The sequence below is a fragment of the Chroicocephalus ridibundus genome, chromosome 11 (genome assembly GCF_963924245.1).
Source record: "Chroicocephalus ridibundus chromosome 11, bChrRid1.1, whole genome shotgun sequence".
Taxonomy (NCBI): domain Eukaryota; kingdom Metazoa; phylum Chordata; class Aves; order Charadriiformes; family Laridae; genus Chroicocephalus; species Chroicocephalus ridibundus.
Window position 1 is genome coordinate 13155079 of NC_086294.1, and position 123159 is coordinate 13278237.

At 42.0% G+C, this 123159-nt stretch overlaps 6 protein-coding genes and 1 long non-coding RNA gene across 16 annotated transcripts; 3 read left to right on the top strand and 4 right to left on the bottom strand.

Moving 5' to 3' along the window:
• The first annotated feature begins 2250 nt into the window (after positions 1-2250).
• Positions 2251-6941, top strand: GNPDA1 (glucosamine-6-phosphate deaminase 1). Its single transcript, XM_063348800.1, has 6 exons — positions 2251-2383; positions 2461-2562; positions 3566-3748; positions 4385-4569; positions 5224-5398; positions 5675-6941. Exons 1-6 carry the CDS (start codon positions 2260-2262, stop codon positions 5770-5772), a joined length of 867 nt encoding a protein of 288 aa, XP_063204870.1. The 5' UTR covers positions 2251-2259; the 3' UTR covers positions 5773-6941.
• Positions 6942-6948: 7 nt separating this feature from the next.
• Positions 6949-16954, bottom strand: RNF14 (ring finger protein 14). Of its 5 annotated transcripts, none has more exons than XM_063348796.1 (9): positions 16836-16954; positions 15600-15803; positions 14879-15059; positions 14175-14332; positions 13289-13816; positions 12444-12672; positions 11453-11625; positions 10737-10867; positions 6949-10007 (listed from the first exon to the last, which is right to left on the bottom strand). In XM_063348796.1, exons 3-9 carry the CDS (start codon positions 15030-15032, stop codon positions 9950-9952), a joined length of 1431 nt encoding a protein of 476 aa, XP_063204866.1. In that variant the 5' UTR covers positions 15033-15059; positions 15600-15803; positions 16836-16954; the 3' UTR covers positions 6949-9949. The 5 variants fall into 5 exon arrangements, with proteins under 5 accessions (XP_063204866.1, XP_063204869.1, XP_063204867.1 ...); XM_063348799.1 differs by having other exon boundaries at positions 14886-15022; positions 16678-16910; XM_063348797.1 differs by having other exon boundaries at positions 14879-15041; positions 16678-16910.
• A 282-nt stretch (positions 16955-17236) lies between these two features.
• HSPA4 (heat shock protein family A (Hsp70) member 4) lies at positions 17237-34874 on the bottom strand. Its single transcript, XM_063348751.1, has 19 exons — positions 34605-34874; positions 31660-31717; positions 29815-29955; positions 28978-29100; positions 28409-28508; positions 27873-28006; positions 25720-25964; positions 25240-25316; positions 24792-24943; positions 23689-23795; positions 23224-23357; positions 22573-22754; positions 22079-22168; positions 21426-21578; positions 20794-20919; positions 19696-19803; positions 19259-19378; positions 18697-18858; positions 17237-18433 (listed from the first exon to the last, which is right to left on the bottom strand). Exons 1-19 carry the CDS (start codon positions 34709-34711, stop codon positions 18227-18229), a joined length of 2526 nt encoding a protein of 841 aa, XP_063204821.1. The 5' UTR covers positions 34712-34874; the 3' UTR covers positions 17237-18226.
• A 4068-nt stretch (positions 34875-38942) lies between these two features.
• On the bottom strand, positions 38943-47830 carry LOC134521945 (uncharacterized). Its single transcript, XR_010072905.1, has 3 exons — positions 47562-47830; positions 41924-42024; positions 38943-40968 (listed from the first exon to the last, which is right to left on the bottom strand). It is a non-coding gene; the product is annotated as an uncharacterized LOC134521945 (long non-coding RNA).
• A 172-nt stretch (positions 47831-48002) lies between these two features.
• Positions 48003-59665, top strand: ZCCHC10 (zinc finger CCHC-type containing 10). The gene is made up of 4 exons (XM_063349170.1): positions 48003-48134; positions 51338-51499; positions 54236-54277; positions 57817-59665. Exons 1-4 carry the CDS (start codon positions 48019-48021, stop codon positions 58085-58087), a joined length of 591 nt encoding a protein of 196 aa, XP_063205240.1. The 5' UTR covers positions 48003-48018; the 3' UTR covers positions 58088-59665.
• A 2735-nt stretch (positions 59666-62400) lies between these two features.
• On the top strand, positions 62401-116888 carry AFF4 (ALF transcription elongation factor 4). 6 transcript variants are annotated; one of them, XM_063349548.1, is made up of 23 exons: positions 62401-62839; positions 78857-79011; positions 82054-82180; positions 83560-84351; positions 85709-85753; positions 86703-86789; positions 92081-92117; positions 93573-93621; positions 94915-94935; positions 95494-95548; positions 96554-96591; positions 96945-97107; positions 97865-98782; positions 101032-101120; positions 102696-102933; positions 105280-105377; positions 107089-107152; positions 107314-107450; positions 107847-107918; positions 108652-108745; positions 109790-109833; positions 110773-110993; positions 111575-116888. In XM_063349548.1, the coding sequence occupies exons 3-23, from the start codon at positions 82058-82060 to the stop codon at positions 111691-111693; spliced, it is 3504 nt and encodes a 1167-aa protein (XP_063205618.1). In that variant the 5' UTR covers positions 62401-62839; positions 78857-79011; positions 82054-82057; the 3' UTR covers positions 111694-116888. The 6 variants fall into 6 exon arrangements, with proteins under 6 accessions (XP_063205618.1, XP_063205620.1, XP_063205619.1 ...); XM_063349550.1 differs by having other exon boundaries at positions 62401-62624; XM_063349549.1 differs by lacking the exon at positions 78857-79011.
• A 671-nt stretch (positions 116889-117559) lies between these two features.
• Positions 117560-119465, bottom strand: LEAP2 (liver enriched antimicrobial peptide 2). Its single transcript, XM_063349554.1, has 3 exons — positions 119332-119465; positions 118792-118922; positions 117560-117841 (listed from the first exon to the last, which is right to left on the bottom strand). The coding sequence occupies exons 1-3, from the start codon at positions 119386-119388 to the stop codon at positions 117805-117807; spliced, it is 225 nt and encodes a 74-aa protein (XP_063205624.1). The 5' UTR covers positions 119389-119465; the 3' UTR covers positions 117560-117804.
• Positions 119466-123159: the final 3694 nt, after the last annotated feature.

The window sequence follows — 123159 nt, forward strand, 5'->3', positions numbered from 1 at the left end:
TGTTTCCATGGTAACGCTGAGCAATCCGATGTGGGTTATCTGCAGAATGGAGGTGCTGGTGTGGTGCACTCTCTCACCCGAGCCCTGCAGTAGTTTTGGCTTTGCACACCAGAAGCTGCAGGTGTGCTGCAGTAACAGTGATGTGTTCTTCACCACGACTCCCACGTCAGTGTGCAGGTCAGGAGGTACACTCACCAGATTCCCTTCATGCCGACAGTACCTGGGGAATAGACTGAAGCGGCCCCAGGACGGGGACTGTTCAGACCTCAGCCAGGTCCCCGCTGCCCCTCCATCCCAGTGGAGGCTCAGCACCTCCGTCCTGTGCTTATGAACCCACCGACGCTGTAATTTCTGCCATTGTCCACAGCACCGATGGGTCTATCACACCGATATGACCCCGACAGGAAAAGTGTAAAAGCCATTTCACAGAGCCAAAGCCCCGGGTGCCTTGTGCTGCAGGAGAGACGAGGATGCCGCTGCTGTCAGCTCTTCACCCAGCACTACAGCCACCGAAATACTTTCCTGCCTGCTGGCTAACCACTGCTGATGGAAACACATGGCGCTTTCAATTTACTCAGTTTCTGTGGCCTAAAATTCTTCCTGTGTCTGACCACAGCAGTCTGGCTACGGCCCGTCACACCCATCATTCCCCACCCAAATGCAAACCAAGCCAGGGCTTCTCAGCATCCGTGATGAGGTAGTATCAGGCGCACTCAGTCTAGCCAGGTCATTTAAATTATTAAAATAAGAAGGAACTGCACAAGCTGGATCCTAGCAAAGCAATTTGTGTATTATTCTTTCTTCTAATAGAAGTAAAAAGCTGTCTAACTTTGAAGTAAGAGCTTTGCATCTCAACAACGAACAAAGACTTTGCAAGGAGAGGTTGGGCACGTTTCCATCACAGCTTGAAGGCAGCCAGAGCAAGAGCAGAAGGGTCTTTCTGGGGATACCACTGCTGTTGGGAGCAGCACAAACATCCGCAGGTCACGGTCTGTTCCTTGTCCCTGCAGCTGAAGCCCACAAACAACCCCAACGTGCCCTGAAGCGGGTCCCTATGGAACACTTCAAGTGCGAGAGCTGTTGGTTCCTGCCCAGGCATGGCTGATGGCTTCACTCTGGGGATGGTGGGTCATGGCCAGGTGCCCAGAGCAGCCGAGGGGCCAAGTCAGGGACACCCCAGCAGCAGCATGAAGGAATAAGTACATTTAAAGATCTAATGGTCTTTTTAACACATTTGAGGAAAATGCTGGTTCCCAAAAAGCATAAAGCACATTTCCAGTGTTCACAACTGATGTCAAAAGAATATGGTTACAAAGTTACATAAGCGCTTTGTATAAAATTGTAATAGAACTTTGGTTGAACTTCATCTGAACTCCTGAAATTAAAACTTAATTGGGCCTTTTGCACCTGGTCTAGATGTAGGAACAATTAAACTTAATTATGTCCTTGCATATCCACCTGGACCAGATGTAGAAACAAATTAACCGAAACTTAGATCAAAGAAACGGAATTGTTGAAGGATTACCGTCTGGAGAGGTTACTGAGGGCGAACAAGGTGCTCCCAGTGTCTGGTCTGGGTGCAGGATGACAAGACAGACACATCATCTGTGGAATGGAGCTGAGATAAGAGTGTGTCCGAGAGGAGCCCGAGATTATCATACCAAAACGCACATCCTCTCGTAAATAATGAGCACGCTAATTAAGGGGGTCACCCGCAAACGTTTAAAGCATTAACTGGAGTGGGTATGTGTGATGGGGGCTGCAGCTCACCCACGGGCTGTGTCTCGCCTCTGCAGCTGTCGGTCCGTCAGAGCCGCTGGCTGCGGTCAAACGCCCGTTCTGCAGAACCGAAATAAAGACAAATCCCTCGACTCAGCGTGCGGGTTGTGTTTTTGCACGCTGGCTTGAAGAACCCTGATTTAGGGACAGCGGTCCTTCGATTATGTGAACGGCTGTTAGCAGCCCAACCACTTCGTTACTGGGTGTAATTAACCGCTTATTTGCATTCTAACCCTGAACGCTGACCTGCGATCCCGGCGGGACCGGGCATGGCGGGGCCGGGACACCTCCTCTCGCCGTGAGGGGCCGGGCCCGGCGCTCACCGCCCACCGGCGGGGCGGGCGCGGAGGCCGGCCCGGGCGGCTGAGGGGCTCCCGGGGCGGGAAGCGGCGGCGGGCGGACGGGCAGGCAGGTAGGTAGGTGATCGGGGCGGCGGTAAGATGGCGGCGTAGCGGCGCTCCCTTCAGCTCGGCCCCCGCCATGAAGCTCGTCATCCTGGAGACGTACGCGCAGGCCAGCGAGTGGGCCGCCAAGTACATCCGCAACCGCATCGTCCACTTCGGGCCTGGTCCCGGGCGGTTTTTCACGCTGGGGCTGCCCACAGGTAGGTACCGGGGCCGGGGGGGGGCCGGGGGGACCCGGCCTGGCCTGGCCTAGCCTGAGGCGGCGGCTCCCCCACAGGCAGCACGCCGCTGGGCTGCTACAAGAAGCTGGTGGAGTACTGCCGGAACGGGGACCTCTCCTTCAAGTACGTGAAAACCTTCAACATGGACGAGTACGTGGGTGAGTGCTGTTGGGCTCTCGTTGCTGGTGTGGCCGTGTACTGTCCATCGGCACAGTCCGGTCACGGAGGCTGGTGGGCCCCCGGTCCTGCAGCCCCACTGTCTCACTAATGTGGGGAGAAAATCCCACCTGCAAAAGATTCAAGGTAGGAAGGATAAAATTTGTTAACGGGGACAATTTGAAAACCTATATAAGACATGTTTAAGGGTATTGGGTGTTGCCTGGTATTACACGCACTGCTGTATTTTACCTGTACTTGGGTATTGGCCAGCTAAGGATCCCTCTTCTTATGGCAAGCCGAGATACTGTGCGATATTAACTAGCACCTTTGCTCTGGGATTATAAAGGTCACTTTAGCTCCAGGTCTCTCACAAGGACTGATGTGATGCCCTTCGGCAGCTAACGTGCACCCCTGTTAAGATAGCAGAGGACAATTTTGTTTATGAAGCTGTGATGAAATAGCCTCCTCAGAAGACAGAGTACAGAGAGATTAGCGGTCAAGCCTAAAGCTCCAAAGGTGAAAAACATACAGGCTAAATATTTGCTAATGCTAATCTTGGTCTGGCCAAGAAGTTTTTCTGTGAACAATCCTTATCAAGCAGCATTAGGGAATAGGCAGTCCAGTGTGGGTTTGTAGCATTCAAGGGGGAAATAAATCACACAGTAAGTTATTCCCCAAGCTTCTGCACAGTTTTTTAATTGTTCTTGCTAATACAAACTGGTAGGAATGCTGAAGAGGTAGTAACAGTTGAGGCGTAGCGTTTGCCTGCTTTTCTGGAATATCCATCGCATGTTAATATGAGCACATGCCTTATGGGAGCTATTGTGATTTTTATTTTGCTATTTGGGGAAATAAAAATGACTCATGAAAGTTGAGGGAGTCACAAATGACAGACAGAGAAAGTAGTGCTTCACCAAAGGCACTGCAAGGGCCTAGAGGTGGTTTATGTTAGGGGTGATATTCTTTCAGTTGGTCTTACTCCTGTGCATGCTCTGTTACCAGGTCTCCCGAGGGATCACCCAGAAAGTTACCATTCCTTCATGTGGAATAACTTCTTTAAGCATATTGACATCTCGCCAGAAAATGTTCACATTTTGGATGGAAATGCACCTGATCTACAGGCAGAGTGCAACGCGTTTGAGGATAAAATCAAAGCAGCTGGAGGAATTGAACTCTTTGTTGGAGGTGAAAACCTGAAGGGCTATTGGTCTCTCAACACTGGCAGGAAGCACTGCCTTTCCTCCACCAGCTGTCTCATTTATTGTCAGGAGAGTTCATTTTCAGTGCAGTGCAGTGGATTTGCAGTGAAAGTCACCCCATACTCCATTGCCCTGGGCACTCGTGTGCTGGCAGCCTTGTCTTCCAATGTACCGCTCCCCCAGTTTTAAGTATTTGAATCCAGTAAGTGAATTGTTCAGGAAACGATTAGGAGGAGAGGCAGGCAGGGCTAGAATTGTACCAAATACAAAATGTATTACGGATGCCAGTGCTAACAGGAAACTGCTAGGAGTAGTCAGAGTGCTCTGAGACAACAGGAGCTCAACGCAAGCTTTTCCCATCAGCTTGCCTTAAGATTCTGACATCTACTTCTTGTCCCAGCACAATTAGGGAAGAGTCTTTGTTGCCTTCGGGGGGGGGGGGTTGCTATCATTCCTACCGCAAGCAAATTTAAGCTGGAGCAGAAAAATTGCAAGTGTTTTTCTCAGATTTGTATCTATTCCTGAAGCATTGAGTGTCCTTCTAATAGGAGTGCTGCTGGCTCTGCTTCCTACAGTAGCCATTACAGCCACTGACCTACCTCTCAAACCCTCTCTGTCACAGGTATTGGCCCAGATGGTCACATTGCCTTCAACGAGCCTGGATCGAGTTTGGTATCCAGGACACGCGTGAAGACCTTGGCTATGGACACTATATTGGCTAATGCCAGGTTCTTTGATGGTGACCTCTCCAAAGTCCCCACTATGGCTTTGACGGTTGGAGTAGGCACTGTCATGGATGCCAGAGAGGTTAGGAGAAGAGCAGTGACTTCAGACAGGGCTTCCTGGAGCGACTAGAGATTATCCAGTCTTGGAGCCACATTGCACCCTGCTGGCGTAGGCCAGCTTCTGCTTTTCCTGCCACTGGCTGCTGAATACCTGACCCTCCTCTTCTCTTGCGTCCTGCAACACTCTGGAAAAGCTCTTGCTCCATATTCCATTTTTGCTCTACTAATGCTTACGTTCGTGTAACCCTGCAGTACAGCTGTGATCCACAGGGAGCTAGAAAGGCTTGGGAGGATGTCTTTGGTTAAGAATCTCACTTGGGGAAATAACTGCAAGAATCACTGGTTGACTTGATGTTACACCAGCAGATCATGACAACTGTATGGGATAGCTTTTAATTGAGTCTACACCTTGATTTAATCTTGTTAAGTCTCAGCATATAGGTGCCTAACAGGGGAGCTCAAAGGATCGAAATGATTACAATGACTTACTAGGCTATGATTGAATTGACAAATAAAACGAAGACAGAGTAAACAGAATTGTGATATGGTGAAGTGCCTCTGGGGAGGTCCCTGTTAGGGACCGCGGCAGCTCTTAGTTCAGCAGGGTGTGGGTGTGTGCTCTCTCTGAATTCGTCTTCGCAACCCTAACTGCCATCCTCTGTGTCTCTGAGTCCAGGTGATGATTCTTATCACAGGAGCCCACAAAGCCTTTGCTTTGTACAAAGCCATTGAGGAAGGTGTCAACCACATGTGGACAGTGTCTGCTTTCCAGCAACACCCCAACACTGTGTTTGTGTGCGATGAGGATGCCACGCTGGAACTCAAAGTGAAGACAGTGAAATACTTTAAAGGTGAGTGTTCGACCAGGCCAAGCAGCTGTTGTACTTAGTTTTTTAAATGTCACAAGCCATGCTTTGCTTTAGACGTTTCTATTTCATCAACTCCCAAAGGAGTACATTCCTTAAATCTATGAGCTGACATGTACAGTGAGAATAAAAGTGCAAAGGGAATGCTTAACTGTGTGGGCATGGGAGCAAAGGAACAAGGACTCTAGTAATGCCTAATTTCATTAGCAACCAATGAATGACAATTTTGCTTTATTGTCATCTTTTTACTTTCTATATCAGGTTTAATGCTGGTTCACAACAAGCTTGTGGAACCCTTACACAGCATGAAGGAGACAGAAGCAGAAAGAAGCCAGTCTAAGAAGCCATACAGCGATTAATCTCGCTGTTCAGAGTGGTGCTGAACCAGCTTTTCTGTTGAAAACCAGCTGTGAAGAAAGGGAATTGCTGCAGAAACTCATATTTGTTCTTAAATTAGCAAAATGATTATGTGCTTGCTTCTTATTATTAAAAAGATGCCAAACACCTGCCTTAATTAACCAAATGAGGATGGGATCCAGTATACTGCAATTCCACAAACTTCTGCCACTAACTTACTCTCTAAAGACAAAGTCAATGGAGAGCAAGTAGTTGAATCTATGAAGCAACTGTAATGAGGACTGAAGGCCCCAAAACTTAAGCGTGAAGATATGTGAAAGTACAATGCTGCAGAAACCAAATGGGTAATCACTTTGGGATGTATTCCTTGCAATTAGGACAAGTACCTTGCGTCATTCCCCTTCCACAAAACACTTACGTTACAGTCATTTAAAATGGGAGCTGAGCTTGTTCAGCCTGGAGAAGAGAAAGCTTCAGCATGACCCAATGGCAGCATGTTTCACCACTACGAGGAGGTCATCAGGAAGATGAAGCCAGGCTCTCCTGGGCAGTGTGTGTGGTAGGAAGATGAGAAGAGACAATGGGGCTTGAGTTAAGACAAGATGCTCAGACTGGATCTAAGGAAAAGCCCTACCCCAGAGGACAGGCAAGCCGTGGGGCAGGTTGCCCAATGAGGTTGTGCAGACTCTGTCCTCAAGAGGTTTTAAAGACCTGACTGGGTAAGCCCTGGTTGAGTCCTACTTCCAGCCAGATGTGGGACTTGAGACCATCTTGGCAAAAGCGAGGGTACAGACAGCATTCATCAGTGCTGCGTTAACAATGCAATGCAGTTAATGGTTAGTTTGCACATCTATAAGATTTTATTTGTTGTCACGCAAGAAGTCTTACATGTTCAGTTTCAGGGTATGATTTTATATGCCCTGGTGCTTTACGATGTACTGCAGGAGCGTAGATTTTTTCAGATTAAGCATAAATGGCTTCTCTCTGTGCTGCTCAGCACTCCGTTATCTGTGTCAGTGCGGAGCCTGGAGCCATCAGTTCTCTCTCCCTCCTTCCCATGCTTTACATTGCTACAAGGAAATGCCAAATAAGAAACATGCTGTTCCCTCTGACCTCAGGTGGACAACAGCCTGCACTGGCAAGACGCCACCAATTCTGCATCTTGATTCCTAGGCTTCCTATCCAATGAAGGGCAAGACAAACTGAGTAGGATTTATTTTCTTTATGCAGAAATCTTCTAAGCTGTTGATCTGTACTGTAACTTCCTACAGTAAATGTCTTAATTTTTTCTAAATGGTCATATTGTCTGTATGTGGTGCACAGTCCCCATTGTAGTAGTGAAACATGGACCAGTTTATGAGGCTGAACGGGACTTGTAATACCATCTTTGAACAGAACAACAAAACCTTCAAAGCATGAGGAAGAAACTGTTATTTGCACAAGATTTCTGTCACTTAGAACCAAAGCTGTATTGAAAGCAGTTTGGTAGAAAATAGCTACTGCTGTGCTCGACCTCAAGAGCTTCCTCCCTCGTCCAGTAATTGCCGGCAGGTTTCCACAAAACACTTGTTGCTGTTCTGTCCTGCCAGGCAGCAGCCGTTTTGTAGAACACAAAGGGATCTTTAAAGGAAAAAGGAGATCAGTTCTCTACCTTTTACCACAAAATGTCTGCAAATAACCTAACATTCTGTGCATGCACAGAGCGGGAGCGAGTGAGAGGAGGTCTACAAGAGGAAAAAACAACTGAGAAAGAAACTCTGCATCACGTTACTTGAGTTGCCTGCCTTGCTGTCAGTGGAGACAGGTTCTGGTTTTAGCTGTCCCACCTTTGCAACACCAGCTGATTGTCCTACAGCTGTAGTCACCTCCTTGTCCTCTCCTCAGAGGGTCTGTCCTCCTCTGCCTCACTGCAGGATATGGGAGCTCCAGCCCAGGGGTCCCCAAGTGCCCAGAATTCAGACACGGTGGTGACTACATCACCATTCCTCCTCTCTCCACACAAAGTTCTTGAAAGCAGAGGTAGTTCATTGTAACATCTTCAAATACTTCACCATAACGCTTGTGCTCTGGCAGCTGTCCCCTGCCATGGCTTTTCATCCCAACATTCCCTTTGGCATCCAGGCCCTGCACTTGGCCACCTCTGTCCTGGCGGAAGGGACTTGCCCAGCCTCCTGTAGGTTTGAGAGCTTCAATGCCATCTCCTCCATCCAGGCAGGAAAATGGGGGTTAAGCACGTGCTTGTCCTCATCACAAACATTCCCCATCTGCCCACATATGCAGCTTAGTGGGAGGAAAGCCCCTTCCAAAAGCAGGCAGCTTTTGGACTCTGCCTGTAGTTAAAAAAAAATTGTGGCCAGAGTGGAAACTAGCATGAGGATGGCAGCCAAAAACTGGCTGTATCCACAGCAGTGTCCCACACTAGTGTCACCGTAGCCACTGTGCATCAAGTAGGGGCTTGCATCTCCCAGGGAAAACCACGGGGTTTTGAGTATGAGGACACTTTGCATATGTGAACATCCAGACTTCCACCAGCAGAACAGGTCCTGGGCCAGCTCCGCTCGAGAGCTTTGTGCAAGCCCAGGGCTGGTCTCTGTCACTCCACAGATGCCTGTGAGCACCTCAGCCCCGTGGCACACGAGTACTAGAGGCCATTACCACCCAAACACAGACCTGCGCTGCCATGTACATGCCATAATGAAGACAAACGGGGAGACAACTATGTTTACTGTCTTAAAGTGAATTTAGTGCATGTGAAAGGTGCAGGAAATACAATTTAAACCATACACAACATAAACTTTCCCTACATGCTGTCCTATAGCCTAAACCAAGACATCCGCTTTTACCATCGTTTTAATCACTGCCCATTCCAATAGTACAGACTTTCATCATCTGTGAAAGGAACTAGATCAGCACTCATTTTGGCCAGATATCCGAGTATAAATTTATTTACTATCAGCCAAAACTCACTGAGAGGTGTTCACCTTGAGTTTCCAAAGAGTCTTCCAGCTCCTGAGCTATCCGTCTGGACCCTGCTTTTTGTTTTGAACACAGCACATGCAGTTTTAATTTCAAAATAAATTTTTAGACCCTTCTGCAAGTGGAAAAACTTCTAAAAAATTAGTGGTTCCTTCCAGTAATTACCTTCATGCTCACAAAACTACTTACTGAGCTTTTAGGGTTTTGAAATAATTTGAAGTGCAAGAACAGTGGAAATAAGGTAGTCCAGAAGGAAATATCAACTCATCAAATTTCTCATATGAAGAGTTAGTAAAAAATAAATTACTTCACCATCTGAGAAGACAAGGTAATTTTCAACATCTTCAATTCAAGTTAATCTCAACTACGTATCCACAAAATGCGTTTCAATATCTGACTGATACTTTTCATCCTCTCAGTGGCCACACGCTCAGTCAAAATACAGAGAGGCCATGTGAGTTAAGACAACAGCAACACTGAGTGAGATGAGTCACCAAACTGATTCAAATGTCTCCAAACAGCTGTTGGTCATTTTCTGCCACAGCATTCAGTAATGCAGAGGCCCAGGCATTACAGCCAGTACAAAGGGGGCTAATCAACTTTACCATCATTAGAAAGCACCAACACAGCAACGAGCTGTTTTTCAGAGAAACAGGTCAGGAAATGCTATAGAAGCAACAGGCTCAGTTGCTGAATAGAGAAGAAATTTTCTGTATTGTATCAGAAAACTTCCCCCGTCCAAGTAGCATTGCTAAACAGCTCCAGAAAGAGCAGTACAGCTGTAACACCACCACCCTAGAACCCACAACGGATACGCACCAAGATCCTCAAACAGTCGGTCTCCCTCAAGGAGACCCCCAAATATTTCTATGATTTAGGGCTTCAGTTTTGTTTGTTTGCTTTTGAAAAAGGGGCACCTCTTAGTTTACGTTTTTTTCCAGTACTTGTCCAACTTCTGACCAGTTGTATGTGTCTTCAGCAATGGATATGATATTTAGGGCCTTCAATGGTGATCCTGACCCCAGGATGGGTAAAATGGTCTCCTTTGGTTTTGGCAACAGCCTCTGAAGTGTGAGTATCCTGCAGTGCAAGGTAGTTACCATTTTTCTATCACATAATGGAAGTGAAAAGCAAACAAACTTGACACAAAAATGGAAAGCATCTGTCTCTGGCTTGTCCAGCTTTTGTTGCTAGAGAAAGCTACTAGTCTTCATCTTCAGCTTCCCAGAACTCACCATCAATATGCATGGCTTGAAACAATCTGCAAGACAGCCAAGAATTTACATCAGGATGTACAAATATGTAAAATATGTACCAAAAAAAATATCAGTCTAAATGTGACAAAAAAACCCAAAGGCAGCAAGTTTCACAATATTTTTCAGTATCATAAACCACTCATACTGCACTCTTCAAACTGCAGGTTATTAAAATAAGCCGCTCTGCACTACTATAGCATAACAGAAGGTTGTACAGTACCTTACAAACGTGATGTCTCAAGAAATCCCTGAAAATATTAATAATCCAAAGCATAGTGAAGTTAGCTAGCATGCTGCCATTCTTACCTGCTCTTTAGGCAGTATATAACCAGCAGCCAAGCCTGCCTGCTCCCAAGACTGCAGCTTTTTAGAAGCCGCTTTCTTGCCCAAAGCCTTGTGTTGCACTATCACATACCTGAGCATCTGCAAGGAAACATTTCACTACAGGCTCTGCCTCTCTGTCAGAGGCAGCAAGTAAAGCATCAGGAACAGGCCTAGAAGACTTCTCCAGAATTTTAAAACAAAAGTTCTTAAAAAGCAAAACCATATCCCAAATCACTCCTGATTTTTTTATTGTTAGTGTCAGGTCCTTCTAAGTGTAAATATTTGAGAGAAGAAAACTGTGTCTTAAACTGTATAGCTACAAATTTCCAGGTAACAATAATCTGGGAGAGACTGTAAGAAAAAATACAACAAGTCATATGGCACTAGAAGAAATACTTGTAAATACTGACCTATTAAAGCACGGGGAAGATGGATCATTGAAGTGTCTGTATGGGTTCATCCTCGACAGAGAACCCATGCAGAGCCAGCAGAAATACTGCATGCAGCCAGTACACGTCATTTTGTTACAGCCATCTAGTTTCTGGCAGGGGAAAGAAACAGCAGTAAGAAAATCTCACCGTGTCAGTCTTCAGGCCTGTCTCTGTATGAGAACAGTCCTCAAAACCACATCAACTAATGAATACATTTTACCCCGACTCTATCATAACTCTCATATTTTTTCACTGTTCAGGAGAATTAGGAACTAGAATCACAGAACTGTAGATTGGTTATAATACTAACAATAATGGAAATCAGTATTTTTCTGAAGCTAGTTCTATTTACTGGCTGTAGTTTGAAACAGCGGCAGCCTGAAACACATGGAAAACAAAGGGATTCATATGGATCCGTATTCAACCTGGATCTTTTTAGTACTGGAGGCTGAACAACACCCAGCTGCTGTATTTACTCAAGTCCCTGAGCTCCAGAACCATCACCTCCTTTTCTATACAACGCAGACAGGAATGGAAAGTTCTCTTACCATTTCCTAGAAATTTACCTTCCCTGGTGAACTTGGAGGCTTTAAATAAATCTCTGTTCCAGCCTAAATACAGAACCGACTCCACAATTTATGTTAGTTTCTGTTATGGGTTCCTATGATTCTCCAGCTTTTCCCCTCCGTGCTCACCTCTATGTGAGTGCCACAGCAAGGACAAGACTTGGAGTTCTTTTCTAGCCATTCTTTACTCTCCATCTCCTCAAGAGCTTTCTGAATCACTCGTTTGCCGTAGCGTTGTTCCAAAAATCGTTTAGTTGCCTCGTCTGCTTCTAAATATTCATTTCGCAAATCCATTAATTTCTCTGGGGAATAAAACAAAAAAACTCAAAACAAAACCAAAAAGAAACAAAGAAACCCCCACTTTTGTAATATATAAAGAAGTCCAGCTAATCATAGAATAGTTTGGGTTGGAGGGGACCTTTAAAGGCCATCTAGTCCCACCCCCTGCCACGAGCAGGGACATCTTCAAGTAGATCAGGTTGCTCAGAGCCCCGTCCAGCCTGACCTTGAACAGCAGCATAAAGTACTCTCAAAGGAAACTAACATCGTTAATTGAAAAGCAAGTAAAACATTAGAATATCTAAGAAGAAGATGAGAATATTAAAACCCCTCTACCTCAAAATTCAACGGTTTTGCACTGTTTCATGATAAAAGAGACCAGACAATGGAATTACAACAAATCTACAATGTAAAACAAACTCAAAAATGGAAATATTTTTTCTGAACACACATTTAATAAAACTTTGTCACATGATTTTGAGGCCAAACAGATAGAGAAACATCTGCCTGATTCCAACATCAACCCTGACGACAAAAAGTAGCAGACTCACAGGAAAGGGTGAAAAAAAAAAAAAAAAAAAGGCACATAAATAAAATTATTCTTCCCCTGTTATGGTCTCTCAGAATTTGGCAATCAGCAGTTTAGGGACTTTCTGAGCTGCAAACTGTCACCAAACGAATACTTTTTAATTGCCAGCAACAGACCTACTCCAAATGAACCTGTCTGATCTTTTAGAAAACTCACACGTTGATGAGTTTCCTTGCCTAATTTCTGATTTTCGGTCTTTTTCACACAAGACTTAATGGTTTCTTGATCCATTTCTGAAATACAACAACTCACCAGCAGTAACTTTGCACGGAGAGACCCCATGGTAAGTCATTTTACAGAGAGTACAAAAAGCGTAGTTACAACAGGAACATATGCCCATGGTGCAACCTGGTTCTTGCATGACGGGCGTCTGACAGCCCGGGCGAGGGCAATACACCACATCCGCCATCAGGTCCAAGCTGGACTGCAGAAGCAGGCGGTCATAGCGTGCAAACAGCTGCTCTCCAACCAACTCCTTAACCTAAACAAAGATCAAAGATAGATTACGTGCATCTGAAATTCTGAGCCTGCCAGCTTCAGCAAAAAAACAGTATCAATGAAAAAGTATCTACAACTGCGATGAATCCACTTTATATTCTCCAATATGTCAAGAAATTACTCCTAGAATGCTATTTTAATAACAGTTAAATAATCAAATGAAAAGCATGTGGTGTCAAATGCAATGGGACATTAATTCAGGTCTCTGACAAATGCCAGTACCAATAGAGTGGGCAAAGTATAGAATCAACTAGGTTGGAAGGGACCTTTAAGATCATCAAGTCCAACCATCAACCCAACACTGCCAAGTCCACCACTAACCCATGTCCCTCAGCACCACGTTTGCCCGGCTTTTAAATGCCTCCAGGGATGGTAATTCCATCACTTCCCTGGGCAGCCTGTTCCAATGCTTGACAACCCTTTCAGGGAAGAAATTTTTGGCATTTTGCCAACACTGATGCCTCTGTGTGGCTCAGAGTATGGGAAAAAACTGCCCCGGGTCTATTCCCAATGCTCACCATGAAAAGCCACACCTTGTCTTCTGTAACTATTGGTAAGTTAGCACAACTCTACTGTCAGTGCTTGCACACTTCTATTACCTGGCCAGGAGTAGCAACAGAAGAACACTTCGGTTCTGGACAGTTGAGACAATGGACCTGCCCATCCCTGATCTGAATTTCAAAGTAGTCCTTCAGGCATGCTTTGCAGTACACATGGCTGCACTCGGTGAAGTACATACATTCACTGCCCAGCTTCTCACAGAAGCAGATATTGCACAAGTACATCTTACTGTTAAAGCTCTTCCTCCTCTGAGCCTGATCAAAGTCCAAGATTTCCCTAATCAGACTCGACAACGACTCCACATCCCGTACAGCTCTTGCATCGATGATTTCTTCTTCAGCTGCTGCAGAGCCCGCTGCACCACCACAATCCTTCTCGGCAGCAAGAGGGACCAAAGGTGTCCTGCTCTGCCCACTCCCTTGATGGCACATTTTTAGCTCATAGGGGGAGGAAATATTCAAGTAACTCAGTGTTTCTTCCTTCAGAAACTGCATCCAGGCAAATAAGACCACACAGCCTCGATTCTCTTCCCATACGTTGTCTAAGTGTTTGCAAAGAGCACTGAGCTGGAAAAAAAAAAATACAATTACAGATTTCAGTATGTTCTGACAACTCGTTACTGTTTTCCTCTGCCACGGTCCTCCTTAATGCTTATTTAGATTTCAGATTGTGGAGTTTTTATAGATACATAAAATACATATAAAAATAATGCTCATAGATGCAAGCTTTTATTCCTCAGAATGGTGACCAAATACAAACACGTAGGAAACAAAAGAAGAGCCAACTGAAAGGGCAATGTAACTGCTTATGTCTTAATTTTACTTTCATCTACTATATTAACATCCACCCAAAAGAGCACTGTAAATTATGAACTTACTCCTGATCACAAAAGCTCTGTTAAAACGTTAAAACTGTGTTGCAAACCTGGGCCCGGGAGAGCCATTTGCCACTGAGGGTAAAGAGTGGCGGGGAAGTTGAGGGGTAGTCTGGCGGGAGTTCAAAATTCAGCACGAGGGGAGGCAGAAAGCACACGGTGTATTCAAACCCGCTGTTCTGGAGGCTTTCTGTGGAATTGCCTGAATCTAAGAGAATTGAGAGAGTTTGAGAAATAACAAGAAAATGAAAACTAATGAACCGTAACTGTTTATGACAGCACCCAATATCTCTCTTTTCATTTGATAAATTTCTGGGTTTAAAATCATTTATTCAACCCTAAATAACAGAACTTCTCAGTGCAGTAGAATTTCATGGGGTTGTACATATATGGTTAAATCACTAAACACCGGTACTGTGAAATATCAGACCCTACGCAAACCAAGAACCTGGAAAGACGTACCCTCAAGGGGAAAAAAAAAACCAACAACAAAACCCAAACCAACAGAACTTAATTATTCTAAAGAAATACTATTACTCATCTCTAATTTTAAAGGTCACTAAAGAAGTTATGAGGATGAAATCACCCATTCGGACATAAACCCCACCAATACCACAAGCACAGTATCGGGTCAGTCGTGGCTTTCTCCGGTCAGTGCTCTACAGGTCGCTAAAGCAGCAACCATCTGAGCATGTACCAGATAATTAGCTTGTTAAAAACTAATTTTGGGATAAAACAAGACATCTCAACTCACCACTCACAAAAATTTTGAAGTTTTGGGGCAACTCCAGACAAATTCTTGTTTCTCCTCCTTGGGCTGACTCGGCTCTCTTAAACTCATCTTCATCATAAATACTCGCCAAAGCCAGCAGCTCATCCTCCTGAGCTTCTTTGTCTTCTGAAGACATTTAAATTTTCTGTGGAGTAACACCACTCTGCAAGATCAACTGAATTAACGCACTATTCAAATTATTTATTTGGGGTACCTATTTTATAGTACTGTAAGATTTAGAAACCCAAGTATCTGATACATAATGACGTAAAATGTAATTAAGATTTTTTACAGGTTGAAAAAATATTGATAGCTTTATAAAATAAAACAAACACCTTAACAGAACATTGAAAAGTCAAAAAGCAATCTGTCGTAAGTGTTAGTAACTAAAGACTGCTGTGAGGGGGAAAAACTAGTGAAACACACCAATAGCAAAAGCGACACAGGGACATTTCAATAATTTTGAAAGGGAAAACAGACACCACCACCACCACCCCCCCCAAAAAAAACCAAGAAAAAGGAATTAGTAACAGTATCTCTCGTCCAGTGTTCCAAAACAAACAAGCAAACAGCCACATTTATGACTAAAGTTATTGAAGGTATCAATAAGCAGCTTCAAATCCTACACAAGCATCTTGCAGATGCACTCCTATACCATTTCAGTTCTAGATTTGGGGCAATAAAGCTACATTTAATGGATTACCTTTTTATTCACAACTGCGCAGCGGCAAAGCTGTAGGTTCTGGTGCTGACCAGGGACAGCCACGTTAGGAGGGCCAGAGCAGAGCCCCTGATCATTCCCCTGGGAGAACCAGAGGTCATAAAATTTTCCTCACATACGCCATGAAAAATGTTGACTTTTGTCATGGAAGTGCATATGGTTATGGCACCGGTACTCCTGAGGTGCCTGTAGACAAATAAACAAACAAATGCTCAGAGGGATTAAAGTCCTCTCACCAATTTTGTTACGAACAGTAACTGATGTTTCGTTTGACCAGACATGCTCAGTAATTCAGAATAATCTCTTTACAGCTCTTATAGCAGTAACTTATTTATGTGTGTAAGCTGTGAACACTGCAGTTCTGTTACCTGTTATCGGGAGCCTGATAAGGGCTGAAATCTCACCCTGCTGCTTCCCCCCAAACTATTCAGGGAGATTATTCACTGGTGAACAGCAAAGAAGAGGCAGCCCTTCCAAACCAGTAGCACGGGGAAGAAGAAACATAACCAAAAAAATATATGGGGAGCAGTGGAAAAATTAAAGGAAAAGGTGAGTTTTCAGGTCAAGCTCCCTGACACAAGCAGCTGTACAACTGTTATTTCAGTTTTAACCATTCCCATCTTTTCCTAGAATCACAGAATGGTTTGGGTTGGAAGGGACCTTAAAGCCCACCCAGTGCCACCCCCTGCCCTGGGCAGGGACACCTCCCACCACACCAGGTTGCTCCAAGCCCCGTCCAACCTGGCCTTGAACCCCTCCAGGGATGGGGCAGCCACAGCTTCTCTGGGCAACCTGGGCCAGGGGCTCACCAAGAATTTCTTCCTAATATCTGAATCTCCCCTCTTTCAGTGTAAAACCGTTCCCCCTCCTCCCATGGCTCCCCTCCCTGATCCAGAGTCCCTCCCCAGCTCTCCTGGAGCCCCTTGAGGGACTGGAAGGGGCTCCAAGGTCTCCCCGGAGCCTTCTCTTCTCCAGGCTGAACCCCTCCAACTCTCTCAGCCTGTCCTCACAGCACAGGGGCTCCAGCCCTCGCAGCACCGTCCCGGCCCCAGCACACCACCTAAGCCGTGCCGGCAGCTCTCCTGAAGCTCCGGGCAGCACCAGCAGCCCCGCACCCCCCATCCCGCCGGGGCGGAGGGAGGCCCGGGCCGCACCGGCCGCTCCCCAGGCCTGCGGCACAGTAGGGCCCGCTCCTCCTCCGCCCGGCCTCACCGTTACCTCAGCCGCGGGGAGCAGCGCGGGGCCAGGAACGGCGAGGCAGGGCCCGGCCCCTCACGGCACCACGGAGGTGGTGAAGGGAAGGGAGCGGAAGCGCAGGGCAGCCGGGCGCAGGCACGGCCCGGCTTCGGCCCCGCAGCGCCGCCGGCGACCGGGAGGAACAACCGCAGGGCCCGGCCCCAGCTCGGCCCGGCCCGGCCCGGCCCGGCCCCGGCGCCCCTCCGCCCTTCCCTCAGCAGCCCTATCAGCGGGTGTTTATTAGCGCTGCTTCATTAACGGGGGTTTCACACAACTCCACCCGTGCCAGCAAGAAAAGCATTGAAGCATTCCCGCCCCCGGATCGGACGGCCCCCCCTCAGGCCTGCCCCACCGCCATCGCAATCAACAGCGGGAGAAGCTCATCCAGTAGAATCCAGTGCATTTATTGTCTTGCAATATCCGAACGGGTGTTTCAGCTTTGGATTGTAACACATACAAATTAATGTTTGCAAGTTTAATGACAATCAGTACTAGAAGCACATCATTGTATAAAGCTCATAGAAAAAAAAATGCCAAATTAGTCATGTATTTTTTTTTCCCGGGAAAAAAAACACAAAACAAAACCCTAAGCATTCCAAATGAAGGCCTCGTGGAAGCAAGCATACCCCCTTCAGAAAAAGTTAGGAACAAGTCAGAATCGACTATGAGCATAGGCAGCCGAAATACAAATACTCATTCTTTCTACAAGCAGCTAATTTAGCTAGAGACAGAGTTTACATGGTCAAATGAGATGGGACATTGGCCAGGAGCACGCTCTCATGCACAGCCTGAGCCACGGGAGGGGACAGCCGCTGCTCTACCCATCAGATAAATGAATGACCTTGTGTTAACAGTGAACTGCTCAAGTGCAAACCAAAGTAAATCTAGATTAGTAGGAGAGCTGGACTAAGATGAGCAACTGAAAGACTATGCTTCAGGGTCTAGAAGAAGCAGCCCCTGTCCCAGTTATATTCCTGCAGTCCTGGCCTTAATGGGCACTTTATACAGACACTGTTGCTCTAATCCACAAGGGAAAGCAAACAGCATGCCAAGTTTGACTTCAGATGTTGCCGTCTCGCTACTTTAAAGCAAGATTGACTCACGGTGGACATTAAAAATGGAGAACCAGCTTAGGGCTGTTTCTGTAGGTCTAGAAAGAATACCAGAACTTCTAAATACAATCCTAATGGCAAGAAATACTGTTTATTTGAATAGTTAGCTACCTAAGTGTTCTGACTCGATGCACTGACCAAACCTCTCCAAGAGTTAAAGAGTGCTGTGGTATTGACTTGCTTCAGTTGTATCCAGAACATACAAAGTTGACAACTTAAAGCTTTATTGTAATTCGCAATAATATAAACAAGTGCTGAAATTCAGTCAATGTCCATTTCAGGAAGCTTCTTCTCAGTGGCAGTGGGGGCAGCACCAGCCCCACTCTGCTCAGCAGCCTGGGACCCAGTGGTGGCTTCTCCCCCACCTTCTACTGGTCCATTAGGTTCAGCTGGTTTCTGCTCCTCCTTTGGGAGTTCAACTTTGGGTTTTGGTTTTGTGACTATAGGATTACAAATACTTGTCAATTCCTAGAAAACAGAAGTAAAACACTGTTAGAGATGTTTCTATCTACCAACAGTTAGTAGATAATGCTGCTCAAATTAACTTTTGATAGCACCAGCTGGGTGTTTGAGTTGACAGCTGATGTCCCCCAATACATGTTGAACAGATTAATACCCAGTCACTGTCCTGGTAGTAGAGATTTCTCACCTCAGAATTTTCCTCTGGGCACAAACATATAGACCAAGACGACAGAAAGATTCACAAAAATTCAGCCAAGTAAGAGACTTACTTTAGTTTTAGCTTGTATCTCTTTAGCTTTTATAACTGGATCCAAAGTAAGACTTCTCTTGTTTTGAAGATTAAGTTTATTGTTCATCCACTCCATAGCTTCATTCGCACTCTTCTCCACTTTTGCTACATCAGCTTCATCTAGATGGTCATACTGTTCATCCTGCAACAGACAACTTAGTAGTAGCATGTAAAATATTTGTCTTTAACATCTAAATTGAATGCTTATTTCTTCAAGCTTTGAGCTTCAAAACACTAGAAAGACCATTTAGCCCAAAGGCTGTTCTAATTAGCAGAGCAGTTAAGCTGATCCCCCACAGCTCTGTAACCAGAGAACTGAAGCTCTACTGCTGCTGGCATTTTCCCCTCCCTGAGGAAATCAACACCTGATTAAAAGAGACTGTTAAATTTTCAAGCCAGCATCCACTTCTGAAAATACAGTAATTATCAAGAACCCAGAAGCTACCCAGGAGGCTGCCCCAGCTTTTTGTTTGAAGGAGCTTACTTAAAATTCAGAGAAGATTTGTACCACTTCCTTACATTTGCCAGAAGGATGGAAATACCTTTGCTTTGAATGCATGAACAGTTTTCATGTACTGTTGAATCTGCTTCCCTAAGTCCTCAAATGCTTTTGGTCTTTCCTCCGATTCTTGAAACCTTGCCTGGATAGGCTGACCCAGAGCCTGAAACAAAGTACAATAGGTATCAAAACCCATGCCATGTCATAATATGATCCTGCAAGATTTGGCAGGGTACATCAGCATTTCTGAACCCCTTATGGAACTTTTACTCTTCCCTCCACTTACAGGAGTGACTGAATCTCCCTCACCTCCATATTCTTACGGATCTACTGGAGATCTGCTCCTCATACACTTAATAAGACAAACTACTTAGTTTGCATCAGTGCCAATCTCTGGATCAGCAGACCCAAGACAGCTCCCCACATGAACAAAGTTCTCTAGATTCAGCCAATTCCAATGGGAATGTAAGAACCACTTACCTTCAATTCTGTCAATTTATCAATGTAAATTTGTTTGGGTTGGTCTTCACCGTCTTCATAAAGCCAGTTTTCTGTATCTTCCAGCTTCAGCGTGAAGCTATTTCGATCCTGAAGCAATCCATACAAAACAGGTAGGTGAGAATTCTATTAGGTGGCAGGTGGTATTAAGTGGTACTTGGAACATTTCTGGAAGGGTTGTGTTTTTAGAATGTAAAGAACTGTCTGAAACTCTTTATCCTATTTTAGTTAAGAATAAGCAACAAAGTATTCTTCAGCATGGCTTTGTGGTAGAGAGCAGGACTAAGGAAGTGACACCCACTGTTCAGATCAATACTGTCACATAAAAGCATATTTCCCCCCCCACCCGTTTTTTCCCCCTTCACGTTTACATCATCACTACACAAGCAAGTCTGAGAACAGAGTGGAACTTGTTTTTAGCAAAGGTACCATGAATCTCACTTGGCTTGTCCCAGTTTTAGCTCTGCAGACACCTTGCTAGCAAGGCTCCCATTATAATAAACGGAGGTCTAGCCAAGAGTTCAGAGTGATTCATCTGACTAATATAGTCATCTAAGTCACAATTTTATTAATTACACACCAAGCTCCTTTAGTACACCAGGAAAAGCTAATTAATAATATCAAAGAGAATTTTAGGCAACCTATTCAGATACAGCTTCCCACATTTAGTCAGACTAATCCCACCCATTATGTTCCTAGGTAGGGTTGTTCGTTCTTTCTTTTTACTCAAACTATTCCTAAACATTGACAGAGCACCAAAATAGATCAGATTGCCTTAAAATGATTGTGCAAGTGCTCCTAGTCTGTTTCAGTCTGAACACACATGCTCTGATATCATCTTAATTACTGCAACTGTTTTGGAGAACACACAGTATATCCTGGGTACCATCTGCTTGTACTTGGGCCACATTTAGAAGGTTATCTTCATAGCCAGAAAGGTAAAAAGCTGTTTCTCCAAATTTGAAGTCTGAAAATATAGTCTAAGTAAACATAGTATCTGATACATGTCAGAGGTTATTAAAACAGAACTGTTCATTTTAACAAAACACATTAAAAGACAATCAAGCTAGCAATACTTACGTCTTCACTAACAAACTTCTCATAAATACTGCAGAGTTTGTCTCTCATATCATACACATATTCTTCCACTGCATTCTTGGCATCGTTCCTCTCTTTCTCTAGCTTATCCTGCATTATCATTTTACCCTGTGAACAAGTTGTCAAGTTAGCTGGCTAGAAACCTACTCATTTAACATTTATTGTCAGGATACCTTGTGAGCAAAGACTTAAGTTTGACTAAAGATTTTGAAATAACTGTGGTTTACAGAACTGCCCTAAACACAGTACATGAATAAAAACTAATTTCAGTTTTGCCGGGATATCCAATACAGCACAGAAGAACCTTGCTGCAGTTGAGGAACCTTCACCCTGATGGTAGCAGCCATCCAGTACCTCATAACTGCAGGTCATTTTGGAAATACTCACTCTGTGAACTAGCTTTCCTGCAGAACACCTCTTCAGTAAGATTTACAGCATTCACTTAACAGGAATAATATATTTTGGCTCCATGGGACACTGTTGTTCACCTCAGAAAAAACTGCATGTTTTTTCCTTTTCACCTTTACTTGATCACCCTTAACCACATTCAATGAACAGCAAAATTTCTGGAGATTGACCAGTGAAATATTTAGCTTGGACAAGTAAGAGTTTACCTCGTTCTCAATGAATAAGTTCAGCATGTCCTTCCCTATCTGCCACACCAACTGATTCTCAATGGGAAGGTCCACTGTAGTAGTCTTTACTTTAGCCTTCTTGGCTTGAGGTGGCTGATCCACTTTCTTGTCTTTTGAGTCAGCCTGAGAAGTCTGCATTAAAGAAATAGACTCAAAGTCAAAGACAGCATCACTAGTTCATTCGCTCTGAGTATTCAAGACTTACGATAGGAAGAGTACTATTGAGCTAGCACACCTCAACATCAGAACTACATATTATCTGTCATTCTGACACTTCAGCTGCTAAAAAGCTGAAAAAAGTGAACTTTACTGGGCACCCTGACTACACTCATGGGGGTGGTGGTTCTTAGAGTACAACACTTTTCTAGTATTAAGTTATTGAAAACTAAACTATTATTTCTTCCATGAACAGGAAAGTTCACCCACTTTATCCGTACCACATCACTTGACAGGTCTGCAATTATCCATGCCATTTATGTACTCCTAAAGCTCTAACCACAATGCAGACTACCAATATATTCAAATAAAAGTTTAGCTTCCAGAGCTATGACAAAGGCAGCAGATATGCTCATGCACTACATGCTGGCATGAATCTTCCAGAAGTACCCTGTAAGAAAACAGATTCATGTTACCTCCATTTCTTCAGACTCTGCCTTATTTTCAGGTTGAGCCTGCTGGTGTTCTTCAGTCTTTTGTTGCTCTTCCTGGTCTACTTGCATTTTCTGAAATTCATGAAGAGATACAATTTGACATATTAAACAATGCATAACCAGATCATTGCTACAGTTCCTAAGCTGATCACTTCACTTATACCTAATACTCTTTAGGCAAAAGAAACAGAATGAAAACTCAAGTAAAGTCTCAAGGTATAAATTATAAGAGCTTTTAGTCTTTGCTTAGGCAAGCAACAGCTCCATGATTAGAAAGTTCATCTATACCTCACAGTCCTGGTTTCAAGAGATCTGTCACTGGTGTAACATACTTCAATTAGTACTTAATCACATCTTCATATTTTAGTTGCTGGACAGGTCTACTGAATCCCTACACAAGTCTTAGAACCTTCCCAGAATTGGCCAATTGTGCTTCATGAGTTTTCTAAGTAGCTAAGAGCAATGAAGTTTCCTACCTCTTCCTCTTTCACATGCTGATCTGTTTCCATAGGCTCTTCATTCTCATCTGACTTATGAACCTCCACTAAAGATGCACTTGACACACTGAAGATACCATGGATATTTACTCTAACTTTGACCTTCACTTTTGAACTGGATCCATCTGTTTGAGGCGTGACCTTCTGAACCAAGAAGTGAGCTAAACAATCCCAGAGAGAAAAACACACCATTTGATTAACTTCATTGCCAAATGTAAAGTAAAACCTGACTGTTGCTGACAACAGATCACTGCAATGCACTCCGATGCGCAAGTGCTACTCAAGTCAAACAATTCAGTGTTTCACACAGCAAAGCTAGGATACATGGCTACTAGAACTTCTCCATGGCACACTGTAAAAGCTGGTGTTATCTTGTATTTTAGTAAAAGACTGCACAATTCTGAGTATGCCCCTTTCAGGTTTGCTCCAACATTAAGATGCTAGTTATTGAGCCTATTTGCCCACAAACTTAATGTTACTCCACTCATTTTACTGTGGATCCATGACTTTGGAAACCCGTTCCTACAGCATTTGTAGTAGTTGCACTTTCCAGACTACATTAATTAGACAGAAGTCCTGAAACATGTGCAAGACTATTAACAAAGCTTAAAGTTACAGAATGGTCTTAACCTATAGCAGGATCTGGGTAAGGCAACTCCTTGGGAGAGCTGTAGTATGCCTCAAGAGTAAAAGGCTCCTTTCTGTAGAATGTGAGGACCTTGGAAAATGGAGCAGGATGGTTCTTGGGGAAGACCTCACAGTCACTGTAAGAGAAAACACAGAGCATTTATTCAGTATGTGGGATAATGCATCTTATAAAGATAACAAAACTCTTCTAGATACTCTTATACCTTAAGGAACAGCTTTTTAAAAAAGTGACAAAAGAGTCTAACCTGTTAAGTTAAAATAAGACCAAGCACCATGCAGGAAGTGCTAAACTGCCATCCATCCTCGGTTTTGTTTTCTACTGTCATTAACTTAAGAAAAAGTATCAAATCTAAATTTTTAAATAGGCACTATTCTTAAAGTGTTATTATTGTCATCAGGTAGTTTTAAATTGTATGTAACCATGCAAGAAGATTGACTTTTTTTTACCTTAGCCCTTCCTCTGCTGGTGAATTCCATCGTAAAGAAACAGGATATGGTATCAAATCTGTGATAGAAAATTCTCTCACTTTGAAAGCCGGAGATAAAATAGCACACTGAAAGAGCACAAGAGTCATATTACAAACAGTCAAACTTCAGGTGAACAGTAATTTATTCAGCAAGTAGCTATTTACGCTGCTTAATATGTAGATTTACTCTAGGTTAAGGGAGGACTAAAACTGATGGGCTTGGAACCTGCATAATAAGTACTGGAAGCTCTTATGGACCCTTCCTTTTCAGGAAGCTGACCCAGTCTGTTCACTCTGAAAATGGAAATACAAAAATTCTCATTTAGAGCCATCATGTTTGGTTTGCTGTGGTTAGGCTAATTAATTGTTTTCAGTAGCAACATAAGAAATCAGAAAGCGTCAATTAAAATTACTTTTTATAGTGACATAGTAGTAAGGGTCTTTTTGCATACTGTAATACAAAACTCTACTTTTAAGCGGATTCCAACACCTAATTCATACCACTGATGGAACAGAGCTCTAAGCACATGTTAAGTATTTGAGGAGAGAAATGAGATGATCACAGCAGAATTAAGGTGCACACAGAAGATGGTAGCACTAGTAACCACAGAGTATTTACTACTGCTTAAGCCATTCAACAGTGACCAATTCCAGTTCAGGACACAGATCTCCATTAGCAAGAATCTAAGCTTTCATTTCCACCCTTGTTGCTAAGCAACTGCCGTAACACAAGTTTATCAGCAGTGCTGTAAAAAAATTTTCCCTTGTTTAACCTAGACCCCCAAAGGAGCCTGGAGGAGAAGACATCATCATAAGAGCTTTAACAGACTCCCAGGTTCCAGCCATAGCACAAGCAGAGTACACATTTCGCTTCAAGCTACACCGATCCATTGATTTGGCTTTAACAGCACAAAGGAATCACTTAAAGCTGCTGTTCTCATTCTTCCAGCTGCTTTCCTGAAGCTTATTTGAATCCATTCTATGATACACGTGAAGTATCTTTTATATTACCTGTGAACTCTGGCTCAAATATTTATGGATTTCAATACAAATACTCACGGTAAAACAAACAGCACTTTTTACCTGCAGAGCACAACCTCGTGCCACAGCCTCATCTGCATTCAAAGTTGTACTGACTTCTTTGCCAAAAAATTTACTGATCTTCTCTTTTACGGCAGGGATTCTTGTGGTACCACCAACTATCTCTACTGCATAAATATCCTCCTTCTTTAACTCTAGAAAGGAGTTAGGCATTAGTTTTTATAAATTAAGTGTTGCTGTTTTACGTGAATATGCGTGAACATTTTAAACTAAATGTTTTACTAAACCAACCATTATTTTGAGCTTGATCGCTAAGTAATAAGAGTTTTAGATCTTAGCTTGTATGAAAGTTTTAAAGAGCTTGTAACTGCTAAGCGAGAAATTGATAGCTATGCTAAATCCATTTGTCCAACTTCTGTCAACACCCAAAGGAAGCTTGTATTATGGATCTCTTCTCTGTATGCAGAATACAGAATGTGCATACACTTACTGGCTTGCTCCAGCACACTGCGAAGGGGTGGTTCTACTCTTGCAAGGAGTCCATCACACATCTCTAAAAATTTGCTTCTGTTGGAAGAAGCCATAAATAAAGCTTTAGTATTCCATAAGCAAGTTAATTCTGCAAATACAACAGGACACCAAAATGGTAAGAATGCCATTTTAACTATGTACTGCAGGTTTTTCTCTCCCCCAATCCTAGTTTTATACTTATTTTGCATATTCCCCCAGACAAATCTGGTTCTAGTAGTCTAGGCACACTTGCAACATTCACAGCCCTTCCTCCTAACTCAAGGCCACCAACCAGTCTCTAAACATTATGATGCTGAGCAGCACCCCTGCACATGTTCTTACATTTGCCACCTCCCTCCAGTCCTAAGAACTAGGACTTTATGCTAAGTTACTTTCTTGACTGAAGCAACTTCAATGAAGGGCACTCTAAAGCTTACCTTTGTAAAAGCATAAACATTACCTGTTCATTGTTCCAGAGACATCTATGTCATTCATGAAGCATTCTATGTTCATCGGGAGATCAGAGGCATTAGCACTCATCAATTTTTTCAGTTTTTCACATTCCTGGTACAGCCTCAACAACGCACGAATCTTTGACTTTATGTCTAGTTTGTATTTCTTTCCGAATTCTTCACAAAAGTATTCAACTAACATCTCATCAAACTTTCTGCCTCCAAGTGTTGTATCAAATGATGTAGCAAGAACCTTAAAAAAATTCAACTCTTCAGTAATAGTACAATTTGTCATTACTTCACTGAAACTGATTAGCAGTTAATGTGAACATATTTGTTGTTTCAAATATAGTCCCAAGATAAAGCAAGTATTACAACATTACTATAGAGGAAGAACGATACTGGTGCAGCCACAACACAAAAAATCCAGTACAGTTCATTTTTATTCTGCCCTTCCCATCACCAGTAAGGAGTTTCTTTTGATAAGCCTCATCTAGAAGTCTAACCTATCCCAAACAATAAAGCTTTGTCTCATACTCATCTTTCAGATTTCATGGACACTGCTGGCAATAATTAAGCTATTCTCCTATATTTCAGGGCAATCTAAGTAGCAATTGCATCACTAACATCTGATAGTTTATGTGGATTGTAACTGCAGTAATAGTCATACACATCTTAAGATATTTGGGTGGATTTTTTTTTTTGGTTTTTTTTTTTTTTTTTTTTTTCAGCCTACCAAGTCTAAACCATTATTATCCTATGGCTTTTGTAGCTGATACAGTATGTTCGAAGTGCTATTAGAGAAAGAACCACCATTACCACGGCCAAATTCTGGCAGCTACACAAGTTAGATGTCTTTGTGAACAGTAATTCTCACACAAATTGCAGTGCACACATACAGCAGTTACAAGCTCCCGGAGAAGAAAAAAACATCTGCTATCTCAAATGCTAAAAAGCAGCCTTGGGCACAGCAGCCCTCCTGTAATGAGGTGACAACTTTTAAAAGAAATTTAGGAAGGCAGAGCAAGGCTTAGCAACACAATCTGTTCAGTAACTTGTACTGTAAGCAGACCATCAGAGTTTCCAGGCTCTGCTTCGCCACTGTCAGTTTGAATCATATCCCAGTTTAATATTTGATGCCTCATAAGGGTGGAACATGCTTACACCAAGCTAAAAATAAAACATGAAGAGAATAAATGTTATTAACTCCTGCAAAAAGGAGCTCATTTTTGATGAGGGAATTATCTGCAAAGAACATCTGTAGCCCACCCACCTCAGCTGATTCTACTTTTTAAATATATTTTGAACTTTTTTTAAATAGAAATCAGTAAAGTATCACATTATTCTCAACACACATTAGACTAGGTTTGGTCACTACACTGTTTTAACTGCCTTGCTGTCCAGCTCTCCATTCTATACTCAAAAGCATCCCTTCAATAATTGTATGGTTTCAAAGTTTAAAAGACAAATATGAGAAACACAAAGTAGGTTACGTTTCCTCACAACAAAACTAATGCTTTCAGAACTCTTGACTTCTCTTCATTTCACTACCCCATACTTTGAAATGTGCGTCTGTTTCTCAAGCCGAATAAGCTATTGGAACTGAAAAAAATCCAGACTGTTATTGTAAAAGAGCCAACTAAGAAATGTTAGTATTTGCTGGAAAATAGTAATGCTTCGGCAACTTACACTTAGAAGTACACTGTAACTTAACTTCCACTTGCAGCTTAAAGTAATTAAGAATTATTTTTTTTTTTACCATTCACTGTGGTGCTCATGTAAAAGAATAAAAACACATTGTCACTTACAACATTCTAGAAATTCCTGTTTTAATGCTGGATCTCATGACTGAACTGGATTATTTTTTGAAGCAGCATACAGTCAGCTATGATAATTTCTGAATAAGTAATTTAATCCAGGTTTGTTATTCTTTGCCAAAGTCTGCTGATCAAGACATGTTTACTTCCTCCACATATCGCTCAAAAACTCTCTAGTTCCCTGCCCTACTTTTAACTCCAGACAAAGTACAATTTTTAGAATATGAATTGAGTTGTCTGAACGTGCTTATATAAAGACAGGCAAGCTTGCCTGTCACAGGCCATGTATGTACTGATGAATATTACTACTGGTGATTAAAATGGATGCATAACACATTGTTTACTTTCAGTTTTCCTTTGTTGAATGCACAAACAGAAACTTGATATGCAGAATGCCCCATATCCACAAAAACAACATTCCGTGGCTTCTCTTCCAAGGCAGGCAGGTCTTGCTTATAGATTCCATATGCAAGGGCAACTACACAGACAGAAGAGTCAAAGACAACATTCAGTTTTGTAATTGCTTAATAAATGGTACATCAGTAAACAGCATCAGCATTTCATCTTACTTTTCAAACTACAGAAATTGATTATCTCATTAAAGAAAATTCCCAATGCTAAAGAAACATGGAAGAACACTAAACAGCATTAGTCCCTCCTAGTAGCTGCATTAAAACAAAAATATTCAAGAAGTCTCTTTATGCCTCTGTAAATCAGTGAAGGAAAACAGAACAGAGCTTAAGAAACTTTGTGATCAACTAATCTATTTTAAGTTTACAAAACTAGCAGTAATACCAAAGGGTATGGACGAATGACAGATTAAAAGCCCTTTTATCTAATAAAACTACAATATTAGGTGAGAGAGAAAGGAAGGTATTACCTGCGGTTGTTTCATTTATTAGTCTCAGACAGTTGAGACCAGCAATCTGTGTAGCATCCATCACAGATCTCCTTTCTGCATCTGTGTAAAAAGAAGGAACCTGCAAGAAGATCAGACAGCTAATATTAACATTTAGAAAAGCCATCTTTAGTAAACAGTTACAACAAGTGCATATAGGGACTTGGTATAGAGAACAGCTGAGGTATCCTTCAAATTTAGTGTTCATGTCAGCTGCAATAGAGAAAGCAAAGAAAACATCACATGAAGACAAAGTTACTTTTTGCAAACCTTCTTCCATTCCCTCTCACAAGCTACTCATTTTAGGAGCAAAGAACCAGAAACAGGCGTCAAATATTATTTATGCTGCTAATTAGCAGCAATTTAAGACATTTCACCATTACAGAAGCAAATCTAGTTTTGGAGAAGAGATGTGAGTAAGGTTTGGTTTTAAATACAAGAGACAAAGACCTGAATATTCAGGTTTAATGGGCAATTTAAAGCTGTTACAACCAACCTCTTCAGTTTATGATACTAACCAAATACATAATTATTTATTATCACATACTTACAGAAACAACACAGTCAACTACAGGCTTCTTAAGCGCATTCTCAGCAGTCTCTTTTAATTTGGTAAGAAGCATTCCTGTCACCTGTTCAATAGTAAAGTTTCTTTCTTCTTCCATATACATGGCCTTCAAATAAAAATTGTGTACATATATATTACACTACAGTAAAAAACATGCACTACAAACGTAAGGAACACATGCAAGAAACAGTCTTTACAAAAAACAAGCTTAAGTAATGCAGCTCTATGCCACCTTCTCCAACGGCCTCGCTTGTGCATAGCAAGTGCAATAAGATAATACATAAGCACTGGAATGCACATTTAAGAATTCACATACACAAAGCTGCTCTGGACACAGATTTTTTTTTAATCCAAATCACTAGACAATGCCTCGGATGCCTTCCTCCCTACTGTTTTGGAATAAGTTAATTAGTTATTACTAAAATCCAAAACAGAAGTTCAGCCATTGTTGAAAGAGAAGTTTTTACCATTTCACCTGAAGTACTAAGCTGACATCTTAGACCCTTGCAGTATCTGAACAGCATAATAAGTACACCGGTCAAGTAGCTTGTCTTGACAAATTTAACATGGAGTCAAGGGGAAAAAAGAAAAAAGCACTGCTAACAGTTTGTATGAGACTGGCTTTGCAAGGCAGAGAAATTGTATAACTGTGTTAAAATCAGTCTCACCTAACACCTGGAGAGACCATCTCTTATTCCCTGTTTAAGGCTTTCCATTCACAAGAGAACAGAGACTACAGCAAGCAGATTCAAAATAAAGAGATAAAAGGAAACTTTATCAGTTTCCTCCTCTGGCTCTTCTTCAAATATGCCAGACTTACCTTGATGCCAGTTGAGCCTGTTGGCAGCTGGACAAGTTCATACGCAAGGCTTGCTTTTTCAGCTTGAACAAAGGGATCTGAGAATGCACGACCATGAAATCTTTTAAAACTTTGTACTGTATTCTTTGCATTTGAAATAACCTAGAGGAAAAGAAATCTTTAATACAACATGTCAGGGGAACATTGCATTTCAAACAGAAGACAGAGTTTTGTTCTCATGCTTCCCTCACCAGAATATTTGTCATTTGTATCTTAATAGTACCAGGGCAGTTGCTAGAAGGTAAGCAACTTCATTCTGATTGCTCAGGTAACCTACAAGAATTTGAGACTTAAGATAAAAATGTATGCTAGAAAACTGAGCTGAGATTTTACCAGAAATTGATTAAAATAGCACTCAACTTTCATAGTGTATGTGTAGGGCAATTTAAAAAAGTTAGCAAAGTGTCTTTCCCTTTTACCTGTTTCCTACCACCCTACCTTTCTACTGCATTGCAGCCAGTAATTTAGCAAACATAACAAGGATATTGATGTAAACTCCAGTTCAGGTTCATCACATGCATGTGACAGTCAACACACAGGATATTCTCACAAAACAGCTCAAGAACCTTGACATGAAGCTTTAAAAAGTCAGGAGGGCCCCAAGATGATAGTGTCAGCTTGATTTGACTGACAAAAGATAGATTGTCTTTTATTAACAGCAGATATCAGTGCAAGTGGAGAACTGAAAAATCATTACAGCTTGTTTTCACATAGTGCAAGTAAACTTGTTTAATTCTTTCATTTCTATTAGAGAAAGACACATACTGAAAAAACACAGTAATTGACAACGCAGACAAGCACTGTACCATACAACATTTACCTGTGATTCAGTTTCAGTCAAGTGTCTATTTCCTAAGTAACCTGGTTTTGATTTTCTGTAAGTTTAGTTTCTGCAGGACATACCTCATCTCTACTGGATCTCTGTATCAATGAATTTCTTTAAGCTAAGCAGACACTCAATTGCAGAAAAAACATCTGTATTTAGTTCTAGCACAGTTCTTCTGTTCTTGAATAACATGGTTGTGTCCAGTCATTTTTGTATTCTAGATAATGAATCTTCACACATCTCTAGGTATTTTAGGCTAAGAAAAACCAAGTGTTTGAATAGTCACTTCCTGTAGAGGACTTCAAAAAAAGAGTCATGTTTTATAGGGGTTTTACAGCAACACAAGATATGATACAGCAGGACCTAAATGTCACAAGCAGGACAAATCAGCTTAACTTCTTCTTGGTCCTTAAATCATATTTACCTACCTACACCAACAGAAACTCAAAGTATGAGCAAGAATGCCTAAATCAGATACTTAGGTTGTAACTCAACCACAAAGAGGGAAGAAAGCTATATGTATCTACATTTAATTATGTCCCCTTTCACAAAATTATGCATTTAATGGAATTCTATAGAATGTAACCACATAATTAAAAGTTGTCATAATGCACACAAACTGGAACAAGCTAAGGTAGGATGAAACACTACTGCTCTGCTTGAGAATTTACATTTGCAACCTAAAAAAAAAGTTAGTATTTATAAGAATTCCTTAAGAGGCAAAGATTTTTTTTTTTCCCTTTTTATACATTTCATTATGTACAACTATTAACCTTTAGATTTCTATCCAAGATGACAAAGCAGCATTACATGCTGAACAGCTGAATTAAGCTCAGCTGTTCATTACAGTTATGGAGACATGTCCATTACAGTTATGGACACCAGCTTAGAGACATTTGTAACCTTCAATGATAAAAAACACATTCTGCTAATCTGATGTTTGACTACTAAAGTTGCTTTTACCCAAATTATACGCTCACCTGGCTTTTAGCTGCAGCACCAATCGAGCGATTCTTGGGTCCAAAGGCTATACATGACCTGTAAGGAGAAGAAAGATTTCCAGTTAGTAAGTGATTGGTTGAACTACACTGCCTATCTTTTTGTTAAAAATGTTGATAGTATTAACTAGATTAGAGATATTTTAAATAGTATTTGGTCCATTAAGCAAGTTACTCACTCACTACAATACATGCATGGAATGTTCTGTAAATTCTGGAAAGAAACAGGCACTCTAAATTACATTAAAACAGTAACACTCCTCACTGCAGAGCAGCACTGAACCCGAACTTATTCACACTATTTCAAGATTTACATCTAGGTAATAACTCAGTAGACACCCTTTACCTCAATAATTACCTGCCTATCTAAGTCACTCAAAGATAAGTCATTTGCTAATAATACAGGAAACATTCAGTTGTTCAGAAGAAATACACAAGGTAAATTTGATATTAAGAGAATAATTCCTGTATCATGGTACATATTCTGGTACATCTGTACCAAATGCTTACTAAATTTTTCAGTTTTACAGCAAGCCCTTCATGAGCAGGAAGACAAAATCTGAGAGAAAGACTGGTGTTTATGGGTTTCATCTGTACTCACTGAAATAATGTAGATTACAGAAAGAAAAGTCATACTTCACTATAAACTACTTTGTGATAGCTTGGAGCTCTGAAAAATACAGAATAAAAAAATCCTCCCTTTTAGAGAAATTCCTAGACCTATTAATCCTCTTGATTTACGTATTTTAACTACAGAAGCCTTAAGAAAATTAGATCCAGCCTTCTAATCCAAGTTCCTCATACCATTGAGGTAAACTTAGAGGGGAAAAAAACCTGCTATTAGTCAATTTACTGTTGTCAGACATTTACTATTCACACAATATACTAACAGCATAATTAAGCTGCTCTCTATGCAGCAGGTCAAGAAACTTCTTTACAGCAGGGCTATGCCAACAAACAAATTCCAACTCAGCCTGAGGTTTAGAACTGGTCTTCCAAGCAGCAATTGTCAAAAACAGACTTGAAGACTAGACTGATATAATTGCATTGGTTTTATATCTTCCTCCAATTTATTAATAAGCTTAACAAATGAAACAAGGCCCACCCTAAAGCATATGCTGCAACAGAAGTAACATTTCTGAATTAATCTGTTATTATTTGAAATAACTAGTCAAGCGATTGGTTAACAAAAAGTGAGGAAGTTCATAGCATTTTAACCACCACAGTGGAGGTCATCAGAGATCTTATGAAGCAACTGAAGCAGAGCTTTGAACTTCCTTACACACCTGGAGGCATTACTTCTCCTTTGCCCTCCCACCTGCCCTCACTTCTTCAGAAGACATCCCCTGACAGAATATTTCCTCTACACTGAAAATTTGGTTTTTGGCATTCCCTCAGAACAGTACTTCAAGATTAAGTCTTGTTAAAAACTCTACCATTTTCATTATACTATTTTTTTCAGTTTCACTTCTAGCCTTTCATAACTGAATTATTTCCTGAAAGATGCACTGTGTCAGATATTTTATATAGCTCATCTCCTTCAATGAGCTAGATTTGTCTTCATATCTCAAATATATGAAAGCAGAACCTCAACTCCCTGAGGGTCAGATGCCTAGAGCTATCAGACTACTTTGAAATACTTTACGTTAAATGTTTTCCTAGTACATCTAACCTTTAAACCTCTGTATTACTGAGAATACTTCAGAGACTAGTCCTTACTCTAGCACATGTACCAAATTTAAAATTTCTTTCTTCATGTATTCATTGCTTAGAAACAGTAACAGGCAAACAGAACTAAGGGACTGTCTAATGAGAAGCAAGGTCATTTTATGGTTCTGGTCTTTTTAAACAGGTATGAGGGATCTGAAAGAAAAAAAAAAAAAACACAAGACAATGCATCTGACTCACCAAGACCGCTACTTATTTTAGTACCTTCTTAAAATAAAGCTATCCTACATATAGTAAGCTGTAGAAACACTTTTAAGACAGCTTTCCAAACAGTTCCCCTCTGGGTCTGATGCATTGGAAGTTCTTTTTCCACCTTCCATTTTGCATTTCATTCTTAGAAGAGTTTTATCCCAGTCCTCCCTCTCCTTCTTAGCAAGTTTCTTATTAAAAATAAACAATGCACACTCTTCTTCAGAAATGTGTTGGAAGGCTTATTTATATAAGCTCAGTTAGAATATACTATAACCACTGTAAAGCATAACATGCTTCAAGACCAAGTTCACCAGCAAATTGCACTGTTAGTCCCCCTTCCCAGGAAAGGGGATGGCTGATGCTGTACTGTCTATTCACATTCTATTTCCCCATCCTCATAACTCATCAATCTGGTGGCTAGTTTCAAGTGAGAGCTTAAAGGACCCAATACTCAAAACAAGTGCAAATTTTTTTGCTGAACAAAGAAATACACAGACTGAAAGGAAGGCTGCTAAGAAGCTTTTCTAAGCTTTAACCCAACGGCAGGCCAAGGAGCTCGCACAGAGCTAAGCACCAGCTCAGCATTCACCTCCACGGTCCAGTTGCACTAGGGGAAACAGGTATATAGGAAATTAAGATTTGTAACTTCCAACACGGAGAGAGATGCGTTGTTTTTATTATATTCACGCACCCTATCCTTTTAATCATAACAGCAAAGCCCTGCCTCAGGGAGGACAAACTGGTCGCACTATAGAAAAAGGAAAGGAGCAGAGCGGGTCACGCGGAACATCTCTCCGCGTTTGCCGCATGATACCTGTTCTTCTTTTCAGCATTTACTAAAGAAACCCGCTTCTCCCGAACCCGGCTCGCTTACCCCCCCGCACCACGGCAGGACGGGGCCCAGCGGACACCTTCCCTTCAGGTGGAGGCCGCAGCCCCGCTTCTCCCCTCAGCCCTCCCCAGCGCCGCTTCTACCCTCAGCCCGGCCCGCCTCAGGCCCCACTCACGGCGTGCTGCGGTCGCTGTACTCATTGGCGATGGTCTCGATACCGCCGGCGCGGGCCACGGCCACATAACAGCTCTGGAAACCCAAATCGATGCCCACCACCGACATGGCTGAGGCGGGGGAAGGTGGCTGAGGCGGCGGAGGAGCGGCGGCTCAGGCCCGTTTAAATGCGCGGCGGCGGCGGGCGCTGCCTCCTCGGGGCGGGGGGACTTCTCGAAAGATCCCGTCGGGCCGCCGCTGAGGGGAAAGGGGTCAACTCTCGCGAGACTACCGCCGAGCGAGACCGCGCAGGCGCGGGAGCGCACGCATGGGGGCGTGGCTATCCAAGACCACGCCCGTTGCGCGGGTGGGCGGAGCTCCGCCCCCTGCTCCGCCCACCCGCGCAATTATCCTTTTCTTCCCCAAAAAGCCCTTTTTCTTTCGACCTAAGCACCTCCTGAGTAGTTCTGTGTGCTGTTAGGATAAGGCCAAGTGGACGGTGCTGCAGGCGGGTGGGGGGCAACCCCCCAGCACAAATACAGGGTGGGTGGGGAATGGCTGGAGAGCAGCCCTGAGGAGAGGGACGTGGGGGGTGTCGCTGGATGAGAAGCTCAACATGAGCCTGTCCTGGCTTGTGTCAGGAATAGTGTGGCCAGCAGGACTAGGGAAGTGTCCAGAGAAGGGCAACGGAGCTGGCGAGGGGTCTGGGGCACAAGTCTTGTGAGGAGCGACTGAGGGAGCTGGGGGTGTTCAGCCTGGAGAAAAGGAGGCCGAGGGGAGACCTTCTCGCTCTCTACAACTCCCTGAAAGGAGGGGGTAGCCAGGGGGGTCGGTCTCTTCTCCCACGGAACAGGCGACAGGACAAGAGGAAACAGCCTCAAGGTGCACCAGGGGAGGTTTAGGAAAAGTTTCTTCATGGAAAGGGTTATCAAGGATTGGAACAGGCAGCCCAGGGAAGTGGTTGAGGCACCATCCCTGGAGGGCAGACGGGTGCTGAGGGACATGGGTTAGTGGGGGTTTTGTCAATGTTAGGTTAATGGTTGGACTTGATGATCTTAAAGGTCTTTTCCAACCTAAAAGACTGTGATTCTTTGTGCGCTGACAGCCCAGAAACCCCCCGCAGCCTGGGCTGCATCCCCAGCAGCGTGGGCAGCAGGGCGAGGGGGGGATTCTGCCCCTCTGCTCCGCTCTGGGGAGACCCCCCTGCAGTGCTGCCTCCAGCTCTGGGGCACCAACAGCAGAAGGACGTGGACCTGTTGGATTAATCCTAACACAAACCTAATTCTGGCACTTATATTCATGGATGTTGTGAAACTGAATGTTTGGGAATGTTTTTAATTCTGAGCTAAAACGTGCCTAAAATAGGGCAACAAAATGTGTTACAAACAGTCTGTTTCCAAATTCCCAGCCCTGTATTTACACTGCTGCTCCTTGTTCTAATGATCCAGAAAACACATGGCAGAGAAATTCAATATTTGAAGCAGGAAGGAGTCCTGCCCCAGAGGCTGTGGAGCAGCCTCAGTGCCGCGCGTTTGCCATTCCTGGCAGCACCCGGAGTGACGCTGCTCTGGCAGCTGCCAGTGGGCTGGGAATTGCATCACGGTGCTAATGACAGAATAATAATGAAGTATTTCACCTCGGATGTCCTTGAGCGTAGAGCGAGGCACCAAGGAATGGAACCAGCCCACACATGGAGAATATTGTACAACACATACCCACGGCACAAAGAACAGTGAGAAAGAACATCACCTGGGTTTTTTTTTTCACTTTGATTTTTAAAAGGAGAGACCCTGCCAGCAGAGGGCCTGGGAGCTGGTGTCAGAGGGGATCTGTGCCCGGAGCTCCCACGGCCCCGCACTGGGACACGGGCCTGGGACCTGGCCAGGGATGCTGCCCCAGAGACGGGGGGGCGGTGGGAGAGAGGGGATCCGCCAACCCAAACCGGCCTGATCTGCAGGGGCACCCCCCCAGCTGGGGGAAAAATAAAGAAATCGACTCAAAAAATAAAGAAATCAACTCAAAACATGAGGTGTCGAGATGTAGTCATCTGAAGTGGAACAGATTCCATGATTCTCCCCACTCTCCTCTATTTTCTGAATGTTTTTTCTTGTAAAAAGTGAGACTTCTAATGTACAAAACATGAAAAGACTGTAAGAAATATTTCCAATAAATAATTAGGATTTGATGACAGCTGGAAGACACATAGCTTATCCTGAACTCTTGTAATTTGTACTCTTTAATAAGACTTCATCATTTCTTCCCTGGTGAAGACTGATTTGCAGTAGAGAGAGCGGTTGTGAAAGGAAACAGCAAAGTACCAGTTGGGGTAACTCGACTTACTGGATTTTACCTACGAGCTTGACAGCTCTTGACTTTTGAGATGATTCTATATATGCTTTTTTTTTATTCTGTATGTGCTTTTTTGATATTTTTTCCCACTCCTATAACTTCTGATTAATCCTTTTTGAATCCAGACTGGCTATTCCTTTTGCCACAGATTTTTGACCTTCAGTGTGTTATAAAAACATAGTCATTGCTGAGGGCACTGAGAATCCTACACAAAACTGTGCACATCACCCAGTACGGAGGCATTTATACTTAATTTGGCGAACATCCCCTTCTTGGGGTGTCGGTAGGGTGAAGCAGGTTCCCACCTGGAGCCTGGAAGAAGCCGTGGACAGGGATGGTTTTGGCTGTGAGCCGGCTCACCCAGGGTCTGGGCGCCTTTCCCGGCTCCGTGCCTTGCAGCTCGGGGAGCGCCGCAGGCAGGATCCACTCTTCTGCTCCCGTAGGGTTCACCTTCCCCAAGAGTGTGTGTTCTACCAGCTATACACAGCTGAGAAGCTTTGCATTTGGAAAGAAATTGGAATAACCAAAGCCTCTTTGTCTCAATTTCCAATATAGATATTCCCACTGAGGTCAGACCTTGGCCAACATTTCCAGCCTCCCAGTTGGGAGTTCAGAATAAACCGGTGTTTGTGGTCTGCTAAATTTGTAACAGCCTAAAACAATTGTTATTAGAGAGTGACAATTACCCTCAGAGGACTGATCCAAAGCTAAGAGATACTCAAAAGGTAAGTCTTAATTTATTGCTTATGTGAGCATGGAAAACAAACTCGGAAATGAAGCCTGCCTAGGCCGGTGTGGTGGGTAAAATGCATCGAGAAGGAAGGAGACGTGAAAAGAGAGAGGGGGGAAAAAAAGAGAAACAAAGAGTAGGAAGAAAAAATGTCTGGAATAATGGGCAGCCTGGTCCTAAAGCACATTCTTTGTCTGCATTTCTGTCCATTCCCCAGTACGATGGTAAGGCACTGAAGAAAGAACAGGCAGGAGTTTAGTTGCCTTTTATATCCCCTGTGGTATGGGCTTGATACCCTCCACCCACAGCATGGCAGTGTGTGGTCAGGGGACGTTTGACCTGGTCCGTGTCTGTCCTGCTGGAGCCCACTCAAATGCCCTGGACTCTGCTGCTCCACCTTCCCTCGCCAGGCAAATAAACACAAACTCTTTCACCCGACACAGAGGCAGAAAACTTTGCTGTGATTCTCTGTGGATGCTTAAGCAGTATGCCAACAGTGTGCAGATTTGTTTCAAATAACTTCAAAGCCGGGGTTTGTTTCGTGGTGTCCCAGAGATGCGTCCTCTGCTCGGGTGTGCACTGAAGTCATCACGTTGCTTAGGCCTTTCTGTGTTAAACTGTTCATTAGCTTGTGAAATTGAGTTACTAAGGGTCTGGAATTGCCAAGAACTCATGAATTTTATGTTCAATGGTTTCCAGCTTTTAATTAATAGAGGTATTTATTATGTTACATTTTTAAAACTCTGTCACAGTATCTAATTATTCCAGAAGACCTGAACCATGAAAATCAAGAATAAATAAACCTGACATGCTGGAAATTATGGGGAGAAATCTGCATGTTTATCATTGCTTTCACAAGCTTTCTAGCACATTTTCAAATTGGATTTGCGGCACTGAATACATTTGTTTTTAACGGAGATGTATGACTAGAAGTGTCTCAGTACATTAAGAAATATCAAGGCAAAATTCAACTATGAGGTAGCATATCACCTTGCCACATCAATTTAAGGAAGTAATTTAATTTCTTACATCAAGGCAGACTTCATCTTCTTCTGAGCAAGTAACTTGCCTTTTTCTTATGCACTTAAATACATAATCTGTGAATCCCTATCAGGCATAAATATTCCTTATTTGAATATACTGTGTTTGTCATTTGGAATGTGTGGTGTATGTTGCTACTTAGTTGCTTATCAATAAAGTCATAAATAGCTGAATACTTTTTGTTCTCTTTTGTTATCACAATAATCAGAAATTTTATTTTAAATTAAGGAGAAAAAAACAGAAGAAGAATCATTAAAAAAGGCTGTTGAAGATGCAGCTTGTCTCTTTTAAAATAGATGGCAACTATTCTAAGAACAAAATGTCTAAGAAATTCTCAGGCTTTTGAAGATAATGTAAACAAAACAGCAAAAGCATTGAAGTTTCATAATCACATCATATGCTCAAGACTTTCAGAGTTCAGTAATATATTTAATCAGCTACTGCTGTATATAAGAAAACATGAGTCAAAGAATGTATTCAAAATGTAATGATAAGATGGCCTAAACCTCCTGGCTGTTTAAAGGAGGAATACTTTGCTGCTGATATACTTGATACCATTTCACTGCTCTGAGCGGCAAACAGATCTTCTGTAGCGACAGGCTACGAATATCTAATCCTCAAAAAACATGGCTATAAAAAAATGGGAAAAAGACTGATGCACCTCTGTTAGTTTGTATGCTGTGGGTGATTTTGTCTTCTTCAAATTGTCCCCATTGTGCTTTCATTCGGTGGTTCACCTGGTCTGTGCCTTAGTGCTGATCTCAGTCTGCAGCCTCTGGACTTTCCCAGACTTACTCCTCCAGGAGCTTCACAGAGAAATCCTGGCCCGGCAGATTAAGAATTCCCCTTTTTGTATTATCAGTATGCAAAATAGATGTGTGATTTCAGTGGAATTGTTTACATACTGTGAACCTGCCACTACGGCCTCTCTCAGTGTACGCCCCGCATCTTCAGCCTCTGTTTACAGCGGCATGTCTTGCACTTCATTAATGCCGGCCAAACACCAAAATGAACATGGGCTTAAAATAAGTCCTAGCTGTTATCTGTCACAGGCTATTCTTTGGGCTGCTGTAAATAGTCATTGCATGTCATCTAATGTATGGTTCATAGTGCTATTCTGGGATATTCAAACAGAAATGGGTTTTGCAGTCTCCTCAGCTGAGGGTATCTGGAGTATCGTGTTGCCCCGAGCTCTGGTATGACTCATACCACATATAACACAGTTCTCAGAAAATCCTGCCCCTCTGTGCTACAGAAGGTTACTCGGGAGCCCTTTTCACCAGTGCAGTTATCTCAAGAATTTGCAGTGAAATAAATGCTGAAGAGATAAATTTCCCTCTTATTCTGGTTTTCATAGTCTTCCATCAAACTTGAAAGATAATTAGATTTCATGCATTTGAAGTATCAGAGATGGACAATTGCCCACCAAGCAAAACCCAAAACAACAAACTGAAAATTTTCCACAGAAACAAAAGCAAATAGAAAAAAAGGAGGAAAAACAGATACAAGAAAAGGAATATTGGACTGTGATGGGCACTATAGCAACAAATGTGGAAGTCTAAAGAATATACAAATGTGTCCTGAAACAATTATTTCCTCCTGGATGTTGTGTATTACACATACATCATAATTGTATAATTAAGGCTAGTTCATAGTTTTGCATATAATTTCTAAGACTGGAAATTAGTGCCTTGAGGCAGCCTGCCCGCATGAACGGGCTTACATTTTAAACGTGTAAGATCCTTCGCAGCGTGTTGGTCCGTGAAAGGTGGCAGCAAAATGCCAGAGGCTTTATTCGGACAGGTTGACGGGTCAGCCTCCCCACTGAGTTCTGGAGGCACTGCGCTGAGCTGCAGGTCCAGCGGACAGAATTTTTAACATATTGATAAAGTAAGGATGGTGTCATATCATTTCAAACTATGAAACAGTGGCTATGGTAAAGAAGAAAAAATTATCAGTGCTAAATGCTAGTGTACATCCCATCACAGAATGAATGGCTTTAGGAGAGAAATTTTAAAATTGTGATGAGGTTTTTTGATGTGACATGAAATTAGGAGACATTATCGATTAAAAGTATCCTGATGACTAGAGTAGTTAAGACTGGAATGAAATTAAATGGTACGTGGATTTAGGTCATGTCACATGAACTAATAGCAAAAAAATTCTGTTAGAAACTGGAAGCTCCTCAGTAGGAAATAATGGCAGAAGAGAATGACTTACATCCAGCCTGGCTGAGCAGAGGATGGCTCAGCGGGTGGACACCATCCTGCAAACATGAAGAAGAAAGTCTCTTAAGATGCGTAAGGTATCTCCATCTGAGACAGGAAAGTGTTAGGGTCATCGGGATGTGGAATAATACTACGCTTAATTCTTGTCACGCACATTCAAAAGCATTGCAGAGGCTCCCAGAAGGGACACGGTGATGGTCAGGGGAATGGACAGTCGGTATTAGGGATGGAGATTGCCCTCGTGTGAGTGAAATGAATACAAGAGGGGATACAAGCAATGCTGTAAGCACAGCGGGGACGGGAATAAGTACTTAAACTAAAGAAGAGCTGACATGAACAAATGGATAAACTGATCACCAATAAATTAACTCAGAAATCAGGGGGATGCTGGAGCAATTGCAGCAATCAAGCTCTGGAAAGTCTGCTAAAGAGAGCTGGGAAGAAAAAAACCATACAGCTTTAAAGATGAATCAGCGTGAGTGTATAGATGGGATTCTGTGAAATGGTTCCCACGATAACTGGATATGGCAGCAGTACCCAGTGGGTAACTTTGAACTCTGCAATTCCAAAGCACGAGAATCCTAAAAGGATTGAAGCCACTGTCACTCCTTGTCCAGCCCTTCCCCATGGCGCCTGGTGACAGATCCAGGAGTTGGGCCCTGTGAGCCCATCTCAGTGGGGCGAAGTGCTGAGTTGGGCACCCAACGGGATCTCAGCACCTATTTTCTCCATCCAGACTATCCACAAACCTCCTAAAAGTTCCAGTAGCTTGTGTGGGGTGCACACATATTTGGTGGGGGTGACAGCCATCCCCTCTTGTCCCGTTGGAGTTTGGACTGCCAGCTAGGCATCGGGGCTGCACTGTCCCTTGCCTAGCCAACAGCCCCGAGCCCCTCCACCTGCCGTGAGGCTCCTTTGTACACTATGGTCTGCTGGCTGTCTGCCCAGGAAAAGAAAACATCTGAATTTGTTCTAAACCAATTTAATACATACCAGTGACATATTTAGTGATGTAAGCTTCCACAAACCGCACACACAAATGACGTCCCCGCTACGTCGACGTGCTTGACGCGCCATCGGGAGACATTCAGGATCTGTTGACACACAGAGATACTTAGCGTTCGCTGAAATGTGAGCTGGGGATCTAAAAATAGGGCAGAGTTTTCTAGGCTGGAGCAGGAACAGTCACCCAGCAGGCACTCACGGAGGGTACAATCAGGATAACACCACAGCCCCATAGCAACGCCACCCCAGTGCTGCCCCCTAGAAAAAGGGTGTTCATCTCTACTTCACAGATTATCATTAAGTTCATTTACATGCATTATAATAATAAAGCCTATTTTTTACTTTTTATTTCAATGGGAACTGTGATTGGGTATCCATACAGATTACAGGGGCTTGGGGGGCATTATCCCTTTCAATCTATTTTTACAACAGATGACCTAATGAAGACTAATCTGATTTAAGGCTCAAAAAGCTTCCTTTGTGTGAACATTAACCAGGATATCTGTCTTTTTTCTTTCAGCTTTCTGTACTATCCTCTAATTGCCTGTTTATATGGTGGATACCAAAGGAGTCTGATATTATGCAAGCCTGGAATGTTAATAATAGAGCCAGCGTCTGCTCTTAGTTACCGATATAAATATTGAGAATCTGCATTGATTTTACTGGAACAGACCTACATCCATACTGGCACTAATTTTATATATATCACAAGTACTTTTCTCTTGCATTGCCTCTTAAGTAGTTGAAAGAAATACTTTTTGTGACTCTGCAGAAGAGGAGACCCTTTTCACCATCAAATGTAATCTCATAATACATTCAGCAATTTATACTGCAAGGAAAATACAGAAGAAGGAATGAAGGAACCCATCTTGCTTGGGAAGTTATGAGACAGAAACATAACTGAGAGATTTTGAGTTTTGCTTTACTTTATGCCTAGGTAGGGATTCCCATATTTCTGCTTCTCACAAGCAACTAATCTGAAATCAGGACAGATGGGATCTCACCTGGAGTTCCTTACCCCAATGTGCTAGAACATGCTGTGCTGAGGCCAGTTCACTGAAATCCACCAGATGGCACAATATGAGAAAACCATCATATAAATGCCGCGTACAGGCAACACTCCGGAGGGAAATAGTAGTTTTGCTCTTTATATCCCTTGTAAGAGACAGCAGGGTACCATGTTTGTGCTCGGGGTTCACTGCAGTGAGTGCTCTTTCACTTGGCTGCTCTGGTTTTGTTCTTGTGATGAGAAGAAACTTTGGGATTTTCTTCATTTTAGGTTGGCTGTTTTTTTAAGAAAGTCTCTGTAGGTAGAGACAGTATCTTACATTAGGCCAACCGGTGCTTGGAAAAGGTAGAAAAGCTTTGAGAAAATCCTCCTTTGCATTTTTTAAATATTTGCTTCAATAACCCCAGGTGGATTCAGATCCAGCTGAAACATGCAGCAGCCCAGTGCTGATCCAGACTTTCCAGTAAACCACTTTCTATCATGTTCTGACGTAAAGCTCCATTGCCCCAGACACCCTGCCTGGCTCTTGGATTTCAGTCTGGACTGGCACTACGGGTGTGGCATTGTTCCTTGGAAGAATTAGGTTATTATCTGGAAATTAAAACTCCAGATGCCCTGGCAAAGAATCACATCAGGAAAAGCTTTAATTAGAGAAATAAAACCTGGTTTGGTAAGATCGCTTAATTTCTTCCAGACATTTTATTTCATAGGCAGTGTCAAAATGTTTACTTTTTGTTCTGAATCAGGAAACACAGAAAACAGAAGACAAGACTCTGCAGTACCCCAGCTTGTGTCCACATTGTGACTGTAGGGCTATTTAGAAATACCTGAACCAAATTTGTTTCGTGTACCCAAAAGCAGTAACCTGGAGTTTTGCGTGAGCTTGTTCCCTGGGCAGAGCAGCAAAGCAACCTGGCCAGCTGCACTGTGTCACCTGAACGTACTGCTGTGTGTAAACTTGCAGTTCCTGCAGGTACGACTGAGGGGAGGCAGGAAATCCCAGGCAGGGAGTGATTCAAACTTACTGATGATATTCCTTATCACAGAGATTTTTTTTCCAGCCTGCATTTTTGCCTGAATAAGGATCTTCTGTGTTTCTGTCTCTCACTTTTAGTTTTTTCTGATGCTGAAAACACTAACAGCTCTACACGCAGGAATTTGGTAGCTAGTGTGGGTGTATTGCTTTGGTTGCTTTTTTTTTTTTTTAATTATCATCATTATTTCCATGTCCAATTTGAATTGTGCTTTTATTTGTAATTTTTTTCATTATGGAATAGATGATATGACTGATTTCTCTTTGGATATGTTCTGCAAGAACGCTAGGGGAAAAAAATGAAATTCACATTTAAATAATGCCAGGTAGCACCATCTCTAGTGCTCCCAGTTTATCATTATTATTGTCCAGCATTAGCACAGCCAGCTACTTAATTGCTTGTCATTTTGGAAGACTGACCAGAGTTTTGGGTAACTGCCACTAGTAGCCAGCAGTCTTGGCAAGGAAGTTTTAACCATTTATTCATGGACTCTGTTCTTCCTAAGCCAATGGGAAGAAAGCTCTGACAACATTTTTCCATTTTCACATACAAACCCTTATTCATTTCATAAGCACAGAAAAGTGCTGGAGGGTTGGAAGCATAGTGAGAAAGGACACTGAGGAGCTGACACAAGGCAGCACAGTGTTGGTGCCACTGAGCCTTCAGTACTTTCCCCATTTTTTCTCCTGTCTTGCCTGCATACCTCCTCCCTTTCCTGCTGAGAGAGGGGCACATTTTGGAAAGTAATTTCCCTGTCCAGCATATTTAGAAATAGGTTAATGACACTGCAACTTTAAATAGCAACTGAATGTGCAAAGGTAGGATTTATGGGCACCGTCAGTTCATTGAGCAGCAGCTCCCTGGAACTGTCCCCCCGACAGCGAAGCCAGCACTGTGCAGTGACTCTGCACATTTAGTCTGGAGAGTCTTGGAGTCGCATCCTCCAGTGCGCTCATCAGCCCGTGGTGAACTGCCTCTGAGCAAAAGAATGGCTGTGAAACAGAGATTCAGGCTGTAGGAACCTGCGGACTTTGAACTCACAAGAACACTTTCAAACTCCTCAGGTAGAAGGATTTCAAGTGCATTGTTCTAATAAAATGTACATCTTCAAAGCGTAAGGAAGAGCCTACACGCTCTATGGAATAATCTGGCACACGATACCAGAAATTTTGCTAGACTGGTAAATTTAGGGAACTGTCGTTCTGCTGCATTGACATTAGGAGAGTTGCACAGGTACTAGAAGCACCAGAAGTTGTTAAGTAGAGTACAGATATTGCTATTGATGTGTAATTTACTCCAAGATGTTAAGTGATACTGAGGTAAAAAAGGGATCAGCAGATAGGAACTTATTATAAAGCATGGATTGTTATAAATAGCTGTTCTTAGCTATTTTGTATTTTTAGGAAAATTTCTTAGTCAATCCTAAAACAGGAAATTCTTCTGTCTGACTTTCTCCGTTAAAAGTGAGATGCCAGGCATCAAAATTCAAATATTGAGGCCAAACTCTGCTGCATTTATAATGTACCAGGCATCACACGTCAGAATTAACAAGGTGCCAGATACAATTAATCACAGGTTATCGCAGAGCATCATCCAAAACAGGACGATGATTAGATACCGCAAGAAATACCAGATATAGAAGAAAACATGACACATACAGAACAGCCACTAGCCTTAGACATTACAATTACAGAGTTTGGAGACAGGAACTACCACAATATTCAACAATTAGTCCCGTGGTAATTAATCCTGATGAGTTGGAGCTGTTTATGTCTAACAGAATCCCTCAGTATCTTACCTTCCCAGTGTGATATTTAATTGGTGCCATTGTACCCAGCAGATGTTGTTACCATTCCTGTTATTATAAATACTATGTGACACACAGCAGGAAGTTCTGGCTCCGGTATCTCCTGGCTGGATTTGTGCACCATTTGAGGTGAAACACCTCTATGCCACATGCCTGCTAATTCAAGACCTGGGATACTCATCGCCTGAAAGCATCAGATTTTTATTGCTGTGTTATATGTGACATATATTTTACTTTTATACATGAATTACTTAAAATATAAACTTGTATAGCCATCTGTTCTCACTACTGTTACATTCCTATTTTTTCTTCCCACAAATTCTGTTGTACCATGTGCCCATCCTGTATCTTGTCTCAAGGCAAGTGTGAGCTTTTCTCAGCAAGGGCTGCCTCTTACCCTATTTCTACAGTTCCTCACACAGTAATGATCCAACTGGTACAGTTGGATTCTGCTGAACTTAAGAAAATACAATATGTATTTTTATTTTATATGATAAAGGAATGCCACTGACTCACAAGCAGCACATTTTAAAGAGCTACATAGCTGATACTAAGCTATTACAAATCGGTAACAGTTCATCTATTTCACTAAATGTAAATGTCCAGTGGAATGCCCATTTATTGCCTATCAATTGTCTCTGTGACAGGATAGTTCTGAATTGATACTGAAAATGGTTGGATATAAAGTACTTCCAGGACAGTAATAACCGCAATTCAGCATTATAAAAAATGTTTTCTTGAGGATTTTTATCACAAAATTTAAGATATCATTTTAAAACTGATCCCTTGAGATAACAATGTGTTTTGATAGAGCCAATACATGAAGCCACATTCCTTGCTTCCCTGAATCCAGGATATTGGCTGCTCTACTTGTGCCAGCTGGCAAAGACTCCCATGGGGATGCCTGCCAGGTATGTGCCATCAGAAAGCTACAGCCGCTGCTACTCATCTTTTCTGTCCCTAGACCTCTCCTCCCATGCCAGCGACTCTAAGGAGATGATGCAGGAGCCAAAAATACTAGCTGCTGTTGGCATAGCTGGGAGACTAACAGTGTCTTGGGCTGAATGGAGTAAAAGAAAGAATTTGCCTTATGATTCCTAGACATATCTGAACTACATTACCTTAAAATCAAGTATAGATCGCATTGGGTTAACACAAACATGACTTCTCAGTATCCTCTGGCCATGAGAGTCATGTTTAATGGATTACTGAGCCATGGTTGTGCACCCATACCAGTAGCAGAATTAATCTCAATTTTACTGAGATTTCTCTTTCTGTCAGGGTGGGGTATAAAAATTTGACCTGCTAAAAATTAATGTGTTAGTAAATGCTTGCAACTTTTTAGGAGTGATGAGTTAAATTATTCTGTTCTGAAATCTAGTTATTTCTAACATTTTTTCTGTAGCCTTCGTGTTATGACCAGAGAGCTAGTATGCTTTCTGATTTGTCACATAGCTGAAAGCTCTTGAGAAGCTGGAGCGGTCTACCTGCAGCTACACTGAATTATTCATGTGGACTAATGAAGGTGAAACTATCCCAAAGTCACCCTGCGGTCTGGCCTGCTGGCTGGCTGAGGCAGCTCGGAGGTGGTGCCCTGTGGCAGGACAGACCTGGATCAATAACCCCCCTCTTCCTCACCTCCCGTGCTCCCCTCTGACGGCCTACATCAGCCAAAAAGCCTTCAGCAGTCAACACACAGAGTCAGTTGTCTCAGTTACAGTCCGTTCCACTGCTGGGTTCAGGTATTTAAAACATATCCCTTCTAAGAAAACTTACAAAGTTTTAAGTGAGAGGCAGGTTCTTGTAAGACTGACTGAAAGATGAGGGAAGCGGCGGTTAGGCGCTGACAGGCCGGGAGCCGGCGGCTGACGGCGGAGCGGCTGAGGCGGCGGAGCGGGCCCGACGGAGGGCTCAGCGCCCTGAGGACACACCGTGCGCCGCGCCATCACAACCGTGCGCCGCGGGGCTGGCGCAGAGGCCAGCGCAGAGCTGGCTGGACGAGGCGGAAAGCGCAGGGCTGAGGCGGCAGGGACGGGGACCGGGGACCGCGGGCTGCCCTGGGCCGCCCGGACGGGGGCCACGATAGACACACTCCCCCCCACCCCGCGCCAGGGCGGTGCCATGACAACGCGGGAGGAGGCGAGGCGAGGCGAGCCGGAAAGCGCGGCCCTCCCGACGCGTCCTCTCTGGCCGCAGGAGGATTTACTCTCTGTGGCGGCCGCTCGTTCCCCCAATGGGAGGCGGCGGCGGGCGGCATGGCCCGGCATGCACCGCGGCCCGCGCCTCACTTCCCGGCCGGGCCGCTAAGATGGCGACTCCCATGCACCGACTCATCGCTCGGAGACAGGCGTGAGTGTGGCGGACGGTCCCATAGGCAGGGGGGTCCCGTAGGCGAGCCGGAGCGAGGGGAGGCCCGCCGGGCAGCGCCCTGAGGCATCGTCTGGCGGGGAGAGGGCGGCTGCGGGCCCCGGGGGAGCGGGGCCGGGGCAGGAACAGGGGCGTCCCCCGCGAGTGGGTCCGGGGGCTTTCTGAGGGCACACATTCCCTTTCTCGGCGGTGCTCTGCATCCCAGGCAGGGTGCTGCTTGTCTGTAAGGATATTGCCCCAAAATACGGCCCGGTTAGTGACATGACTGTGGTGAAATGATGAGAGTGAAAGCGGCATTGTGGAAAAGGAGAGGAAGTCTTCAAAGTTTCGCTTTTGGTGTTAACGCTGGTTAGCAGCGTTTTGGGAGAAGGCTCCCTTACAGGTGTCGGCATGCCAGAGTTCTCGGTGAAGTGTGTAAGATCTTTTGATGCCGGCAGTTACCCGTCTTCATTGTAGACTTTAAACAGTCAGATTAAAAAATAAATTCTAGGTTCATGTCATGATCTATCTACAGAACTATAAAAGAAGAGGGAAAATGCCAAACAAGCAACATTTATTCAGATATAGATATTGCATTCAAGTAATCCTCTCAACACCAAAGGGATCTGATTGCCAAACACTGAAATGAGGAAAAGCCAACATTTTTGCTTGTTTCTGTTAAGTATGGCAAATACCTGTGTTCCACTCTCCTGTGTTACTTGCGTTGGCTTTTTTTGTTTGTTGTGTTGGGGTTTGTTGTTTGTTTGTTTTTCCTTCCTTAGAATAATTTATTTCTTGCATTTCAATTTTTGGAGCATTTTTTTTTTTTTTGCCTGATCATAGGAGTTGGACAGAATATGGATGACTTCTGCATTCTCTTTCCTTTTTTATTTTTCAGTACGATTTCTTTTCTATTTTCTAATGAGAAGTAACTTGTGATTTCAAAGTACTCATGGAATGCTTGTTCTTTTAAGCTGGTATTTTATTATGAGTCAAGGATTGATTTCTTACGCTACTTTATATGTCTCAACGTGCTCGATGGGTATATGCTGAGTTGTACATCTGCCAGCCTTTGCTTCTAGGTTGTGGTTGTTGATCCTGGTTAAAAGTTTGCTTCAGTCTCGTGCTTTTCATTAGTAGTTAAAACTTGTTAGTGCTGATATGGTATTTATAGATCTGTAGTTGTTGAGCTGTTTTGATCTGTTTTCCTGGTAATTACTTATATTGCTTTTAGGGCTTGATCTTATCATTTTAGCTTGCATAGAATTGTCTGTCCTGGTCATGTGAGTACTACTAAAACCCTGGAAATACTGAGTTATTTTATTATTGCTTTAAACTCCCATTTTATTCCTGTGGAGACAGATCTGGGCTAGTTTGAGGTATAAAAACATTCACTTTTTAGTTATGTGTGTTGATGAAGAGGAGGGAGTATCCTTGTTCTGTTTATATGTAATTTGTGGCAGAGCCAGAAGTCCAAGCAAGACAACGCAAACCATTCAAAGATGTTGGGATTTTTTTGTTCATTACTAGAGGTACTGCTTGCTGTTAAAGTTCAAGTTAATTGTGCAGCATAGGTTGCAAGTTTAATTAGTTTTCTAGTGCAGATTTAGGTTAGTATTTCTAAAGCCAGATTATGAAACCGAATACTCTTTGTATTGAAAAAGGGATAGATGTTCAGAACAAGATTCCCTTCAAGATGGCTAGAGTTGAAAGAGAAGCAATTCACACTTTGCCTTGAAAAGCAACACGCATTTTGAGAGAAAAATGCTCCCTAGTGGTCTGTCACTTCATGCTCTCTGAATACTAAATGAACAGTCTAGGAGCCTCCTCCTAGTTAAGCTAAGGCTGTTGATTTCAGGTAATTTAGATGGGCTGACCTTGAAAAATTAGTAATTTGGTGTTTGGAAAAAAAAATGATAGGAGGTGGAAATAAGTTACAGTATTTGCAGTGAACTGCATGGGAGCTACAAAGTCCTTATTTCGGTCCTGGCTCTAAAACTAACTTGTGATTCTGACCTTGATTGAGTCACTTGACCACTGTATGAGTGTCCTTATTTGTAAAGGAGGAGGGTGTCTGTCCTAAGGAGGAGAAGATAGCAAAACACCTTTTGCAAAGCTTCTGAATAGTGGAGTAAGAGCTAGAATAGGAAAATATACATTTTCTCCCTTAACTGGCTTTTAATAATGATCAAAGGATTTTACCACAGTGTGAAAACCGAAATGTGGATGTAAAATGCTCACTAAATCCTTCAGGTATTTGGATGGTGCAGAGTAGTAAGTGAAGTCTTGCTTGATTTACATTGCGTGAAGTGAGCAAGAATCTGGTTGGTCTTATGATAAACCTTCTGCCAGCCTTTAATGAATCTTATGAAAATGCAAATAAGCTACAACTAGGAGCATCTCTGTTTTGTTTGCTCAAAGTCCTAGGCTCTCTGTGAGAATTTGGCAGTTTGGTACTTGAATGTTTAATACTAGCATTTGGAAATGAGGCTGCCTGCTTTCTGCTAACAGTGTTCTAAAGATAATTATTTATCTGAAGCAAGCTAGAATCATATGCAGTTATTGGATGGTTACAAATTGTATGCAGTGTAATCATTCCCAGTAACTGTTGTACAATTATTATCCTATAGTGCTAAAAGCTGTGCCAATTAGGTTGATCAAAATGTGATTTTGGTGACAGGATTAATCTTTGTTTACTGACAGAGAATGGTCCTAGTAGCGTTTTTCAAAATGTTTAGACTGCTTACAATATCTAAAGGGGGTGGGATATCATGGAGTCTCAAGAGTACAGGAAGGTACAAGGCAGGCTCACCAGCACTAGTGTAAAACTAAAAATGGAATTCAGGTGCAGTTGATGAGTGTGGTGACAGTTATGTCAGTAGTTCAGCATTTGCTACTTTAGCAGAAGATGACTGAAGCTGAAGCTCTGGAATAGAGGAAAAAGTGTCTCCTTGTTCTCTTTCAAAAATAGTTGATATGAGAATGTTTTAATAAATGAAAATGTTTGCCTAAATTCTGTATGTATCTGATGTTACTGTTCTTGTCCTGATTTAAGATGTGATGTATAATAGCTAAAGCACCCACGAATGTCTGGTGTAATCATAACTACATACACTCTTTAGAATCTGTATGACAAAAAAAAAGGTTTTTTCAATAGGTAGAACAGGCTTGGAATCAGTCACTTAAGCAATTCTGCATTTTTCTAGGGAGGCAAACAAGCAGCATGTAAGATGTCAAAAATGTTTAGAGTTTGGACATTGGACGTATGAATGTACAGGGAAGAGAAAATACCTGCATAGACCTTCAAGGACAGCTCAATTAGCGAAAATTCTTAAAGAAAAAGAAAAGCGGTTATTACTGCAGCAAAGGTAAGACTGACAGAATGAAAATGTCTAGTTTATTAATTAAAAGATAATTTTTATGTGGGTGGGAGAGATGGTGTCTTAGCCCATTTTCTGTTATCTTTTCTTCCAGACTGTGTGACGCTTGCTTAATATTAGAGCCATTTTGTGTGTTAGTGGAGTATGTGCATTTGGGTCCCACAAAATTAAAATGTTGTTCATTGACACCTGCTCATCTGAAATACAATTAAAACTTTTTTGGCCTGTCTGAAACAAAAAAGGGCACTAAGCTAAAGTTAAAACATTTGGAGCCTTTTTTTTTTTTTGTAATGAAATGCTGTTTCCTGAATTGCTTGGTTGCATATGTTTGTGTGCTGGTACGAGCAGGTTGGTGTAAAAACTGTAAATGTATTCATAAAAAAAGAAGGAATTTTTTTGACTTCTGTTTAGGTTTGCTGTTAGGCTGTGCAGTTGAAACCTGGTCTTCTGGGTATGACCTGACAGGTCCTGAAAGATGGTGAATTGAAGGTGAAATTGCTTGTTGCTTAGCCATTGTGCTTGAGTCTATATATGGGATAATTTTATATAGGAGTTACAGGCCTGTTCAGCGTCTGTCATGAATGGAGTTTTTTGAGCTGTAAGTCTAACAGCCCACAGTGCGAGGGGTACGTGCTGTGAAAAGTCATCTCAAGAAAGGAAGACTAAGTAATCCTTGGATGGGGAACAGTTTTTAATCCTGCTTAAATTGGGCTGGATTCATACTGGTTATATCATCATAAGTTCTCTGAAGCTCCTTAACTGTGCCATGGGGCACCCAGTTCCATAGGTGCCAATATTACACTTTCAAGGATGAAGCTTATTCTTCATGGAAAGAACAACTTTCTAGGGCACGCTTTTACTTACCGCATAGCTTGCTTTGGAAGGTTGTTTCTTGTCTGCAGAGAAGTTGGGTCTCCTACAGGTCTGCTTCAGAGTATTTGTACATCATCTTTAAAGATCTGATAATGAATCATTAACCAGAAGGCAAACATAGTCTAATAAGGTTAATATTTACTTTTTGACAACCATGTACAAGATTTTTCAGCATTAACTCATTTCAGCAGTTGTTCCAGGATCCTTCTGTTTGCCCAGTGTTGACCCCACAATTCTGATGGCCATTATGGAGGTTTTGCTTACTGGTGCCAGTAGAGCCTGCTGCTTGCCCATCCTAGAGTAGGGAGGAAAGGGGAGAAAATGCTTATTCAATAACTTAGTGATGTTACTGCATTTAGCCAAACCCAGGATGCCTGAATCTTATTTATGGTTCTGAAGACAGTGTGGTGCCACAGGGAAGATGACCAAGTGACAGGAATGAGATCTGTTTGATCTGCGGGGGACTGACCCCTCTCAGCTGCGTAGTTCCCAGAGTTGTGAACTCTCTATACTCATCCAGACGGGAAACGCTAGAGGGAGACACAGACCCGTGCCTCCGGAGCCCGTGTTACTCGCTTGCTGAATTAGGTCCTGTCTTCTGAAAGATGCTTTGGGATCCAATTCTGTTTACTCACAACAAACCTGTGAAACACCTGGTTACCTATGGTAAGGGTATAAGGCCCTCATAAATATTGACAGCATTCAGCAACACAGGAAGGATTATAACTTGGTTCAAAATTTGAAGATCAATGAATCTTCCTCTTGCCGACAGGAGATTGTGGGGTGTGTGGAAAACTCTTCTGTGTAAATACAATATTTTCAGACCATATGTGTGAAGATAAAAAGAAGAAAAATCTTATTTTTTTCTGACAAACAAATGGCATCAAGAACCTTTATTAAAATACAATATAACTTACACCTAATGCTTTTTTCTTTTTACCCTTTTCTGGAGTTTTTATCAGCACATACTACTGTCTAATTTCAAAATGAAATATATTTGCAGTTTTTACTTTTATTCCTGTGTATTTAGGATGACTTCCAATAATAGATTTCAGTTGAGGAGAAAGTATCCTGGTTCATGAAAGAACGTACAACTTTAAGCACGTTGTAAGTATATGATGAGGGACTGCTTTAATCACACATGTACGTTCCAGGTTGAATTATGTGCTATGTATCTGCAGTGCATTGAGAAGAGCACGTGACTGGTACATTTGACTGAAAGCATTTTATTTTCTTTTCAAAAAGTATAAAAAAAATCCAGAAGTGAAGACTGGTTTAAAAAAATCCTTTAGTGTTTTGTTAAAAGAAACTTTCTTCTGTGTTATTTACCACTAAAACTTTCTGGGAGTGTATGAATACATGGGAATCTGAAAGATAAATAGCTGGAAAGCATCAATATAAATAGATTGTTCTGTGTCTTTTTGTACTTGAAAGAAATGAATGGTGAAAGCTACATACTAATTCAATATTTTACCCTTTGTTTGAATTAGTTCAATTATTGCTAAATACGGTTATACAGAACTTTTTTTATATCCTTTTCTCCTGTGCCTTTCCCATCCCCCAAAATGTTGTTGTCTGTGTAATATGAAGAAGAATAGAGTAAACCATACTTATCACGGAAAATTAGAGGTGAATTTCTGCTTTTTTTTTTTTCTTTCCTGATTTATAGGTATTGTTGTTTTTCTGGTTTGAATAGCGACCGAAAATAGATGCCAAAAGAACTTTGGGTGGTGCGGCACTCTGGTGGTGGGATACCAATTTTCTAATGTTAAACTGAGTTCCACTGTGCTCCTGTTTATTTAATTTTCTTATTGCATTAATCGAAGCCATTGTTTTTCCCCCCTTAATTAGTGCTGGAGAAAGTACTGCAGAAAGGAAGGCCAAGAAAAAAAGGTATGCAGGGAACAATGACAAATTGTGCAGCTGTGTCAGTGTGTGATCTTGCATGGGGTATGGCGGCAGGAAACTTGGAAGGGGCGTGTGGGGAAACTCAACATTGCAAATACAGTTTTGATTTTACTGCTTTTAGCCTTTTACAGACATTTGTATGACAGATATTTGGAGAATTTCTACTCCTCCCTGTCCAAAAACTCTAAATTCTTTGTCCTCTGCTTTTCTCCCTACTGATTGTCCTATCTCTACGTGATCTTGATTTAATAATAAAAATCTTCCTATTTCTGCCTCAAAGTTTGCCAAGTGTATTTTAAACAATTGTGCAAGAATGGCATACTGTTTTCTAGCTCGTAATCACTCCATCTACCCATCTTGCTCTTCCGTTTCTTGTTTTCATTCCCTTCTGGTAGCAGTTGTCTCTCTCTCAAGCTTTGTGTAGAGAATGGAATGAAGCATCCAGAAAAAAAAAAGCCAAAACCCAACCCCAAAACCAAACAAAAACCCCCAATCCAAGACCAAATAAACCTCCCCTCCCAGTACTAATTTAAGCCAAGAACCCTTTCTCTTCTGATGTTATTTCTACTCCACTTTGCAGTTACGTTTGCTTGGGAATTTGCTTCTGTTTTTATTAGCAAAATGCTTTCTGGAACAGCTGTAACCCTGTCTGTAATACTCCTGCTAATCATGTTCTGAGTTTTCCTGACGCGGGATACCTGTACAGTAGTAGCCTCATTATCTCTTCGCATTTAGTTGACTGTTCTCCGTCTCTGATTTTGTAAAAACAGTTTTTGGAAGATTTTTTTTTTAAAGACTAGGCCTTGTTCTTTGTGTGGCAGTCATTAAATAAGCCACAGCAGTTTTTTAAAACATGCCTTTATTTTAGGCTATCATATGGAATGTGGCTTTACTGGAATGCTTCTTGGTGAGTGTCTTAGTTCTACTATCAGAATATGTTTTAACAAAGGCTTCTCTCTCAGTAGTGTCCATTTATTGTTAGAGTTACTTAGGACTAATGAGATCATAAGTTAACTGATTTCTGAACAGTGTAGTTCAGACCTCTTCCTGCCTCAGCTTTCTCATGCTGCAGTCTCCTACTTGGCATAATGATTTTCAGAATATTTGAGCTCTAAACCAATGCAAAAATGCAAAGAGTAAAAGGATTTATGGGGGAGGGGGTGGTTTGGTCACTTTTTCCTTAGAATTTTAAAATTCTTCTAGGTTTGAATTGTTATCCTGGTTTTATGCAAGCAGCAAATCCATCAATGTAAATTCCTTTCCAGATAGTTTGCTATTTATACTTTTATTATGGTACAGGAAGAATTAAATGCAGAAAATTCAGCAAAGGGTTACCATTGAATATACTAGTTCCAGATTAAAAAAAAAAAAAAGCAAAAGTTAGGGTTCTGGCAGTAGTGAGCACTAACCTTTTGCATAGTGTATGTTTGTTTTGATATAAACAGTAATAAGTAAGCTACAGGCTTAACCAGAAAAACAGGAACAGGCAAAACAGCTGTTGTACAATAATTGTGACCTCAGGTGACACCGAGCTGTCTTCTGGGTGCATGTTGGCTCCAGCGTTCCCATGCGGCATGCTCTGGTTATTAACTGAAAGCCCGTTTTATGCTTGGATCACGGATAAATCTACCTGTCTGAAGGGTAGAATCATGCCTTAATTAACTTGTTTCTTCAGGCTTGCAGCTGTGATTGTGCCCAAAATTGTAGATTCAATTTAAGTAGCCTGTTTAAAATCAGCTGGGGTGGTTAGATGATTGCAATAGAATTAGAAGGGACAAAAAGGCTCAGAGAAGGGCAATACCATGTGTTACAAAAGGCAGCAGTCATCCCACAGTTGGTGTGTAGAGATCATACGAGATATTAACACTTGCAAACTTGTTTTGAGGAGAATGAATGTTTGTCAGCTGGGGAAATTTTGTATCTGTACAGTGGTGTAGTAGATCCCAAAATCTTAGATCTACCAGTCTATAGTATTGGGATTGTCACATTACCTAATTAGGACAAGGTGAAGTAGGTGAATTTTACTTGCTCCCATCTCCATCCTCATTCTGTAACTGGCAACAGGCCACGTCTTGCATCACCTGAAAACAAGTATCTGCTTGTTTCTTCTCTCATAGATCTAGCTATTGCTTCTGTCTAGGAGAGGCAGTATTAAGTGTTATATTCTGATGTTTGTGAGTGGATTTCAGATTATAACCTAAATATTGGAGGTCCGTGGGCTGCTTCTATGGATTCTATGACAGATGATTAGGAAGAGAAAGTTCAGAGTTATCATTCAGGTGATCCTCTGACTGATTCTTGTCCATATAAATGGCTCTGCACATCTAATGAAACTGTTCAGATTCAAACTACTAGTCCCATTTTTTTGTTTGTTTTCCTCATCCTAAAACTAGTTTTTCACAAACAGTAAGTCTGTATTTAATCAGCCCTTATGGATTTATCTTTAATAAATAGCCATTGTGGCTGCATGCACAGAGATAACAGATTACAGATACATTATAGAATCTTCAGTGGTTCACAGCTTAACACATGCATCCAGATTTGTCAGCTGACGTGACCATGGCTGATACCATGAAAAAACATTACTCTTTCTCTAATAGCCTTAACATAAGCATTTCCTGAGTTGCTATATTTAACCAAACCCTCTGATAAAAACTACTACATTAATTTCCTAATGGAAAAAAGATTCTGCATTATTACGTCTAGCATTTTTGCATGCTATTTGGTTGGCTTGGCGGGAAGGGAGGTGAATTAGTACCTTTACACTTTGATTGGAGAAAGATCTATGGGAGAACTTAATTGTACTTTCTTGGAATTCATATTGCCTTACTTAATCAGAGACCTTCATCTTGAGAACAACAGCCTCAGTGAGGGCTAAACATAGAAAAAATTGCAGAGGATATAGAAACCCACTTTGCTACGTTTGTAATTTTGTCTTTATCTTTGACTGTTTCCACTCCTCTTCCACCCTGAAAACAAGCATCCTGTAGTGGCAGGTAATTTGGGTTCTTTTGCCAGGAGTAATCTAAGAACAATTTCCGTTGAGTACAATTCTGACATTTGTGAAATCACTGATGAAACTTCCACTGACTCTTGCATTGCCAAAATTCCACTCCTTATTACAATGGTGTGCTAGGGAACTGATCTTTGTTAATTTTTCCCTGAGGTTTTAGTAGTGCAGGACACTCATGCTTCTCCTGCAGCCTTGCTCTTCTATTTAGCCAAGTTAGTAAAGACACTCATCATTACTATGAACAAGATCCTTGCCAGCTTTCAAAATTAACCTTTTTCTGTAGTCCTGTTCTGGCTTACTTCATGTACATGGTGTCACTCTGCCATTGCTCAAATGACCAAAATGCATTTGCTCAGAATTAGAGGGGTGTGGGGTTCTCTTACATTGTCAGGCCTGGAAATTTTCAGACCAAATAATTGATCTGTGGGTTACAACACGGTGTAAAGAACAGTGTGTAATGAACACTGTCTCTGGCAGGCCTGTTCTCATCTGTGTATTTGTTTTCTTTCAGATCTAAAAGCGTGACCAGTTCCAGCAGCAGTAGCAGTGCCAGCTCGGCTAGTGATTCCTCATCCGACAGTGAAGATTCTTCTACCTCCTCTTCTTCTGATGACAGTGACAGCGATGAGAGCTCCTCGACTTCCTCATCTTCTCCATCCTCGAGTAGCACTTCCTCTTCTTCAGAGTTTGAATCGGATTCTAGTTCCTCCAGCAGTAGCAGCAGCAGCAGCACAGACAGTAGTTCTGATGATGAGCCACCAAAGAAAAAGAAGAAGAAATAGTGTGGTGCAGTGTAGAACTGTTGTTTAGTGAATGATAACACTCTTCAACGATGTTTTGAGCACATGGTTGCCAAACAGTTTACCTGGTCAACATTTCTACTGCTAAAACTTTCTAAATGTTTTGCATAGTTGTTCATAGGACATGAAAGGTATTCGATGGCACGTGAGGCTTACTGAAAGAGTATTTTTGTGGTTTATCCTTTTATGGAAAATTTTACTTTTTTAGTTCAAAAATCTATCATCAGATTTGTTTATATGAGCTAAGGTCCAGTAACCTGGATGTTTACATGCTGGAAAGCAAAAGCATTTTTGTTGCAGATCATGCTGTGCATCATATGCTACTCCTCTGTTTATGACAGCTTCACTTACATTGAGAAAATCCTCTAAACTATTAGAAGCAAAAGTTTTATACTGCTGGCTGTAGGGCACTGTCATTGTCGAAATTGAATGCACAACGTTGCACACAGAGGGCCTTCCATCTCACCGTTAACAAATGTATTATATGCTGCTGAGCTCTTTTTCTGATGGCTTTTCCTGATGCTTTCAGGTTGAGTCTTAACTGCAACATAAAACTTTAAGTAGTGTTCATTTGTTAATGATCAGTATACTACTCGTACTGTACAGAGGCTTTAGTCTTTTCAACCCGCCTGTTTCCTTAGCTCATGTATTTGTAGTATCTTCTGGAGACACAGAGTGTCTCTTGCAGCAGCGTCTGGGTAAGAGCGAGCAGTGTACTGCGGAAGAATGATCACTGATGCTGCTTAGGGGTTTCATCTTTGTGCCTTTTTTTTGTAAATTAGATGTATCCTCGTGAGAGAAGGGCTTGAGTGGGTGTTTTTTCAGAACTCCACTAGCTTTCCATACAGAATACGGTCAATAAAACCAGAGAACTAGTAGTAATGAACAAAATGGGCACTGTTTTCAAGGAAATAGGAAAAAGGCTATTTTCACTGGTTGCTCAGTAAGAAAAGGAGTCACCTTTAGAGGTCCCAAAGGAAAGTGTTTCCCTTTTGATATTTTTTGCAAAAAATTGTTGTGTAATGCAAGATTACTGATCTGTTTTGTTGGGCATATGGTGACTGGCATTATAGTCTGCAGTATAATCAGTCCATTATTTTTATGTAATTCTGTGTACGTGTCTGTGAAAATCTGGCATGGGAGAAGCAAGTTAGTGCAAAAAAAAAAAAACAAACAACAAAAGCAAAATCCAAGAGTACTGCAGAACAATTATTGCTGGTTGCACATTGAAAGTTATTTGTTCTTTTGGTGGATTGAAGCAGTTGGCATTAGTATTTTAATTTGTGATGCAGTCTCCTAAATTTCTTATCGTTGGAGTGCCCTTTTCTGGGGAGGGGCATCACATGTGGATGAATTCTTAAATATCTTGGTTTAGGTAAAATATAGTAACTAAACTATTTTTTATATTTTTATGGAGAAAGTAGTGCGTAGAATTACTTTTGAATAAACTGTGCTTATTTAAATGTTTGAAAATATGTATGTTGTGTGTTTTAGTCTGTAATCATTACTGTGTTTTACAGAACACTCTGCAGACTGTAAATAAAATTACCAGAAAATTGTTGAAGTTGTCTTGAGTGAATGTACCGTTTAATGGGAAAAGTTAATAAATTATTAAACGGTAGTTGCTAAGTTCATGCTTACTGCAAATCCAAATGGAAGCGATACCGTAGTAGCAAAGTGTGGGTGTGGAAGCCCTTTGGAGTATTGAGGCTCAGGTACCTCTGCCACCCTTTTAAGACCATCTTGTACATTTGTTTCTTTAATGCTGCTGGTGTTTGTGTGTAGGTGGTTTTGTCGGAAGTGTGCATTGCTTCGCACAAATATGTTATTTCTCCCCATTAGGTTGTCTCTGCCAAGAAAAGAGATGTTTAAGACTGTTAGATGAGGACCAAGTACTAAAGCTCGTCTCAGCTCCAGGGGGTTGGTCTCTTCGGGCTTCTGTTCAGGTTTGGTGTCTTAAGTGCAGACAAATTGGGTCCCTTCACAAAGAGAGAAGGAAACACTTGTGTGTGTGTTGGGCACTGTCAGCAGCGGCTAGGGGATGGTAATGTAATTACAGATGATACTAAGGAGACCTTAATTTAACTTCTGGTCTGCTGTTGGCTCATGAGTGGAGGCTGGAAGAGGTGGCTTGCTGCTTTCACTGGGCTCTGGTACTGCCAGCTGCTGGTCACATCCCAGACCAACTATAACTGCCTCTGTCCTGAGATATTTATTTTTTTAAATGTTTGATTTCAAAGACAATATTTTTGTTGTGTTTTTTTTTTAATTGCCCTTTCTGTTGAATTTGTCACTACATGTTCTTGTTTTACAGAGTAAAACCCAGCAGCCTGTCAAGAGCCAGTTAACCTTTCCCTAGATCACATCCTGATTTCTTACTGCATGCTTTGATTCAAACTTCTTTCAACGGGAAAGGTATTTCTTTGATTACTGTCTTCCAAAGCTCTAGGTTATGTACAAAAGATCATTGATTTAAAAAAAAAAAAAGCCAACAAAAAACCCCCACTAACTAGAAATTATTATCTTTATTAAGCAGTTACATGAGACCTGCGTAGCTCTGAACAGCCTCAATTTTAATCCTTCCAATTAGAAGTAAAGCTGCCGTCGCTAATTGAAGGGAAGCAATTGCTGCAGTCTGGTAGAAAAACAGCCTCAGGAAAAGGCATCGCATTTCAAGGAGAACCACTGGAACCGATGGGAGAGCAGGAGGAGGGAGAGACAACCTGATCTTCTGGTCCAGGCCTTTATTAAATCAAACATCTGTCAGTCAGGAACAGGTTTTTGGGTGCCCTCAATGAAATTGCATTATACAGTCTCTTGTGGATTGATGGATTTATTTATTTATTTTTTAGGGAGGAGTCCTTAATAAATAGGACTTGCTATCAAGTGGATTTGATTTATAAAGAGACGATTCAACATACCTTAACCCCATGGGTTTAATTTGCTTTATGAATTATATTTACCCAAGCTCTGCTTTTAACCAGACACTGAGACATCAGCGGTGTCAGCGGCAGAGCTTCACAGCCTTGTGTTGTTAATTGAGATGGGGGGGGTGGTGGTGGTGGTAATACCAAATGTGAGAATAGGTTTGACTTCTGGGATGGGGGTATATCAGAACCATCACTGGCAGAAGATAATTGTAGAAACATCATTGAAACATGATAGGAATGGGGTATTTTTATTATTCCCTGTTGCTTTCTGTTGTTTCCAGCAGAGCGTCACTTTCCCAGGGGCACTGCCCATAGAGCAGAGGGAGTCGTGGGTGCATTTGGGTTCCAGGTAGGTTGGGGATCCTGCCCCGTTTGATCCTGTTTTGGTCATGTTTCAATGTCCTGCCAAACTTCAGATTGAACTGTCAGTTAAATTAGTTCTGAGCTGATTGAGATTGGCTCTAGACTTAACGCTGTTATTGTGTCTTTTTACAGCATTTTTGTATGAAGGGTGTCTGCAGTCACAGTATCACAGACTATACTTTTCAAAGAAAACTTAGATTCTGGAGTTTGTTATGCTTGTGAAAAAAAAAAAAAGGGTGGCTTTTTTTGCACTGTTCTGCTGCGCTTCACTCATGTTTCAAATATTGAAGTATTACTTTTAAAATAAGAATTCAAAGTAGAACTATTTTGAAATCAGTTTATGTGGAGGAAGTAGTTTTTGTTTAAATGCCAAATGTTTATACATGATAGTTGTAGGGTTTTCAAAAATAGCCTCTTCTGGACATTATTTTAAATGCCAATTCTGGAAGCTGCGGTAACCCTGCCGGCGTAAGGGGGCTGTCCCTGGGGCAGCTCGGGTTCAGTCCGAGCTCTGCCGCCCGGTTTAGGTCAGATCTGCTGGTTTTGGTCAAAAATGAGCGTCGCGATGCTCCGCTGAGATGAAAACCGGAGTTCTCCGGCAGAGCAGGGAGTTGCACAAAGGCGTCGGAGCGGCTCGGGAGCGGCGCTGCCCCGCGGGGCCTGCCCGGGGGGCGCTGGGAGGATTCTGGAGAAATTTCTGAAATAATTATTTAGAAAAATTAACTGCTGCCCTTGCGTGCCCCAGCACGCGGCCAACGGGCCTGTCACCGACCGATCTGCGGGTAATTACCGGCGATGACTTTACGCCCCGTCTCAGAGCAGTTACAAAGGGGTGTTTGTTCCGAAGTCCAATATTGAAATTTAAATATTGGCGAGCACGTGACCCCGCGCGCCGCCGCCAGGGGGCGGAGCGCGCGCAGCCCTACCACGTGACGCGGGCCGAGCCGCGCCCCTCCCTCCCCGCCCGGCGGGGTCACGTGCTCGCGGCGTCCCCTCGTCGGCGGGTCACGTGAGCGGCGGCGGGGCTGCGGCGGCGCGGGGGCTGCCGGGAAGCGCGAGTGCCCGGCTGCGGGCGGAGGGAGGGAGGGAGGCCGGAGCCGGGCGAGGGGCCGCGGGCTGCCCAGGCCGACGTCGCCGGCCCTCCCCGACCTCGCCTCGCCGACAGCCCGGCCCCGGCCCGCGATGGAGCGCCGGGACCCCTGGGGAGCCGTCGTCGCCTCCCGCCAGTGAGCCGCTCCCCCCCCCCCCCCCCCGCCCCCGAGCCTCGTCCCCCCGCTGGGGGCTAGGCCTGCCCCCGCGCTCCCCGGGCGGTCGGTGACTCGGCCGCGGCGCCCCCGCTCCCTCGGGCCTCTTCGCCCGCCCCCCCCCCACTCCTCCCCGCCCGGCGGGCCGGTGGCGGCAGCCAGGAAATGGTCCGGGCCTAGCGGAGCGGTGAACGGAGGTGAGACGCAGCCGGGGGTGGGGAGGCGCCGGGGCCGGCCGCGGGGCAGGGGGACAGGCCCTCCCGCCGACGCCGACATCACCGCAGGGTCCCGGGAGCGGCCACCGTCGGGTCCCGCTCCGCTCCCCCGCGCTCGCTTCTGGGGGAGCTGCCCCGTCCCGGCTCTCCGTGCCGGCGTTACCTGCGGGGGGCCCGGCCCCCCCCGCCCCGCAGGGCTGCCGTTCCCGGCGGTTAGAATCGCCCGTTCCATGGCGCATCTCTGCCGCTTCGAACCGCGGGAGCGCCGCCTGTCCCCGCTCACCTCCTGGGGGAGTGACACGGCGAGAGGGGTCCCACAGCCGGCGGGGCCGGTGCCGGGCACCGCTCCCCCTCTCGTCCTAGAGAGCAAAGCCTGGGTGGCCCCCCTTAAACTGTCTGTTTAGGGGGGATGTGGGGGCTGGTGGGGCGATGCAGTCCCCTCTCTCGGCCGTTGGGTTTAATCCTGTTCCAGTAATTGACGTCAAGGCTTTGTTCCTTCCCCTTTGCTCTCTGCGTTTGAGGCCCTGAGCCGCTCTGGGATGGAGTGGGCAGGGTGGGGGGCTGCGGGGTCCTGGGGAACGGCTTCATGGAGGTGCTGCCGAAGGTGAGGAGAAGGGAGGCTCAGGGGGTTACTGACACAGTCACATCCTCCTGGCCAGTGACTGGATAGTCCTTACATAAAGCGTCATCCCTGATGAGGATTGTGCTGTACTGTGTAATCAAAAGAGCGATCGCTTAACGTTTCTGGAGCCTGGGCCAACAAGTGTTTTCTTTTTTCTTTCTTTTTTTTTTTCCCAATGAACGAAACAAAGCAAGGAAGTGTTGAGAGTTGTAATATGGATATTGGTAGTTTCAGTTGCTGTGTCTTTCATTTACTCCTTGAAATGAGAAAGTGGTTAACTGCATTTGGGGGGAAAAACGGAGAGTGCTTATACCTGTATCTCAAATATGGCCCGAAAAGATGATATTCTAACAAAAAGCGAGCTCTGCTTAGCAGGTGTGGGCCCTTCTATTTCACAAGCCCATCTCCTCGGCTTATTATGGCCTTGTTTGATCATTTACTTATGAAGAGTCTGACAGTTTTAAATGTTCCCATGTTTCCACTGATGTCAGTCAGACCTCCCACTTGCCTCTGTGAGCTGAACAGGCACTTACTCAGCATCAGTAGTCTTTGAAATTAACAACTTCTGCTGCAGTCTATGCTTTTGTTTGTCACCTTGTTGCCAGCTCCCTTCTGATTACTGAACTTCTGGGTATATTTCTAGTTCCTTGCATTTCTTTAAAACTTCTGAATACTCCTCTTAAGTCACTGGAACACAGTGCTTTGCAGCCCGGGGGTGTTATTGCGAAATAGGCTCTGGTCAAGTGCTTTGGAGGAGTGGTTCTAGGCTTGATTTGTCATTTCGTTATCTACTCTAATGAGAGAAACATTATTAAACTCACAGTGCTAGTGTTGTGTCGTCCACCTCAGCAAGGTGTGATATATACAGTCTTAGTCGCATAGAGACTGTATAGGGGTATTGTATTGGAGTTATACAATGGCTCATAATGGTAATCATGCAGTTCTTGTTGGTCTGTAACAACAAAGAAAATTTTACCCTTTGGCATTATTAATATCTTGGCTTTATTAGTGTATCAATGTTAATTTTTATGCTCTCCTCACTGCTATGCAGTGTATTTGCAGCTTTGTTCAAACTCTCCTCTTTTGAACAGTTTTAAAAGTCATGGAAGAAAACAGTAAATTTCAATTCCAGTCTCAAAACCAGTTTCAGGTCCGTAATATTTCCTTCAAACATCTCTGCACTTCTCATTTTCTGACTTTTCTCCGGTGTCTCAAACATTGAGAGAGCGAGGCCGAATACCTGGAATAGGTTTTTGTGCAAGAAGGCACACAGCAAGCAAAAAAAAAATAGTTCGTATTTGTGTGGTTTGCATTCTTCCCAGTTATAATGATCTGAACTTGAGAAAGCATGATAAAACTTCAGTGAAATATTACTTCTAGGTTGTATTTTTAGTAAGCTGCGATATACAGATGCTTTTGCATGTTATGAACCAGCTGTTTAATGAGAAGAAGCTGCATACTTTTATCTGCAAAAGCCATACACTTTGTGTTCTGCAGGTTTTGTAGATAACTAGTTGCAGCAGAAATCTGTCCTGACTTCACAGTTGATGGGTAATAAGTTGGCACACACGCACTAGTTCCTTCTTCCTTTTCTAGCTCACAGCTGCTGGCAAGGATGTTCCGCTGCACTTTGTTTTCCACTGAGGGTGCCCCTGGATGTCGGATGTGACTAAAGACGTACATGAGTTGTGTGTTACTGACTTAGAGCAGTTCATGCAGTTCACAGCATCTCGTGAAGCAGACAGGGGACTCTGTGGCCAAGTGATGGTGAAACTGCTGTCCCCTTGTCACCCCCCTGGTATTTTCAGTGCTTACGAGGGTTACCATAACTGCTTCTGATGCCTCCCTTCCTGCTCATCCTCTTGTTTTGTGAGTTTTTTAGTCATTACTACACTTTTTTCTCCAGATTAACAGAAATCTGCAGTGTTGAGGGTAGAAACATTAACCCTTGGTGATACCCGTGTCTGAGGCTGAATCTTGAGTTGAGACATGAAATCAGCCCCTATCCGATAGGCAGATTTTGCCCTTCTTGGGCACATGGAAAGAGTATGAGCATCTTTCAAGAAGCTGCCTCTACCAGCAGGAGTGTGTATGTAGAACTTGGAGGAAAGTTAGTCGCACAGTGTCGTTTTGGGGGTCTGCCTGTCTGAGGATGTAAGTATAGTCTTGGGATTTTAGTGACTTTGAGGTTTCCTTTCTGCTGCAGTAATTGTTCTCGGCCACATAATTTCAGATTGTTACTCACATGTGGTTTGTTCTACAGGCATGTTTCCTTTCTCTCATCTTACTGTAGTCTCACAGTTACCTTCAATAGAGGCTAAGAAATAACTGAACTTGAGTCCACTTGTCTTGTCACTTGATTTTAATGTCTCTCTTGGAGTTTGTATCAAGAAAGAAGCGATGTTGATGTCATTTTCGCTAAGCAGTGAGAAAAGAACGCTCCAAATGGTGAGGAGATGGAGAGGCCGTAGGATGAAGAGGGACCGTCTGGAAATGAGTCAGGAAACTTTTAACAGATTACATTTAGATAGAGAAGGGTTAGATGTATGTAAAATATATTGCTAACTGTGTTAAAATAAGAAATCAGGTTCATAGAATTGCAAAGCTAAAGATGAAAGAACATATCTGGCAAATACTCTTCTCTTGCAGGATTGTTCCTTCTCTGCAGTTACTAATGACTAACAGGATGCTCTCCAGCTTGGGAAATGACAGGGGCTCTGTCACTGCATAGGAAATACAGCTGTACAGGCTCGTGCTCTTTCCTCGTATAAAGCTTTTCTCTTAAGTTTAGTAAGCCTGAATTTTTAAAGTAGTACTGATGTCTTAGTCTGTATTTGTCTCTTATGGGAATCCAGATTTATTCTTTTCAGATACTTGAACTAGATGTACGTATTCCTGTTGAATTAAAATTTCCCATGTCGAATAACCGTACCAGTGCTCTCTGAAATGAAGATGTGATGGTGTAGAGGTAGCACAGCGCAGAGCTGCAGCCTTGCACGGCTTCCTTCCTTGGCTGGTTCTGTGCCAGCTTCATACGTGCCGTCCAAAATTCCATTTTCCCCGTAGCTGTGATATTGTTTGCCTCATGCACTCGGTGTCAGCCATCTCCCCAGGCTCTCAAATTCTTGCTGTTTTCCAAGTTTCTTTCTCCAATTTTGTGTTTCAAACCTCTTTTTTTCCCTAATGTAGTGAACTATATTTTCTCCCCAAGCTTGTAGTTCTTCACGTTGTCATGTCTCTTGTTCTTACTTGATTCATTAATTCTTGCTGATGAATGTAAAACCCAGTTTATTAACTGGCAGTAGCGCCAGGTACGGACAGGAAAAAAAGGAAAAAAAAAAAATCTCTTTGTGCTCAGTACTCTACAAACATTGAATAAGAGAAGTTCTTGCCCTGAAGTCTTGAACTAATTTTCTTCTGTTAACAGCTCATTAAGAAAGGTTTTCCTGCACTTCTTTCTATTGAGCTATAGAACCCAGTCCCAACACTACCTCACTAGGCAGCTCGTAGCACCCTTTTATTCATCTCTCTTTATTACACTTTATCATCGTTTTTATTCATGTCATGACACCTATTGATCATTTACTCACTTTCTATGTTTTATACTTAAACACATATAGTGTACTTTTACTAATATTGTAGTCCTGTCATGATGATGTTTTTCAGGACAGACTGTTTTATCATTCCAAGACTCTCCCCATGGATAGGTGTCCTCCTCTCCAGCCTCACACCAGTCTCTTGCTGTTTATTCCCAGTATAACACTGGGGGCGTAAAGACGAGCTGTAGTAGACAAGAGGCCGGAATAACGGTGCGGTTCTCTTCAGTGTTAGCACTGGGGTTATTTTCCTGCGAAGGATTGACGTTTCCCCCTTTGTCCGCAGTTTCCAAGAGTCACTTTAAGATGCTTTTGGACTGGATGCAAAACTTTCCTCAGCTTTTAAGTTTAGTGGCTTATTCATGGAGGGGCAGAAGGGAGTGCTGGAAATAGGTGTGCTCCTCCTGAAGCTCTGGAGGGTGGCTCTGCTGGGGCTGGGAAGGCTGTTGGAGAATTTGTCAAACCAAAATGGATCCCTAAACTTAGTGCTTTTAAAAATTTACCTTTTACTGTACGTGGTGTTAAAATGAGGAGGTTTTGGTATGCTGTAACTCTCTAATCTGGCAACAGGGGTGAGTACTTGGTATCTCACTAGAGTTGGGTCACAGATACCTTTATTTACATATATTTTTCCAGTTTTAAGGAAAAAGTAACTTTATGTTTAAATTTTAGAACTAAGCATTGGGAAAATAGTGTTTCTAACCAGTGACAAGTTAAAAAGTACTTTTCAGGCAGGAAAAATTGTTTAAACTTGTCCTTAGCTCAGATTCCAAGATTTCATCAAGGTAAATTGCTGCCTATTAGATACTTTCCTCAACAGTTTTGGTTCCTGCTGAAATTGCACACCATTGAATAATCTCTCTTTCCAGCTTTTCCACCGAAGCGTAGCAGGTTCATATGAATCTTTACTTTGAGAGTCGCGTCGCGATCTGTGATCAGGCAGAGATGGGAGAAATGGAATTGTGTTTCAGATACAGAAACCAAATAAATACGAGGAGCACAGAGCAGATGTTTTGTTGCTCTTCTGGCTGCATACACCGTATAGATCCCGAGGTAGGAGGCACCTACCCATAGATAGACACAAACTCATAGATAAATGTACAGCCACCCCGAGGCCATATAAGGCAATGTTAGTGTAACCTCCTCCAGCATCAGAAAATCTGGAAACAAGTTGTGATAGCTTTATTTACCCGAGCAGACACTTCTCTTCGGCCCTTTTTTTCTGTGTAGAGCAGTCAGAAACATAGAATGCACTTTTGTTAGTGTTAGTGTGATCCTGTTGCAAGTGTCTGTTTTTAAATGAATATTTAATATTTATATTGGTTGTCTGCAATATTTATACATAAATTATGCTTAAAAATACTGAATGTGGACTTCCTGTATGTCCCCATGTATGTCCCCACCTGTGCTAACATTACTATGAAAGATCAATAGCTGATCATAATTCTACACTTTGTACATTCACGTGTATTTTTTATGTTCCTGTATTTAATTTAAGTTCCAAAAGACGTTAAAGAGATTTCAGTGATGGAAGTACTTAAATGGTTTTAATCAGGCTTTGATGTGCACAAATCATTAAAGCGAGTAGGATGAGGAGATAAGAGTCCACAATTCTCTTTGTATAGTTTGGCTGCAGAGCAGCTAAGGGAGTATTTTTCCTATAGGGGAGGGTTATAGCAAACCAAAAAAGCCACATCAAAATGGGAACTTAGTTTTTGTGTGTTATGTATTTTGTGGGCAGAGGAATAACCAGAGTTTCTGGAAAAAAAAATCAGAAATGTGCCAATCTCATTTTCCAGTGTTCCATTACTATTACCATAAGCATTTCCTTATTTAAAGGTAATTAAAAAAATTGCTTGGTCAAAGTCCAAATCTGAAAAATTGAGCCATTAAGATGAAAATTTTGGAAAAATTGAATATGGAGAAATGGGTTAAAGGACTTAATGGAGGAAAATGTTGTAAAGTTAATTTAGGGAGTTGTACTGTTTTTTTGACATAAATAAGAATAGTAACCTAATGGAAGTTGCTGGGATTGAAAAATGCTTGATTTTATGAAGAAGTCTTAGTACTATTTTATTCTTGTAATTTCAAGGCCCTTGAGGCATAAAGATTGTCCGAGATGAGATAAAATGGACAATCTTGTGTCGTTTTTTTTTTGATGTGCTGGGCGGTCCTGTACAGAAAAGAGCTTACTGAGAGTTTTGTTTGTGTGTTTTGAGTAGGTTTTTGTATATTTGGGTGGACAGGTGGCTGGTGGTGGTGGGGTTTGCTGTTTGTCTGAGATTTACCCTTAAACCTTCCCGTTGGCATGTGGTCTGTGTGTGCGCGGGCTGTGGGTGGAAGCAGCACGGCCACTCTCCCTGATGGGGGCATTGGCTTAAATTCACCCGTGAAATTTTGGAACCGCTGTGTTTAATTTTGTCCTTATGACGCTGCTAGGATAAATGAGCATCTTATTAGAATGTTGATCTGAGACAGTGAAAACTGGCGTAGATAGCCTTTGAAAGATAAAGGGTGAAAAGGTTTTTCCTGGACCAATGATTACTTCTGCTGAAATATCTGCACCAATTATATTTAATGAGGAAAAAAAACAAGTAAGAAGTTTGTATTGTGACACATTCTTAGCCAGTAATTACCAGAAATATGTTTTACTAGGGGAGAATTTTAACAAGGAGTCTTGAGCTTAAATTTGTTAATCACTAATAATCTCCTAAAAAAGGACTTTTCTTTCTTCATTTGTCTCCAGTTTTCTCCTTTTTAAGAAAAAGTTGCATTCTTTTATGGCCACGTGAAGCAAGATCCATGCTGAATTGATGTTTAAAGATGTTTTCATGGTGTCCTCTTCATGTACCTAACTGGCCTAAGCAGTTTGTGATGACTTTTGTTGTTTGTTAGGGTGAGTTTTTTTGATAAATCCAATTCCCGTGTGCTCTGCCCCGCAGAGAAACAGCGTGGGGGACGCTGCTGAGTGCAGGGACTTGCTGCCGGACTCTCCTCCTGCTCTCTGTCCCGGTGCGCGCCAGCGTGTGTTTATTCAGAGGAATGTTAAATACATTCAGTCATGATTTACTGACAGACTTGAAAACTAAAGATGGTCAGAAGTGGGTGTGGTTTAATCTTGGTTTCTATTTAAGAGAAGATGAGTACAAAATTTGGATCTCATTGGCTGGTATAATGGGGTGATTTCTTGCTAGCAGGAGTGTACTTTGTATTTATACAATTTATTTTAATCTATTATACAGCTTAATATTTTTTAAATTATTATGCATAAGTAAATAGTGAATCATACCTTTAAAAAATTAATCTTGTACATAATAGAATTCAGTTAATTCAGCCAACAATGAGGAGTTGCCGTCCATGCCAGGTGCCTAAGAAAGGCAGCAAAACAGTTTAATTGAAGCTATTTGTCCACCATAGGCATGGAAACTTTAACAACAAGAAGCATTTCTTGCCATATAATTTCTGTAGCAGTTGAAAGCGGTTTTATCTGTTAACAGAGACATTATAAGGTTTAAGCTTTGTAACAAACTGAGGTGCTGGAAGTCTCTGTGTGAACTGAACTGGGCTATTGCATCAAGTGTTTTGAAATTCAACTGAAATTTGACAAGGCTTTTGCATGGTTGCTTGTGTTTTTCTTTAACTTCATACAAGAAAAAGCTTGACTTCTTTCTGTAGTGGCAAGATTCAGTGAGTCTCACTGATTTTGAATTATATGTTTTGTTATGGTTCTATGTTTCGCAGTTTCATCTCTGTCAAGTCTTTTAGATTACAGTTAAAAATCCGTTAGGAGCAGCAGTTCAAAACCAGCTTGCACAACGTATTTACTAGTTTATCAAATGCAGAAGTTAAGTTCTTGGTCTGCCCAGACCAAAAACTGTTTAGATAACTTTAGATATAAGCACAAGTCCAGGTTGGGTGGAGAAAGGCTGGAGAGCAGCCCTGAGGAGAAGGACTTGGGGGTGTTGGTGGATGAGAAGCTCAACACGAGCCAGCAACATGCGCTGGCAGCCCAGAAACCCCCCGCAGCCTGGGCTGCATCCCCAGCAGTGTGGGCAGCAGGGCGAGGGGGGGATTCTGCCCCTCTGCTCCGCTCTGGGGAGACCCCCCTGCAGTGCTGCCTCCAGCTCTGGGGCACCAACAGCAGAAGGACACGGAGCTGTTGGAGCGGGGCCAGAGGAGGCCCCGGAGATGCTGGGAGGGCTGGAGCCCCTCTGCTGTGAGGACAGGCTGAGAGAGCTGGGGGGGTTCAGCCTGGAGAAGAGAAGGCTCCGGGGAGACCTTGGAGCCCCTTCCAGTCCCTCAAGGGGCTCCAGGAGAGCTGGGGAGGGACTCTGGATCAGGGAGGGGAGCCATAGGAGGAGGGGGAACGGTTTTAAACTGAAAGAGGGGAGATTTACTTGAGATCTCAGGAAGAAATTGTTTGCTGTGAGGGTGGTGAGCCCCTGGCCCAGGTTGCCCAGAGAAGCTGTGGCTGCCCCATCCCTGGAGGGGTTCAAGGCCAGGTTGGACGGGGCTTGGAGCAACCTGGTGTGGTGGGAGGTGTCCCTGCCCAGGGCAGGGGGTGGCACTGGATGGTCTTTACGGTCCCTTCCAACTCTAACCTTTCTGTGATCTTCTGCGGAAGATACTTCATAATTACTGTTGTTCATAATGATCACATCCCTGGTGTACCTGGGCAGTCCGGGGCTGAGCGTGGGTTGCCCCCGAGCAGTGCTGGTGCTCTGTGGGGATGGCCATGAAGGTGCCGTGGCATTCCGGGTTGCCCTGATGGGGACACGGGGTCCCTGTCCACAGGGAGCGGCATGGGGCATGTTCTGTCCTGGGTAGCTGGGTCTCTTTTTGGTGCTTAAATCTGATAGACCTGTGAACAGCATGACTTCTGTTTTAAGGCCACATCCAAAAAAGGGAGAAAAAGGTCTAAGGACTTTGCGGGGGGGGGGAGGCAGAGGGGGAACCCACAACCTCAAGTCATTAGGGGAAAAAAAGCTAATGTTACTTTATTATAAGGGTCTTCTATAGCTTAGTTAACGTCTGTCAGCTGTTTTCCTGAAGTAATAGATACTATACTAAATGTCTTGGTACTCGTGGCTGCTGAAATGTTAATATTTTTCTCAGTCTACTTACAGGGATTATAAAATACAGGTGGCATTTAATAAATAGGATGAAAGATTAAAACTTTCCAACTTTTTTAACCATTGTTTGTTTGGAAGCATTGCACATCAAAGCTGTGGCTTTCCTGGTGAATTTCAGCTTCCCTCTGTAGATAGTTCTGGTCCCTTCCTCTTGCTTTGAATTTTTTTTTTTTTGCTTTGTCTGCAAATCTTAAATACTCTTCTAGTGGGTTTTTTCAAAGTTTAACTAATATGCACTTTCATCATCTTAGTGTATTTCAATTTTAAAAGAAAGTTTTAAGTTATCAGAAAGTATCCCAGGTCTCAGAGCTGTCATGTCATTCACGTGTTAGCAGCAGTTTTTAGACAGGCAGCGAATGATGATGAGTTCGGTAAACGTTTTGCGTACGAGTTAGGGTTGAAAACTGGGAATCAGAGTTAAAATTCTCTCTTTTCTGGTACTCAAAATTGTGGATTTTAAGAAGTCTGTTGAACCCTTCCAGTTTTCAAAATGCAAAGCGATCCTGGAAATACCGTAACTGCGAACGGGCCCGTTGGTGCCATGTGAGTTCAAGCCATCCCTTCTGAAAAGGTATTTACATGCCGACATGAGTGAACCTGGCTGCCTTTTGCTGCTTCCCCTCCACCCCCTTTGGCTGTTCTGCTAACAGTCTGGAAACAGAATTCACGTTGTGCTACCCAGTCTTGCTGTAGCCTACCTCGAGTGATTTCCCATGTTTCTGAAGAGACTGAAATCACAAAATAGTGAAGTTTTTAATGCTGGCTGGGCCGCCAACCTGCTCCCCAGCGTCCTTCTGCTCTTCTTTCATCAGCCGTAACCTTGTCAGCTGTTGCAGAGAGAGTCCACCTGTGACACTGCGATGCAAAAAAACACAGGCAGTAATTCAATGAGACTTACGTGGATTTGGGGGAGGATTTTCTTTGTTAGGGTTTTTTGTTGTTACTTTGTTTTAAATAGATTACTTATTCCTGCTCTCTAATGCTGGTATGACTGTTTTGGAGGCAATGGAGCGTTCAAACTTACCTGAGTTTAAAAATAACTCTGACCTCAAAGTACCTATTTTGAACTTGCACAGATTTCCCCATTTTCCCTAATTGGGCTGGACCAGCTCCAGTAGCCGCCTGCGCCAGCGCGCCCAGGAGAGCGGTGTGGGGTGGGGGCTGCGCGGGGCGTCCGCCCTAAACCGGGGACTCAGAACCACACCCAGACTGTCCTCTCAAATGCTAAAAATTGCCTTTTGCTTCAAGTACCAAGTAGAGCTGGGCACAGGATGTAGTAACAGCCCCAAAATATTTTATTATTGATACTTGAGTTGTGAAGATGCATCAAATAAAAGTTGTGTTTAGAAAATAAGCCGTGTTTGAAGTAGCAAGGGGAAGAGGCAGAGATGCTATCGGTATTTTTATAGTGTTGTCGTGTGGAAGAGACCTTACTCCTGTGAACAGTTACAAAAGACCTAAGTGGTTTTATACAGTGGCTGAAGTTATTATCTCAAAGCCTGATGCTCGTTTTAGTATGTTATGCAGCAGAACACGTGAACCTTGGTTATGATAGGAAGGGCAAGATAAATGTCTTGTGAGACAGTGCAGACAGATGATCTTTCAATAAGGCTGGAGGAAATGGCAGTTAAACCTGGGTAAAGTATGTGACAAACTTTTTCTCTCCTCGCTTTTTCCGTAGTGCTGTTAAGGTGGGAGAAGGTAGTGAACCTTGAAACGAACGTGATCTTTTGCCTTTTCACTCTTTTGGTTTAGATGGCACCTCATTAAAACATCATCTACTGTTTCAAATCTTATACAGAGCATATTTATCAGAGAATTTCTGTGAAGTGAATACTTTCTTAATCCTAATGCCATAGAGTTCATAACACTCGAATGTAATGATGTCTTTTATGAAAGTAAATTAATGTGAGGAAGTCAGAACTATAATAGCCAGATTAATGTTGGATGTCTGAATAACTATTGCTTAATAAAATTTAAACACCAATTGTTTTGGCTTCAAAGTTTAAACAGATGAACATGTAGGCACAGGAATTCGGTTATTAAGTTTCTGCCCAATTAAACTGCAGAATATTGTTGGGAAACAGTATTAGAATATGCTTTGGTTTGCCTGTGTGGACATGAAAAGGTTGCATGTAAAAAATTTTGTGTTCATGATGCTCCATCTTTGCACTGTGCAAATTATAGCATCTACCAGCGATGGAGAACTGGAGGAGGACGTCATTGTGTTAGATTGAATTGGACTGAAGTTTGCTGAGTTGAGATTTGCGCAAGAAACAAAATTGTGTTCCCAGCGGATGACAGGGCTCTGTTGAGTTCAGCCTGCTCTCCAGTGCTTCGGGGTTTGTTGTCTTCTGAACTGGAGGAGGTCAGGGCTCGAGCTTCAGATGGTATTAAAAAGAGTATCATTGTCTTGTTTAAGAAAGCCTTGTATTCCTGAGAGTAGTTTTGGTATTGCAAGATGAAACAGAAATGCAAAAATTTGGGAAGGCAACACTGAAATTCTGCTTGGGTTAATAACAGAAATGAGCTTTACTCTTCTGGCTCAGGCTCCGTTATTGATAACGAGTACATTGTGGCTCCTCTTTTTTATCTGACTTAATGTTGCGATTGATGCAGAAAATTACAATTTTAGTAGATTCTGGCTTTGTTGTATCACAGTGTTCAATTTTAGGAATACTCTTTTCCTTTGAGAGTCAGTAACACCACTGCTGGGTCATCCCCTGGGATCTGTGCCCTCCACGTGTGCCTTTGCTTTATGGCAGAGGGACGGCCAGTGGAGGAGCGAATCTTCCTCTGCATCTGCCCAGAGAGGGGGAGAGAGCAGGGACGGTGCTGTCGATCCTCGGCTTCCCTGATCCTCTACCGTTTCTGAAGAGACAGGACAAAAAGGAGGGACTGCAGATGGTGTCCTGTGAGCAGCTCTGCTCGCTGCGAAGAGAAAAAGCTGGGAACTTTGTTTCTGTGTGAGGTCAATAACAGGGAGGGCGGAACCAGACGTCTTTGCTACCCTGGAATACTTTTGCACAAAAATACTGTGATATTTTAAAGGACGGATAGTTTTGGATCTCCTAAGATCCCTTGAGTAAATTACATCAAACCAGTCTTGCAAATTCTTCCTGGATGTAAACAATTTTCAGCTATTTTAGCAGTATGTTTTAGAAATGGACTTAAAACTTGGTTTTAAATGAGCTGTATTGCAGCTGAAGTTAGACAGTACCTCCTTAATTTGACTTGTAAAATCCAGTTGCTGGGTGTTAACTGTTTCCTTAGTCAAAATGCAGTCCTTGCCTCGGTGTGCTGACTCTCGTGTGTGATGAATAATATACTCATCTATACTCATTTCTCATTTGAACTTGTTTAATGAGACGTTACGGTTATAGAGCCTCTTTAGTTGTAAAAGATTCCCAAGTCCTTCTTCAGTAGTTAGTGTTGAGTTACAAATCACCACTATAATTCTTAAATCCATCATTGCAGTGTGGTGGCTTCTCAAGCAGAAGATGCCGGCGGGCCTGTACATGGGTAGCCTGATACAGCTTTGGGGAGCAAAGGGGAAATCTGGCAGGTAAAACTGAAGAGCAGGACGTAATTACTTGTATCATCACTTGACGACACTGGAATTAACAGCGTACTCTTACAAAAAGTACTGTGAAATTTTCCTCGACTAACGGTGGTGAGGGATTTGTGTTCGTTTGCCTGAGAAGCAGTGACAAGTCCAGGCGTATAGAGCTTTCTTGGGGATTTCTGTGGTATTTCGGAGCTGAGTAGGAAGCAGAAGTGCCTACAGCAAACTGCTCGCTCTGCCCTCCCTGCTAGTTCTCATCAAACATTAACCTGACCTAGGCCAACTGACTTTTTTTAAATTTATTTATTTTTCTGAAGCTCTCCCACCCTTGCAATGCGTACAAAGGTGTCGACGTCCAGCTCTTACAGTACTTTATGATCTCCCTGTTGAATGTGCAGAAGGGATCCCTGACATGAAAGGTGGAATAGGAACATTTATGTTTATATTACAGAAACAAGAAACACTTAGATTTATATTAATGGTGAATCACTGGTTTGTATTTGTATCGTTTTACCGGTAGCTCGGACCCTCTGATGAAACCCCGGAAAGAGGGGTAGCAGCTCTCTTCTAGAGCTGGAGCTATGTAACAGTTGATTCTCATCCACATATCTGAATGAGATTATGGTTTAAGCTTTCTTACGTTCACATATGCAATCTTACGGTGTGAGCGTGCCCAGCAGCGAGTTGATTGACACCGAGTTACAATTTAAGCGTACTGCTGCTATCACCACTTTTTCTTCGGTGGAGCAGAACCGTTTGGAGTTGGAGCCCCCCCCAAACCAAACACCCCTCCCTTGGCACAGGATCCCTCTGCAGCATTAACCAGAGCTGATGGAAAACGGCAGCCGCTGTGTCAGAGGGGCGCGGGGGAGAAATGAAATGGAATACTTCGTCCTTTTGAAAAGTTGTTTTTTTCCTCTTTCTTGACACATATGAATATTATTTGAATTCTCTGTAAGCTCTTGTTCTTAGTTTTGTTCCTTATTTCAGTGTTAGAAAACTCTAATAGGACAGCTTTGATGATTATAGTGCTTCTGTATTTGCAACATTGTGATTATCCTTTAAACTTTACCCGTAGAAGTGTACTGTTTGTGCTCTCTTGTGCAAAGCTGTGTCATTTTAGTAGGAAACGTTTTATTGTTTCTACATTTTTTTTCTTTACCATAACATAGAAAGCTAGATGTTAAGACCACACGTTCACTTTTATGTGATAAGTATTCAATAGTTCTTGGTGACACCAGGTCATGTTCCTCTTTTGTGTGTTGGTGGGTGTTTGTTAATTTTGTTCTTGGAGGGCAGTTATTTTTTAATTTCTCCCTTTCTTAATAGCTCCTAAGTGAGTGTATTTGTATTAAAAACTGTCAGAGTAGCATTTCAGGATTGTGTACATGATTTTAGTGACAGGATTAGTAGCGATACCATACTCAATGCATGAGTTTTGGGAGAAGCATGCCATGCCAGCTCCTTAGATACTCCTTGCTAGTCATGGTACAAGTAAGAAAAATATTTGAAATAAATACCAGGTATCTTTGGGATGGAGCTGGATGCAGCATTTAGGCAGTTTCTGGTATTTTTAAATGCCTTATGAAAACATATTATTCCTTATTACAAGCAAGATTTCCAGCTTTTTTTTTCCTCTTTTTTTTTTTAAATAAATTTGTTTGAGTTGTCTGTGCTTCATGCAGCTGGGTGTGCCCTGCACGAAGTGCTAGATATTGTGTGTTCTGTCTGAAGACTGTTTATCATTCATGGCCAAATGTTGTCAAACAAAATTTGTGTTTCATCAAAGCCAATTAACCAGCACTGGATAAATGAACTGTTTGATTTTCTCTTGCTTATGAAAGCAATTCAGATAGAAGAAAGCCCTTGAGTTAAATGAGGAGGTCTTGAAGGAAGTCAAGGTGTTGTAAACATGCTTTGAAGATCCACTAATGCCTGGTTGAGAAGTGGTGGGTTTGGATCACTTTTTGATGGGCTATGTGTGGAGAGTTCCTCGGGCAGACCTTCACCTTTGATGGTTTTGCCTTATGGTGTCTGGGAAGATGGAGCGGTGCTGCTGGTGAACTTGTGCAAGGCTCTTGCATGCCTGATGTGGTTCAAGAAGGGCGAGAAGTAGGCTGCTAGTCCTACGCCTCTACCCAGGGATTGGCCAAGGTCCTCTTTCCTTTAATGGTGTTGCCAGTAAAACTCTGCCAATGTGGGTGTGTTGGTTGTTTTTTTTAAACCGAAAATGTGGTCCAGAAATCCCATACCTGGTTTCTGTCCCCTTGCTTCAGAGCTGAGGGAACAGGAGGTGGGAGGCAGTAGAAGATATAGATATCTTCTATTAGACTAGATATGAGGGAAGAAAATTTTTACAATGAGGGTGGTGAGACATTGGCCCAGGCTGCCCAGAGAAGCTGTGGCTGCCCTATCCCTGGAAACATTCAAGGTCAGGTTGGACGGGGCTTGGAGCATTCTGGTCTGGTGGGAGGTATCCCTGCTTATTGCAGGGGGAGGTTGGACTAGATGACCTTAAAAGATTCCTTCCAACCTGAACCATTCTGTGAAAGCTGCAGCCGATGGGCAGGGCAGCAGCAACACGGCAATTTCATAACACAAGTTATAAAGTCCAAGATGATGATTGCTTGAGTCAACTCTAGCCAAAGCCATGCCCTCTTTGGATTAAGGATGAACAGAAATACCAAACAGGATTTAGTAAGATGTTAGAACGAGAAATGAAAATTGTGTTTCTGGTATGGATGATTTGAATGATGCTCGACTAGTTCAGTACGTGTAGATCAGCAGTTAACAGTGGTTAAAGAATATGCACAAGTGGATTTTGTGGCAGAAGGTTCTGTGAACTTCCTGCTGAATTTCCTGCTAGCTTTCAACTTTTCGTATTGAGCTGGAGAAGAGATTTCAACAGAGTCAGTTGTGTAGTGAAATCAGGCAGTAAATGGGCTGGGCAGGGTACAGCCTGTCTAACTGCAAAAATAACGACTCAAACCATATAGAGTTAGACTTTCTAAAAATGGAAATGCTATGCTGTGCTTTAGGCCTGTTTTCTATTTTCTTTTAATTTTTGAACTTTTCTTTCCCCAGATGTGGAAATTAAGGTGACTTTGGTCCTTGCTGCGGGGGCATGAGTTTTGTCTCCCTTAGCCTGGCTCTGCTCCTCCTGGGTGTTCACGCTTTCGCTCAGGCCTCCCGGGACAAGGGAAAGGGAAATTATAGCAGGATCCTCTTGATAGCAGCAGGTACAAGTCAACACATTCTTCATCTTCCACTTCAGGCCTGGTGTGCAGGGAGGGAGGAGCAGGGATGCTGTCCCCTTGCCCAGAGAGTGGGGTGGGGGGTGGCAGGAGTTCAGTTGCACAAAGATGCTCCCAACTCTTATATTCTGGGAAAAGGTTTAAATCTGGGGAGTGGGTATGGATATTGGAGAAGGAGAAGTAGTTCTGCCTCCATGCAGCTCTGATTGGGTCTGCAGCGCTCGGGCAGAGCTTATTCCCACCAGTCAGCGGTGGAACTGGGAGAGAACAGAGCTTCCCAGGCCAGTGTGGGATGGGGCTGGTGTCAGCTCAGGCTTGGCGTGGAAAAAACTGAGCAAATAATACATAACTTTGATCACAGTAGTAGAATTTTGCATAGTAGATTTAAAAAGTTCGTTATAGTTACAAGTGGTCTGAACACTTAGTTTTGCAATTTCCTCTGTGCTGAAGTTAATTGCTAGCAATGATGATTTAGTAGGCATGCCTTCGTCTTCTGCTTTTCAGAGTACCTCTACTGCTTGTGTTTCCTGAATTTGGGCAGGTTTATCTTGCGTTACGTTTCGTGGCTGTGGAAGATTTGACTGGGAAGTTGTCTGAAGTCCAGAGCTAGGGAAGCCCCACTAACTTCATTTATTTACATGTTCAGTGCTAATGTGATTTTAATAGCGTCATGCACACTGGAGGCACTTAAAATATCTCTGTGTAGAGATTTAAAAGATTAGATACAAACAAGAGTAACTTGAATCACATTCAAACTATTGATAATAAAAAATTAATTAAAAAAACCCCGAAACCCAATCCCCATACAGTCAAAATGACTACCCATGAAGCTATTTGTCATTGACTATATTACAAAAAAACGGGGAGGAGTGATAAAAAGTGTGATTTAGCTGGTGTATTTCTAATGACTCATCCTCCATTGACCTGGCAGGTATAGCCAGATCAGCTCTGGTTTTGCTCCAGCCCTGATCTCAAGTGGATCTTTGCTATAATGTTCCTTTCACGTGACAGCATTGGTACAAATGTTGGGGTTTTCCTCAGTCCCAAGAGTTACAGTAAACGTCAGTTTTGAAAGATGATGCTTGTCTCTGTAAAAAATAGTAAAGATCTTTGTTAATATTTAACTCTCTATTTGTAAAATGGAGGTGTAAAATTCTTAGTTAAGATTATAGTCTTCAACCTGTATAGCTGTATATAGTTCACAATCTTAGTTTATTGATGTGAATGAACTACTCAAAGATCAGGCACTCCTGCTCCTTGCCTCATATTTTGCCTTTAATAGTAAAATGGCATAGATTCAAACTGTTCCAGTTGGCTTTAACTGATCAGTATCTATAATTAAATCTGATATTTGTCTCTGTTTAAATCCTACATGTATAAGAAATTGGGCTGCAGTCTGAAGAATAAGCTTTTTAAAGCTCAAACTTTTACAAGAAGTTTGCCATTAATGTCAAAATGATGCAGATTGTTTGCTTGCCACGGTCCCGTGTACGGGTCCCGCTCTCCGTAGGCAGCCTTAATGTTCACCTGTACTCACATGAGTTCAGCTGATTACAGGATAACTGGAGAGAAAAGTAATTTTTCACATACAATTTAAAAGTTATCATATTCAGAGGCTTGATATGACTGTTGAGTTGGGTTACGCTAGTGCTTTTGCCTTGTTCACAATGCAGGGAAATAAACCCGTCGCCTTAAAAAATGTCAAAGATTTAAACTTTCGCTGTGGATCTATTCTGGTTTTGGCATCCTCTTAAATTTCACTATACTCAGAGTGATAGACGAAATGAAGCCAAATGAGTAAGAAATTACAGTAAGAGATTAAATGTTATTAAGGTGAAAAGGTTAATATTTTAACCTTTTAGTGATATGTTTATTAAGTGATAGGTTGAAGTCGTCTTGTTTAGAATGGAGTAGCTGGGTTTGCACAGCTTTCAAAGTAATGCTGTAGCAATTTTATTTTCTTTTAATAATCATGCAGCTGTCTAAAAACATGAAATAACAATTTTCTAAGCAGAAGACATTTTCATTTTATACTGCAAATTATGTGGAAGAACATCTGTTTCTTTCCTAGAAGCACCTGCCATTCTTTTTGCAGATCAATAAGGTGCATTTATAAATCTCTTGATATGAAGTATAGCACATGTTAGAAGAATTAGTACCCACCTTATTTATCATCTTGTTTTGTTTACTCCTTTAAGTCTGAATGCTTTATCAAGCTCAAAGGGAATCCTTTCCAACTTTTTTTTTTTTTTTTTGGTGTGTTGCAACAATTTGACGTATTTCTGGTAACTGAAGCAGGAAGACCAAACTGCAAAGTAAAATTGCATTTTTTTACTTTTTTTACTTACTCTTACTGCAAAGTAAGAGGGGAGATTGGCAGTTTTTTAATCTGCATTTTTGCAATAGGAGAATAGTGTATGGTTTAAGGCAAAAGGCACAATATTGCCAGAACTTCACTGAAATTACTGCTTTGAGTAGAAATGTCTTTTGGGAGTTGGAGGAAGGGAAACCTGGAAACAACATCAAAGCTTGAGGTTAGAATACGTTGGGGAAAGGGTGCCAATAAAGGTAAGTCAGCAGCAAAAATACACCCAAACCTGCAGTAGAAGTCAGGCACTGGATGGGTGGGGGGATGAGAGAGTAAAATTGCAGAACATTTTGGGGGTTGTGGAGGAGAAAAAGTATTTTAGAAATGAATGGGAGATGTACAGCGTGGGTTGAAATAGCTCAATGATTCAAGCAGGTGAAATGGTTTGAAATAGTTACTTGCCTGAGGACATCGTGGATTTTTTTCATTTTTTAATTACTGCATGAACTTCCCTTGTTAGAAGCTACCTTGAAGTGTGGGTTGTAGCTCTTCGAAGTGAGAGGTATCTGAAGTTGGACGGACATCTTTGCAGTTTTGAGGGGTCACAGTCAGCAGAGGGTTCTTAACTGAGATCGGGCAAAAGAGGTAGAGGGGCTCACTGCGCGCCTGCATCCCTCCTCCCTTCCATCTGTCATCAGAAATTATCTTTTTGTTCGTAGCAACATGAACCGTGAAGACCGGAATGTGCTGCGTATGAAAGAAAGGGAAAGGCGAAATCAAGAAATTCAACAGGGTGAAGAAGCCTTTCCACCTAACTCTCCTCTCTTTGCTGAACCGTACAAAGTTGTGAGTTTATGCAGTTCTTACACTTGTTTTTTTTTAGCAGTTGTATGCAGATTTGTATTTGAAATTTATTGTTATCTGCGCTCTTTTTATATCCACAGCTCTTACGTCAACCAAGTATTTGAGCAGGGCTGGAAAATAAGGATGTGCAGTTAGTAACCAGCTCTACTGGCGGATTTATAGTAATGCTTGTGAAGGAGGGGCTGCTTTGCAGGGAGTGAGAAAAGCATGATAAACCCATGAAATTTATTTGCTTTCTTCAGCTTTTGCTACACGGACTCAAAACAATTAAACTCTCCATGGATCATGCCAAACTGCTTTGTTTTGGTGCTTTAGCCTGTTGCTAAACTTTCTAACTTTCAATCAGTGTAATCCAGACCTGGGTGGGTTCAGAAAGAGAATATTTAAGTAGGCAGTTAATTTTAAATGCTGAAATGCCTGATATAATAGAATTATCAGCTTTAGCTAGTGGGGCAGTAGTTTGTATCTGATTTTTTTTAGTTTGTTTTGAAGAAGTTGGCTCTGTTTGTGATCTTGAGCTGCTTTCAGCCTGTGCTGGGTTTCCTTCCAGCTTTGCTTTGCTGAACAGAACTGTAAAAAATAACCTAAGTCTGGGATAGCTAAAAAAGTACCATTTCAGATTTTAATTATGTAGCTCAAAACTCACTTTGAAAGCAAACCTGTTCCCTTATCACAATTTCGGCTGGTTTGCAAGAAGTAAAACATTGTGACTGAAAACTGTCCTCCTGCAGGAGGAAAGTTGAGAGATGTTTGGGTTTTTTTATTCCTGTCCTCCCATCACTTTACTGTGGGTGATAACCAAACACCGCACGTGTGAGGTTAGCTAAAGCTACTTGGGATGCATGGGATACAGTGTACCTTATTTGAAAACAAACTGGTTGTATAAGAAAGAACCCTTCCTTCTACATACTCTTGTTGGCAATAAGAATTATGCCGGTATAAATACCAATTAAAAATTACATACAGTGATGAGGTTAAGCTGATTTTATTTTACTGTTAATTAAAACTTTTTAGGAGTAATACATTCTAATACAGTCTTCAGGGTGAAAGTCTTTAAGGTGACAGTAAGCATCTACAATTTTTAAACTTGTATCCAGCTCACCAGTGCATCATTTGAAGCACTGCTTAGTGCTGTTTCAGCTGCTCCTGTTGCTGAAATAGATCTTTTCCTTATGCTTCATGGGGTTAAGTTACTGCTTTAAGAACCAAAATTGGGAATTGGAAACAATGGCAAAAAAGATGTGGATGCTAGCCATGTTCTTGTCCCTAAAATTTGGATTAATTGCTGTAGTTGTCCAGTCAATTAACTGAAAGTGAAGTTGTGATTTTTAAAGCGTTATTTTTTAAAATTATTTTCACAGACCAGCAAAGAAGACAAATTGTCTAGTCGTATTCAGAGCATGCTTGGTAATTATGATGAAATGAAGGATCTTATAGGAGATAGGTCGCTACAAAAGCTTGTTGGAATTCCCAAACCAACCGTACCATCAACACCAGATGAAAAATCAAACCAAAGTTTCTTTGGTGATCAGAGACATAATGCTGGCTCCCATCAGAGCAGCAAATGGACTCCTGTAGGACCTGCACCCAGCACTTCCTCGCAATCTCAGAAACGGTCCTCGGGTTTACAGAGCGGACACAGTAGTCAGCGCGGCAGTGGCAATAACACTAGCAGTAGTGGCCAGAGACACGACCGTGACTCGTACAGTAGCAGCAGCAGTCGCAAAAAAAGCCAGCATGGGTCCGAACACTCCAAACCCCGGTCTTCCAGCCCTGGAAAACCATCTACCGTTTCTTCATTGAGCTCCAGCCATTCGAGATCTCATGGAAATGATCACCACAGCAAAGAACATCAACGTTCAAAATCTCCCCGGGATCCTGATGCCAACTGGGACTCTCCCTCCCGTGTTCCCTCATTTTCAAGTGGACAGCACTCTAACCAGTCTTTTCCACCTTCACTAATGTCCAAGTCCAGTTCAATGTTACAGAAACCCACTGCGTATGTCAGGCCAATGGATGGGCAGGAATCCATGGAACCAAAGTTATCCTCCGAACACTACAGTAGCCAGACTCACAGCAGCAACGTGAATGAGCTGAAGCCCAGCAGCAAAGCGCATCTCACCAAGCTGAAAATACCTTCTCAACCGCTAGATGTAAGTTGCTGTCTGATTCCTGGCTTCTTAAACCTAAGTCCCTTTGGGCTGGGATTTTCCAGCTTCTTTAAAATCCCAACCTACCTAACCAAAATTTAGTTTTTAGTAAACACTGGTGTTTTTTTGTTACGCGAAGCATCTTAAACGTATGCAGTGAAGACCTGTATTTTAACTGAGGAATTTACAAAACTAATTATTTTTTCCTTCTGATTCTTCCATGTGGATACTGTGATTTTTGTTAGGTAAAGGCTATGAGACATTCAGAAAGACTAACTTAATCCAGAAACGCTAATTTTCGTAGAGTATTTCTATAGTCAGAAGTTAGTGAAATAGCAGGATATTCACAAATATGTTGACAAGCTAGATACATATATTGTCCTTACTGGGAGACATGTTGTCTTAGACTAGTGATACTATCTGCACGTATCAGATTTTCTTTTGAAGTGTGTAGCAATTACTAGATGTGGTTATTATAGCTTCACCTGGGGAAAACAAGCTAACGCTAAAACACACTAAATTGAACAGGGTTCAGAGTTTGTATTGGGTACGCTGGATACAAAATAGTGTTAGGTTAACAACTTTTAGTAGTTTGGTAATTCCTGAATCATTAAGGCACAGTCTCTAACTACAGCTCACTTATAAGGAGAGTGCCTTTCTTAATAATAAAATGTCGTTCCATCTCCTGTTAAACTGCGTGAATCACAGTAGTTAGAGAAAAGCATTTGTTCCTGGGATTTCAACAAATAGCAAAATAAGATCCAGGACACAGGTAAGGAAATTTGAAAATTAATTATTTTCTTATTCGTGAAGACTTGATGTGCTGATGCAGTGAATTGTGTAGTAGCTTTGCTTCCTTTCTGCCTGTGGCAGCCAGGGATGCAGAAGTATCATAATTATTGCTGTTTCCAGATTCATGCTGTAATGTCTGTGTTACTTCATGATGCAGTTTCGTTACTGTATATTCACGGTCGTGCATTTGAATTCAGATACTATCCAGTGACTTCTTCAGGAAATGATTGAAAGCTATGATTGTCTTTCTCTTTAGAAGTTTTTAATATCACTGGCTGCCTATGATCACTGTAACTGTCAAGTGAAAAGTAGATTATTGTGGCAGTTTTATAGATCTCATGTGTTTGCTTTTCGTAACTGGATGTGACTCATACCATAAAAATATGGATCTATCTGATATTAAAATTAATGTTGCTGAAAAGAATTAGCAAGGTGTGTTTGTATCTGTAGAAAGTCCATATGAATCATGATAAGGATTGAAGGGGTTTTTTTTAACTGTTTCTAGCCCCTGGTATCTTTTAAGGAAAATTTGCTTTAGGAGATGTTAATCTTGAGTTTTGATTTGTAGGCATCAGCATCTGGTGATGTGAGCTGTGTGGATGAAATTCTCAAAGTAAGTTCTTTGTGCTTTTGTTCTTAACTTACTTGTTGAACGTACAAACATTACGAAGGAGGTGGGAAGTACTCTGCAGTTGATTAGTGCCTTGGCTGCAAGTCCTTACAGGAGGGCTCTTCAATTACTCCTCTAGCAGGTAGACTGGGGAGAACTGGCAGCAGAGCCGGGCACTGGGCGTTGCTGGGTGTGCGCATCGCCTGCTGGATACCCTCACTGCATTCTTGCTCTTCTGGGCCACCTCCCTGTTAACCGCACCAGAATCACCCATTTCTTCCACCAAAATACAGTCCTGACATTTTGATATCTTTTTAGATTATAGTAATTTTTTGCTACCCCACAGCAGAACTTCCCCTTCCCTTCCACCTAAGCTATTTTCTCAAGTATTGTACTCCTCATGCAATCCCCTGGTTGTATGTCTATCATTACAAAAGAATCATCAGATTCCCCTGGAGCATTTCCACGGCTTACTGTTTGCTCTGACTTTCAGTACTCCATGGCCCTTGGAGATGCTTAGAGACAATACAAGGCACTTTTTTCCAGCGTCAGGCATTTGATTTTCCTCTTTTTCCTCAAACTTGACAGGCTTCCCTTTTGTAGGATACTTCTTTCTGCCTCTGTATCCTACATGTGCTCTTCACAGTCTGAAATGATCGGACTCTGACTTCTACTGCAGTTTATGTTCAGGCCAACCAATTTTACTGGTTTATGTCTTTCTGCTTGTTGTTACGTCTTAACTATCTGTTCTCATGGGTAATAATTTAAGATTTAGGTTTACGTGTAAAATCTTTGTTACACATTTGGGAAATTACGATTTGAATATAAAGCTTAGCGAAGTGTGGACAATGAACTGAAAACTGACAGACAGGTTACCTTTTGAATCAAGATTGTAACTTGAAATCTTTGTGTTAATTTTGTTAATAGCTTTTCTCTTTTGTTCTGGTTATAGGAGATGACCCATTCTTGGCCTCCTCCGCTGACTGCTATTCATACACCATGCAAAACCGAACCGTCAAAATTTCCTTTTCCAACAAAGGTCAGTCCTGTAGTCAAATACTGGGTGCTGTTGAAAGAGTAACTCGTGTTAAAGATCAGGATTTTGAAACTCCTTTAAATTCAATTCTGTATAGTTCTGGGTTTGTTTCAGTGCTTTGTATCTCTCTATCTTGCTTCACAGCAACATTTTTCAGCAGTAGCCTTATGAAGAATGTCATCATTTTTCCTCTGGTTTACACACACACAGCAGTCTGCCAAGATGTCTATAATATGGCTTTCCTTTTACTTTTAAATTTTTGTTTCATAAATTCAGACCTTCTTCAGGATACTTCTGAAGCTTGAAAATGCCATTGAGCCTTTTTCCCCATTAGGGAAGCGTTTTGCACCTTTTTGTATAGTGTTTACCTTCATCTAGCAAAACAATGGAGACTGGCTGGTAAATGCTAAGAAATTTAAGTGACATTTTCTGCATAAACTGAATTTTCCTTATAACTTTGAAGTCCATTAATAGTTCTATTAGATCTTATATTTTCAGTTACCAAAGCAATGGAGACTGGCAGGTCTAAGAAATTCAAATGTAATTTTCTGCATAAACTGAATTTTCTTCATAATTCCATCAATAGTTCTATTAGATCTTATATTTTCAATTACAAAAAAAATTAGAAGTTTTAAAATCAGATGTTTTGCTAAAGAAATTTTTAGATCTCTTGTTCCGAAAGATCTCTTCCAAACCTCCCATATACTTAATAACTACTGAAGTGTGCAAGCTATTAATTCTAAAGAGAAATCAGTTGCTCTTTGCCGCTGTTGGCAGCACAGGGCATGTTTCTAGGGGACCTGCTTGAGCTGACGGCTCTGAAGAAGGAGTCCTCCTGCTCTCGGCTGCTGGCTCCCCCCAGCTGCGGGGTTTCGGGGCAGACTGGCAGTGGCGGTTGTTGCCTTGAGCACAGCTCTGCAGTCGGTGGTATCTTGGAAGCTGCTGGGTGGAGATGGGCAGGGGAGATAGCTGTGGGTAGCAACTTCAGCTATCACCAGCTGAACTGTACTTGCTGACTCATTCAAGAATTCATGTTTTGTTTCCTGTATCTACTGATTACCAGTAAAAGATTGAACTCGACAATATAATTTTTCTCCAGACTCAACATATCTCTGAAATGGATTGGGGTACTCCATCCCTAATTTGGCATAACTTCAGAGGGAAGAAATGATGCTGTTTGTCTTTTAAAAATTGCCTTCATATAATGAAGACTCCACTTTTTCTGACCAGACTGCTGTTCTAGAGCACCACTTGCTGTTATCAGTTTCCTGTTTGATCCAAATTGCTCCCCGAAACGAAACAGTGGAGTACTTTAAGAAGGTTTTCTCACCCTGAGATCTCTAACGTAATCTGTCTAAACAGATTGTCTTATGTGAATGCTTTAGCATCACCTTTTTTTGGGCAGTGTCAGGTCCCATGCTGTAAGTGCACATCCACAGACCTCCCGCAGACGGGTGCGAGTTGAACAGTTCGGGGTCTCATCCTGCTGGGATGTCCCGGGGCTGGGGACAGTCCTCTTGTCATCGTCCTCTGCCTTGCCTCTTCCTGTCGCTCTGCATCTTGCACACTTCTCTCCAGTCAGCTGAAAACACAGAACATACTGTACAGGTCGCAGCTTTACTTTTGAAGGCATATCTAGAAACAAATGTCATTATCTAGTTTCTTAACATTATAATGATGAGCTAGATAAATATTAATCTTGCCTATATTACCTTTAGCCAGGGTTTATTTCCTGTGTTACATAAAACTGTGAACATGGAAATAATTCTTACCTTTTTATAGTAAAGCAAGAAATTCCACACCTTTTCTCATCAACAAGGGTACTTATTCCATCAACAAGACTTTGAATAAGTCTTCCTGAACCTCTGGGAGGTGTTGTCCCTTCACACACTTTTCAGCATACTTGATCGTGGGGTTGCTAGAACCGATCGTTTCTGTGTTTCCCTGGTATTTGACTCAGTTTAGGAAGAAAGAAGGTGTGCGGAGATATATGTGTCTTGGTGACGCAGAGAGAAACTACGTAAGATTGCAGAGTCTTGTTGATATTTGAACAAAAAAGGTAGGTTGTGGTTTTTTTGAACCTATCGACCTGGATTGTGTTTCTTCACCCGGTTTGCAAAAAAATTCCATTTATGGCTGCTCTGAGTCTTTTGACTTGTCGCCAGCTTTTTTATTTTGTGGCTGCGCATCTTGGCCGTGGAACTTTGTCAACTTCTCTCTCTTCATCCAAAGCCTATAATTTCCTCTGCCTTCTCCCCTCTGTCATTCTTGGCAGCGGGATCTTCTCAGAATTCCAGTGAGTTAGCGAGCCATAGGCTTGTGCAGTTGGGACCCAGAGCAGAATTCAGAAAGCAAAACAAAGCAGTGGTTTACTTTAATCAAGCAGTACTGTTCGAGGAAAGCTTGTTTTTAATACTGTGCTCTATCTATTTAAAGTAGTATGCTGCAGTGTTACACAGCATTCGTCTTGTGTGCAGAAGTTTGGTGTGTTTTGCCTGTGCACATAAAATTAAGCTTCCTTTGGCTGGCCAGTCAATTTTATTTGTAAGAGTGTTGGGATAAGGTGATTTTCCCTGTGTGTAGATAGTAGCTTGAAGGAACCCAGACTCCTGACTGGGGCCTCTCTGCATTTACTATAAATATATCTAATAATTACCAGGAAGTCTTTGAATCAGAAGATAAAACTTCATGAAAATAGGTCAGGGAAACTTTTATGGATGCTATGAAAAAAACGTAGATTCCTGAGCCTTGATAAAAAAATGTTATCCAATGACCTAACCCTCTATGACTTTATCCTATGTAATTTTTTTAAGCCATGGGCTCGCATTCAAAAACTCCAAAAATACTGGCATGTTTGTAAAAGATATTAAAAACACCAGCTGTTTCTTAGAGGGTGGAAGTTTTTCATTTCAAAGCCCCGGAGAGCATTGGCAGTTTCCGTGCCTGCGTGGGGGCCTCCAGGCGTCTGCAGAGGTGGATCCTGTCTCCAGGTTTGTTCAGCATCTGGAGCTCCTGAGGAGGCCAGAACTCAGGTCCCTTGAGCTGCTGTAATACCGAAACTCTCTTCCGAGAAATAAAAAGCCGATCTGACCTGAGATTGCGAACGTTAAATGGAAACGGGTCCCATTCCCCGCAGCCGGGACTCCAGACAAGCTGGTAACTTCCAGAGGAGAACCCGGTCCCGCCTGCCGTTCTGGCCCGCTGGCGAGCGGTTTTCTCTCCACACTTTCTGTATTTGAGTACAAGCTGCGATTTTGTTTCCTGCTTAGGTGTCTTTGCCATCTAACCTCAGCAGTCTATTATACTTTGGTTAAAAGTGTTTCCTTCCTTTAAGTTGTTTTTAATTTCTTCTTTCTGAAGTAGACCTTTAGAAGATACTGCTCTACGTAACTCGGGAGTTGAAAGTGTAGCAATTTTTTTTTTAATCTCTGAGTTTCTGAAAGAAGTGTGTATTCAAAGGCAAAATAGATGGCAAGGGAGTTGGAAAAAGTTGCACATTTATACATAACACCTCGTTAAAGTGCACTTAACAAACAGACTGCACTATACCTTAAAAATAGGAAGTTGACTGAAGCCAGCGATTGGGCAGGTGCTTTCTGCAGAATTTGTGTTTTGAGTGTTGGTGAGGACGGGTGCCGGTTCCTCATCTGGTGCCCAGCCCAGCCCGGTTGCTCTGTAGATGTGGTGTTCCATTACTGAGTGATATTAACTTCTTTTTTGACTTACGGTTTGTCAGCTTGTCTAAGCTGACTGTGGAAAAAGGCAATCCGGGAATCACACTCACACTTCTCACACCTATGTGAACGATAAAAATCAGTTTTTATTTTGAAGGAAGTGTAGCTGTTGCTTTCTCTTGATGTCACAAGGCTTCTCTCCATCTTTGCTTTGCACTTTAAACATAGGTTAATTTTATTTTTATTGTCCTTTTCTTTCTTTCAATTAGGAAAGATTTGAAGCACCTTACAAGGAAGGTTCCATACCAAGGTCCCTATCAACAAAATATTGTTCAATGCATCATTGCAACTGCTTTCACTTTTGAAATAAAAAGTTAAGGGAAATTAGAAATATTAAGTGCGCTTTGCTGTGTAAAGCCTTTGTGTTTTTAAAAAATCAAATTTTGTAAACTGCGTATATAACTGCTTCACGTCACTGACGTGGCTGTTTGGGAAGGCTGTGTCGCAGGTATACAATAAAACCCTGGAATTTGTTGCTGAATTGTAGTTCTGGTTTGCCATTGCCAGAGCATTTAAGTAAAACGTGTATATAACTCTATGAATTGAGTCAAATATTTTCAATTTTTATTTATAGGGCCAGCATTTGTCCTCATTTTAAAATGAGGTCAGGAAGGTCCTATTTTAAAATGGCAGTCTAGTCTAGAAGGAGGTTGTCAGTAACACGGCAGCCTCTGCATATTTGTTTGTTAAAACTATATTTTAGGGTTTCAAAAGAATTTATAATCTACTATGTCTTGGGAGTCAGAATTGGGTTTTCTGGAATGGGAATACTGAAGATCGTACAAGTGCTAAAATTTGCAAAGCTTCGTCTTTCAAGGCTGGATTTACAGATTCATTATATCTCAAAGGAAGTTCCCTATCATTGTTTATTGGGTTTTGTACAAATGAATTGTGTGATTACATGAAGATCTGGTCTCTGGGGGGAGGACCGATGTGTTGCCGGCTGCGCCCCCCTGCCTTTGCCAGGGGTGGCGGGGAGCCGGGGGGAGCCGGGCTTTGGGCAGAATGGGCAGAGCTCTTCAGATTTTATGTTTCATTGTCCTCTGGGCTCCTTTGCATGAGGTATTTTTTTGGTTGATACGTTACTGTACTCATTCCTTGTCCACCACGATGCTGTATGTGTCTGAAAAAGAAAAATGCAGAGCAAAGAATTTGAATGAAAATACATAAAACTAGCAGCCAAGCTTTCCTGTGTATAAGGAAGATAAAGAAAAATATACTGAATGCTTCCTCTCCGTGCTAAACATAGATGGAGATGGGATTTATGGAAGTTCCATAGTGATTTTGGAGTTTCAGCCATCACTGCACATGACCCTTAGAACTGAGCAAGTGGGAGAGCTGGGCTGAGGAAGAGGAGGCTGAAGCACTCCTTCCCTGGGCTGGATGGAGGAGTTGGGGCCCAGCTACAGAATCACTCTTCCTCTTTTGTTGTTAGATTTTTTCCTTTTTTAGAGGTTAGGTGCCGTCCTTGAAGTGGAAAGAATATCTGGATTACAGCATGTTTTTTGATATGTTAAAATTCCCAGTGAAAAAACCACTTGTGATCTTTTATTCCCTTAGGAGTCTCAACAGTCCAGTTTTGGCACTGGAGAACAGAGTGAGTATATTAAACTTCCTGTGATGTGTTTAATGTTTTTGTTGTGATTCAGTATTCTTGGTATGTCGTGCTTTTTAGAGAATGAGATTTTCCAGACTGGTCATAGCATGGAGCCTAAGTTAAGATTTTCTGTACTTTCTCAAGTTTTAACCTGTAAAACAATTGCTTGGTTTTCTTTCACATTTCTTGCTGAGAGCTAGAAAGTTATGACCGAGTTGCAAGGTTGTTACTGTCTTCTAGGAAAAAAAAAATACGTTATTTTTGATTTGTCACGTTTCTCATTCTTGAAAAAATGTCTCCTTGGTTGATCTAATTGAAAATAGCTGAGTACTAAAACAAAACACCCTTTAAAAAATCCAAATCTCTGCTGGGGGACATACTAGAAACTGAAATGGTGCGTATGTTTATATTTCAATAGAAAAAGCACATTGCCATTTCACAGTTCATTTTCACTTTGTCATTTTAAAATCAAGAGAATGAACTGGTCAAGCACTCATACAGTAATACGCTTAGCAATATCCTTGCATTTCTTGTCCCGTGGTGCACTTTCAGATTTCAGACAAAAGCAGCTTTTATTTCTCTTTAACTGTGTTGTTGTTTTGAATATTGAACTTGAAAATTGAATTAGATTTGTGCTGTTACCTTCCAAAAGTCTTTCCACTCCCTCTTGAAGTGATTAAACAGATTAAATAGTAAAGGAGTAATGGTTTATTCTTAGATGTTCACAAGCAGCTTAATCTAAACACCTGATACAGTGGGGAATTAAGGAAACAAATTAAAACTAAATTCCATAATGCTAAACCATAGATTTCCATTATAGGAGCAACTGGTCTTTAGGTGTGTAAATGGAGAGGCAGGGGTAGGCGAAACACGGAACCAGTTTTTAACTCCTGTTTGAATTTTCTGGGAAATTTTTAACAACCTCAGTTCTTATTTCTGTTTAACTACGCAATTTGCCAGAATTAAAGAAAAGGGAAGGAAACGCCTCCAAACTGAAAAGCAGATTACATCAGTATGTATTCCTCTTGTAAGAATTGGTTTCTGAGTTAGATTTCTGGATCTAAAGATCCACTCATCCGCTGAAAAGCTACGTAGGGATGCTGAAATAAGTCAGAGCCTGACAGGCTGATTTATATCCTGTCTCCTGCAAGTGGAAAGCAATAGATTAATCTTGATAGAAGCAAAACAGTTTTTCACACCATTAATAACAAATTAAGCGTGTATTGGTTTAGACAGCAGTGACTTAAATAATTTTCTAGATATTCTTGATTAGATTATTTTCTGTATTTGTTGTTTTGTCTCTACATCCACTCCTGTCTGTGGGAGATTGTAGCTGGTGTTAGGTAGTTACTACTTTCTCTTAGCTAAGACTGTACTTCTGGCAGTTTGGGAGTGACTTATTTTGCTGGCTGAGTTTTCAACTGTGCTTTTTTTTTTTCCTTCTTCTTCTTCTAGAACGATACAATCCTTCATCAAAAACATCCAACGGTCATCAGTCCAAATCGTAAGTGGCTGTTGAGAAAACGTTTCTCAGACAACAGTTGAATTTTAAGAGACTTGGAAAATAGCTGTTTCTTTTACTAGAATGTGTCAGTTCTTACACAGACTCTTTAGCACACTTCTGCTTCACTGGCAAAAAAAGGGGATAATTTTTAAGCAGAGTAGAGCAAATATGATGCATTGGAGTGAATATCAAATGCACTGTGCCACCTTTCCGTTCCCCTGTTTTCTTGTCAGTTGTCAGGAGAGGTGTCCAAGGGTTTGGATGTTGGAATCAGCTTGTGAACCAGAAAGGTATCGGCATATAAGAGTGGGCAGGATGGGATGGGACTTGCCAACCAAGAGCTGTCACCTGGGAGCGGGACATAGGGGATGCTCAAATAGGGGATGGCAAATTATGTTTGGCATCTAATTACATTTGTTCTATCCAGTCTCTTAACTGACCGGCAAACATTTCTATTAGTTACAGACACAGACCCAATATTTTACTTTATCAAATGTGCAACTGGAAGAAACAATAAAAATCAACCAGAATATTCTAGCTGGCTGTAGCCCACCTTTCTCATACCTGAAAATCAATTACATGCTGTTAAAAGATTGTTTCCAAACAAATATGTCCACGAAAAGAAATATTTACCATCTGATTGTACGTTTAATGAATGAAAGTGGTTGTAGATTCTGAAAACTTGGTGTTCGAAGTCAACATTTATTATGATGCAATCACAAAACGAAGTCTAGTTCTTCTGTTCGTCCGTGCACGTGTTACACTATTAGCAAGATTAAAAAGCACATGTCCTATGGGAAGGGAATAGAACAAAAAGAAAACCCCCTCAATTGTTTTAGACTTACAGTCACTTTCACAAAAATATGTAGTTTCAGAAGACGCTCGTATGGAGCCAGTTGAACAAGTGGTAGGAATAGAGGTTCCCATTGGGCTTTGCTCTCGTGACAGCAGCGTAGACTGCTAGGATGGAGCTGAGCTATTTCCAAAGCTGGGGAATGTGAGCACTTCTAAGAACAAGAGGTAGCATTGGACGTGTGTTGAACTGGGATGCACAGGAAGAAGTTTACTGTGACAATACAGTTTTAAATAATTTTTTTTTAAAAGTGATTGTGATCTGGTCAAAACACATAAAAAAGGAGATAAATGTATCTTTTGGAAAAGGTTAGCAATGAAGAGTATTTCAGGAACTAGATCCTAGAGGCTGGTGTATCTTTTCAGATCATCAGTAGAACAGCTATACTGTGAAATGCAGAATTACTAGACTTTTAATCCTTTCTTATTTTCTTTCTCTAGATGTGAATCGAACCAGACAGAGTAAGATGTTTTATTTTTGTAATCAAAGGTGTTTTTCAATAAGCACAAAGGCCCTGTACCCTGCTATATGTTTTCAGTCTGTTTGCATATTTTCAGTATTGTGAAATAGTGTGTATATGTCTGACTACCATAAGTAATTATGCATTTGAATAGTAATAAAATAATTCTGTCTTAGAACAGTTGCACTGTTGCCACAAGACAGGAAACAGCCACTAGTGTTAGCTTTCTTGATTCTGTTTAAAACGGTATTCTTGGCCATTGTGTATAAGAAGTTGAACATCCACGTTAGCTTCTCCCGCATTAGTAAAATGTGTCAAATTTCCTTTCTAAATTAAACAGAATGGACTAAGGAGTCAAAGTACTAAAATCCTTAGTCTTCTCTAAAGAATGACTTAACTCACCATTCCTAAACGTTGAATGTTAGAATGGTATCTTGTGGATTTCACCCACGCAGCCTATTCTGCAGTATAAACAATAGCATGTTGAAATACAGAAGAATGCTTTGAAAGTAATTAAAGTACGTGGAAAAACTTGTCTCACTTTCTCCCTTTTACTTAGTATGTTGAAAGATGACTTAAAACTTAGCAGTAGTGAAGACAGCGATGGAGAGCAGGTATGTTCATTACATCAATTTCAGAAAAACATAACAAAGGCACTCACAGTTCAGTACCGCGACAGCGTTCAAAATTCGCGCTGCAAACTGAGCAGCGTAAGAGGAGGTTTATGATTTAGAAACAAAAATCAAATGGCATGTTTTTAGACGAACTTCAGGTAAATGTAAATTTACCTAAATGTAAATTTGGGGAAAAGTATCTCTTTTGTTGAAACAGTACACTTTTATCTAGAAAATCTTGTTTTATCTGAACGTAAAATGGTAATGGCCCACTGTTTAAAAATAGAACCCTTCACGTTCTGTCACTCCAGCTAAAGAGCACTTGGTATGAACGTCTCTGCACGTTAGTAGCATAGGATGGTGTTTGGGGTGATAAGGGATTATCATCTGTGAGTATAGCGTAACTGGGAGTATAGCGGCACCTTTATTTTTATCGAAAAGTCTCTTTTTTCCTTTTTGTCAATGCTAATTTTGTGCAGCTTCTGCCAGAAATGCCATTTGGCTTGCTAAATTAAAAATACCTTGTAGGGTCTGTGCTACCCAGCAGTAATCCACACTCCTCTTTTTGTTTCTTTTCTTCCTGTTCCCAGTTCCAGTACTTTATTTGCTTCAGGTGGAAAACTTTGAGGATAGTATATTTAATTGGTTAACTCCTAGTACTCTGGGCGTCTCAGGAATAGCATTGTGAAATGTTGAATCATCTGATTCAAAAAGATGGAAACACAGTGAGTGGTGGAACTAGGAACTTGTAGAGCTGTAGTCAGAATATGTAGGACTGAGATACTAGGTTTGTGGTGAAAACTTGGAGAAAACTCTGATTTATTTTCCTTTCTGTATAAGGAGAATGCAGACAAATTTAAACTGCTGCAAGTACTGAATTAAGATGCTATTCAGGCTAAATAATTTAAAAAATGTAAAGGCTCTAAATTGATGCTTTGCAATTTAATTATATATACAATCCTAAAATAACTTCTAGAAGTTTCATGCTGTTTTTCTTAATTGCAGGACTGCGATAAGACCGTGCCAAGGAGCACACCTGGAAGGTAGGCATTCCTGGAAGATTGCAGCACAGAGAGTAGAGCGGTGATGTTCCGTCCAGTCAGCACTCTGGGCTTGATCTCATTTCTAAAATACACGTTTGTCTTTTGTCTTGTGTTAAAGCAAAAGGTGATTAGAATTCAATCAGTGATGAAATAGTGTATAACCTGCAAGTTGTTGTAACCACTTTGGGGAGGGGAGGGAAAAAACAATCAGGGTGAACTGTGTTCAGTTATATTGAATGTTCTAGTAAACGTTAATTAAAATATGGCATTTTATTCTTTCTAATGAAAGGACTACTAGGATATATTTGTGCCTTGGCTAGTGTTTGTTTATTTTTCCTCATTTTTGTTTTCAGTAATTCTGAACCTTCGCAGCATAACAGCGAAGGAGCAGATAATTCAAGGGATGACTCGAGCAGCCATAGTGGATCTGAAAGCAGTTCGGGATCTGACTCTGAAAGTGAAAGCAGTTCCAGTGACAGTGAAGCTAATGAACCATCACAGAGCGCATCCCCCGAGGTAGGATTTGACGTGTATTTGGACTGTGTTTGTTAGCTTGGCATTAATCCTGAGTTTTAGAAGCAGAAAAATATTAATAAATTCTCCAACTGTTAAAAAAAAAAAAAAGTTAGACTGACAAAGGTGGGATCACTTTCAAGATGGAATATTCTTCTGCTGAAGTACCTGTAATTGGATATAGTAACAATTCTTTATATAAGCACACGTTTGACGTTTGACTTTGAGGTGATTTTTACCACCAGTTTCCTGTTGAAGTGCAGAAGTTAGATATAGTAACAGTATCTTAAACCTCTGGGCTTTTAGTCTGGAAAGCTCTGGCAGCGAGTATTGCCTGTTGATAGCTCCAGAGGAATGGAAAATGAGAGCTGGTATTATTTTCAGTTTTAAATTGAAAGAGGGGAGATTTAGGTTAGATATCAGGAAGAAATTCTTTGCTGTGAGGGTGGTGAGCCCCTGGCCCAGGTTGCCCAGAGAAGCTGTGGCTGCCCCATCCCTGGAGGTGTTCAAGGCCAGGTTGGACGGGGCTTGGAGCAACCTGGTGTGGTGGGAGGTGTCCCTGCCCAGGGCAGGGGGTGGCACTGGATGGCCTTTAAGGTCCCTTCCAACTCTAACCATTCCATGATTCTATGATTTATCATCATCATTGTTATGCGTCAACCTGTATGTCATTTGTTATTTATCTCAGTTTTTTTTCGTGTACCTCTTGGAAGAAATGTGAAATATTTTATCTAACGCTGGGTTTTTTATTTGTTTTTAGCCAGAGCCACCACCAACAAACAAATGGCAACTGGATAACTGGTTGAACAAAGTTAATTCACATAAAGTGTCACCAGCTTCTTCTGTGGACAGCAATATCCCATCCTCCCAAGGCTACAAAAAAGAGGGACGGGATCAGGGGACAGGGAGTGGATATGCTGATCAAAGCGGATCCAAGGATTCGATTTCTTCTACACCAGGGCGAGATTCCAAACCCGCCCAAAAGGGCTCAGAAAGCAGTCGCGGCAGGCAGAAATCGCCTGCCCAGAGTGACAGCTCAACACAGAGGAGGACTGTAGGTAAAAAGCAGCCCAAGAAAGCAGAAAAGACGTCTGTTGAAGAGCCAAGAGGAGGTCTTAAAATAGAAAGTGAAACCCCAGTAGACATGGCAACAAATATACCTTCAAACAGGCATAAGGCAGCCACAAAAGGCTCCAGGAAACCCAATATAAAGAAAGAGCCCAAATCTTCCCCTCGGCCTACAACAGAGAAAAAGAAATATAAGGCTTCAAGCAAATCTGCCCAGAAATCCAGGGAATTCATAGAAACAGATACCTCATCCTCTGATTCAGATGAAAATGAGAGCCTGCCTCCTTCATCGCAAACACCCAAATACTCTGAGAGCAATAGGACTCCTGTTAAATCTTCCATGGAGGAGGATGACAGCTTTTTTCGGCAAAGAATGTTCTCTCCTATGGAAGAGAAAGAGCTTCTTTCACCACTCAGTGATCCTGATGAAAGGTACCCACTTATTGTGAAGATTGACCTGAGCCTCTTATCACGAATACCAGGGAAGCCTTACAAGGATGCTGATGCACCCAAAGTGGAAAAGAAAAACGTGCCAGAGAAGCACACGAGAGAATCCCAGAAGCAGCCATCTGACAAAAGTGCTACAAAAGGCAAAAGGAAACATAAGCAGGTGATAATTTTTAGATAGAGATTTTCCTGTTATCTTGGCCTGCTGGTGTCAAGCATGTGGCCCAGCAGCCCAGACCATACCTCAGTGGAGTGACTTTGAGCGATTTTGGGGATGACTTTGGCTAGCTGGTTTGGGTAGAACACGTTGATCGTCCCTGTGCTGTTAGAGTAGAGACTGCTGGGGTTTTCTTTTGAAGCGGGGAAGGGAGAAGGTAGCGCCTGTGGGAGTGTTGACACTGTAGCTAGAGCTCATGGAGGCAGCGCAGCTTCAGGACCTCCCAGCACTGAGCATCCCCACCCTCTTGTGCCTCCACCCCATTGGCACCAGCCCCTGTTGCACCTGGCCAAAAAATAAAAATAAATAAGGGCAGTTTTCAGCTGGATCAGCTCCTCGAACCAGTGAATGATGCAGTTTCATATTGCCAGGACAAGGAATGGGGCAGAAAAGAGCCTGGGGCATGACAGCAACAGAAACCATAATCCAGGTGTGCTGCTTTACTGGGAGCAGAGGGATGTCTCCATAATGATAGTTAATCTTTTCCAAAAAAGCACTTCAACTTTTCAACTGTAGATAAAAAAGCAGGAATGCCTGGGGGCAGTAGAATGGACAGGAATCAATGGGGGAGCTGAATTGAAATAGTACTCATGAATGGGGGGAATGGTAAGTGGTTGGTAGTGTAATTTTAAACCGCTTTTAGAAGCCTGAGGACATAAACAGTCTGTGTACAGAGCAAACCTGTGACTGTACAATGGACTCAGTGGTCCATTGAGTTTTTATAAATTTCTGGTTTCCATGAAGTTTGGACTGTGACCCTGGTACAGGGATTCAAAAATTGCCATGCTACTCTGGATTTCATTTTGACAGTTTCATTTTGACAGGGATTTGGCAGTGGTTGTAAGACTTTGTTGACGTGTGGAATCAAAGGGTTATATGATATCATCCGGAGAGTCATTGACTCTCTCTAGGAGATAGATCATTTCAGTTAAACCAGTTTTCCTACTGAGCAACTAAGTAAACTTGGTCACTTTCTGAAATTAGTGTTGTCTAGGAGACTTGATGTGTAACTGCAAACAGGGCTTTCTCCTGTACTCTTCCTAACTAAGATTCCTGTTTACTCTGGATAAGGAAATTAAATGAAAAGGTGTGAGGGTTTGGTGTTTTGTTTTTTTTTTTTTTTTTGTAAAATTGGAGTAACTCTGACCAGTGACTAATTAGTTTTTGCAGGAATTACTAAATAATTCCTCATGTTCATGGGAGTGCCCTCACAGGTTCCCGTGGCGCTGAATACACTGACTTTCATTTCTTTGACCGGTTACACCTTTCAGTCCACGTTTGGAGCTATAGCATTAAAGATCTGTGCTCTTACATCTAAACCAGAAAGCTTTGGGAAGACCAATTAAATTTAGGCTTTATTCCCAGCAAATAGTCTGGTTGTTAATTGGTTTGAGTCCTCAGATTACCCTCGTACGTACCAGGGACGATGCCAGCCTGTTTGAGGCAACGAAAGAAAACCCACCCTTTCCCCCACCCCTCCGGCTTTTAGGTTTGGGAGTGCTCTGTACCTGACTGTCACGACTTGATTTCTACACGTTACTTGCTCGGGTGCTTCCTTGGTGATAAGGCTCAGGGTTGCAGCATCAGTGTGACAAAAATGAAACCTTTTGGGTTTGAATCTGGGTTATGTTACCAGATGACTTCGTCTGTGAGGCCCTATTTTCCATTTTAATTCACTGTATTAGTAGTTGCAGTGCTTGCTGAAGACAGCTTAGACATTTACCTTCAAGGCACTTTGACTTTGGGATTAAATTTATATAAAAATCTCTGAGCTTACTTTAATAGACTACAAGACTTCTACCTTTTTCTGACATTCACAAGACACCTCTATTGGGCTCCACAACGTAAAATCTGTCTCTTGATCTTTTTAGTGAAGCCTTCAGCAAATTTTTCTGGTATTTCATGGTGATAATTTGTTTGTGCTAAAATGAACGATTTAACTGCTACTTCTTTTATGCAGGTTGGTAATTTAGAAGCCAGACTTTGTTTTTCATTATGTTCCAGTATCAGGGTCTGGTTGAGTATTTGGTACGGACAAGATGCTGTAGGGATATTTTTGTGGTCTGTACGTGTCTTATTCTGTACACTGCAAAATACCTGCTAAATGAAGTCTCTTAATGTGAAACATTGCCACTCTCAGTGAAGCTGTAAATGTGGACGTTTGCCTGGATGTATTTCTTGTTTGCTTTATTCAGAATGAGGATGAAAACAGAGCCAGTGAAAGCAAGAAAACGAAACTGGAAGAAAAAGCTCCATCAGGACACAAGACTTCTAGCAGTAGGGAGTGAGTATCTTGGCTGTGTTTTCAATGTTGGAGGCTCAGGGTGAGCAAGGAGAAGATGGATGACCGTCTTTCCCCCTCTTCTCCTCCCCCTCCTGTCCCCAAAGTGTTCCCTCATTATTAATTGGCGGGTAAAATTAAATTTCATTGCTCCTTACCCTTCAGACAGACTTATTTCAGAATTTCTACTAGTAGTTGGCCAAAAGCAGTACAAACAAGGACAGCTGTTGTACATAACAGAAGTCAGGTAACCCCTCGTGCAGGGCTGGTATATTATGGAATATATGCGTCCTGGTTTTTCCCTAATGTTACAGCGGGGATTTGGTTTGTTTTAGAAATCAGCTGTGCATCTAGCTTTTTGATCTTGCAAAATCGATGCTTTTAAATTTAACCCAGTCTGGTAATTCTCCATTTAGTGAGTTTGTAAACTGAGAGTAAATGACTTAACTGGCATTGTCTGGGAAGCTGATGGCATTGAAATTTGGATCCATGGATTTAGCCTCACATTTGCTTCATAGATTAGCTAAAGAAAAGTGTGAGTGACACAAAAGCAAAGTAATACAAAATTAGCAAATCAGTAATGTTGTTTAATACTCTTCTGCTTGTATGTTATTTCTGTAATTTTACATGCTTTTTGTAATAGCCGTTATGCTTTTATTTGATTTATTTCTTGGTCAGTGTTAATCCACAGGAAAGAGTAAGGTTTTTTCCACTGCCTTTTAAAACTCTGCTATTTCAGGTCATGCAACTGAAAACTGGTATAATTATGTCATGGAAAATATTGCTGTATAGTGAGTAATTGCCAAATTACAAATATGTGAGGAGCTGTGGCACATCAGATGTGAGAAATCTTGTTTGCCTGTTCAGAATTAGAGTGCCTTACTATTTGTTAGGAAACAGATGTAGCCTGAACAGATGCATTTCTAGCTTGATTATGCTTTTTTACCTATTATTTCTGATCTTTGCTTGACTGCCAGTGCAGTTATCTGAAGGCCGTTTAACTTAATGAAACTACGATTTTATAAAAATAATCTAGTAGAAATAATTATTATGGGAAGCCAAGAATAGCCAACTGTAGCCCTCAGCAGCCAAGGTACTGCAAGGCTGCATGGAGAAACTTCCCAGTTTCCTGGGTTCCATAGAACATTTATCTGGACCATCTTTTTTCTGAGCTGTTGGGCTGAGCAGTCTGCCACAGACAGGCTGGCGCTGCCATTGGCATTAATTTCTTACGCTGTAAGTGATTCGGGTGTTTTTTTTAAGAGCTGTTGTAGGGATGTGGTTTTATGGTTAGAACTTGTCTGCTGTGTTTTCAGGTCAGAACAAATAAAATGGTGAAAACGAGTTCAATCTGGCTTCACAGAAACGAGATGATTATTCGTGTTCTTTTCCTCCATACCTGGTTTGCTAGGTCTAACAACAAAAACCTTTGTTCTTTAAAAATGGGGGGTTTTTAGTTTAAAATAAAAAGTTTTGGGGTTTGTTTGTGTTGGATTTTGGGGTTTTGTTTTTGGGTTTTTGTTTGGTTTTTTTTGTAAGGAAAAAAACCCCAAACCTCAATTCGTTCATTTTATCCAGGTCTTCAAAGCCAAGTGCTGTTAAAGAGAAGGATTTACTGCCGTCTCCTGCTGCCCCGGTCCCGCAGAAAGATTCCAAGCAAGAACACGGGTCACGGAAGAGGACGGTCAGTCAGTCGTCATCCTTAAAGTCCAGTAGCAACCTCAGCAAGGAGAGCGGCGGTGGCAGTAAAAGCAGCTCATCTTCTAAGCAAAAGAAGACAGAGGGGAAAGGTTCTGGCAGCGCTAAAGAGCCCAAGGTAAAGGGCTTATTCTGTAAATGCCTCCAGCCTCTTCCTTTGCTTTGCAGTTTGATGCGCTTAGTGTGATCTGAACAGTAATTTGCAGTTCAAGTTAAAACATAATTAGTTTCAGATAAACATTGTTTATGTCATAGTGCTTAAGTGCCTTGGAAGTCTATAAATTAGAAAATAATTTGGGAGAGATTGTGGAATACTAATGCTTATTCCTACCAAATTCTTGCATTAATTAGTGAAATGTGTTTAGTAGTCTTCTGATTACAGATGCTGCTTCTTTATTTTTTAATTTGTTAATAGGAAATACCACTAGAAAGCAGTTTATGCAACATAAATGGAACAATGAGGTTACTCTTGTCTCATCGGAGCAGATACAGATCTTGCCCTGATTTTTTTAAGGAGAGCAGGCGCTCAGTCTGTGCTCAGCACTAGGATGAGAAGCTATAGCTCCTGTTTTCCGACACTGTGGGAGCCCAGAGCGGTTGTATTAAGTCCAGCTCGGGGATCTACCATGCTTTCTGTGGTTGGAGTAGAGAAAACATGTTTATAAAGATGGTGCAGAAAATGTTTTTAAAGAGGTTTAGGTTAGGAAGATATTTAGATGGTAGCATTAAAAAATATTATAGGCAGATGATACTCTTAGGCCACTCAATTGAAACGTGCTTCTTCATCAGTATATAAATGTGTGTTACTGGACAGAAATTAGCCTGTGAGGGCGTCTGAGAGCATGTTGTTGAATAGCTGTGATGAGCAGTTTCTGTTGTATGGTCAGTTACAGAATCACAGACTGGCAGGGGCTGGCAGGGACCTCTGGAGATCACCCAGTCCCACCCCCTGCCAGAGCAGGGTCACCCAGAGCAGGTGGCACAGGAACGCGTCCAGGCGGGTTTGGAATGTCTCCAGAGACGGAGACTCCCCCACCTCTCTGGGCTCGCCAGGGCCCTGCCACCCTCAAAGTAAAGAAGTTCCTTCTCATGTTTAGGTGGAACTTCCTATGTTCAAGTTTGCGTTGAGCGTATTCAGTCTTTGCTGTGCTGCAGGTGTTGGGGGGGGCGGCTTCAAAGCCCCAAAGCGTCCTACAGGCTGTGGAGGCGCCCCGAGTTTAAGCAACTGCTAAGCCTCGGTTGTTGGATTTGCAGTCTCTGAAAAGCTTAGAAGCAAAGCCTAAAAATGTTCAGGAAGGATCATTGATTTGGGGAGGTGGAAAGCAGCAAACAGTCATCAGCAATGGCAGAAAGTAACTTAGTCATCAGGGTGGAGTTGGTGAATCTCTGCGCGGGGAGACGTGCTGCGTGACTTCACACGCCAGTACCCTGAGCTTTGGAAGGCTGGCAGGGCGGCGTGTCGCGGCTGCGTAAGCCGCTTCCAGGAGCTGTAGGCAGTGCGTTTACCTCACAGACTGGGGCTCTGCCCTGTCTTTATTCGTCAGCATAGCAATGTCCCTAAGCCAGCAGTTAGTTTGTGAGATGTTTATTGTTTTATACTTCAGATATGCTTAGTCATGCCTTTCTTAAAGTTGTATATAGTCTTCCTGTGTTTCCCTGCATCTGTTGTTATTGTGCCTGCCTTACAATGGTAGACAGTACATTGCTCTGCAAATCTGGTGCCTTGCGACTCCAGGATCCTTCTGGTTACTGATAATCTGATAAATGTAGGTTATGAAATACATCTATATAGATGACCTTTGGTCATGGTAAATGAAGAGAGAGGAAAACACATATGAAGCTGGGGAGTTGTTTTATACTGCTTAGTTACTAGAAATTGATTAACTTACTATTCACAGAATGTTTCTAGTGTCCGGTCTTCACCCTGAAGTGTCATGTTGAGCCTTGTATAATTTAGGGGAGCAAGGACAGTGTGTTGTGAAGACAGCTAATTTTTCTCCTTGAAGATGATGCTTATCTTTCCGAAATATATATATTTTTTTTTCCAAGGCAAAGACATTCAGCAGAGAAATGAGAAATTGTAAAAATATTCATCCCGTTCTTGTTAGAGTGGAAAAACAGGACTTAGAAACAGTGACATGGGAGATTCGGGGAGGGATTTCCTGGACCCAGGTGTGTAGAAAGCCTGGACTGCATTCCCTCTTCTAAAGGAGATCCCCTGGTGTGGGAGAACGAGGAGTTTGGTTACAGCTACTGTGTCTTCTCTGTGCCGGCATGAGGTGAAAGCCTCGTGGAAGCTGTGTTACTGTCTACGGTGAATGGCAGCTAAAGCAGCTGCAAAACTGACCTTATTGCATATAGAGTGAAGTCATGGGAGAAATTTATACCACAAATGCTTTTCTTGAAGGCAGGGAAGATTTAACTGTTCTTTAAACTTATTATTTGGCAACAATTTTCCTTTCAGGAAAAGATTCTGAACAATTCATCAAACTGCCCTCCTGCCTCTGCTCCGTCTACGGAAAGTTCAAAGTCAAGAAGAGCAAAACTTGTTTTTGATGATAGGTAAGTACGGCAAAAGGTGCCTTTCCCTCTGTGAATCTTGATGCGTAGCCAGGTCCCCGCAGAGAATTGTTGTCCTTTTTGCTTCAGAAAAGCTGTTAAGTACAAGCTCAGGCTCTGGAGAGCTGTGCGTTGTTCCTGCGGGGATGTGCTGTCTTCCCTGTGCCATGGGCCGGGCAGACGGCGCAGTCCCATGGCCTGCCCTGTACATTCCTGCCGAGCATAAAATGACCAGCAATAAGCTTAAATAGCTCAGGGTTGTTTTGTTTTTAAACGCTGATGGGTCCTTTTCACCTTAACCAGGGCACTGCTGCTGCCTGTCTGCCTCTCCTCACCAGAGCCCACGTCCTCTAGAGTCAGGAGTTGGGGTCGTTGATAGTAGAGAGGAGCCTTTAGTTTTTGACATTCCAGATCCCCAAGAGCAGGATTGGGATTTAATCCTGTGGGGTCAAAGAAAATATCTTGAGAAGAAATTAAAACAAATATTTTACAGTCTTGTGCCAACTTTATGTTTCTCTTGTACCAATTCAAATCTCAGCAGAATGTTTGCTCTTAAAGCGTTTCTATTTGTTGTTCTTTAAATTCACTTTATAGATAAAATTATGTTTATACCAAATGTAAAAGTAACTTCCTGGTTAAGATCTCTTTGGAAGTGGACGAGCAAATTGGTCAGTGTTTTTCTCCTGATAGTTATTCCTTAAAAAAAAAAAGAAAACAGTCGAGTGAATTAGATGGTTAGAGTACACTAACAATCACTTAGGACAAAATAGTTTATGGGGATTTTCTAATTATTCCAAGACAAAACAGGTCCAAGGAATTGAGATAAAATCGAACTTTTAAAAAAAAAAATCTGAATGTGTATTGATGTATAGGAAGACATAATGAGAGCATCTTCCAAGGAACAGTAATTGTGCTTTAGGGAGGTGACATGATAACTTTGTGGTTATGACTGAGACGTTGTCAGATTTTGTGGGCCTAGAACTGATCGAACTAATTTTGTAGGTACATAATCTTTTTTACTATGAACTCTTGCTTTGTAATGACATCAGTTTCCTGTAAGTGGACTGTTAAAAGTGTTGATTTTAAATATCTTTAATACAAATAAGTAAGGTAGGATGGATGGAGGAATTTATTTCAAACTTTAATCAACTTATAGGTAATATGTTAATATATTGTCATGTATTATTACACTTTTATAATTATCCTCTGCTCATCTAGTTGTGAAAGTCATTTAGCATTGATTGCCTTGGGTGGCTAAGCAAAAGCAATTAACACCTGGATGTACCTTGGTTTATTTAGTATTATCATCATAATTTTTAAATGTTTCACAGCCTCAGTAATGCCAGTCCTGGAGACACTGGATTAATTAGTCCTCAGATTTTCAGAGGCTTTTTCCTTCCCCCGCCCCTGTTGCTGGTCAAGTATTTGTTTTGCTTGACTATCAAATGCAGTAAATTTGACCAAGTCATCTTTACTTACCGACTTGCTTGAAATACTGTTTAGAATTACCTGAAACTAGAGAACTAATTTTAAAATATTTTTAACAGTTTTATCATACTGTAACTAATCATACTGGTTAACAGTTTTATCATAGTGTAGCTTCTGTAACCTGCGTTAGAAAAGATCTGAAATTTGACAGTGAGAACCGTCAAGTCATAAAAGGAAATGCAGCGTGGGAGGGGCTGGGTCCATAAACTTGTGTTTTCTGTTGCAGGACTTACTCAGCTGATCATTATTTACAAGAAGCAAAGAAGTTAAAACATAACGCAGACGCATTGGTAAGTACATCTCCAATACTTATCTAATGTTTGCCATTATACTGGGGTTATACTGGGGGTTTGTTTACTGCTTTTGCCATTTTGCTGCCCTTTTGTACTGGAGCTTTCTTGTACTTCCTCTCTGGTTTTTTGTCCTTAAAAATTTTCTCCGCTCTCCCCAGTCTGACAGGTTTGAGAAGGCTGTGTACTACCTAGATGCTGTGGTGTCATTCATTGAGTGTGGGAATGCATTGGAGAAAAATGCTCAGGAATCCAAGTCCCCGTTCCCTATGTATTCAGAAACTGTGGAATTAATCAAGTAAGCATTGCAAAGCACGTACAAAAGTCAGGTGGGTGGGGAAGAGGTCTGGAAATCAGAGCTTTCTTTTAGATTTACTAAAGTTTTGCCACCGATTTTTGAAATCTCTTATTCTTCAGTAAAACTGGATGTTCCAGTTGCTGTAGCTTAAAGTGTTTTCGTGAAGGTTAAGATCCTTTCTGCTAAGGCTCTTGACGTCTCTCTACAATGTATAACACACAAGAAGCAAAATTACTCCAATTACTGCCTAGTCAGCATTTTGTTTGGGTCTGAGAGAGGTTCCTGAAACGGTGAAGAGAGTTGAAACTGGAAATTTGTAAGAACATAAGTGTTTTATGATTGATAAATGATACTGTAATCTTCATTTTATCGTTTACTTTATGTCTTTGTTTGTAGATACACTATGAAACTGAAGAATTACTTGGCACCGGATGCTACGGCTGCAGATAAAAGGCTAGCAGTGCTTTGGTATGTCTGTTTGGAACTTAATACAATGCACTGAATAATTTCAAATGTTTTATCTGCATGAAATGCTGTATTACACTGAGTTGTCAGGTGATGCTGAGCCAACTGTATGAGATTTCCGCTTGGCTGCATGTAAAGATTAATGCTGTATATCTGGTTACTGTAAATCGGGGCAGAGAGGATGTTGACAAGGGCCAAGTCTTTGAAATATTAAGGAAATCGGTAGATTTGTGCGGAGTAACCACAGAAGGGATGGGGGTCCTTCCTATGTACTCATCCAGGGATAAGTCCTAATTTGGACTGGCTGTGAAGAATTGTCACTGGCCTCCTAGATCAATGGAACAGCCCCAGCAGGTGTAAGGACCAGAACCAGGTGGCATCAGGCGGAAAAGAAAGGGGAGGCCACGGCAGAACGTGTTGGACTCAGAATGTCCTGACACAAGCGAAAAATCAATGATGCCCTTGTCTAGGAAGTAGCTCAGTGTCGTCTCCTAAGCCAAGAACTGGAAAGGGGTTGTACCAGCAACATCACTGAAAATTAGAGTTTCAGCTTAAAGCACACAAAGCTATGCTTTTGTTTCCTTGTAAAGGTGATTATGGATTTTTTTGATAGACCTACAATTTGGGAGTTTGCAGAGAAAGCTTTAAAAACACAGCTAGGAGATTTTTGAACTTCACTCAGTTGTGTTTAACTTGACTTTAACTGTAAATGTTTTGTTATTCTGTCTTTGGTCAGTCTTCGGTGTCAATCTCTACTATACCTAAGGCTTTTCAAACTGAAAAAGGAAAGTGCATTGAAATATTCTAAAACTCTGACTGAACATCTGAAGGTAATTGCAGTATTTTCTTAGAATATTAGCACCTAATCAAATTAAAGCTCTACATCACTTTGCATTCCTGAAGCCAATTTTCAGACTGCTGCGTGTGAACCTGGAGTATACCCTATTTAGAACTGGACCTTGAAAGTATATTAAAGTTAAGTAATTTAAAGCTGGGAAGAGACAGCATGGCTGTCATAACCATACTGCTCCCAGCATGATAGCGCTCTCTTAGCAATTTGATCTAGCTTTTGTTGTCTTTAATAAATTTAGTAGGCTTTGTTTTTCTTGCTGCAGATACAACAAACTGAAACGTCACTTTTGTGTTTAAGCTTAGGGGAATTCAGGATGTAGGGCTGTATTTCACAGGCTGCAGCTGTTCAGCTTTCGCAAAAGCTGGCACCGGAGCCAACTTCTCCTTGAAAACCAAACGGGTCTTTCTGAGGTTTTGTCGTTTGCAGTGGGATGTTTGATTATTTTTTTTTTCTTATTCCACCACATGAATTTAACTCAATTCTTCTGCAATTGATTTAAGTGCTATCCTTGGTAAAGGATACCCAGAGACACATCCTTTGAATTAACGTATTTGAATCAAGATGTTGCAGATGAGAAAAGCAGTTATGATACTTCTGTAATGTTACTCAGTCCGTAAGACAGATTTTTCACAGGAAGGCTTGGGGATAGGTAACTAATGTCATTGGGTTTCTCTGAAACTTCCCGCTATCAATACTGAGAGGAAACAGTTCTCAAAATGTTCTCATAGGTGGCAATAGGATCTAACGCTTAGAACAGAAGACCGCTCCAATCCTATATATATTTAGTGGCCTTCTTTGTGTTGCTAAAATAATCCTTTAATTTGTGTTTTAGGCATCAGTAAAAAATGATATTTTTCCCAAATTTGAATTTACTGTGATGTTATTCAGAATGTTGGTTATTGTTTAAAAGAAAAATAACAAGAAATAATTTGGTTTAAAATAACCAATTAAATAACCAGGTAAATAATAACTAGTTAAAGTATAAACAAATCAGGTGACAGATTTATTTTTTCCCCAACAGAATTCCTATAATAATTCTCAAGCACCATCACCTGGTATGGGAAGGTAAGTAGTACAAGCTGTTACCTGTATTTCTCAGTTTACAGCTAGTTTTCTCTGCAACCTGTGTGCCTGAGGTGCTCAAAAAATAGCTTTTTACTGTTTGAAGTGTTGGGGTGGTTCTTCTAAAGGTGTAGATTTTGACCCAGTTTTTTGCGTAATAAAAGGTTTGGAAAACTGCTGCTTGTGCTAGTGCTCAGCAGAGAGTCTGTCAGGAGACTCCCTGTTGCACTAACACACAAGTCACTTGTCTCAGTGAGTTCTCTTGTTTTATTTATCCCTGGAGGTGTTTAAAAGGCAGGTAGACGTGGTGGACTTGGCAGTGTTGGGTTAATGGTTGGACTCGATGATCTTAAAGGTCTTTTCCAACCTAAATGATACTATGATTTAATGTTTTTCTGCTCAAAACAATAGCTTTATTAATGCTGCAAGCCCAGGCAGCTACAGGTAGCTTCAGGGTTGTCTGTTCCATAGTACAGCATTTTACTTCTATTCTTTAAAACCTAACAATGGAGCTTTGAGAGATTATTCTGAGTTTTAGGAGGGCATTTCAGATTGGCATCGTGTTATCTGAAAGTGTAATATGGCAGAATAGTTATCACGTAATTGTAATGGTTTCATTATTATTCTTGAAGATTCATTTTATTTAAACAGTGAATTTAAGATTTTATTGAATTAAAAGGCAAGGAGGTTCGGTGGTTAGGTTTTGGCTGTGAAGCTAAAACGTAAGAGTTGGAGGATCCTCAGCAGTTGTTACCAGTTCACGCATGTCACTTGTTGTAGGGTAAATCCTGACTTCTTGATGCGTGAAGTGGGAGTGCTTTAGTGTCTTGCGCTCTGAGATGTAGGAAGAGAGGTCCTGGAGAGCATTAATCTTACAGCATGATGTGACCGAAGTACCTATATTTGCGTTTTACAATGTAATACTTTTCTCTGGATAAGCAGCAAGCCTGTCGGTATGCCGTCTCCAGTCTCTCCAAAGCTGTCTCCAGGGAATTCAGGAAATTACTCTTCCGGGGCAGCCAACCCTTCAGGGAGCGGGTCTTCGGTGACGATCCCCCAGAGGATCCATCAGATGGCGGCCAGCTACGTCCAAGTTACGTCCAACTTCCTCTATGCCACTGAAATTTGGGACCAAGCCGAACAGCTGTCTAAAGAACAGAAAGGTAAGGGCTGGCACGGGTGGGTTGTACCCTCGGATGTACCAGGGTGTGCTGAAATGCTCACGGGCTTTGAGTCTTGGAGTGGCAGTTAATGGTGCATGGGATGTTTAACCAGGGCCTCTGCCAAAGTAAGATGGGAAGTGATACCTCCGGTTACAGTGGTACCCCAGCTGGGTGTCCTGGTGGTCAGGGTGGTGTTGGAGATGTAACGTTTCCTACCAGCTATGTGTTGGAAAAAAAAAAAAAAAAATCTTTGTTGCATTTGTCATAAAACGTTAGCTGTAGGAAGGGGAACTCCGTACATTTCCATTTCTGAAATTCTTAAGTGAAATACACATTTGAGGCGGAAGGCCAAGGAAGTTTTACAATAGTTTAACCATACTCTAATTATTCTTATCAGCCAGTCTGCAAAAGAGTAAAGAAATTGATTAGAAAGGACTGTTTTCCATTATTTTTATTCTTCCATCCATCTTTTTCTTCTGTCAATCTGAGAAAGATTCATGCTGAAAAGGTGGGGAGTTTGGGTGTAATATTTCCCGTATGAAAATACGTGCCTAGTTTAACTTGTGTTTCTGTTGTTTTAGAGTTCTTTGCTGAACTGGATAAAGTTATGGGCCCTCTGATTTTTAACTCGAGCATCATGACAGACCTAGTGCGTTACACCCGGCAGGGATTGCATTGGTTGCGCCTGGATGCCAAGTGATACTTTGAACTGAAGGAATGGAAAAATCGAACACATTTTTTCTCGCTGCCTCTGATTTATCTCCACAACACTGTGTCATGTCGATAAGGAAGACTGCCATAACACATTGCTTAGTTGACACTAAGAGCAAGGATTGCTTTCACATGTCTCCCATCCTCATTTGTGTTTTGTGTTTTAACCCCCAATCATCTGGTCAATGGACTTCTTCAGTATTCCCGTTTTAAGTTATTTAAATATATTAAAATTTGCTACATATAAAGGTGTAGTTTTGCTGATCTATCATGGATAGATCATTGGAATTCCGGTCATAATACATAAATAGTCAGTTTAAATCCTATTTATTTTAATTTTTTTAATTTTAATTTTGAAAAGCCCAGTGTGGGGCAGTTTTTAGCTATTTCTTCCCTGAATTTACCCTTTCGAGTACTTAGCAGAAATTAAACATAGACACTTTATTTAAGTACTTTGTGAGCTTTGTTACTCTGTAATGTCTTGTGGTGGTAGAGCCTGTAAAAGGAACTAGGGTTGATAGGTTCTAACGTGTAGGGACACCATACTTTTCATGCCTAATGCCTATGAGTCGACTAATAATGGCAACTACAGATTTATTATTGCAGAATTTGTACTAAATAGAAAAATTCCAGATATTCTTCTACGTATTAAGATACTTCGTTTAAATGAATTATAAAGAAATTTTTATGGAAAAGTATTTAGCTGGATCTGACTTGGATTGTTTTCCAGGCAGTTTCAAAACATCGATTAACACTATAACAATCACAAAACATTACAGTAATTTGCATTTAATGTAATATGGAAGTAGTGGTGTAAGAATGAACTTCAGTCCGATAGGTGCGATGCATACAGGAGAGGTTTCTGAAATGGACAATCTTGTGCTTTTTTGCATCTCTTCATTTACAACACGTTTTGTTTCCTTGCTTGTCATTTTTTGACGCTTACAAAATCGGTGAACTTTGTGGTTAAAAACACAACAGTAGTTAAATTCCTAGCAGAACTGTCATTTGCATCTTTTCCATTGACTGAGAAACCAGGAATCTTAAGTAGAAATCGAGGTCCGTGTTTTCCTTTTAGGGTCTGATCGGTAACAGACACTACGGGATGACAGTGCAACAGCCGTCGTGGGGTGGGAGCACACAGCTATTACAGGGAAACCGACTGTTTCGATGCAGAATGGATTTAAAACTTGTATTTACCCCGTGTTAATGAAGGTCCTGTTAATGTTTGATGGAGCGTAATCCTCGCTTGCGAGGGAGCGACTGGGTGCGACAGAAGTGGTTCACGGAGTTGCAGTTGGCCGCTCTCAAAAAGTGTAAACCAAAGTACCTTTCCACGTAAGGTGCTTGTCTGAGTAAAAGGTTTCAAACGCTACTGCTTTCAGTATTGCTTAGTGCCCCGAACACGTCTGGTGTGCCTTATGCCTTACTTTTAGATGAAGATTTTATGAACTGTTTACAAGATGTTTTACAGCAGGACCAGGTATACTGTATGCAGTGGTCTTCTGCAGTACTTTGGTAAAATTCCATTTCCTTTTTCAAAGTCCTAGCGTCTGTCCCACGAACTGACTTCTCCTTGTGGTGGTCTCCTTTCGAAGAGTCAAACTCTGAATCCTTTGGAGTGAGATTGTGGAATGCTGCTTTGTTTTCTCTCCCATTTAACCCTTTATTCTGTACCAGATATGAACGTGCATGTTCAGGAAAATGATTGCACTAAATTTTTTGTGTAGTAGTAGTTAAGTGCCAAAATCACGGCAACCTCGAGAGAAGGAATAGAATTCTACGCTACTTAGTACTGCAGTATGTCCTATGGGCTTTAAGAGTTTAGAAGTTTTGCAAATTAGTAACCTACTAAAAGGTAGCTGCATATTCGTAGAGCTTCCTTTGCGTTCCAGCGTGTTTTGTACTTCCAGAAAAGCTTTGCTACATACGACTTGTTACATGGTTAACAGACCTGGGACTTTTTCCACGATAGCTGAATTTACTCGTCAGGTCTGTTGGAGCATCCTTTTTATTGAATCACTGTGCAAGGTCACGTTTCTGTTAGTGTTTGCTGTTCGAGACAGAACTCTGTACCCTCAGACTCCGCATCTTGGTTAATGGGACACTGTCAACTATTTTTCCTTTAATACTCTAAAGTGCCTAGCACACTTTTGACGCTATATAAAAAAATATCTTCTTAGAAGTTGCATTCATAGTTTATTTTTTGTGTAGTGCTGCACTAGCCGGCATGGCTGATTTTTGGCTTGCTCCTTCGTGCACAGTTACCATTGCTCTTAGCAGGAATGGTCTCATCTCTGGGAATTTTTTTTCCTTAACTCGAGTCCCACAAATACCTTTTGGTGTCACGCGAAATTGGTCTCTTAAAAAAAAGTATCTCTTATTCCTAGATCAGTGGATCTTAAAAAAAATTGTCTTCAATGACCAGAAGACTTTTTACATCGTGTCAAAATGTGGACCTGAACTGGTTGAAAGTGTCCCACCTGCACAGTGTACGTTGTAGTAAAATCCCCTCCAGAGTGCTGTCCCGCGTCGTCTGTCTGTCCGGGAGATGTGCAGAGGTCTTGTTAATTGGAAAGAAATGCCTTATGCGTCTGTGGCTATTTCAAACAGATACATTTAAATTTCGCAATTCCAAAAGCATATCTTAACTTGGGATTTACCATTGTTTCCGAGAGAAAAGTGATGTACTTTGTCAGATTTCGTAGCTTAAAAATAATGCCAGTACGTTACAGGCTTCCATCCCTCTGTCAAAGTGGGGGCGGATGGTCCAAAGCTGCCCGTGGTTCCTCCCCCGCGGCAGCGCGCGTCGCTCCAGTCCTCGCACGCGGCGCAGTAGTGACTAACGACGAGGGAATCCCTAACTCTTGGCTTCCTCATTGATTCCCTGCAGGACTGTATATTAAATACATATCAATGCCGTAATTTGAATTCCCTCACTGAACGCGGTCCCAGCTGGTGAATCTTAAAAATGGCTTAATCAGACTAGGCTTGCTCAGATATCACAACTATTTGAATTTGCTGTCAAACTTGCAGGTTCCGAGGTGATAAGGTGCAACCATTTGTAATTATAAACAAATCTTCAGGACCCCAGAGTCAAACAGCCCGAGACTTTTAGTTTGATTTGAAACTATTAGCCATAAAGCAGAGCATATGGATGGCTCTTCTTGGCTTTTGATGGCAGTATGCAATTTGTATTGTATGTGTCTTTTAATATATATGTATATATATATGAACTCAGTCTGTCCAAAGTATATGTTATACTTGTTTTTAGATTATGGTGCAACTGACTATATTGATATATTATTTATTGAGTGCTGAGTCACCATCTTATTGGTGATAAATCTTGCATATTATACAGGAGTGCAATGTATATTCCTTTAGATTGCTGAGGCTTGATTGCTGTGATAACAAAAAAATGCCCTGAAATGTATTTATGAATGGCCCCAACATACGGAGAGTCAGGACTTTATGGAAAAAAAATGTAGCGCTTGCCTGGGGCAAGTAAAATAAAGCCGTAGGCGGATAATTAATGTAGTTTGCCAAAATGGCAAACCACTGGAGAGAGAGACTACCTTTGCTGTATTTAATATTTCATTTACCTAACAGATATTTGCCGTCACTGCAGTGTTTATATTAAGGCAGATACAAAAGGGCCTGAGCAAGTCAAGTTTGAATTACCCATTGGGGAGTAAACAACTTCCAAATTCTTAGATTTCTGACAAATACTTTGGTCAGCGTTTCAGTTACTCCATCTGATGAATCAGTGTTATGGAAAACCCTGGGTTTCCAAGCGACACAGTTAATGCCAGACATCTTTCCGTCTAAAGGGTAGCCAAGCTTTTGCCAGCCAACTCAGACAAATCCAGACCTATTCCAGGAGACGAACTTCCTAAGGAGGAAAGTTACGTCAACTCGAACAATCAGGGAACGGTGGTGTGTGTCGGGCTCCGTTGCTTTTCGAGGAATGGGTCCGTGCGGCCGCGGTGGTGTTTGTCCACAGCAGGGCCAGGGGGGCCCGGGGAGGGCTCTGCCCTGCGCCAGCGCCGCCACACGGGCTCCTCTGCTTGCTGGGATCCGCCGGCGCTCGGCCGAGTTTCACCCAAACACAGCGTAGGGAGCAGCTGGACACGCTGTGCTGCAGCGTGGGGTTCATGTTGGCTGTCCTTGTGTGAAGGCTTCACCTCTTCTAGTTTCATCTGGAAACCTTGGTGGGTTTCCACCGTTCCGGGCGTTAAGTCTGGATGCGCACGGGCGGAGCGGATCCAGGCACATTAGAACACAGCGTTCCCTGTCTTCGGTTTTTATATGCAACCCCTGCGGTCGGTGTCGTTGGGTGCGCGGAACTTGCGCAGCGCTTGATTTTGGCTGCGTTGGCATTACACATCCGAAAACTCAACTCTAAGGACCAGGCATGACGTTTGCAAGCACAGTTCCTGACATTTGTATCTGGTCCCCCTTTTAAATTGTTTTAAGAAATTTTGTATATGGAGGATAAAGTGCTTATATATTTATTAAAAATCCTTTATCTTATTTGAAATTATTATTTGGTGAAGAAAGGTTTTTCTTTCGGGGGAGGGCTGGGGGGGGGTGGGGGGAAGGTAACTTTTAACCTGTCACTTATAAATGAAGCCCTTATTAATCGTACAGAAAGGTACTGTTAGTAACTAATGGGATGTCTCTGTTTTATGCTTTGTACATGACAAGTCCATGTGTTACATTTTTGTTTCTATCAAAATATTTAGGCATCTGTCTTCAACCAAAACCTAAAAGAAAACAAACTGTGATTTTTATTTGTTGCAATACATTTGAAATTTCAAAGGGTACTTTGGGGCTCAAAATTAGGATTTCTAAGTCAGTATGTGCATTTCACGTAATAAAGCTGTTAATGGTGAGCAAAGTATTATATACTAACTAGATTTTTTTCCACATCTGTATAGTATATTCTATGTATTTTGTGGTATTGAGATTATAGAAAGTTTAGTGTCTGAAACATGCGTTTAATGTGTATTTTTAAACAAATTTATGGCAATTAAAATATTTGGAGAAAAGGGTATCACATTTCAATTTGTAAAGATCTTTTTAACTACTGTGTCATTAAAATGCTTTGTACAATGCAAAACTGTAACTGGAGAAACTAAGTTTAATAAATATCAAATAGATTTTCTGTATTAAACTTCCAAACCACTGTGCTCGTGTCTGTTGCGTGGCCCTTCTCCTCCCCGATGCTGCATTTTTAAGCAGAGTTGTCTTTTTTGATCCTCGTGCTTTGTGTATAACAAAGGGCAAGCAGTATTCAGTATTTGTGTCCCCGACTTGTTGGTATTTGCCTAATCAAAAGTGACTTTGTTTCTTTTAGCCCTCCAAGTTAACGTGCAACCGGTCAAAAATGGATTTTGATCGATTTATTTTAAAATAGTAGATGCTTCGGTTTCAGGAGTCAGTCTAGGACAGTCATTTAAGTAAGTGTGATTAGAAGTAATTAAAAGTAAATACTTTCCCCCCCCGTTATCACTGGTTATATTTGGGATATTGGAAATGCTATCAGTATTATCAGTTTGTTTGGTCCTTCTTTTATCAGCACCTCAGATAAGGGCCTGTTAGAGAGTTCAGCTGCTGAGATGGAAACCAGGTGGAAGCCTGATCTACTTTCTGCACTTGCCAGGTTGAAGGATAAATGTCTAAAGTCCAGTCTGAAATAAGCACTTCTGCTTGAACTCCGTGATGTGCGCTCACCGCACACTTTGCTCAGAGGATACAAGGAAAACCAAGGTGGCTTGCTGAATATAAATTTTTAATTCACACCTTAAAAAAAATAATATATATGAACCATTACAAAAAACCAAAACGAAGAGGAGAGGCAGAGTCCTTTTATTGAGCTTGGCCAGAGAGTCATCCTGACGCTGCTGCAGAGCGACAGCCTTGGCTAGGAAACGCGCTCAAGCTCTTTGAAGTCCTTTTACCAGTTCATATGACAGAAATGTTAAATATACTTATTGCTCGAGTCACTGTCCTAGCTTTTGAACGGTCAATAAATATTTCCCAAGTAGAGGGGAGCATCGTTAGCAGTAACAGTGATGAGTGTTTTCATGGCGACAGGTCACTCCGAGGCTGTTCTAAGGAAACAGCGATTCTTCCTGGAAAACAAAACATCATCAGGCGCTGCCAGCTCGGACAGGCATCCACGCGTACATCCCCAGCAGTGCTGCGCTTACTGCGACAGCAGTGCTCGGGCCCAGCTCCTGCAGCCGTGCACGTTGTATTCACCTCTTTAACTCTATTCAGTTCAGCTTGATTCATTTATGTTCTTTGCTTTGCACAACAGCTCCAAAGTGCCTGTTTCCCAGGGCTATACTGTCAGGCTGGGGTGCAGAAATTACAGGCTCTATAAATCCCTTTCTGTCTGTATCTTCCTGTAGCTGCTGTTACAGTTCGCCTCTGTTAGTCGGTAGAACGAAATGACGCGTTTCAAGTGCATGTAAAATAGCAGCTCGACTACCATGTCCTATTGTATTTATGGATTGTCTCTGCTTTGTGGTATGTGTACAGCAGGTGCCACACAAAATCAGCTTTCGGTCACTAAGCAGTAATTTTAACTAATCAGTTTAACTATATGGAGTTGGACGATTTGCTAATGTCTTGTGTTCATGAGAACTAAATGACTTTAGCTGTCTTAAACTATGAGCTTAAGTAATCACCTTAAAGTGATTAATTTAGGGTAAGATACTGCTTTTAATTGATAAGTGCTCCCAAGTGAACAGTATTGGCTTTAAGAAGGCTTAATTTTAAGGTCTCTTAAGTGTCTACCTAAAAGCTGTCTAGAATCCCGTGTTCCTTTTTCAAGAGACAGGTTATTTTGGGTTGCAAGGAAAGGACTAAGGCTTGTAATCAAGGGCACGTGGACTCTGCTCTGTTTGCATTGCTTACAAAAGAGGTCTGAATCTATTGCCCCATCCCTATTCCTGGTATCTTTTTCTATGCACAGAATTAATTCCGTATCTCGTTTGGGTAAGAATAAGTGGGAACTTCCTCTACATAATACGATACCAAGTGTCGCCGAACCTTAACGCTGATGAGGGTCCGTTACCTGCACAGCATGGTGATGCATTCGCTGTTATCCCTGCACGAGGCTCCGACGGGTCGCAGCGAGACGCCTCTCCAGAACGGTGTCATCCGCCTCTGCCTGCTGAGCGGGGGGTGCAGGGAAGCACAGAGGGTCTGAAACAGAGGGGTCGTGCCGCCGTCAGAGCATCCGCGGCTGCGAGCGCTCGGTCACTCTGATGCTGAGCTCAGTAGTCTCAAGTGAGAAACGTGAAATCTTTCTCATTTTCAGATGCTAGCATGATCTGGTAATGTGTACGTGCTTGTATCTTAACCCCAAAGAAGCAAAAAGTATAAAAACTGGTTTTTTAATCCTCGTGGAGGGAAGGCAGAATGAATTGCTAAGGTACATCTCAGAGCAATCCAGCATTCACCAGGCAGTTACTCTACTTTTTTACGATGTTGAATCCTCTAAGAGATCTCTGCTGTCACCTCTAACTCCTGCCAGTTATTCATGCAAATCCTAACGCTTTTTATTAACTGCCTGACCATTTCGAATTAGCGCTTTAAATAGTTCTCTCTTTACCTGGCTGAGCAGCAGCGAGCAGAGCAGTAGGACTGCCATCGCTTTCCAGGAGTGCATCTTCACGCTGTGAGCCGCCACTTCCACCGCGGGACCGGCCTTGGGCGGAGGAGGTAGGAAGAGCCCCAAATAGAACTTCCCAAGCCTCAGCTAGATTTTTATAGACTTCATTCTCTTATCATTGCATCAGCTGTCAGTCATTACAGGAACAAAGTTCGTTTCGGAGCAAGAGGGAATTACTAAGTTAGCATCTGCTGAAGTGATCTGGTTCAAGGCCTGTCTGTTTAGCTAATGATTTACTCTCCTTCCACTTGTACTTTGTCTGGTCAGCTTACCACATGCGCCAACTGTTCCTTTTTTTAAAACCTACCTAATGTGTTACCAGAACTCTATGGTGTATTTGCAAGCAAGAGGGTGTTTGGCCCACAGTATTATGGTAAAGATCAAAAGCCATAACCCTATTTAACTTCCGTGACGTTTACAGTGTGTGTGGCTTTGATTTTGTCAGCCAGAGGTAAGTATTGTCTTATCGAGCTTGTTTGGAGCAGAGAATCACGCTTGTGATTCTGCTCCCCGTTCTTGGTACATGAAAGAATCACGAGGAAGTTACTTCACCTTCCTTTCCACGCACGTGGCACTTAAAAAGCAGATGTAATACTTTTCAGATGGGTTTTGGAATTTAAAAATGTTATGTGTGATAAATAATAGACCTCTTTTGCCAAGGATCCAGATGTGCAGTTGCAGATGCTGATCCCTAGACAGCTAATCCCCAAAGCAGAAGCGACTGCCACAGGGGTGTTCCAGAGCCGAGTTGCTCCGTGTGGCCAGAGGATGGTTTCTTTAGAAGAGCCGCCGGCTGCAGTCTGCTCCGAACCTTACAGCGTCACTCACCGTTAGTCTTCTCAAAGGTGCCAGCAACTCCCATTGATGGGGATGGGCAGTTTGTAATTAAGAGGAATCTTAATTTTTTCCATTGTGAAACGAGATTGTGACAGCCCAGAGAAGAGAGTGTTTAAGAAGAGCTCTCTCTTACCCCTCATTCTCTCTCAAATTCTCCCAGCTTACAAACATGGGGACAAGGGAAAAGCGTACGCCTGAGATCACCAGTCTTTAAATGGACCTTGCTGGTACTCGCTGCTGCCTCCGGCTCCCACATCCATCCCGTGAATGCCAAGTCTGCTGGGTACAAGACTTGTGAGATTGCAGAATAACATAATAAAGAGATTACCAGTTTACTTGAGTCGAGGACACACAGGCTTTGGTGCACACTGTGTTTTAAGTTACTTCAAGTAGGAAGATACTGTACAAAAAAAAGGAACTACATTTTAGCTGAATTGGAAATAGAAATCTGGATGTAACAGGCTGCCGTTCTCTGTGATTGCTTGATATGGAGGCGTAAGTGCCAGCGTGGAAGGCGAGTTACCTAGATTAAGATAATGCCATGTGGTCAGGTTCCTGTCTGCAATGATTACCCCTTAGCCCAAACTTCACTGGATTAAATAAAAACCCTTTGCATTGTATTGTCTACAGCTCCTATTGGAAAATTTGTTCCTTTCCTACAATGGTTCTTACACTCTTTCCTCTGACCTGTTTGTCGTCCTGCCCTGTGAGGAGGAATCAAACCCCTTCATCATTTCACCTTCCTGGGGTTTACAGAGGGAAGGAAATGCGACAGTGGATCATGGCACAACAAACAGCTGAACTTTAAAAGTTTCTTTTACGTTTGGCTGTGAATTTCTCAGTTGTTTTTCCCATTAAATCCTTTCTTTACATGCATCCGAGTTCTAATTTCTGCTGTTTCCGCTAGGCACTGTACTAGAGCAGGGAAAGGAAAGCAAGAGGCAGCAGCAGCAGTCTCACCTTCACCTCTGGAGCACAGGATCTGCAGTGACAGCTCTTTCAATTCTGACAGCAGTGCCCTCTGCAAGTCGTCAGCTTTTGGCTAGGTGAGACTAGTACTTTGTGACAATACGTACGTCAAAATTGTTCTGTCTCCGTCTGGATTACTAATAGCATCAGCATATCCCTTTCAGGCAGCAACGTGTTTACTCTGGGCAAGAAACCAGGGAAAATAAAATAAAACTGAACTAGTTGTTTCCATGCATACAAGTCCAGCACACCAGTAAAATGCCACAGCAAAGATGTTATAACAAACAAAAAAAAAAAAAACAAAAAAAAAAAAAAAAAGGACACAAAATGTTGCTCTGTTGCCACTTCTAACATTTAGGAAAGGGAGAACAGAAATTAATTAATGACTGAAAAATTTTCAAGCGCTTTGTTCGGATTCTGAAATACCTACTGTCCAAACTCCTGAATGCCACACATCCACAGGAGCCATCCCTGCCGGTAACGGGTTCTGCATCCCTCTCCCTGCCCGGCGGGAGGCACAGGGCGGCCGAGGCAGCGGAGAACGGCTGGGCAGGACCGGAGAACGGCTGGGCAGGGTTGTGACAGGCCGGCAGTGGAGCAAAGGGTGAGGAGGCCCAGCCTGGCGGCTGCCTCGCTGCTGACAATACGGCGGGGCTGAGCCACTGCCCACGCAGTCGCTGGGCTGCGGGGCCTCGGGTAACTGGTCGGCGGCTGGGGTGAAGGTGCCACGCTGTTGACAGTAGCCTGGCAACTGGTTCAGACACAGTTCAGCTGTCTGTGAATGGGGACAGAGACCTTGTGAGAGCAACCGAGATGCGCTGCTCGCCTTCAGCAGAGCTGCTGAGACAAAAGTCGTGGAAAAAACAACTATTTACTGAAGCTACCAATGTAAAAGTTCACACGTGCTCTCATTGATGCTGTCAGCTGCTGTGGGTGCTCTCAGAGGCTAAATAAGCAGAACACAAGTAAAGTTTTGAATAAAGTCTGCCTCTAGACGTCTTCGCCAGCTCTCACAGTCATAGCAGTCAGTTCGTTCCTCCCTGCTTGGTTAAGCCGCCTAGAAAATACCAACGAACTGAAACTCAGAGTTAAATTTAAGCATGGAATATTTTTAGCACAACTTGCTGCAGTGTGACTTGTATTACTCCTGTTGATGCCAACCTCAGACTGTGCTTGGAGTAAACACAAGAGCAGTAGGAACAGCCTAAGACTGAGTTTAGTCTCACGTGCTTTTTAAAGGTATGTTGAGCCCCAAAAGAACAAAGCATTCAGCTATAAAAATTGCATACCCCCCAACTTCCTGACATGGGAGACAGCATCTTTGGCTTCCAGAGAGCCCAGCCCTGAGCGCACCAAGAGACCAACACAGGGAAACGTCACTCCTGCCCTGCGGATAAGATAAACGCTCAGTACCAGCTACAAGAACAGCAGGACAGGAGATAAATGTGTGGCTCTGCACAGTGCATGAGCTTCAGACAGTCAGCTCAAGGCTGAAAGGAAGAAGTAAAGGGATAAAGGAACCAGCCAGATGTGCCAGACTTTGAATAGTGAAGCTTGTTTATACACTGAGAGCCACAGGGTGAATTTGTCACATACTTAAGTAACTTTAGTACAGATATTTGTTTTTAAATCATCTTCAGGTATTAAACAGTCTTGTTTCTCCTGGTAGTTTCCAAGAAGAAACTTCTGATCCAGCCTATTAACACTAATCAGATATCAGAATTGCAGTTAAGCATCCAATTAACATTAATATGATAACTAGGTAAATAATAACACAGAATCACAGAACAGCCCAGGTTGGAAGGGACCTCGAAAGATCCCTTTTGTGGGGAGCCCAGATGAGATTATGCAGCACCCTGTCCAGTCACCACCACATCCCTGGGGATGTTGTTCCAGTGATTGATTGTTCTCACAGTAAAAAAATTCCACTCTTACATCGAGATGAAATCTCTCCCGCTGCAA

Excerpts from the sequence above, each read along its gene's own strand:
- HSPA4 (XM_063348751.1), bottom strand. The coding sequence starts at position 34,711 with ATGTCGGTGGTGGGCATCGATTTGGGTTTCCAGAGCTGTTATGTGGCC. Across the intron at positions 29,101-29,814 it reads CAGGCTCAACTGGCATCAAG|GCCATGTATATGGAAGAAGA; the intron begins GTAAGTCTGGCA and ends TTTTATTTGAAG. Across the intron at positions 19,804-20,793 it reads AGAAGTTTGTTAGTGAAGAC|GATCGAAATAGCTTCACGCT; the intron begins GTAAGTATTGCT and ends GGATTGCTTCAG.
- GNPDA1 (XM_063348800.1), top strand. The coding sequence starts at position 2,260 with ATGAAGCTCGTCATCCTGGAGACGTACGCGCAGGCCAGCGAGTGGGCC. Across the intron at positions 2,384-2,460 it reads CACGCTGGGGCTGCCCACAG|GCAGCACGCCGCTGGGCTGC; the intron begins GTAGGTACCGGG and ends GCTCCCCCACAG. Across the intron at positions 2,563-3,565 it reads CAACATGGACGAGTACGTGG|GTCTCCCGAGGGATCACCCA; the intron begins GTGAGTGCTGTT and ends CTCTGTTACCAG.
- LEAP2 (XM_063349554.1), bottom strand. The coding sequence starts at position 119,388 with ATGCACTCCTGGAAAGCGATGGCAGTCCTACTGCTCTGCTCGCTGCTG. Across the intron at positions 118,923-119,331 it reads GCTCGCTGCTGCTCAGCCAG|ACCCTCTGTGCTTCCCTGCA; the intron begins GTAAAGAGAGAA and ends CCTCTGTTTCAG. Across the intron at positions 117,842-118,791 it reads TGCATCACCATGCTGTGCAG|GAAGAATCGCTGTTTCCTTA; the intron begins GTAACGGACCCT and ends TTTGTTTTCCAG.
- ZCCHC10 (XM_063349170.1), top strand. The coding sequence starts at position 48,019 with ATGGGAGGCGGCGGCGGGCGGCATGGCCCGGCATGCACCGCGGCCCGC. Across the intron at positions 48,135-51,337 it reads CTCATCGCTCGGAGACAGGC|GGAGGCAAACAAGCAGCATG; the intron begins GTGAGTGTGGCG and ends GCATTTTTCTAG. Across the intron at positions 51,500-54,235 it reads CGGTTATTACTGCAGCAAAG|TGCTGGAGAAAGTACTGCAG; the intron begins GTAAGACTGACA and ends CCCCTTAATTAG.
- AFF4 (XM_063349546.1), top strand. The coding sequence starts at position 62,581 with ATGGAGCGCCGGGACCCCTGGGGAGCCGTCGTCGCCTCCCGCCA. Across the intron at positions 97,108-97,864 it reads CACAGAGCGCATCCCCCGAG|CCAGAGCCACCACCAACAAA; the intron begins GTAGGATTTGAC and ends ATTTGTTTTTAG. Across the intron at positions 110,994-111,574 it reads GCTGTCTAAAGAACAGAAAG|AGTTCTTTGCTGAACTGGAT; the intron begins GTAAGGGCTGGC and ends CTGTTGTTTTAG.
- RNF14 (XM_063348796.1), bottom strand. The coding sequence starts at position 15,032 with ATGTCTTCAGAAGACAAAGAAGCTCAGGAGGATGAGCTGCTGGCTTTG. Across the intron at positions 14,333-14,878 it reads CTTCAAAATTTTTGTGAGTG|ATTCAGGCAATTCCACAGAA; the intron begins GTGAGTTGAGAT and ends CAATTCTCTTAG. Across the intron at positions 13,817-14,174 it reads AATGGCTCTCCCGGGCCCAG|CTCAGTGCTCTTTGCAAACA; the intron begins GTTTGCAACACA and ends TTTTTTTTCCAG.